The sequence below is a fragment of the Myotis daubentonii genome, chromosome 5, assembly GCF_963259705.1.
Source record: "Myotis daubentonii chromosome 5, mMyoDau2.1, whole genome shotgun sequence".
Lineage (NCBI taxonomy): Eukaryota > Metazoa > Chordata > Mammalia > Chiroptera > Vespertilionidae > Myotis > Myotis daubentonii.
In genome coordinates, this window is record NC_081844.1 from 168,689 (window position 1) to 290,584 (window position 121,896).

Sequence of the window (121,896 nt, forward strand, 5' to 3'; positions counted from 1 at the left end):
GAGAGAGGAATTGTTTTTCCACTTGTTTGTTCATTCGGCCCTAGCTTTTTAAAAAATATACAACAGTAGCAATGAGGGAATTTGTGGTCTCTACCCTGAGACCCGGGGCTGTGCCCTGAGGGCACTGGGAAAAAGGAAAGTGACTAGTTACCAGGACATTCACTAGTCCAAAGACATGTGATCCTAGACTCTAAGACCTAGAGGCATAAAAAGACAATAGGCTCTGATGCCAGTAAGTTCAAAGGTGATCTCTCTCAGGGGTGATACCGGGCCTAGGGCATGACTGCCCAGTCACTATACACTGCTTTCTACTTTAAAAAGTTGGCTTTTGCCGAAACCGGTTTGGCTCAGTGGATAGAGCGTCGGCCTGCGGACTGAGGGGTCCCAGGTTCGATTCCGGTCAAGGGCATGTACCTGGGTTGCGGGCACATCCCCAGTGGGAGATGTGCAGGAGGCAGCTGATCGATGTTTCTCTCTCATCGATGTTTCTAACTCTCTATCTCTCTCCCTTCCTCTCTGTGAAAAATCAATAAAATATATTTAAAAAAAAATAAAAAAAATAAAAAGTTGGCTTTTTTTGTTTTGTCTTTTTTTTTTTTAAATTCAGAACATCCTGGGTGGTCACTTTAGGTGTCTGAGTTTGCAAAGGCCAGGCCAGGCCAGTCCTCCCCTGAGTGGGTCAGGTTACATATGGCCCCTTTTCATCCACAATGCAAAGATTCCTATGTATTTACGCCTTTCATTTTATCCTATTCATTCCATCTCATTTATTCACTGATGTGTCCCCCAATAAATTCAATTCCGAAAAATAAATAATAACTGAAAGGAAACAAAAATGATTCCTCCATTGTTGCCCTGTGAATACTCACCGCCTTTAGGTCTTCAGACTCCCCCGGGGTTGTTGTTTTAAGAGTCCCGGGCCGCAAAAAGTGTTCTGGGTACGTCCTCTCGGTCCTCTGTCAGGCTCCAACGCTCCAAAAACTTTTCCAGTCCCCCTTCCGCTGCCAGGCCGTGTGCACCTGCGCGGGGCCTTCCTGGGGAAACCCCAGGTGATGGATGCCCCGCCCCACCGCCCTGCCGCCCGCTGCTGCCACGGCCCCCGGCCGCCACGGTCCCACTGGAGAGGTGGGGGCGGGGAGGAGATCGGCCACCCTTGCCCCCTGCCACCCTCCTCCCCCCAAACACACACACACACACACACACACACACACACACACACACACACACACACAGCGGGCAGCGGGGTTCCTGCCCAGGCCGGGCCCATGGCCTGCAGCTGCTCCACTGACCTTCTCGCTGGTGTTCGCTCGCCACCTGGCGGCCGTTTGTATATGGTCTTTCCCTTGATGCTGGGTGGCTGTCTGGCTGGGCCCTGGAACTCAGTTCATTCTGGAAACCTTTTGCTACTCCGGTGCCACTGGTGGGCCCGGTGTGCGAGTGTGTGTGTGTGTGTGTGTGTGTGTGTGTGTGTGTGTGTGTGTGTGTGTGAGTGTGTGGGGGGGGAGGGGAAGGGGAGAGGGAGGGACCCCGAGATAAACTCCCCTGTCTTCCTGTTTCTTAAAGGAAGGGCGCTAGTCATAGCCACTACAGATCCTTTGGGTTTTCTGGTCAATGGACTAGCCTGGCCCGCATACCCCCATGTCCTGTCCTGCCAGGCTTTCTTGCAGAAATATCTACACCCGAAGAGTTCTTCACCTTTGTTTAAAAAAAGAAAAAGAAAGAAGAAAGAAAGAAAGAAAGAAAGAAAGAAAGAAAGAAAGAAAGAAAGAAGAAAGAAAGAAAGAAAGAAAGAAAGAAGAAAGAAAGAAAGAAAGAAAGAAAGAAAGAAAGAAAGAAAGAAAGAAAGAAGGAAGGAAGGAAGAAAGAAAGAAAGAAAGAAAGAAAGAAAGAAAGAAAGAAAGAAAGAAAGAAAGAAAGAAAGAGAGAGAAAGAAAAACAAAGGAGCAAACGGACCCCAGGCCCTCCCCATCCCCTGCAAGCCCCCAGCCAACAAACAGAACTCCAGCTGCTCTCCTCCTACCGCATGCCCTTGCCAGAGTCGCTCACGTTGGGGGCCGCTCAGTGACTGACTCCTTCCGCCCCCCCCCCCCCCACACACACACCAGGGCCTCCCTCTGGCACAATTCCGTGCCTGGAACCAACCCAATCTTCTCCTTTCCTTCCTTAAGTGAGTATGCCGCCAACCCAGACGCTCAGGCGAGCCAGAGACAATATTCCAAAGTGGTCGGATGGCAAAAAAAGACTCCGACTGGATGTAAAGATCGAGGGGATGGGGGTGGGGGGGAGAGACGATGAGGAGTGCAAATGGGGACTCATTTTGTGCACTTCAGGCAGGAAGCCAGTAGGAGACAGAGGAATCTGTAGGAATGGGCCTCCCTCATCTCTCCTTTTGACTCCCCGCCTACTTAATGGCTTTCCCACAATCGCCCCTCTCCTTTCAACCCAGTATGAAAAAGCATGGATGTTTTGCCACCTCTCCAGCTCTTCCACGGTCTCCTTAGGAGCTCTCCCCGTGTCACATCAGACACTTGAGGAAAACAAAAAAGAAAACGGTGCCCTTGTCTCTCTCTCTCTCTCTCTCTCTCTCTCTCTCTCTCTCTCTCTCTCTCTTTCTCCTGTGTGTCAGTTGAATTTTTCAGGGCCGCCTCCTCCACAAACCCTCAGAAGATGGAGGTAAGATATTGGCCTCGGTGACATTTTCCTCTCTGGCATCTTAGAACACTACCAGTGACTTCCAAGTGTTTTCAAACACTTTTGCACCGTTTCCTGCCATTTGTCAGTGTACTGACTGCACTTTAGCAGTGATTCCCAAGTTTTGCCACACGCTGCTCTCCAAAGTTTCTGATGTTGAGCAGTGACTTCATAGCGCTTTCAAACACTTTCATATAGTTTCCAGTCTTTTAGAAGTGAATCCCAGTTGGTGTCAAATACTGTTCTACAGTGTATTGCTCTGTAGCAGTGATTCCCAAGTGTTGTCAAACACTGCTCTACACTGATTCCTGATGTATTTTTTTAATGTATTTCTTTATTGATTTTAGAGAGGAAGGGAGAGGTAGAGAGACTGAAACATCCATGATGAGAGAGGATCATGGATCATCTGCCTCTTGCATGCCCCCTACTGGGGATTGAGCCTGCAACCCGGGCATGTGCCCTTGGCCAGAATGGAACCCGAGACCCTTCAGTCCACAGGCTGATGCTCCATCCGCTGAACCAAACCGGCTAGGGCTTGAATGCAAGGAATGCTAAAGGGACTGGTATAAACATAAGAAATAAAAAGCTCAGAAAGAAAACAGCCACACACAAAAAAAGAAATGGCTACAAACAAGTACCTTTCAATAATAACTTTAAACGTAAATGGACTAAATGTTCCAAACAAAAGACATCGAGTGGCTGAATGGATAAAAAAAACATGACCCATACATCTGCTGTCTACAAGAAACTCATCTCATTAGAAGGGACTCACACAGACTGAAAGTGAAAGGATGGAAAAATATCTTTCAGGCAAATGGAAAGGAAAAGAAAGCTGGGGTAGCAATACTTATATCAGACAAAATAGACCTCAAAGTGAAGGCCATAACAAGAGATAAGGAAGGCCACTTCATAATACTAAAGGGATCAATACAACAAGAAGATATAACCCTGGTAAACATATATGCACCCAATGCAGGAGCACCCAAATTCATAAAAAAACTTCTGGAAGATATCAAAAGAGAGATCAACAACAATACAATCATAGTAGGGGACTTTAATACACCACTAACAGCACTGGATAAATCCTCTAGACAAACAATCAGCAAAGATACAGCAATCCTAAATGACTCACTAGATCAGATGGACTTAATAGACATCTTCAGAACACTTCACCCCAATGCCACGGAATATACATTCTACTCATGTGCTCATAACACATATTCAAAAATAGACCATATATTGGACCACAAGCAAAGTATCCCCAAATTCAAGAAGATTGAAATCATAAAAAGCGTCTTCAGAGACCATGATGGCATAATATTAGAAATAAACTACAATAAAAAAAACCAAAATACTCAAACACCTGGAAGTTGAATAGCATGCTATTAAATATTGATTGGGTTACCAATGAAATCAAAGAAGAAATTCAAAACATCCTGGAAACTAATGACAATGAAAACACACCAATCCAAAACCTATGGGACACAATGAAAGCAGTCCTGAGAGAGAAGTTTATAGCTCTACAGGCCTATCTCAAAAAACAAGAAAAAATGGTAGTAAATCATCTAACTCTACAACTCAAAGAATTAGAAAGAGAGCAACAAGAAAACCCCAGAGTGAGCAGAAGGAAGGAGATAATAAAGATTAGAGCAGAAATCAATGACATAGAGACCAAAAAAACAATACAGAAAATCAATGAAACCAAGAGCTGGTTCTTTGAAAGGATAAACAAGATTGAAAAACCTCTAGCCAGACTCACCAAGAAGCAAAGAGAGAGGACCCAAATAAACAAAATCAGAAACGATAGAGGCGAAATAACAACGGATCCCACAGAAATACAAATGATTATTAAAAAATACTATGGACAGCTCTACTCCAACAAACTAGACAACATGGAGGAAATGGACAAATTCCTAGAAAATTACAACATTCCAAAACTCAATCAGGAAGAATTAAAAATCTCAACAGGCCAATAACTATGGAAGAAATTGAAGCAGTCATCAAAAAGCTTCCATCAAACAAAAGCCCCGGACCAGACGGCTTCACAGGGGAGTTTTACCAAACATTCAAGGAAGAACTAAAACCTATCCTCCTCAGACTACTACAGAAAATTCAAGAGGAAGGAACACTTCCAAGCTCATTCTATGAAGCCAGCATCACCCTAATACCAAAACCAGGTAAAGACAACACAATGAAAGAGAATTACAGGCCAATATCCCTGATGAACATAGCTGCCAAAATCCTCAACAAAATCTTAGCAAATCGGATCCAGCAGTACATCAGAAAGATCATACACCATGACCAAGTAGGATTTATCCCAGGGATGCAAGGATGGTACAATATCCGCAAATCAATAAACGTGATACATCACATAAACAAATTGAAAGAAAAAAAACACATGGTCATATCAATTGATGCAGAAAAAGCATTTGACAAAATTCAACACCCATTTTTGATAAAAACTCTCAGCAAGGTGGGAGTAGAAGGATCATACCTCAACATAATAAAAGCCATATATGACAGGCCCACAGCCAACATCATACTCAATGGACAAAAACTAACACCATTTCCCCTATGAACAGGAACAAGACAGGGATGCCCACTATCTCCACTCCTGTTCAACATAGTACTGGAAGTGTTAGCCATTGCAATTTGGCAAGAATAAGAAATAAAAGGCATCCAAATTGGAAAAGAGGAAGTAAAACTGTCCTTATTTGCAGACGACATGATATTATACATACAAAACCCTAGAGACTCCATCAAAAAGCTACTAGACTTAATACATGAATTTGGCAATGTAGCAGGATACAAAATTAACCCCAAGAAATCTGAGGCATTTCTATACACCAATAGTGAACTTTCAGAAAGAGAGATTATAAAAACAATCCCGTTTACCATCGCACCAAAAAAATTAAGCTACCTAGGAATAAACTTAATTAAAGAGGTAAAAGACCTCTACTCAGAAAACTACAGGACGTTGAAAAAAGAGATAGAGGAAGACATAAACAGATGGAAGAACATACCGTGTTCATGGATTGGTAGAATCAACATCATTAAAATGTCCATACTACCCAAAGCAATCTATAAATTCAACACACTTCCCATTAAAATACCAACGGCATACTTCAGAGATCTAGAACGAACTCTCCAAAAATTCATCTGGAATAAAAAAAGACCCCGAATAGCTGCAGCAATCCTGAAAAAGAACAAAGTAGGTGGGATCTCAATACCAGATATCAAGTTGTATTACAAAGCCACTGTTCTCAAAACTTCCTGGTACTGGCACAAGAATAGGCATATAGATCAATGGAATAGAATAGAGAGCCCAGAAATCGGCCCGAACCAATATGCTCAATTAATATTTGACAAAGGAGGCAAGAACATACAATGGAGCCAAGATAGTCTCTTCAATAAATGGTGTTGGGAAAGTTGGACAGATGCATGCAAGAAAATGAAACTAGACCACCAACTTCCACCATACACAAAAATGAACTCAAAATGGATAAAGGACTTAAATGTATGACAGGAAACCATAAAAATTCTAGAAGAAGCCAAAGGCCACAAAATCTCAGACATATGCCAAAGCAATTTCTTCACTGATACAGCTCCTAGGGCACTTGAAACTAAAGAAAAAATGAACAAATGGGACTACATCAAAATAAAAAGCTTCTGCACAGCAAAAGAAACCATCAACAAAACAACGAGAAAACCCACTGTGTGGGAAAACATATTTGCCAATATGTTGTCATATCTGATAAGGGTCTAATCTCCAAAATTTATAGGGAACTCATACAACTTAACAAAAGGAAGATAAACAATCCAATCAAAAAATGGGCAAAGGACCTAAATAGACACCTTTCAAACGAGGACATTCAGAAAGCCAAGAGACATATGAAAACATGCTCAAAGTCACTAATCATCTGAGAGATGCAAATCAAAACAACAATGAGGTACCATCTCACACCTGTCAGACTGGCTATCATCAACAAATCAACAAACGACAAGTGCTGGAGAGGATGTGGAGAAAAAGGAACACTTGTGCACTGCTGGTGGGAATGCAGACTGGTGCAGCCACTATGGAAGACAGTATGGAGTTTCCTTAAAAAACTGAAAGTGGAACTCCCATTTGACCCTGTGATCCCACTTCTAGGAATATATCCCAAGAAACCAGAAACACCAATCAGAAAGGATATATGCACCCCTATGTTCATAGCAGCACAATTCACCATAGCTAAGATCTGGAAACAGCCTAAGTGCCCATCAGTAGATGAATGGATTAGAAAACTGTGGTACATCTACAGGATGGAATACTATGTTGCTCTAAAAAGGAAGGAACTCTTACCATTTGCAACATCATGGATGGAACTGGAGAGCATTATGCTAAGTGAAATAAGCCAGTCAATGAAGGAAAAATACCACATGATCTCACTCATTCATGGATAATAGAGACCATTATAAACTTTTGAACAATAATAGATACAGAGGCAGAGCTGCCTCAAACAGATTGTCAAACTGCAGCGGGAAGGCCGGGGAGGGTTGGGGGGCAGGAGGTAGGGGGGTAAGAGATCAACTAAAGGACTTGTATGCATGCATATAAGCATAACCAATGGACATAAGACACTGGGGGATAGGGGAGGCTAGGAGACTGTCTAGGGCGGGGGGATAAAATGAACACATATGTAATACCCTTTGTAATACTTTAAGCAATAAATAAAAAAAGAAAGCTTAAGAAATAAAATAAAATATAAATTTAAAATTAAAAAATTAAAAAATAAATAAAATATATTTTTTTATTGATTTCAGAAAGCAAGGAAGAGGAAGAGATTGAAACATCCACGATAAGAGAGGATCATGTAAGGCTGCCTCATGCACACCCCGTACTGGGGATCGAGCCCGAATCCCGGTCATGTGCCCTTGACCGGAATCGAAACTGGGACCTCTTGGCTCTATCCATTGAGCCAATCCAGCTAGGGCTAGTTTGGTTTTTTTTTTGGTTTTTTTTTTTTGAGAGTGGGAAAAAAAAGAGAGAGTGGAAGGGAGGACAGGAGGGAGGGAGGTAGGGAGAGAGAGAGAGAGAGAGAGAGAGAGAGAGAGAGAGATTGTTTATTCATTCGTCATTAGCTTTTAAATATATATATAAATAAAAATGCAAATGTTCGTTTGTTCAAAATCTTAAATCTCTGAAAGTTCTTCACCAATTGCTTTGAAATTTTGACACAACGTTGCATTCGAATATGCATGTGTTTTTACAAACATGGATACCTACTATTATATAGATGTCACACCTGTGACAGGTAAAAACATGCTCTTTTTGAAAAACAGCGCCATCTGTTGGACGTAAAAGCAACACATGCTGTACTAAATATTTTACGATTCCATTTCAATGTTTCTGTTTACAATTATAAATTGTAGATAAAATTAACCACAAATATGCGTGTCCAGCTGCAAAACGATCAATCAGCTGAGATATTCTCACATCAATTGCTGGGAATTGGGAACGAAAAGGTGCCGGTTGATCTGACCTCAGGACGAATCTCATTGCCTCATAACTTCTGCCATTTTGTGACGTCAAAAGAAGAATTGGTTGAAAAAGTATTTCCCAATATTCAAACCAATGATAAGAATCACGATTGGCTGAGTGAACGAGCTATTCTTGCGGCCAAGAACAAAGACATCTACGGACTTAACAAGATCATTCAGTCTAACATTCAAAGCGAGGCAGTCACATACAAGTCCATCGACACTGTTGTGGAAGCAGATGAAGCAGTTAATTATCCAACAGAAGTTTTGAATTCACTCCATCTGCCAGAGATGCCACTGCATGTACTGTAATTGAAAATCGGCATGCCAATTGCCATGTTGCGAAACGTCAAACAGCCAAAACTTTGACAGGCACGCGGCTTGCAGTAAAAAAATTAATGAGCAATGTCATAGAAGCAACAATCTTGACAGGACCTTTCAAAGGTGAAGATATCCTCATTTCTCGCATTCCTATGATTCCAAGGGATATGCCATTTCAATTTAAGAGATTGCAATTCCCAATTCGATTGGCGTTTGCACTCACCACCAACAAAGCTCAGGGCCAATCTGTAGAATTGTGCGGTTTAGATCTAGACGCGGATTGCTTCTCACATGGACAATTATATGTTGCGTGTCCTAGAGTCGGCAAACCAGACAATCTCTCTATCTGCAGAGACAATGGAACAACACAAAATGTTGTATACCCACAGGCATTGTGAAATTAAATGTATTAGAAACGTGTGTTTTCTCTTTTCTTTCTTTTCCATTTAACCAGACTGAGCCACAGCAATGCGTGGCTGGGTACAGCATATATATATAATTTTTGCCCCCTAGCCTGTTTGGTTCAGCGCATTGAGCGTTGGCCAGCCTGTGGACCAAAGCATCCCGTGTCCGATTCCTGCCAAGGTCATGGGCCTTGGTGGCAGGTTCTTTGGGCCCTGGCCCTGGTTTGAGGCAACCAATTGATGTGTTTCTCTCACATCGATGTTTCCCTCTGTCTTGCCCTGTCTCTTCCACTCTCCCTAAAAATCAATAGAAAAATATCCTCGGGTGAGGATTAACAGTAACAAATATGTGTGTGAGTGTGTGTGTGTGTGTGTGTGTGTGTATTATTGATTTTAGGGAAGGAGTGAGGGAGAGAGAGAGAGGAGAGAGAGAGAGAGAGAGAGAGAGAGAGATACCTATCAGTTGCCTCCAGCTTGGAACTGAGCCTGAAACCTGGGCATGTGCCCCAACCTGGAAAGGAATCGGTGACCTTTCAATGCGCGAGATGTTGCTCAACCAACTGAGCCACACCAGCCAGGACTCCGTTGCTTCCTGTATGTGCCCTGTTTGGGGATCGAACACACAAACAGTGGCATAAGGGAAGACGCTCTAGCCAACTGAGCCACCGGTCCAGGGCCAAATTGATTGATTATGTACATTTCATGGACAAGGCCTCATCCAGATTTACCTCATTTCAAACACACATACTACAGGGCGCCCCCCTCCCCACGCCCCCCCCACTTTCTTATCATTCAAAAGGTGAGTCACGCTAAAATCCACAACCACATGACATTGCACCAATGTTCCCCACACCCACCTGCTTGTTGTCTTTGGGCTTTCTTGTGAATATATATATATATATATACATATATATATATATATATATATATATATATACATACACATATATATATATATTTATATTTATATTTATATTTATATATTTATATTTATATTTATATTTATATTTATATTTATATTGATATTTATATTTATATTTATATTTATATTTATATTTATATTATTTATATTTATATTATTTATATTTATATTTATATTTATATTTATATTTATATTATTTATATTTATATTTATACACACACACACACACACACATATATATATAAAATATATATATACATAGGCAATGACAGATGTGGTCCAGGTTATCGTTTATTGCCTGTATGGCTTCCTGGCTTTGTTGCTTTGTTTGTAGGCCCTGGAAAGGCCTCCTCCCTATGTTGAAAATAATAGATTTGGAGTGGTGGGGGGTAGTGGAAGGGGGGAACAGAAAAGAAAGCCAAAAAGAAAGAAACCAGGGTGTGGGGGGGAGGTAAATGGTGACAGAAAGAGACTTTATACTTTGGACACTATATTCAGGTGATGTTTTGTTGAGTTGTACACTTGAAAAAGTTGTGTGTGTGTGTGTGTGTGGTGTGTGTGTGTGTGTGTGTTTTCTTGGAGTTCCATACCATTAACCTGAGAAACACTCAAATCTGTAAATAATTTTTGTGATGAGTTTATTTGAAACAGACTGTTGGCAATTGCCGGGAAGCAGAATCTCAAGGAATTAAAAATCTATTCTTTTCAAGGCAGGTAGGAAGCCTTTCCAAGGCCTAGATAACAAAGTCCGGAGGCCAGACCAGGGGTGAAGGATAAACTTAAGTCATCACATAGGAGTTTAAGAGCACCCTGCCTCTGCATAGATACATAGCACAGCAAAGCCCAAAGTCCACAATCATGTCTTTGACCTATTTTTATAAATCACCATCCAAGGATGAGACTTGTAAGTGGTTTCAAACACTGTTCTACACTCTTTCCTGATGTTGACCAGTGGGTTCCATGAAATCCAGTGGTGATAGTTGAGGGAGGTGGGAGAAAGCAAAGCGGTGGGGGGCGGGGTGGATTTGGTAAGCTGTAAAATGATAGTGAGCCATCAACAATTAACATGACAACAGTTACAATGAAGGAAACTGTGGTCTCTGCCCTGGGACCCTGGGCTGTGCCCTGAGGGCACTGGAAAAAAGGGAAGTGACTAGTTACCGCTTGTCATTCACTAGTCCAAAGACATGTGACCCGCCCTAACCGGTTTTGCTTGGTGGTAGAGCGTTGGCCTGCAGACTCAAGGGTCCCAGGTTCGATTCCTGTCAAGGGCATGTACCTTGGTTGTGGGCACATCCTCAGTAGGAGATGTGCAGGAGGCAGCTGATTGGTGTTTCTCTCTCATCGATGTTTCTAACGCTCTGTCCCTCTCCCTTCCTTTCTGTAAAAAGTCAATAAAATATATATAAAAAAGGTAAATATTCATTTATCGTACAGTTAAGGCAGACGCTCTATCCACTGAGTCAAGGCAGGCAGGGCAACATGTGGCCCCTTTTCACCCACAATGCAAAGCTTATGTATTTACACCTTTTATGTTATCCTATTGCATTCCATTTCATTTTATTCACCGATGTCTCCCCCAATAAATTCAATTCCAAAAAATAAAAATGAAAAGAAACAAAAAGAGAAAATGATTTCTCCATTGTTGCCCCGTGAATACTCGCCAGGTTTAGGGTTTTAGAGATCCCCTGGATTGAGGTTTTAAGGGTCCAGGGTTGCAAAAAGTGTTCCAGGTACATCCTCTCGGTCCTCTGTCAGGCCCCACCCCCGAAAAAAACTTTTCCAATCCCCCTTCCGCTGCCAGGCCGTGTGCGTGAGTGGGGCCTTCCTGGGCAAACCCCAGATGGTGGCTGCCCCGCCACTCTGCCCCTCCCCATGCCACGGCCCCAGCCAACAGGGTCCCACTGGAGAGGTGGGGGCGGGGAGGAGATCGGCCACCCTTGCCCCCTGCCACCCTCCTCCCCCCAAAGACACACACAGAGTGCAGCGGGGAACCCCACCCAGGCCGGGCCCACGGCCCGGAGCCTCCCTACTGACCTTCTCACTGGTGTTCGCACGCCATCTGGCGGCTGTTTTTATATGGTCTTTCCCTTGCTGCTGGGTGGCTGGCTGGCTGGGTGGGTCCTGGAACTAAGTTCATTCTGGACACCTCTTGCTACTCCGGTGCCACTGGTGGGCCTGGTGTGTGAGTGTGTGTGTGTGTGGGGGGGGGGGTAGGGTGGGGGTGGTGGTTGGGGGGGCAGGTAGAGGCGAAGGGGAGAGGGAGGGACCCCGAGATAAACTCCCCTGTCTTCCTGTTTCTTAAAAGAGGGATGCCCTAGTCAGAGCCACTACAGATCCTTTGGGTTTTCAGGTCAATGGACTGGCCTGGCCCGCATACCCCCCATGTCCTGTACTGCCAGGTTTTCTTGCAGATATGCCTTCACCTGAAGAGTTCTTCACCTTTGTTGAAAAAAAAAAAAGCCAAAAAAAATAGAGAAAGAAATAAAAAGAAATAAGATGACATAAACAAAGGAGCAGATGGACCCCAGGCCTTCCCCATCCCCTGCAAGCCCCCAGCCAACAAACAGAACTCCAGCTGCTCTCCTACTACTGCATGCCCTTGCCAGAGTCACTCACTGTCTTATAAATACGTTGGGGGCCGCTCAGTGACTGACTCCTGTCCTCCCTCCCCCCCCGCCCCCCCGCCCGGGCCTCTGGCACAATTCCGTGCCCGGAACCAACCCGATCTTCTCTTTTCCCTCCTTAAGTGACTATGCCACCACTGCAAAGTGGCCAGATGGCAAAAAAGACTCCAACTGGACGTAAAGATCGAGGGGGGTGGGGATGGGGGGAGAGATGACGAGTTCAAACGGGGACTCGTTTTATGCACTTCAGGCAGGAAGCCAGCCGAGAGGCAGAGGAATCTGTAGGAACAGGCCTCCCTCATCTCTCCTTTCGCCTCCCCGCCTACTTAGTGGCTTTCCCACAATTGTCTCTCTCCTTTCAACCCAGTATGAAAAAGTGTGGATGTTTTGCCACCTCTCCGGCTCTTCCGAGTTCTCCTTAGGAGTGCTCCCCTTGTCACATCAGACACTTGAGGGAAAGAAAACTTTGCCCTCATGTCTCCCTGGCCACCCCCGCCCTCCTGTGTGTCAGGTGAATTTTTCAGGGCCACCTCCTCCACAAACCCTAAGAAGGTGGTGGTAAGATTTTGGCCTCGGTGACATTTTCCTCTCTGGCATCTTAGAATGCTACCAGTGACTTCCAAGTGTTTTCAAACACTTTTGCACCATTTCCTGCCATTTGGAAGTGAATTTCAAGTGGTTTCCCAAACTGTTGTACAGTGTCCTGCACTTTAGAAGTGATTCCCAAGTGTTGCCCAACACTGTCCTACACTGTTTCCTGAGCTAGGTCAGTGATTTTGACGTGCTTGCAAACAATTTTAGATAGTTTCCAGCCATTTAGACATGAATTCCAAGTGGTGTCAAACACTGTTCTACAGTGTGCTGCTTTATATAGCAGTGATTTCCAAGTTTTTTCGAACACTATCACTCTGTTTCCTGCCATTTAGAAGTGAATGCCAAGTGTTTTCACACACCGTTCTACACTGATTCCTGATTTTTTAAACCTATTTTATTTTTTATTTATTTATTTTTAAATATATCTTATTGATTTTTTTACAGAGAGGAAGGGAGAGAGATAGAGAGTTAGAAACATCGGTGAGAGAGAAACGTCGATCAGCTGCCTCCTGCACACCTCCTACTGGGGAACTGCCTGCAACCCAGGTACATGACCCTGACCGGAATCGAACCTGGGACCTTTCAGTTCATAGGCCGACGCTCTATCCACTGAGCCAAACCGGTTTCGGCTGATTCCTGATCTTTTAAAAAATATATTTTCATTGATTTCAGAGAGGGAGGGAGGCAGGGAAGGATTGGGAGAAAGAGAGAGAGAAACATCAGTGATGAGAGAGAATCATGGATCGATTGGCTCCCTCTTGCACACCCCATCACCCCATACTGGGGATCGAGCCCACAACCCAGGCATGTGCCCTTGACTGGAATCAAACCTGTGACCCTTCAGTCCGCAGGTTGACGCACTATCCACCGAGCCAAACCGGCTAGGGCTACTTTTGTTTGTTTGTTTGTTTTGTTTTTTAAAGAGGATGTGGAAGGGAGTGGGAGGGAGGGAAGGAGGGAGAGATAGAGACAGACAGACAGACAGAGAGAGAGAGAGAGAGAGAGAGAGAGAGAGAGAGTTGTTGTTCCAGTTGTTTATTCATTCTTCGGTAGCCTTTTATTTTATTTATTTATTTTTAAAATATATTTTATTGATTTTTCACAGAGAGGAAGGGAGAGAGATAGAGAGTTAGAAACATCGATGAGAGAGAAACATCGATCAGCTGCCTTCTGCACATCTCCTACTGAGGATGTACCCGCAACCGAGGTACATGCCCTTGACTGGAATCAAACCCAGGACCCTTCAGTCCACAGGCTGATGCTCTATCCACTGAGCCAAACCGGTTTTGGTGCCTTTTAAAAATAGATGTTTTTGCCCTAGCATTCCGATGAGGTTTCCCCACTTGAACAATGGATGTGGTATGTATGTATGTATTCAGATGATATTTTCTTGAGTTGTCCACTTTAATAACCTGTATGTTTTTTGTTGGGTTTTTTTGTTTAGTTCCATACAAAGATTCCTATTTATTCATATCTGATTTATTCATTTTTTATTTTATTTTAAAACCTGTATGGTTTTTTTTAAAATATATTTTTACTGATTTCAGAGCGGAAGGAAGAGAGAGAGAGAGATGGAAACATCAATGATGAGAATCATTGATCGGCTGCCTCCTGCATGCCCCCTACTGAAGATTGAGCCTCCAACCCAGGTATGTGCCCTTGACCGGAATCGAACCTGGGACCCTTCAGTCTGCAGGCTGACGCTTTATCCACTGAGCCAAACCAGGTAGGGCCCTTATGGTTTTATGAACTGGTGTCTCCCCAATAATTTCAACGAGAGAGAGAGAGAGATGAGACGATCTGATCTGTGAGTACTGCCTCATTTAGGTTTCAGCTCCCAGGCGGCAAAAAAGGTTTTGTGCCCTAACTGGTTTGGCTCAGTGGATGGAGAGTTGGCCTGCGGACTGGAGGGGTGGGGGTGGGGGTGGGGGTGGGGTTCCCAGGTTCGATTCCAGTCAAGGGCATGTACCTTGGTTTTGGGCACATCTCCAGTAGGAGGTGTGCAGGAGGCAGCTGATTGATGTTTCTGTCTCGTAGATGTTTCTAACTCTTTATCCCTCTCCCTTCCTCTCTGTAAAAAATCAATAAAATATTTAATAAAATGTTTTTTTTATGTCCTCCAGGAAGGGAGAGAGGGAGAGAGGGAGAGAAGGAGAATGGGAGGCAGGCGCTGGAAGTCTTTGGCCTGTGGGGTGTTGGGGATGGGTGGGTGGGTGGTGGTGGTGGTGGTGTGGGACTCCGGGGAAGTCTTTCACTTTTGAATGGCCAGGCCAGCCCCCATGTTTGTTCTGGCGATCCTCTGAAAAATAGTTTCCTAGCACCCCCCCCCCGCCCCTGTGTTCGGTGGTACCATGCCGTCCCAGAGGGGGCTGGGGGTGGGGGCCCCCTCTGTCCCTTTCCCTTCCTCTCTGTAAAAAATCAATGCAATATATAAAAAAGATAAATATTCATTTATCCTACAGTTAAAAAAAAAAAAAGAAATGTGATCTTAGAGGCATAGATAGACAATAGGCTCAGATACCAGTTAGCTCAAAGGTGATCTCTCTCAGGGAAGATACAGGGCCTAGGGCATGACTGCCTACTATAAACTCATTTCTACTTTAAAAAGATTTTTTTTTTAATTTTCAGAACTTCATGGGTGGTCACTTTAGGTGTCTGAGTTTGCAAGGCCAGGCCAGGCCTCCCCGGACTGGGTCAGGTTAGCATGTGGGCGCCCCCTCCTTTTTTTTTTTAATTCTTTTTTTTTTTTAATGTATTTTTGTCTGTCAAGAGCAGCTCCTCCTGCTGAAAAAGGTTTTTCCCCCCATTTAAACATTCCTATCCTATCTAATATAAGGATAATATGCAAATTAACCATCACTCCATCACAAAGATGGCGGTTGCCCATAGCCACAAGATGGTGCCACCCAGTCCCCTCAGCCCCACCAGAGTCCCCCAGTCCTGAGGGGAGAGCCACTGAGAGCAGGCAGCGTGAGCAGCCTGGCGGAATGCTTGCTTTGTTGCCATGGCGATGAGGCAAGCATTCCGCCCCAGCTGCGGAGGGTCTCTGGGCAGTGTGCGTGCACAGAGCACTTGGGGCAAGATGCTTGCATCATTGCTGTGGCGACAAGGCAAGTGTCCTGCCCCAGCCACAGAGAGCCTCTGGGCCATGGAGAGCCTCTGGGCAGCAGGCACAGACTGGCCAGGCCCCGCAGAGAGCAGAGAACCATGGAGAGTGGGCCTAAGCCGTCAGGGCTCCCAGGTTGGAGAGGGTTCCCATGAAGGCTCCCAGATTGGAGAGAGTGCAGTTGGGCTGAGGGACCCTGCCGGGGTCCAACCCCAGCAGGTCCAGGGGTTCCCAAAGGCGTAGACGGAGTCGGCGAAGAAGGAATGTCACAGAGGCAGCGTTCAGTTGATCAGCAGCCTAGCCAGGATCTCCAGCCAAGTTCTGGTCTCGATCTCCAGAGAGGTTCTGGTTAGGATCTCCAGAGAGGTTCTGTCCAGGTTCTCCAGTCATGTTCAGTCACCAGGTTCTAGTCAGGCTCTCCTGCCAATCTCCGCAGTCAGGTTCAGTCCAGGATCTTTTGCCATGCTCTCTCGCCAGGCTCCGCCTCCAGGCTCCGAGGCCAGTCCCTGTCCAGGATCCTCCGGCATGCTCTCGCCATTGAAGTTCTTCTGTCTCTAGAGAACGTTCTGTGTATGTTCTGTGCCTAGACTCTGTCTCTCTTGGTCCTGTCTTCCAAGCCCTGTCTCCTTAGTTCTGTGTTCTGAGTTCTGAGTGTTTCTGTCTTTTTTTTTTTTTAAATTAAATCTTTATTGTTCAGATTATTACATTTGTTCCTCTTTTTTCCCCCCCATAACTCCCCTCCTCCCAGTTCCCGCCCCACCCTCCGCCCTCACTCCCCACCCACTGTCCTCATCCATAGGTGCACGATTTTTGTCCAGTCTCTTCCCACATCTCCCACACCCCTTTCCCCCCCAAGAATAGTCAGTCCATTCCCTTTCTATGTCCCTGATTCTATTATAATCAACAGTTCATTCTGTTCATCAGATTATTTATTCACTTGATTCTTAGATTCACTTGTTGATAGATGCATATTTGTTGTTCATAATTTGTATCTTTACCTTTTTCTTCCTCTTCCTCTTCTTAAAGGATACCTTTCAGCATTTCATATAATCCTGGTTTGGTGGTGATGAACTCCTTTAGCTTTTCCTTATCTGTGAAGCTCTTTATCTGACCTTCAATTCTGAATGATAGCTTTGCTGGATAAAGTAATCTTGGTTGTAGGTTCTTGGTATTCATCACTTTGAATATTTCTTGCCACTCCCTTCTGGCCTGCAAAGTTTCTGTTGAGAAATCAGCTGACAGTCGTATGGGTATTCCCTTGTAGGTAACTGAGTTTCTTTCTCTTGCTGTTTTTAAGATTCTCTCTTTATCTTTTGCTCTTGGCATTTTAATTGTGATGTGTCTTGGTGTGGTCCTCTTTGGATTCCTTTTGTTAGGTTAGGTGGCTCAGGAGGCGGCGCAAGAAATAGAGAGTCCAGTGAATCAGAAAAGAAAGGAAAGGAAAAGGTTTATTTCGGTGTCCCAGGGAGACCCAGGTACCCCAAGGACAGGGCAAGTGGATTCACACCAACAGGGAGGGGGGAGCTTTTTTTATACTCCAGTTGGGTGAGGGGCAGGGACATGAGCTGAGAAATTCTCTGCCGCAGGGGATGGGCAGGGGTATTCAGAAAGAAGTCAGTATCTGTGTGGGGGTATGTGGATTAAGTAAGAAGAAGCCAGTATCTGTGTCTGGCACGTTGATCTGTCAGAAATTCCAGGGGAAGTCCATTGTCTCATCACATGTTTGCATGTATCTGATCCTGGGCTCTCTCCGACCTAACAACGATAGATTAGTCTTTAGAGATATTTGGTGGTAAAGTGAAGGAGAAAGGTAAATTACTTTGAGCATGATTGTAGGCTTAGGGGAAGGAGAAAACTAAGCAACCGTTGAGTGGCAGGAGGTCCCAAAGTCAATGGGGTGGGGTAGAGAAGTCTCCAGAGAAGATTGTTTTAAAGGTGTCTGCTCTTCTAAGCGAGGTCCACAGACGGGTAGCATCAGCAGCACCTGGGAACTTGCTAGAGATGCAAAATCTCAGGGCAAATTGCAGGTGTAATGAAGCAGAATCCACATTTTAACAAGATCCCCAGGTGATCATAGCTTGTAACCCTCACAACAAGCGGTGAGATGGGCATTACTGCTCCCGTTTTTACCAATAATGAGACTAAGGCTTCAAGAAGTTGCCTGAGATAGCACAGCTGATTAGCAGCTGAGCCAACACTCAATCCCAGCACTTTCTGACTCCAATGCTCCTTTCAAAAGGTAGAAAAGGAAGTTCAGAGGAGTTTTTGCTTTCACTTCATTCAGAATTGTTTCAGATGCTAGAACGCCACCAGCGATCAATCACAGACCTGCAGCTCTAGTGCCGCCTCTGTGTTTGCTGGGACTGGGAAGCTCCCATCCCTCTCTGAGCCCTTGGCTTACTCGCCAGAAATCACCTCGGCAGGGTTGAACTTCACTTCCCAGCTAACCCTGCGGCTTCCTATCACGAGAGGAATGAGGAGAACCTAGCTGCTCTCTCTTCTGGAGTGGAGGGTCCCAGGAGAGGCGGGACACGTCCCAGCACGGCGTAAAGGGCGCGCGGCATCCTGGGATATGTAGTCTGGCTGGAACCAGAGCGCCCCCTCAAATGAATGGGGTCGGAGCTGATAGTGAACTACAGCTCCTCTGGCCGGGAGCGTTGGTGGCGGCGCCGGGCAAGAGCGGTGCTCCGGAAGGGACTAAGTTCTGTGCCACCGCCAAGGTAGTGGTCTAGGCGGGCGCTTTCTCCGCGCGCGCGCTCCCCTTCCCCGCGCCCGCTCTTTGCGGTGGGCTTGGTGTTCGCTGGCTGCTGCAGTAACGTGATCTTCCTGGAGCTCCTGGTCAGGTGAGTGCCCCCCTAGGTTTCCAGGGCTGCACCGAGAAAGCCAGAGGGGCGTCCGCAAGCGTCGTGGGGTCGGCTCTGCGCTCCTGGAACCCTGAGAGTCCACTCCTTCATCCTGCGCTCCGCCCGCTGTCCCACCAAATAGTTTCACAGCATTGCTCGCAGAAACACTTGGGGTGTTGTTGACATCACCCCCTTTCCACACACCGGGGGATTGAATCCGAGGAGATTTCTCACGTGACTGGCCTCGGGTTGGCAGGAGCTTGTGGCAGACCCCAGGGTTCCTTTAGCTCTTTTCTGGGGTAATAATGCCATGTTTGGCTAAAGCAAAGCTTTTCGACTTATAATGCAGTCTGGTTTTGCACACACTGCAAAGAAAGTGCCATGTGTATTAAAGTGCCTCCAAAGCATTTGTTTTGCTATCCTTACAGATCAGATGGCCATGAGGACTTCGCTCAAACATTACCTCTCAATGATATAGGTGAATCAGTTCTTATTTATGTATATGGTCCGTCTGATTGACCTAAGAGAGCATTTCTAGCTTTAAGATATTAGTCTTTAAATTGGGAGGCATGTATTTTGAGACCTAACTTTCTAAATTAAGATTGGGGGAGTGGATAAAAACAGCTGTGGTACATTTATACAGTGGAATACTACTTGGCTGTAAAAAAGAAGAAAATCTGACCTTTTGCAACAGCATGGATGGACCTGGGGAGTATTATGCTAAGTCAAATGAGCCAGTCAGAGAAAGACAAATACCATATGATCTCAGGTATATGTGGAATATAATCAACACAAGCATAGGTACATAACAGATTGACAGCTGTCAGAGGGGAGGAGAGTTGAGGGCTGGGTGAAAAAAGGTGAAGGGATTAAGAAAAAAAATATATATATATGGCACATAGGCAGGAACAACAGTATGGTGATAGCCAGGTGGAAAGGAGGGGTTGGGAGGTAGAAGTGGGCAAAGAAGAGGTAAGTGGGAACAGAAATATACTTGACTTTGGGTGGTGAGTGCAGGATGCAGGTGATGTTTTTATTGAGTTGTACACTTGAAACCTGTATGGTTTTATTAACCAGTGTCACCCCAATAAATTCAATTAAAAAAGAAAAAAAGAATGGGGGTGCCAAATGGAAGCTTCCAGTGGTGAGCAGGAGGTACTACACACAGATGTCAAATTTTAATGTTGCACACCTGAAACTTATGCAATGTTAGCTAAAAGAAAGAACGAAAGAAAGAAAGAGAAAGAGAAGAAAAGAAAAGAAAAAAGAGAAGAAAAGAAGAAAAGAAAAGGAAGTAAAGAAAAGAATGGCTTCACCAAAGGGAAACTAGGATGGCATGCAAATAATGTTGAGTAATAATGTGCAACGTTCAGTGGGTGCAAACTGTTACAGAAAAAGCACCAGGTGTCCTGAAAAAGGCTCAGGACTGAAAAATCTCGAAATTATGAACTTCATTCTTGGCTCTGTCATACCCAGGTTGGGTGACCTTTTCAAATCATTTCGCTTCTCTGGACCTCCTCCTCCTGCTTTAAAAATGCTATTTATGGTGCTATCTACCATCATGTTTCTGAGTCCACACGTTATCTCCATTGACCCTCAGGACAATATGTGTCCAGTATAGGTCAAGAATTATAATGTCTGTTTTACTGAAAATGGAACAGTTCCCAAGAAGTTAGATCGTCTTTTACTTCTTGTAAGTGGCAGAGACAAAACTGGAATCCAGGGTATCTAAACTCCTAGTCCAGTGGTTCTCAACCTGTGGGTTGCAAACAATGAAAATACATCCTGCATATCAGATATTTACGTTACGATTCATAACAGTAGCAAAATTACTGACGTAGCAATGAAAATAATTTTACGGTTGGGGGTCACCACAACGTGAGGAACTGTATTAAAGAGTCGCGGCATTAGGAAGGTTGAGAACCTGTTAATTTTGAACTTGAGCAGCCTATAGGTTTTGGTCACCCAGTTTCTCATGTGGTGCTCACTAAAAATGTATTTTATTTTCCTGATACCATTGATTAAGCCATTCTGAAGCAACCAGTTTATTTAAGGTAAACTCTGTGTGGGGTTAATTTTTGCAGTTACTGAGCTTGAAATTTTGCTATGCAGACAGTGTTGATAAAGATCTGTCATTTGTCACTCTTTTCTTTTTAAAGGATAAAGTACTTAAAAAAAAGAATAGTTTATTGATTTTTAGAGAGGGAGGAAGAGAGAGAGGAACATCGATATGAAAGTGCAACATCGATCAGCTGCCTCCTGCACGCTCCCCACAGGGGGTCCAGCCCAAAACCTGGGTATGTGTCTTGACCTCAAATCTGACCGGTAGCCTTGTGGTGCACAGGAGGAGGCCCAATGAACTGAGCCACACTGGGCAGAGCCATTTGTCGTTCTTGAGAGTAGGTGGCGAGGGATATAGCAATGTATCCTGCTGTAAGCTGGTACATTTCAAAGGAAGGTTACTTTGGAAATCATTTTTTTAAATGATTTCTGTTCTTTTCCTTTTTTTAAAAAATTTATCTTTATAGTTGAAAGTATTATACACGTCCCCCTTTTTTCCACATTGACCCCCACCCCAGGCCTTCACTGCACTATTGTCTGTGTCCATGGGTTATGCAGATATGCATAGAAGTTCTTTGGTTCATCTCTTCCCACCCTCCACCCCCTCTAACACCCTGCCTTCCCTCTGAGATTTGTCGATTCGTTCCATGCTTCTATGCCTCTGGATTTGTTTTGTTCATCAGTTTATTTTGTTCATTACATTCCACATATGAGTGAGATCATGTGATGCTTGCCTTTCTCTGACTGGCTTATTTGGCTTAGTATAATACTCTCCAGGTCCCTCCATGCTATACCAAAGGGTAAGACATCTTTCTTTTTTACTGCTGCATAGTATTCCATGGTATAAATGTACCACAGCTTTTTTGATCCACTCATCTAACTTGGGCTGTTTCCAGATCTTCGCTATTGTAAATTGTACTGCTCTGAACATAGGGGTACATACATTCTTTCTGACTGGTGTTTCAGGTTTCTTGGGATATATTCCTAGAAGTGGGATCACTGGGTCAAATGGCAGTTCCATTTTTAATTTTTTGAGTATACTCCATACCATTTTCCACAGTGGCTACACCAGTCTGCATTCCCACCAGCAGTGTCCTAGGGTTCCCTTTTCTCCACGGCCTCATCAGCACTTGTCCTTTGTTGATTTGTTAATGATAGCTATTCTGAAAGGTGTGAGGTGCTACCTCATTGTTGTTTTAATTTGCATCTCTCTGTTGATTAGTGACTGAGCATTTTTTCATGTGTCTCTTAGCCAGCTTTATGTCCTCTTTGGAAAAGTGTCTATTTAGGTCTTTGCCCATTTTTTAATTGGATTGTTTGGAAGCAATCTATGAATTTAATGCAATTCCTTTAAAATACTAATGGCATATTTCACTGATCTAGAACAAATATTCCAAAATCTATATGGAACCAAAAAAGACCATGAATAGCTGCAGCAATCGTGAGAAAGAAGGACAAAGTGGTAGGGATCACAATACAAGATATCGAGTTATACTACAAAGCCACTGTGCCTCAAAACAGCCTGGTCCTGGCACAAGAACGGGCATATAGATTAATGGAACAGAACAGAGAACCCAGAAATCGACCCAAGCCATTATGCTCAATTAATAGTTGACAAAGGAGGCAAGAGCATATAATGGAGTAAAGATAGTTTCTTCAATAAGTGGTGTTGGGAAAATTGGACAAATACATGCAAAAAAATGAAACTAGGCCACCAACTTACACCATACACAAGAATGAAGTCAAAATGGATAAAAGACTTAAATGTAAGTCATGAAACCATAAAAATTCTGCAAGAAACCATAGGCAGCAAGATATTAGATACCTCTCGTAACATGTTTGCTGATAGATGTCCTAAGCCTTAGGCAAGGGAAACAAAGGAGAAAATAAACAAATGGGACTGCATCAAATAAAAAGCTTCTGCACAGCAAAAGAAATCACCAACAAATGAAACAGGAGCCCACTGCATGGGAGAACATATTTGCCACAGATATATATGGTAAGGGGTTAATTTTCAAAATATTTAAAGGACTCATACAACTTAACAAATGGAAATTGATTTTAAAAAATAAAAATGTGATAAAATCAGGCCAGCCAAATAAAGATCAGAGAAGAATATTGTCACATTTGTGTTGAATATGCCATTAAATTAAATCTTCTGAAAGGTTGTGTGACGTCAGTTACGCTAGCAGCTGAAGGTCCTCTTTACTAGTTATGAGCACTCGGCTAAATTACTTGATCTCCCTAGTCTGTTTGCTCAACAGTAAAAGTGGGGTGGGGAGGTGATGGCTCTACCTGCCTCAAGTGGATTTGAAGGAGATTCACCTGCAAAGTCTAAAGCACATTCAGGCTTCCCCTCCCCTCTAACAGCTTTTATTTCAGTGCAGGTCTGCCTTGTTTTATGGGTTTGTTCCTGAGAAGTTGTGCATAAATCTAACTTTACGGAATGTTTTCATGCATTATGGAAGCTTCTATTTAGAATGCTCTGAATAATGTGTAAATAAATCGTCATTCATTTATGCCTTTTGTAAACTGAGATTTCTGCATACAGCAGTGGGCTTTCGTAAGGAGAGGGGTACATATATCTGTACTTTATACTTACAAAATACTAAGCTTTCTCCCACCCTAAGAACCAGTTTTTGCCCCTATACAGGAGTGAAGGCAAAGTCCCTGGATATGAGTCTTTGACTGACTGTAGTCTTGGAGATTCCTGCTCAGGAGGATATAGAAATGTTTCTAGGAGACCTGAGCATGAGCTGTATAGGCTGACCAGGATCCTGAATGAAGTCCTCTTGGTTACGTAAGTGAAGATCTCAAAAAGGACATCTGACTGACCAACTTCCTACAGTTCACTAGGAAGGTTGTGTCATAGTTCCAGGAAGAGTATATCAGAGTGGTCCTTCGTGATGGCCTGGAAGAGTGAAATAAGGCTTGACATTCTTCTCTGTGAGGTATATTGCTAAATGTATGTGATTCATGGGACATGAAAACTGAGAGGACAGTGGGTAATGGAAATCTATCTCCCTGTTACTCTGAACTGTCAATAGAACAGGTCATAGTGGCCTTTATCTCAGTCTTTTGTGTCTTTTTCTTTTGTCCCTCACTATTCAGGAAGCATCCAGGATGCGGGAACATTGTGACATTTGCACCATTTTTATTTATTGCTGTGGAAGGCTTCCTCTTTGAAGCCAATTTGGGGAGGAAGCAGCCAGCTATCCCAATAAGGTATGTACATTGAAGTCTCTTTTAGCCTTGTTTGTCTTAAAATAACATTGCCTAAAAATCCAGAAACACCAGTCAGAAAGAATATATCCACCCCTATGTTCATAGCAGTGCAATTTACACTAGCTAAGATTTGTAAACAGCCCCAGTGCCCATCAGCGAGATGAGCAGATAAAAAGGCTGTGGTACCTTTACACACTGGAATGCTACACAGCTGTAAGAAAAGAAAGAACTCACCATTTGCAACAGTGGGCATGAACCTGGAGCGTATTATGCTAATCTGAATAAGCCAGTCAGAGAAAGATAAGTATCACATTATCTCACGCATTTGTGGAACCTAATGAACAAAATAAACCGATCCAGAGGCATAAAAGCATGCAACAGGCTGACAAACTTCAGAGGGAAAGGGGGGGTGAGGGGTGGAAGGGGAAGATTCTCTGGGGAACTTATATGCATTTATGTATAACCCAAGAACACAGACAATAGGGTGGAAAAGCCTGGGAGAGGTGGGTAATGGGTGGAGGGGGTCAATGGGGAAAAAACACATACAGGACATCTGTAATACTTTCAACGATAAAGAGAAATTTTTAAAAAATTAAGAGCTTTTCTGGTACTTATATAAAAGGAATATGAGATCCATTTATAAGATTTGTATCAAAGACATTAGTAGAGTTGATATTCATTTTCTGAATTTAATATGTTGTGAAACTCCAGGAGCCTATATTTAGAATAAAATTCCTGCCACAACAACACTTTAAATAACTGTGATAGAGACAACAGTATATGTGTGTGTGTGTGTGTGTGTGTGTGTGTGTGTGGTAGGTGGTCAGTTAAAGGCCTAGTGTGATCACCAATTTTTTAAATAGTTATGTACGCTATCCTCATGTTATCACATATGGTAAGAGTGGTCTCATTGTTCCTTTTAAGAAATGAATGGCTTTTGGAAATAGAGGTGGTAGTTGCACAATATTGAGAATGTACTAAATGCCCCTAAATTGTTCACTTTAAAATGGTTGATTTTATGCTATGGGAATTTCACCTCAATTAAAAGAAAGTGATTGGCAAGCTAAGGCAAAATTATTGATTCCAGACCTCTGTGCATTAGTCCATATTTACATAATTGTACTCATGGGGCCAAATAGCAGTTCTTATAATAAACAGTGTATCGAAAACTCAGTATTCTTGCTGTCAGAGACTTGAAATAAATATATAATTCATCCAATTGTGAGTATGTAATAGGATAGTGTCACTTAATCTCTCTGAGGGGGTCCTTCTGGTATGAATGTATTCGGGGACTGGTTAAGGCTCGTCCTTGTTGGTATTACTTTGCAGTATTCCTGAGTAAGCTTACTATAGAAAATCTAGCTGAATTGTGTTATTAATATCATATTTAAAATTCCCAAATGTGATGCTAAGTATTCTGAACACATTTTTGTTTGTTTCTGTTGGCTTTCATAGCTGCATAAAATCCTTTGCTCTCAAGACCAGCATGTACATCACGGGAGCTCCAGCATTTTTCATTTCTTTGACCCTTTCTCTCTTTCCATTCTGGCTGCCTGTGTAGTTCAGGAACATATTCCCTTTCCTCTTAACTTTCATAGTAGTTCTAGAGGCCCAGTGCACAACATGCGTGCATTCGGGAGGTGGGGGAAGAGATCCTTCAGCCCAGTCTGTGCCCTTTAGCAGTCTGGGAGCTCCTCAGGGGCCTAAGCTGGCAGCTGGACATCCTTAGCGCTGCTGCGGAGGTGGGAGAGGCTCCCACCACCCCTGCTGTGCTTGCCATCTGTGAGCCTGGCTTCTGGCTGAGCGGCGCTCCCCCTGTGGGAGTGCAGTGACCACCAGGGGGCAGCTCCTGCGTTGAGTGCCTGCCCCCTGGTGGTCAGTGCGCATCATAGCAACCGGTCATTCCATTGTTTGGTCAATTTGCATATTACCCTTTTATTATATAGGATCCTTTCTGCACGGCCTTCCACCTGTCACCTCCTCATCCCCTGTGTCAACTTCTTACCTTTATAGCAGGGGTCCTCAAACTTTTTAAACAGGGGGCCAGTTCACCGTCCCTCAGACCATTGGAGGGTCGGACTATAGTTTAAAAAAAACTGTGAACAAATTCCTACGCACACTGCACATATCTTATTTTGAAGTAAAAAAAAAAACCAAAACGGGAACAAATACAATATTTGTATTTGCATGTGGCCCGCGGGCCGTAGTTTGAGGACCCCTGCTTTATAGCATGGCTCCCTCTCTCACAAGTGCTCAGGGGTCACCATTAGGGTCAAAGTGAAGCCCAAACTCTCTAACCTGCCCTTGGAGGCTCACCATAATCCTTCCCTAACAACCATACTTCGTATGTCCCATTTGTGCTGACTTTTTATTTCCTATCTATGAAGCTGTAATGAAAATCTTGCTCATGTCATTCATTCCTGTGAGCAATTTCTGGGCAGTGCTTTGTTGGCAACAATGTGGAATATAGTTGGAATTTTTTCCTAAAAGACCTTGATGAACACACTTTTATCTTTCAATGGCATCATTTCAAGACAGGGACTAAAAATTTGGCAAGTCGCCAATAGTGTATGATTTAAAGCAGGGAAACAGCTATTGCCAGTAATTTTTTCATGTGTGTGATACTGTTCTGCATTGATAGGGAAGATGGCTTAGACTTGGTGCTATTGCATTCTGCAGATGTACAAAGATGAAGGATGAGATCCCCGTCCTTCAAAGATCAGCATTTCATGACGAACATAGAACCCCTTATTTGCCTTTCCCCTGCAATCTTTAGCCATTTATTTTAAGCTAGAGGCCCGGTGCACGGATTGGTGCACAGGGGAGCGGGTTTACCTCAGCCTGGCCTGCGCCCTCTCACACTCAGGGACCCCTCGGGGGATGTAGCAGTGCGCCAACTGACAGGTGACCAGGGAGGAGCCTGAGCAGGGGCCCGGTGCCACGCTGCTCGCACTCATCCCGATCCGCTGTGCCTGACACCTCTGCTCGGTAGCACTGACGCGGAGTCAGGAGAGGCTCCTGCCACTGAAGCTGCATTCGCCAGCTGTGAGCCTGGCTTCTGGCTGAGCGGCTCTCCCCCTGTGGGAGCGCACTGACAACCAGGGGGAAGCTCCTACGTTGAGTGCCTGTCCCCTGGTGGTCAGTGCACGCCATAGCGACTGGTCGACCGGTTGTCCTAGTCGTTCGGTCATAATGGTCTCTTGGGCTTTTATATATATACTAGAGACCCGGTGCACAAAAATTTGTGCACTTGGGGGGGTCCCTTCAGCCCGGCCTGCACCCATTTTCAGTCCAAGACCCCTTAGGGATGTCCACCTATCAACTTAGGCCCCCTCCCTGGGGGATCAGGCCCAAGCTTGCAGTCGGACATGCTTCTGGAAGCCAGGGAGCCCTCGGGGGATGTCCAACTAAAGGCTTAGGCCCCCAAGGGATCAGGTCTAAACCGTTAGTTTGACATTCTTAGTGCTGCCACGGAGGTGGGAGAGGCTCCTGCCACCACCTCTGCGCTGGCCAGCCATGAGCCAGCTTCAGGCTCAGTGGCACTTCCCATATGGAAGTGCACTGACCACCAGGGGGCAGTTCCTGCATTGAGCATCTGCCCCCTGGTGGCCAATGTGCATCATAGCAACCGGCCATTCTGCCGTTCAGTCAATGTGCATATTAGCCTTTTATTATTATGTAGGATGTCCCTGTTTTCCCCCCTTTGCCCCCTCTACCCAGCTCTTCCCCCCCACTTCTCTCTGGCCGTCACCATATCGTTGTCTGTGACCAATGTTGTGCATATATTTTCTTTGGGGCTGGGCTGCCTCACCGCCCGGGGTCTTAAGAGCATTTTTTTTTTTTTTTTTTACAAATGAACACAGTGAGGAGTCACGCATTCTTTTTTTTTTTTTTTTTTTTTTTTTTAACATGAGGCACAAAAAATGATTCTCTTCGTGTGCGCTGTTTTACAGCTACAAATGGCTTCCAGGGAGCAGCCTTGAGGCAGTCACGGCCCCCACCACCTGGGACAGAGGATGGGGAGGCTGCAAAACGGCCTTGTCCGAGCTCAGACGAATGCCTGCTCTGGGCGCTGCCCTGGATGTTCCCTGTGCCTGTGGCCCGAAAGCGGACTGAGCCCTCAAGGGAATCGTCTGCCCCCGCCTTCTGTCTTTTCAGGGCTAAAGTCTCACTCTTCCTATCGACCAAGTGTAGCAGCCACTTAAAATCTAAGGGGTGACCCCAGAACCGAACCTCGTCTGCCATGAATGTGAGGCCTGGCTGCCCAGGGGGTGGGCATGACTTTAACAGCCAAGATGAGGGGAAGGGAATAAACTATGTGCAACTACAACATCTGAAGTCATATTTACATTTGAAAACCTGGGCCGGGAAGCTTGGAATGGCGTTGCGGCTGGGCGACCTGCCCTTTTCCTTCACTTGCCTGAAGCCGCACCTCCTCTACCTCGCGCTCCTCTCCCGCCTCTCGCATCCTGGGGTGCATCCTGAGGCAAACACCCGGCCTCAGCACCATTCTCTCCAGACGTAGCCCCGCCCCACTCTGAGCCACGCCCCCTCTCCATATGCAAACATGGTGCCACCTTGTGCTTAGCCAGGCCCCCTGCCTTTCAGTACAGAAAATGGCGCCTCCCACCCTGGGCTTAAGCCTCCAGGTGAAGAGCTGCCTCCCGCTTCCCGATGCAGGGCCTGATCGGTCCCCGGGCCGCAGTGCAGCCCGGCTTCTGGGTCTTCTCTGATCACCGATCGCCAGTGATCAGTGATCGGAGAAGCCGGGTTCTGGCAAGGAAGAGGCGGCTGCTGGCATCCGCCTCTTCCCTGCCCCGCCCGGCTTCTTCGATCACTGGCCAGGGGCGGCAGCCAGGTTCTCCGATCATGGGCCTGGGGGCTGCCTGGGTTTCCAATCACTGTCAGCAGCAGGCGGCTTCTTCCATCCTTCCCCTTTTGCCTCCCAGCATTGCACCTAGATATGCAAATTAATCGCAATCTTTGTTTTTTTTTTTAATTAAATCTTTATTGTTCAGATTATTACATTTGTTCCTTTTTTTTCCCCCCATAACTCCCCTCCTCCCAGTTCCCGCCCCACCCTCCGCCCTCACTCCCCACCCACTGTCCTCATCCATAGGTGCACGATTTTTGTCCAGTCTCTTCCCACATCTCCCACACCCCTTTCCCCCCCAAGAATAGTCAGTCCATTCCCTTTCTATGTCCCTGATTCTATTATAATCAACAGTTCATTCTGTTCATCAGATTATTTATTCACTTGATTCTTAGATTCACTTGTTGATAGATGCATATTTGTTGTTCATAATTTGTATCTTTACCTTTTTCTTCCTCTTCCTCTTCTTAAAGGATACCTTTCAGCATTTCATATAATCCTGGTTTAGTGGTGATGAACTCCTTTAGCTTTTCCTTATCTGTGAAGCTCTTTATCTGACCTTCAATTCTGAATGATAGCTTTGCTGGATAAAGTAATCTTGGTTGTAGGTTCTTGGTATTCATCACTTTGAATATTTCTTGCCACTCCCTTCTGGCCTGCAAAGTTTCTGTTGAGAAATCAGCTGACAGTCGTATGGGTATTCCCTTGTAGGTAACTGAGTTTCTTTCTCTTGCTGTTTTTAAGATTCTCTCTTTATCTTTTGCTCTTGGCATTTTAATTATGATGTGTCTTGGTGTGGTCCTCTTTGGATTCCTTTTGTTTGGGGTTCTCCGCGCTTCTTGGACCTGTAAGTCCATTTCTTTCACCAGGTGGGGGAAGTTTTCTGTCATTATTTCTTCAAATAGGTTTTCAATATCTTGCTCTCTCTCATCTTCTGGCACCCCTATAATTCTGATATTGGTACGCTTGAAGCTGTCCCAGAGGCTCCTTACACTATCCTCGCATTTTTGGATTCTTTTTTCATTTTGCTTTTCCGGTTGGATGTTTTTTGCTTCCTCGCATTTCAAATCATTGACTTGATTCTTGCGCTCCTCTGGTCTGCTGTCGGGCGTCTGTATAATATTCGTTATTTCAGTCTGTGTGTGCTTAATTTCTAGTTGGTTCCCCAATATAAGATCGAGGGTCTTATTAGTTTTCGTGTAGATCTCATTAAGTTTATCGGCAGCTTCTAAACAGTTCTTGAGAGACCTTAAAAGTGTGGTTCTGAACTCTATTTCTTCCATTGACAATTTTGTCCTGTTTCTTTGTCTCCGCATTTTGTTATGCTTCCTTGGTGCACCCCCTAGTGGTCTTTGTTCGCAGTCTTATAGATAAATCTTGATTGTTGTAGCTAATTCCAGGGAGGGTTTGACCTCCAGGCCAAGTGGCTATGAGAATCAGCTGTGTCAGCAGTGAGAGAACTTCTGTCCTCTAGGGAGGTGCTAATCTAGCCTTTGCCTGAGGCTATCCGGTAAATGCCTCTGTGCAGGGCTTGGGCGGGGCGGTTCGCACAGGATCAACAGGGTGGGCCTGAGAGAGCAGTTATGGCGGCTCTCAGTCCTGTCCCAAGGGGCTCTGCCTCTCTGGGTCCCAGCACCCGCTGCAAAGCTCGGAGAGAAAGCTGCACTCGCTCTGACCGAAGCCAGACAGTCCCGCTTCTCCCGTTTGAGTCTGGGTCCCTAAAGACTCGCCTGGATCTGGCGCTCAGAGTCTGCGACTCCCTCCCGATTGAAAACAACAACCGCGCCCTCCGCCACCAGCCCGCTCCGCGCACTCCGCACCTCAGAATTTGACTTCAGCACTGCGCCTCCTCTGAGTGTCCGTATGTGTTTCTCTTTCCTCCTAGTTGTAGGACTTCCACTCAGCCAGCGTTCCTGTGGTTCTGGGTGATGTCCCTTCCGTTTTTTGGTTTCACTTTTGAAGTAGTTGTTCAAAGCAGCAAACTCCGGCGTTAACCTATGCCGCCATCTTGGTTCTCAATCACAATCTTTGTTGACAGTTAATTTGTATATTGCTCTGATTAGCCAATGGGAATCGTAGCAAAGGTATGGTCAATTACCATGTTTGTCTATTATTAGTGTAGAGTAGCAGCCTGGTGCACAAACTTTGTGCAAGGATAGGCCTTCCTTCCCCTGGCTGCCGGCACCGGCTTCCCTCTGGCACCCTTGACTCAGGCTTCTCTTGCATCCCGGCTTTGTCCGGAAGGTCTTCAGGAAGCACGTCCGGTCTAATTAGCATAGCATGTTTTTATTATTATAGATACTAGAGGCCCAGTGCAAGAAATTCCTGTATGTTTGGGGGTCCCCTCAGCCCAGCCTGCACCCTCTCCATTCCGGTAATGTCTGCCTGCCGCTTTAGGCCTGATCCCTGGGCCTAAACCGGCAGTTGGACATCCCTCTCACTATTCGGGACCACTGGCTCCTAACTGCTCACCTGCCTGATTACCTCTAACTACCCCCTTTGCCGGCCTGGTCTCCCCCAACTGCCCCGCCCCCGCCAGCCTGATCACCCCTAACTGCCCTCCTGGCCAGCCTGGACATCTCTTACTGCCCCCCTCTGCTGGCCTGGTCACCCCTAACTGATCCCCCCTCCCCCCGCCAGCCTGGTCGCCCCAACTGCCCCCTCCCCCGCCAGCCTGGTCACCCCATGCACCCACTGTTCAGTCATTTGGTCGTCCCTCACTAACCCTCCCTGCCAGCCTGGTCGCCCCATGCGGCCTGCTATTTATTCATTTGGTCGTCCCTCAGTAACCCCCTTGCCGGGCTTGTCGCCCCACGCAGCCTGCTTTTCAGTTCTCAGTCCGGTTGTTTTGGTAGTGAAAGCCCCTGGCTTTTTATATATTAGGAGATTATATATATAGTTTTTTCTCCTATTGAATGTATTAGGTTGAATAAAATGAAATTACTGACATTTAATCCTTTTTGACCTACAAAAATATGGTAATTTCATGTGGTTGAATGTGATATGTATAAAAGGCATCTTAATTTTATTTGGTTTAACCTGGTATGTATGAAAGGCATTGTAAAAGTATTTTGTAGTTCAAAGTCGGGTCATACAAATGTAAAATTATTTAATTCATTTGTTTATTTGTATTTATCCCTTTATTTTTCTAAGGTACTAGGGTTACTGGATTTTCTTTAGCTTTTGTGTGGTTGTTTTTTATTTAAAGACCTATAAGTCTTAAAAACAGGGGCCCTGGTTTTTAAAAACAAATTTGTGCAAGTTAAATGATGTCCTCATTAATTTGGAGGCCACTCCAAATGAGAGATAGTTATTAACAGTTGCTAGGCGCCACTCCAAATGAGAGATAGTTATTAACAGTTGCTAGGCTGAAAGTAACCTTTGACTTAGCAAATATTTTCTTTAGAAAAGTGAAAATTAATAGTATAAACAAGTGTATAGAAGAGGTATTTGAGAGAATTAACCATTTTTAAGTTCTTTAGAGGTATATGAAACTTATAGTAAGAAGTGATACAGTAATAAGAATTATTCACTTTGCCCTAACCAGTTTGGCTCAGTAGATAGAGCGTCAGCCTGCGCACTCAAGGGTCCCAGGTTCGATTCCAGTCAAGGGCATGTACCTTGGTTTGCGGGCACATCCCCAGTAGGGAGTGTGCAGGAAGCAGCTGATCAATGTTTCTCATCAATGTTTCTAATTCTCTATCCCTCTCCCTTCCTCTCTGTAAAAAATCAATAAAATATATATTTTTTTAAAAGTCAAAAAATTATTCACTTTTTGTTTTATTTTTGAAATTAAGTATATTGAGGTAGCAATAAATTTGTTATTAATAGCATTATATAAATTTCAGGTATACAAGTTATGACATCTGTATACTCTTTTGTGTGTTCACCACCCAAGTCAAATCTTCTGTCACCATATTTTACCCCTTTTACCCTCTTTGTTCTCCCCCGTTACCACTTCCCCTCTGGTAATCACCATTGTGTTGTCTGTTTCTAAGAGTTTGGGGGATTGTTTGTTTGTTTTTTCTTATATCCCACATATGGGTGAAATCATACCGTTCTTGTTCGTCTTTGTCTTAATTTCACTTAGCATAAATATTCTGAAGATCCATTCACGTTCTCGCAAATGGGAGTATTTCATCTTTTCTTATGACTGAGTAGTATTCCATTGTATATATGTACCCCATCTTCTTTATCCAATCATCTGTCAAAGGATACTTAGGTTGTTTCCATATCTTGAATCTTGTGCAGTGAACGTAGGGATACACATATCTTTACAAATAAATGTTTTCCAACTTTTTAGGTAGATACTCAGAAGAGGGATTGCTGGGTCATGTGGTAGCTTTGTTCTTAATATTTTGAGGAACCAGTCCACACTGTTTTCCATAGTAGTTGCAGCAATTTACATTTCTACCAGTAATGCCAGAGGGTTCCCGTTTCTCCACATTCTCGCCAGCACTTATTTGATTTACTGATATCCATTCTGACAGAGGTGAGATGATATTTCATTGTGGTTTTAATTGTCATTTCCCTGACGATGAGTCATGCTAAGCATCTTTTTATATCTCTATTGTCCATCTATATGTCCTCTTTAGAGAAATGTCTGTTCAGCCTCAGTTTATTTCTTAATTGGATTGTTTGGTGTTTTTTGTTGTTGTTGTTGAGTTGTATGAGTTCTTTATGTATTTTTGGTATCAGCCCTAATCAGAGGTATCATTTGCAAATATCGTCCCCCCATTCAGTTGGTTGCCTTTTTGTTTTGTTGCTGCTTTCTTTTGCTATTTGGAAGCTTTTTAGTTTGATGTACTAGTAGACACATTCATTTATTTTTGCTTTTATTTCCCATGCCTTTGGGGTCAAGTTCACAAAAGCCCCTCTGAGACCAAAGTCCACAAGTTTAGTGCCTATGTTTTCTTCTATGTATTTTATTGGTTCAGGTCTTATATTAAAGTCCTTGGTCCATTTTGAGCTAACTTTTGTTCATGGTGTCAAATAGCAGTTTAGTTTCATTCTTTTGGATATGGCTTTCCAGTTTTCCCAGCACCATTTATTGAAGAGACTTTCTTTTCTCTGCTGTGTGCTTTTGTCTCGTTTGCCAACTATTAGTTGCCCAAAGACTAGTATGTGTTAGCTTATTTCTGGCCTCTAAATTCTGTTCCTTTTGTCTGAATGTCTCTTTTTCTGATTGTTTTAGCTTTGTAGTATAATTTTAAGACAGGCAGTGTGATACATCCGGCTTTGTCCTTTTTTCTCTAGGTATCTTTGGCTATTTTAGGGTCTTTTGTGGTTCCATATAGATCTGAGGATTTTTTGTTCTTATTTCTGTGAAAAATACCATTGGGGTTTTGATGGGGATTGTGTTAAATCTGAATATTACTTTAGGTAATGGTCATTTTTAACAGTGTTAATTCTTCCAATCCATGAACATGGAATATCTTTCCATTTCTTTGTGTCTTCTTGAGTGTCTTTCAACAATGGCTTATAGTTTTCAGTGTACAGGTCTTTCACCTCCTTTGTTAAATTTCTTCCTAGGTATTTTATCCTTCTTGTTGCAGTTGTAAATGGGATTGTTTTGTTTCTTTTTCTGGTATTTTGTTGTTTGCATATAGCAGGGGTCCTCAAACTGTGGCCCGTGGGCCACATGCAAATACAAATATTGTATTTGTTCCCGTTTTGTTTTTTTACTTCAAAATAAGATATGTGCGGTGCGCATAGGAATTCGTTAATAGTGTTTTTTTTTTTTAAAAAACTATAGTCCAGCCCTCCAACGGTCTGAGGGACAGTGAACTGGCCCCCTGTATAAAAAGTTTGAGGACCCCTGGCATATAGGAGTATAGTGGATTTTTGTGTATTGATTTTTGTTTTTTGCTACTTTATTGTATTCGTCATTGTTTCTACTAGTCTTTTGGTGGCGTCTTTAGGGCTTTTTATATACAGAATCATGTTGTCTGCAAATAGTGACAGTTTTGTTTCGACACCTTTTATTTCTTTTTCTCCCCTAATTGCTCTGGCTCGCACTTCCAGTACTAAGTTGAATAACAGTGGCAAGAGTGAGCAACCTTGTTTTGTTTCTGATCTTAGAGAAAAAACGTCCAGTTTTTCACCATTGAATATGATATTAGCTGAGGGTTTGTCATATATGGCCTTTATTATGTTGAGATACTTTCCTTCTATATCCATTTTATTGAGTATATTAATCATAAGTGGATGTTGTATCTTGTCAAATGCTTTTTCTGCATCTACTGATATGATTATATGATTTTTATCTTTTATTTTGTTAATGTGGTTTATCACATTGATTGATTTGCAAACATTGAACCATCCTTGCATCCAGGGAATGAACCCTACTTAATCTTTTTTTTTCCCTCCAGTTTGTTTTTACTAGAGGCCTGGTGCATGGATTTGTGCCCTGGTGGGGCCCCTTGGCCTGGCCTGTGGACATCCCCCGAGGAGTCCCAGATTGTGAGAGAGCATTGGCCAGGCCAAGGGACCTCACTGGTGCACAATCAGGGCCGGGAGGGACCACAGGAGGGCTCCAGGGTGTGTTCGGCCTGCCTCGCCCAGTCCCAATCGGCCAGACCCACCAGCAAGCTAACCTGCTGGTTGGAATGTCTGCCCCATGATGGTCAGTGTGCATCATAGTGACTGGTTGAACGGTCGAATGAATGGTCAGACACTTAGCATATTAAGCTTTTATTCTATAGGATTGATTTCTGAGAGAGGAAAGGAGAGGAAGTAGGGGATAGAAACATCAATGAGAAATATCGATCTGTTGCCTCCTGCACGCCCCCTACTGGGGATCTGTTAGGGCTGACCAGCAGACCCTGAGTGATGGATGAATGATTACTCTAACACAATGTTTGCTGTGAAAGAGAGGACTAAGGGACGCCTGGCTAAAGGAACCAGACAGCATGGATCACCTGTCTCATTAGGCTTTTATTGTAGCAGCAGTTTGAGATAAAGTTTATCTTTTAGGTACAAGCAGTAGGGTAAGTAATCTTGGGAGGACACATGTGCTTGCAGTGTCTTTTAAACAAGGACACTCAAAGATTAAGCATAAGAATTCCAGTAAACATCCAGGGGTCTGCATGTGCACAGACTTGTTTGGAAAGGTCAAGGAATAATTAGGGGTGTGGCCTTTGGCACTCCCCTAAGTCGTAATTCCAATAAACAGGACAGTCTGCCTTCAGCACACTTTTTTTTTTTTTTCTCTCGGAATGTCCTCCTTACAAACTTTCCATCCAAGTCTCCTGTGCTCCCCAACAGGGATTGAGCCCACAACCCGGTATGTGCCCTGACCAGGAATTGATCTGAGACCTTCTGGTGCATGGGTCATTGCTCAACCACTGAGCCACACTGACTGGGCAACCCCACTTAATCGTGATGTATTATTCTTTTAATGTATTGTTATATTTGCTAATATTTTGTTTAGAAATTTTGTATCTATGTTCACCTGAGATATTAGCCTGTAATTTTCTTCTTGTGTGTTAATATCAGGGGAATGTTGGTCTCATAAAATAAAATAGGAAGTAGTCCCTCCTCTTCAATTTTTTGGAAGAGGTTGAAAAGGATTAGTATTAAGTCTTCTTTGAGTGTTACTGTTTCATTTTCCTTACTAGTGAGCACTCTCTTTAGGTTTTCCAATTCATGGTTCAGTCTGTGTTGGTTGTATATTTCTAAGAATTTTACCATTTTTTTTTAGTTTTATAGAATTTGGTGGTGTATAGCCTTTCATAGTGTTTTTGTATAATGATTTATATTTCTGTGATGTCCACTGTAACTTCTCTTTCGTTTCTGATTTTGATTCTGTTTTCACTTTTTGGTTAGTGTATGTAACTAGAGGTTTGTCAATTTTGTTTATCTTTTCAAAATACTAGCGATTTCATTGATTTTTTTTCTATCGTTTTTTTGTTGTCTGTTTCATTTATTTCTTCTTGGATTATTATTATTATTGTTTCTCTACTGATTTTGAGCTTTATTTGTTCTTCTTTTTCTAGATGTCTTTTCTACTTGCTAAGATAAATTTAATTTTTAAAATTTCTTTTATTTTGAGATAGGCCTGTAATAAGCTAAACTTCTCTCTTAATATTACTTTTGCTGCATCCAAAACATTTTGGTATTTTGAATTTTCATTTTAATTTGTCTCTATACATCTTCTGAGCTCTTCTTTTTTTCTTTGACCCAATAGTTATTCAATAGCGTGTTGCTTTTTCAAAAATTTAATTTAAGAAAAATATTTACATCCCCCTCTCACCACCTCCCCCAACCCTATTTGGCAACCGTCAGCTTGTTCTCTATATTTATAGGTCTGTTTGTATTGTTTTGTTCATTCTTTTGGTGTGGTTTGTTTTTAGATTTCACACAGAAGTGAAATACAGTATTTGTCTTTCTCTTATTTCACTTAGCATAGTACCTTCTAGGTCCCTCAATGTTGTTGCAAAAGGCAAGATTTTATTATTTTTTTTATTGCTGACTAATATATCATTGTATATGTTCACTACATTTTTTTGCCCATTCATCTGTTGATGGGCATCTAGGTTGCTTCTATATTGGCTGTTATTAATAATGCTGCAGTGAACATAGGGGTACATATGTATTTCAAATTAGCGATATTGTTTTCTTTGGATAAATACCTCCCAAAAAACCAATTTATAGGTCTTATGGCAATTCTACTTTTCATCTCTTGAGGAATTGCCATACCATTTTTCATAGTGTTTACAGTAATTTATAATCCTACCAGCAGTGCATCTTCACATCGTCACTAGTACTTATTTGCTGATTTATTGATGATAGCCATTCTAACAGGTGTGAGGTGATATCTCATTGTGGTATTAATTTGCATTTTCCTGATTAGTGATTTTGAGCATCTTTCCATATATCTGTTGGCCATCAGTATGTCCTCTTAAGAAATGTCTATTCAGGTCCTCTGCCCATTTTTAAATTGGATTAGTTTTTTTGTTTTGTTTTGGTGCTATGTTGTATGAGTTCCTTATGTACAGTATTTTGGATATTAATTCCCTATAGGATGTATCATTTGCAAATACCTTCTTTCATTCAGTAGGTTGCCTTTTTGTTTTGTTGATTGTCTCCTTTGCTGTGCAAACATTTTTAGTTTGATGTAGTCACATTTGTTTATTGTTTCTTTTGTTTTCCTTGCCTGAGGAAACATATCCAAAAAGAAATTGCTAAAGAAATGTCAAAGAGTTTACTGCCTATGTTTTCTTCTAGAGTTTCATTGTTTCAGGTCTGATATCTAAGTCTTTAACCAATTTTGAGTTATTTTTGTATGTGGTATAAAAAAGTGGTTTAGTTCTTTTTCTTTTCTTTTTTTTTAATGTGTTCAGTTTTCCTGATACCTCTTATTGAAGAGAATGTCTTTACCCCATTTTATATCCTTGCCTCTTTTATTGTAGATTAAGTGATCATATAAGCAAGGATTTATTACTGGTCGCTCTATTATATTCCATTGATCTATACATCTGTTTTTATGCCAGAACCATACTGTTTTAAGTATTGTAGCTTAATAATAATAGTTTGATATCAGGTAGTGTGATACCTATGACTTTGTTCTTTCTCAAAATTTCTTTGGCTGTTTTCAGTCTTTTGTGGTTCCATATAAATTTTAGGATTTGTTTTAATTCTGAAAGAATGCCATTAATATTTTAATATTGGTTACATTGAATCTGTATATTCCTTTAATAAGGACATTTTAACAATATTAATCCTTCCATTACATGAACAAGGTGTATTCTTCCATTTATTTGCTCTTCAATTTTTTTCTCTCCATTCTCTTATACTTTTCATGATACAGGTTTTGGTTAAATTTATTTCTAGGTATTTTATGCTTTTGATGCAATTGTAAATGGAATTGTTTTCTTAATTTCTCCTTTTGATCATTGGTTATTGGTGTATAGAAACCCAACTGATTTCTGTGTATTAATTCTATGCTGTGACTTTATTGAATTCATTGATTAATTCTAATTGTTTTCCTTTTCTTTCAGTCCTTATGGTTATGTCATCTGCAAATAATGAGAGCTTTACTTCCTTTTCTATTTAGATGTCTTTCATTTATTTTTCTTGTCTGATTGCTATAGATGGGAGTTCCAATACTATGTTAAATAGAACTAGTGATAGTGAGCATCCTTGTCCTATTCCTGATCTTAGAGGAAAAGCTTTAAGCTTTTCACCAATGAGTATTATATTACCTATAGGTTTGATCATATATAGCCTATGTTTCTTCTATACTCACTTTGTTGAGAGCTTTTTGTTGAATTTTGTCAAATGCTTTTGCTGCATCTATTGAGATGATCATATGGTTTTAACCCTTTATTTTGTCAATGTGATGTCTCATGATGATCGATTTATGGGTGTTGAGTCAACCTTGCATTCCTAGGATAAATCTCACTTGATCATGATGTATACTTTTTTTAATGTATCATTGAATCTGGTTTGCTGATATTTTGTTGAGAATTTTGCATCTGTGTTCATCACGGGTATTGGCCTGTAATTTTCTTTTTTTGTAATGTCTTTGTCTGAGTTTGTTATCAGGATAATGCTGGCTTTATAGAATGAGTTTGGAAGCATTCCTTCCTCTTCAATTTTTTGAAATAGTTTAAGAAGAGCAGGTGTTGATTCTTCTTTGAAAATTCACCTATAAAGCCATCTGGTCCTGGACTTTTATTTGTTCGGAAATTTTTAAAATTATTGCTTCAGTTTCATTGTCAGTAATCAGTTTGTTTAGATTTTGCATTTATTCCTGATTCAGGCTTGGAAGGTTATATACTTCTGGAAAATTCATCCGTTTCTTCTATCTTGTTGAATTTGTTGGAAAACAATTGTTTGTATTATTCTTTAATGAGTTTTTAATGTCAGTGGTATCACTTGTAAATTCTCTTTCATTTATGATTTTATTTATTTGGGCTCGCTTTTCCTGATGAGTTTGGCTAAGGGTTTGCAATTTTGTTTATCTTTTCAAAGAGTCCGTGTTTTAGTTTATTGATCTTTTCAATTTTTAAAATATCTATTTTGTCTTTTCTTCTCTGATCTTCACTGTTTCCTTGCTTCTGTTTACTTTGAGTGGTTTCCCCCCCCCCTAATTCCTGTGGATGTGGACTTAAATTGTTTATTTGGGATTTTCCGTTGTTTTTTTTGTTTTGTTTTGTTTTGTTTTGTTTTGTTTTGTTTTGTTTTGAGGTAGGCCTGCATAGCTATGAACTTTATTCTATAACTGCTTTTACTGTATCCCATAAATTTTGAAAAGTTGTTTTTTCATTTTCATTTGTTTTTATGATAGTTTTTGATGTTCTGTTTGACTTCCTTTTTGATACATTCCAGTTTTCTTGCTGGAGTTGATTTCTAAGTTTCATGTTATTGTGATCAGAAAAGATGCTTAATATGATTTCAGTCTTATTGAATTTATTATGGCTTATATTGTGGTGTAATATGTGATCTATTCTAGAGATTGTTCCATGAACACTTAAAAAATGTATTCTGCAGTTTTTGTTTGAAATATTCTACAAATGATATTAAGTCAATCTGGATTAATGTGACATTTAAGGCCATTATTTCCATATTGATTTTCTGTCTGGATTATCTATCCATTGATGTGAGTGGGATATTAAAATCCTGTACTATTATTGTAATGCTGTGGGTTTCTCCCTTTATGCCATTAACAATTGCTTTATACATTTAGGTGTTGCTGTGTTGGATGTGATAGTTATGATATTTATGATTGCTGCATCCTTTTCTTGGATCGAACCCTTTATAATTATGTAACGTCCTTCTTTGTATTCTTAAAATATTTTTGTTTAAAAGTATATTTTGTCTGAAATTGCTACCCCCATCTTTCTTTTCATGGAATATCTTTTTCCATCCCTTCACTTTCAGTCTGCATCTTTTGATTTGCAGTGAGTCTCTTATAAGCAGCATATAGATGGGTCTTGTTTTTAAATCCATTCAGCCACCCTATTTTTTTTATTGGCGCATTTAATCTATTTACATTGAAAATAATTGTTAATAAGTATGTACTTATTGCCTTTGTTAATTGTTTTCGTTGTTTTTATAGTTCTCTGTTTCTTCTCGATCTCTTGTGGTTTGCTGGTTTTCAGTAGTTGGTTTTTTTTCTCTTTTTTCTTTGTATATCTTTTGTAGGTTTTTGGTTTGTGGTTTACATGAGGTCTATGTATATCTATAACAGTCTATTTTAAGTTGATAGGCATTTAAGGGTGAATATATTCTAGAAGGACTACATTTTACTACCCCATCCGTGCTGTATGCTATTGTTGTTATGTTTTGTGTTTTGTATATCCTGGCTACTTATTGTTTGAGTTGTGTTTGATACTTCTTTCTTTTGATCTTAGTAGTGTTTTCAATGTGTGATTCACTGTATTTATTTAATATTTGGCTTTACCTGTGAGATTTTCCCCTTTAATATATATATTCCTATTTCTGAATATGGCCTGTCCTTTTCTGCTTAAAGAAGCCCCTTTAACATTTTTTGTAAAGCTGGTTTAATGGTGATGAACTTCTTTAGTTTTTGCTTTTGTCTGGTAAACTATCTCTTCTTCAATTCTGAATGCTAACCTTGCTGGTTAAATTATTGTGTAGTTTTCTTTCTTTCCGAACTTTAAAGATGTCCTGCCACTTCCTCTAGCTGGTAAAGTTGTTGCTGAACAAACAGCTGATAACCTTATGGAGTTTCCTTTGTGTGTAATTCAGTTTTCCTCTTGTTTCCTTATAGATTGTGTCTATATCTTAAACTTTTGCCATTTCACTTACAATATGTCTTGGTGTAAGTCTCTTGGGTTCATCTTTGTTTGGAACTCTTGTGCTTCATGGTCCTGGGTGTCTTTTCCTTTCCCAGCTTTAAATATAGTTTCTGTTCCTTTCTCTCTTCTCCTCTGGGATCCCTGTAATGCTAATGTTTGGGTTCTTGATGTTATCCCAGAGGTCCCTTAAATTATGCTCGTTTTTTAAAATTCTTTTTCTGTTTTCTGTCCCGATAGGTTGATTCCCATTGTTTGTCTTCAGGATGTGTTCTTCTGTATTAGCTAATTCCCTCTAATGTGTTTTTCATTTCAGTTACTGTATTCTTCAGACCTGGTTGCTTCTTTATTATCTTTTCTACCTCTTTGTTGAAGTTTTCTACGCCACTCTCAAGTTTGGTGAGCACCTTTATGACCATTTCTTTGAATTCTTTATTAGGCAAATTACTTATATCCATTTCCTTAGGTTTTTCTTTTTTTCTGCACATTTTTCTTGTTCTTTCATTTGAGAGGTAATTCTTGCACCTTTTCATTTAGTTAAAGTGTCTCTGTTTGTTCTATGAAATAGATAAAATAGCCCTCTCTCCCAGTCTTTGTAAAGTGGCCTTATGTACCAAGGTCGTCGGTGTAGGCTGTGTCTGTCAGGTGATTTTGGTCGGCCAAAGGAGCCGAGCAGGTGTAAGGTGTCCTGGACACTGGCCCACTGAGCTGAAATGGCTCCAGGTGGGGAGGCCAGGTACATGTAGTAATGACCTGTTGATCCTGTTTGCTCCCGTTGTTTGGGACTGAAATGGGTTTGGGTGATGTGTCAGGTACACTCTGCAGTTACCTTGCTGGTAGGCCAGAGCACCTGGATAGAGCCCCCGCCCACTCTGTGGAGGCAGAAGGGGGAGGGGGGTAAGCAATGGCGCTCTTTGGCACCTCCAACCAGGGATAATCCCCGAAGTCTCCAGAGAGCTCCAGTGGCTCCCCAGACTTCTCTATAGAGTCTCTCTCTTGTTTGTTGTACAGAAAGTGGTCTTATGTAGAAGTGACCTCTGGCTTTAGTGCCAACTTGGAGCCCAGCAGGGAGGCCAGGCCTCTGCACCACCCAGTTGTTCCTGCTTGCTCCCTTTGCTGGAGGCAAAAGGATTGGGCAGCAGAGCTGGGAAAGCTCCTGTGATTTGCAGGCAAGCCACAGCCCCTGAACAGAGATCCCACCTGCCCTAAGGCGTTCACAGGCACCTCCAGCCCATGGAGTTCCTGCAGCTCCCAGAGGGCTTGTGGCTTTCCCAGCCTTCTCGATTCAGTTGTTGTTTGTTGTTGAGAAACTGTTCATGAAGCCCTTAGCTATCTTGCAGGAGTAATTACTCTGTACATATGTGTATATTTGAGTTTGCTCATGGGAGGGGTTGAGTTCAGACCTCCTATGCTGCCAGCATCTTGGACTTTTCCTTTCTAGTTTTTAAATGTGTAATGCTAGGTGGTTTATTTGAAATTTTGTTTGTTTCTTGAGCTATACCTGTAATGCTCTAAACTTCCCCCTTTGTACTGCTGCTTTTGCTGCATCCCACAAATTTTGGTATATTGTATTTTTTAAATTTTCATTTGTCTTTATGTATCTTTTGATCTCTTCCTTTATTTCTTCTTTGACCCAATAGTTGTTTAGTGGCGTGTTGTTTAATCTCCGCATATTTGTGATTTTCCCAGAAAATATGATTGGTATGATATCAGTCTTCTTAAATTTATTGAGATTAGTTTTATTATCCAGTATATGGTCTTTCCTTGAGAATGTTCAGTGTGCACTTGAAAAGAATGTGTGTTCTGGAATTTTGGGATGTAAAATTCTATAAATATTAAGTTGATTGAACCTGCTGTGTCATTTAAGGCCCATATCTTCTTATTGACTTTCTGTCTGGATGATCTATTCATTGCTCTCAGTGGGTGATTCATGTCCCCTACTATAATTTTATTTTTGTCAGTTTCTTCCTTAGGTCTATTAGTAATTGCTTTATATATCTTGATACTTGCAGGTTGGGTGCATACATATTAATAAGTGTTATGTCTTCTTAATGAATTGTCTCCTTTATCATTATAAAATGTCTATCTTTGTCTCTTGTTTCTTTTTTTTTTTAAATCTTAACATCTGTTTTGTCTCATATAAGTACAGCTACACCCACTTCTCTCTGGATGCCATTTGTTTGAAGTATCATCTTCGCCCTTCACTTTGAGCCTATGTTTGTCTTTGTAATTGAGCAGAGTCTCCTGCAGGCAACATATAGTTGGGTCTTGTTGTATAATCCATACCTCTATTTTGTGCCTTTTGATTTGTGAGTTCAATCCATTTATAATTAGGGTTGTTACTGATATATGAAGATTTACCACAGTTATTGTATCCTTTGTTTTCTTTTTGTTCTATCTCCATTGTTTGTTTTCTCTTATAATTATTTCTGCTCTTTTAGTTTGACAGTTTTCTATGATTTTCTTCTTCATTTCTTCTTCTTCTTTTTTAATGTTTTATCTCAGCTCTTGATTTTTGTTTTGTGGTTACCATCAGGATTGTGCAAAATGTGTCATACATACATATAACAGTCCTTTTTCTTCTGATTGCCTCTTCATTCACCTGTACTATTCAATCCTCTTCCTCCTCTTTTATCATTTTGTTGTTGCAAATTATCCCTCTTTATGTTGTGAACTTGTTATCTGCAATGGTTACAATTATTTTAATGCCCATCCCCCCTTTAACCTTTATGTTATAACTAGTGGCCCGGTGCATGAAGTTTGTGCCTGGGGGGTGGATGGGTGCAGTGTCCCTCAGCCTGGCCTGAACCCTCTCCAATCTGGGACCCCTTGGGGGATGTCCGACTGCCAGTTTAGGCCCAATCCCACACCAGCAGTCAGACATCCCTCTCGCAATCTGGGACCGCTGGCTCCTAACCGCTCACCTGCCTGCCTACTTGATCTCCCCTAACCACTCTTCTTGCCAGCCTGATCGCCTCTAACTTCGCCCCTGCTGGCCTGCTCGCCCCCAACTGCCCCCCACTGCCGGCCTGCTCGTCCCCAACTGCACCCCTGCTGGCCTGCTCCATCCCAATTGCCCCCCACTTCTGGCCTGCTTGACCCAACTGGCCCCCCTTGCCAACCTGCTCGCCCCCAGCTGCCCGCCCCCCTTCAGCTCGATCTCCCCCAACTGCCCTCCCCTCCTGGCCTGATCGTCCCTAACTGCCTCTGCCTCGCTGCCATGGCTTTGTCTGGAAAGACATCTGGAAGGTCTCCCGGAAGGTCTCCCAGTCTAATTAGCATGTTACCCTTTTATTAGTATAGATAGAGGCCTGGTGCATGTGTGGGGGCCAGCTGGTCTGCCCTGAAGGGGGTCCCGGATCAGGATGGGGGTCCCCTTGAGGGGCGTGGCCAGCCTGGGTGAGGGGCTGAGGGCCGTTTTGAGGCTGGCCAGACCCTCTTCAGGGTGGGGGTCTCTGCTGGGGGCCGTGGCCAACCTGGGTGAGGGGCTGATGGCCGTTTGCAGGCCAGCCAATCCCCTGGCTTTGATCAGAAGAACGCCCAGAAGGTCTTTCGAAGGTCTCCTGGTCTAATTAGCATATTACTCTTTTGTTACTATAGATTATTTAATAAACTACTCTGAAATAGATTTCAGTTTCCTGCTTCTATCTATTAATCATCTTATTCAACATTTTGTGTACTTTTGTGTTTTTGTTTCCAGTAGAAGACCTCCTTTCAACATTTCTTATGTGCAGTCTTATGGTGGTAAATTCTCTCAGCTTTTGTCTGTCTTGGAAAGCCTTTATTTCTTCTTAATGTCTAAGGATAACTTTGCTGAATGTCTTATCCTTTGCTGATGGGTTCCTGTTTTTCAATATCAGCAGCAGCAAGAACACAGGACTGAGGAAAGCCAGGGCCATGGCTGGCGGAGCCCTGCCCAGCCTAGCGTCGGGGAGTCCAGGGCTGCAGCTTCGGAGGAGCAGCCCGTTCCGTTTCTTCTGGCTGTGGACGTGGGCTCGAGAGACCAGAATTACCCCCAGAACCAGCAGGATGTGTTCCTATGTCCTGGAAACCGTTAGTGTGCACTTACCTACCTTCGTCTTCGCCAGGCTCCGCCCTGGAGTCTTCATCCTGTTCGATGAGAACCACTTTGGGTTCCTCTGGTTGTCGGCAAAACACTTCATCCTGTTCGATAGAGTCCAGAACACCTTCCAGAATGGGGAGGCACCATCCCTGCAGGCCTTCCTGGGGATGCCCTCGAACATTCAGTCCGGCCCCCCTGGGAGGAGCAGCTTGCATGCACTTTGAAGATTGGATCTTCTGACTTGGTTTCAAAAACAAAACAAACAAACAAACAAATAAACAGGCAAAAACCCTCCTCTTAAAATTAAACACACACACACACACAACTTCTTAAAAGAAAAAAAAAATAGCCCTGCCAACACACACACACACACACACACACACACAGAAATAATAATAAAGAAAACCACAACCCTCCTTAGTAATGACATTGATCCAGCCTTTCAATGCTTTCAACCCTTCGGCAAGCCCATGGGGCCCGGCCCGGACTTGGTCTCTGGACAGGGGCCTGAGCATTCATCCAGAGAGGGAGCTGGACCCGAGGGCCCAGCCCAAGCATGGCGTAAGACCCCGTCCCGCACTCTGCTGGTCGAGTAGCGATAATGCAAGTCACCCTCCTGCAGACACCTCTGGGGAAGGCAGAAACAGGTGCCAGGACTTGACCTGAGGGGGGAAGGACAACCAAGCAGGGGGCGCACCGCCTACTAGAAGGCAGGGGCTGAAGGGTGCTCATGGATGCCGACGGACCATTCAGATCAAGAAGCGTCTGTGCGTGACTGTGTGTTTACGTCCGCAGTCACGCACAGACAAGCACTCGCCGCACTCAGACCCTGCTCCGAAGGGCCCCACAGACACAGGGACGAGTCATGCCCTCCCTCCATAGGGCTAAGCTGTTTGACTGCAGACAGATGGCATTCTCTCCCTGGGCCCCCACTCTGCACCCTGTTCAGACGGGTACCCTCGCCCTGGCCCTCAACTCCTTCAACTCCAGCTTCCGGTCTTCCTGAGAACTGACTCGTTTATGCAAATCTATTTCACCTGCCTCAGTCTCAGTGTCCTCTTCCAGAGATGGGTTCATGTCACCTGCAAGGTGTCCCTGCTCCCACCACACTGGAAGCCCTCAAGGTGCCATTGGCACCTGGGTCCGCCCAAGAGAGGGGCCAAACCCTAAGCTGCTTTTCTGTAGGGAGATGCCTCCAGGGATATACCTCTAGGGGCGTGGGGGTGTGGTGTGGGGAGTGGGGGTGTGGGGTGTCGGGAACATTTCCAGAAATGCAGTAAACACAAACACGAACACACACACAGCTGTGATACATCTACCCAGTGGAAGACTATGCTGCGGTAAAAAAATGGGAAGAAGAAGGAATTCTTGCCAGCATGGATGGAACTGGAGAGCATTATGCTAAGTGAAATTCGCCAGTCAGAGAAAATTGAATACCACATGATCTCACTCATGTGTGGACTACAGAGAACAACATAGACTGACGAACAGGGACCGATCCATACACATCTATACCCCCGCTCTCTGACGGGGCTGTTTGACTGCTGGTGGCCTCTGGCGTCCTGGGCTCAGAGCTAAGTAATGAAAGCATACACATTTTATTCACATCCACCTCAGCCTCTGCCTCCCATGACCTCCAAGGTCCGTTATGTCTGGTGGGTTTGTGTCTCCGGTCTCCCCCTCCCCCATCCCGCACACCCCACCCCCCACCCCCACCCCCTTCCCTCCCCTTACCCCTCCCCCTCCCCCCCCAGTGCAAATGGGACCGATGTTTTCAAGGGTCCATTGCCGAGAGATAGAATCAATTGCAATGAATGAAGAGAAATGAGCACAGAAATAAGAAAAAAAAAATAATGACATGAAGTAAAATTAAACCCGCCAACACTCTTCACGGTTCTTGGGTCGGAGGAGCCTGCCCAAGAGGCGCCTGCCGGTCAAGGACCCCAAGCATCGCAGCCACATTCAGGATAACCTTTGTTGAGATGCGCCACCTGCCCCACTCTAAAGTTGGTGTCTCCCAAACGGTGATGCTTCATTCCTGGGAGCAGCTGATTGGTGGGCCTCTCTGGCTCCTCCCACCCACCATGCTCTGGGACTATAAAAGAAGTGGCGGCAGCACCTCGCAGGATCTATGGTTCTCAGACCTTCTCAGCCCTGAAGAAGGCGCGTCTGAACTCTGTCTCCGTCTGAACAGCTGTCTGTGTGTCATTTCTGCTTCCGCGAGGAGTCCGTCCACACCTTTGCGAATCCCTGGGCCTGGACCCCAACATCTGGTGCCCGCTGTGGAACAGCTCCGGTGCCAAGCGAGGATGCGCGCACGGCAACGGAAGGGCTGGCTTGCTTTCCGCACAGGCTCGATCCGAGCCCAATTCCGGCCCGCCATGGCCGACAAAGTCAACATGTTTCTGGACGACATCATTCACCTGAACCGCAGCCAGCGGGGCGGCAGCGGCGGGGCTAAGTACCGAAGCCAGGACTGAGGCCGGGATCGAGGCCAGGACCGAGGCCTGGACCGAGGCAAGGACCTAGGCCCGGCCGGCTCCCAGGGAGGCCGCAGTGGCGGAGCGCAAACCGCCGCACCTGTGAGCCGGGGCGGCGGGCTGTTCCGGAACCGGGAGGCCCTCGACCCAGGCAGGAACCGGCCGGCGCCCTACAGCAGGCCGAGACAGCTTCCCAACGAGTGGCAACACGACCGCTTCCGCAGGGGCTTGAGCAGGGGCGCAGGCCTGGTCACCGGGGGCAAGCTGCTTCTGTCCAACCTGGCCTTCGGAGTGTCCGACGCGGATGTCCAGCAGCTGTTTGCGGAGGTCGGGCCTCTGAAGAAGGCCGGGGTCCACTATGACCGCTCCGGCCGCAGCCTGGGAACAGCCCACGTGCACTTTGAGCGGAAGGCAGACGCCCTGGAAGCCATGAAACAGTACCACGGCGTCCCTTTGGATGGCCGGCCCCTCGACATCCAGATCCTCACCTGACATATACCCACGCAGCGCAGGTCAGGACAGAGTGTCAACAGAGGCCGGGTGTATACACACTGAGGACCTGGAGGCTTTGGCGGTGGGCGCCCCCCCAGAGGCAGCCGGGTTACAGGCAGGGGCACTGCACACAATTCCAAGCAACGGATCTCCGCGGAGGAGTTGGACACCCAGCTGGACGCTTACAACCCCCTGAGGAGCGCCGAAAAGTTGGACGCCCTGGTGAACACTGGCAGCGCAATGAGGTGCACCGAGGAGTTGGAGGACGCCCTGCTGGACGCTGACGAACCCATGATGGGCACCAGCTAAAGCACCACCAAGTCACAGCATGCATGGTGGAGCTAGGCCTGGAAATCGTCTCGCGGTGCTTCTGGAGGACGGGCTGGCCGGGACCTGTGGCCAATTGGGCAGTTGTTTCTTCTGTTTTGAAATAGGATTTAATTAAAACGCATGCAAAGTGTTTTCTTTAGCGTTTATTTTATTAAAAAATTCCGAAAAAGACCTGTGTCGTACCTCGTCATTTTGGGGATAAATTTTACTCCTTGCTGTTGTGGAGGAGCTGGCGTTTTCACCTTGGCCATAATAAACAGAAATGGGTGTAGACAAAACCAACCAACCAACCAACTTACCAACCAACAAACAAAGCAAACAAACAAACAAAAAACTACTTCCCTCAACAACAACAAAAATCATAAAAACAAAAGGAAAAAAAAAACTCCCCCCAAAAATAAAAAACTCCAAAAAACTCCAAAAAAAAGAAAAGGAAAAAAAAAGGGAAACAAACAAAAAACTTCCATAGAAAACACGCTGATCCAGCCTTTCAACGTTCTGACGTTTCGGCAAGCCCAGATGGCCAGGCCCGAACCTGGTCTCTGGGCGGGGGCCTGGCCATTCATCCACAGAGGGAGGGGGGTAGGGGGTGGGGGTGGGGGAGGGGCGGTCGACCAGCTGGCCCGGCCCTGACAGAGTCTTTGGCTGTGGATAACAGAGATTGGGTTGACTCGGTTGACTGGGGCCTGGGCCGAATCGCTGGTCCCGCCCTGGCTGGCCGAGAAGCACCAAAGCAAGCCACCCTCCTGCGGCCGGAGCCAGGTGCCTGGACTTGACCAGAGCCGGGAAGGACGAGCAGGGGGCACGCTGTCGGCAAGGAGGCAGGGGCCGAAGGGTGGTCATGGATGCCGACGGACCATTCAGATCAAGAAGTGTCCGTGCGTGACTGCGGTTCTACACACAGAGACGCGCACACGCACATGCACACGCAGAAGCACACCCACACCCACACCCACACCCACACACCTCCCCCCACTCCCCCCTACACCCGCACCCGCACCAACAACACAAAGGTATTCATCCACCTTTGTGTAGTAAAAAGTATACTTGTACAATGTTTTGTACTCATATTATTTTGTGCTACTAAAACCGGGAAGTTAAAACGCGGGATTTGGGGCGGCGGGGAGAGGGTAAAAGAGAGGGATTGACCTTTGCCCTTTCAAAATGGCGGCTGACTGGTTTGGCTCCGTGGACAGAGCCTCGGCGTGCGGACCAAAGGGTCCCAGGTCCGATTCCAGCCGAGGGCATATACCTCGCTTGTGGGCACATGCCCAGCAGGAGGTCTGCAGGAGGCAGCTGATTGAGGTTTCTCCATCTTTGAGGGTTCTGACTCTCTATCCCTCTTCCTTCCACACGGTAAAAAGATCATTAGATAGATATTTAAAAGCAAAATGGCTGCTGCCAAGTCACCGGAGCCAAAATGGCGGGAAGTATGCCAGGGTCCCCCACATCTCGGGACAGTGCATGAACACCAAGTTAGAGATCCACCTTATGCGCTGCATCCACCAGCCAGATGGCGAGATCTTCAGCAACTTCAAAGAGCTCTCCCCTGTGGTCCAGGAGACTGGCAAGCAGGTGATCCGGGAGCAGCAGCCGTGGCCGCAGCCGCAGCAAAACACACGGGACTGGGGAAAGCCAGGGCTATGGCTGGAGGAGCCCTGCCCAGCCCAGCGTCGGGGAGTCCAGGGCTGCAGCTTCGGAGGAGCAGCCCGTTCCATTTCTTCTGGCTGTGGACATGGGCTCGAGAGACCAGAATTACCCCCAGAACCAGCAGGATGTTTTCCTATGTCCTGGAAACCGTTAGTGGGCACTTACCTACCTTCGTCTTCGCCAGGCGCCGCCCTGGAGTCTTCATCTTGTTCGATGAGAACCACTTTGGGTTCCTCTGGCTGTCGGCAAAACACTTCATCCTGTTCGGCAGAGTCCAGAACAGCTTCCAGAAGGGGAGGTACCATCCCTGCAGGCCTTCCTGGGGATGCCCTCGAACATTCAGTCCGGGCCCCCTGGGAGGAGCAGCTTGCATGCACTTGGAAGATTGGATCTTATGACTTGGTTTCAAAAACAAAACAAACAAACAAACAAATAAACAGGCAAAAACCCTCCTCTTAAAATTAAACACACACACACACACAACTTCTTAAAAGAAAAAAAAAATAGCCCTGCCAACACACACACACACACACACACACACACACACACACACATGCTTTCGCCTGTGGGAGCGCGAAATAAAATAATAAAAATAATAATAATAACAATAACAATAAACCCTCCTTAGTAATGACATTGATCCAGCCTTTCAATGCTTTCAACACTTCGGCAAGCCCATGCGGCCCGGCCCGGACTTGGTCTCTGGACAGGGGCCTGAGCATTCATCCAGAGAGGGAGCTGGACCCGAGGGCCCAGCCCAAGCATGGCATAAGACCCCGTCCCGCACTCTGCTGGTCAAGTAGGGATAATGAAAGTCATCCTCCTGCAGACACCTCTGGGGAAGGCAGAAACAGGTGCCAGGACTTGACCTGACGGGGAAAGGACAAGCAAGCAGGGGGCGCACCGCCTACTAGAAGGCAAGGGCTGAAGGGTGCTCATGGATGCCGACGGACCATTCAGGTCAAGAAGCTTCTGTGCGTGACTGTGTGTTTACGTCCGCAGTCACGCACAGACAAGCACTCGCCGCACTCAGACCCTGCTCGGAAAGGCCCCACAGACACAGGGACGAGTCATGCCCTCCCTCCATAGGGCTAAGCTGTTTGACTGCAGACAGATGGCATTCTCTCCCTGGGCCCCCACTCTGCACCCTGGCTAGGCTGCTGATCCACGGAACGCTGTCTCCGTGTCATTTCTGCTTTGACTCCATCCACACCTTTGGGAACCCCTGGACCTGCTGCCGCTGGACCCCGCCATCTCGGGCGCCGCACCGGGCAGAACAGAAAGGAAGAACTGGTCTTCGCAGTTTCCGGGCCTGTTCTCCCAGTTCTGAGACTAGAGGCGAAGGGAGCGCAGGGTGAGAGGAGCACGGAGCACTCGGGTGGGGAAGCGTCCGGGAGCCTCGGCGGCGGCGGTGACAGGCCACCAAGGCCCCCGGCCGCCGGCCAGCGGTGCCTGGGTGGCGAGGCCGTGCCCGGAGCCCGGTGGAAGCCCGCTGCCAGCTTGGTGGTGACGCAGTGCCCCTTGGCGGAGCCCCTGGCCCTCCCGCCCTGGTCCACCCTCCTGCACCTCAAGTGATTCCGTGCTCGCGGTCTGGATTGCGGTGCTCACGCCCCTGCTGTGGGGAGGGGGTGTTGAACCCGAGGCCTGCGGTCCTTGGGTGTCTTGCGGGTGTTCTGTGTATGGGCATATACATACACTGAGCGCGTCCACGTCTCCACGCCCGACCTTAGTTAGGAGTCCTTTGGCACCATGGCCTGTGTGCATTATAAATTCGCTTCCAAACTCAACTATGCCATCGCCACCTTTGATGGGCGGCACATCTCCCTCCGTGACCTAAAGAAGCAGATTATGGGCAGAGAGAAGCTGAATGCTGCCAAGTGCGACCTGCAGATCAGCAACGCGCAGACCGAGGAAGAATATACCGATGACAATGCTCTGATCCCGAAGAATGTATCTGTAATTGTTAGAAGAATTCCTATTGGAGGTGTGAAATCTACAAGCAAGGCGGACGCTAGACGTCGCACGGAACCAGTGATGGGCACTTCAACAGTCACTGATGCCTCTTCTGCTTCTATTTCTCTGGCCCAGCTTACGCAGACTGCCAATCTGGCTGAAGCCAATGCTTCTGAAGAAGATAAAATTAAAGCCATGATGGCGCAATCTGGCCGTGCATGCGGCCCCGTCAATTACGTGAAGGAGCCTCTAGGTCCACCACCTCCATCTTATACCTGTTTCCGCTGTGGTAGACCCGGCCATTATATTAAGAACTGCCCAACCAACGGGGATGAACGCTTCGAGCCTCGCCCTAGGATTAAAAAGAGCACTGGAATCCCCAGAAGTTTCATGATGGAAGTGAAAGATCCCAACATGAGAGGTGCAAAGCTCACCAACACGGGAACCTACGCAATACCGACTATAGAGGCAGAGGCATATGCAATTGGGAAGAAAGAAAGGCCACCTTTCTTACCAGAGGAGCCCTCTTCGTCTTCTGAAAAGGACGACCCTATCCCAGACGAGTTGCTGTGTCCCATCTGCAAAGACATGGTGACTGATGCCGCTATCATTCCCTGCTGTGCAAACAGCTATTGTGATGAGTGTATAAGAACAGCGCTCTTGGAATCAGAGGACCATACGTGCCCAGCGTGTCATCAACATGATGTCTCTCCCGATGCTTTAATTGCCAATAAATTCTTGCGACAGGCTGTTACTAACTTCAAAAATGGAACTGGTGGTTATACAAAAAGACTGCGGAGACAGTTACCCCCACCACCACCCCCGATACCGCCCCCGAGACCTCTCATTCAGCGGAATCTACAGCCTCTGATGAGATCTCCAATATCAAGACAGCAAGATCCTCCGATGACTCCAGTCACCTCTTCATCAGGCCACCCGGCTCCCTCTATATCTTCATTAACTTCTAATCAGTCTCCCTTAGCCCCTGCTGTGCCCGGAAATTCATCCACCCCAGTGCCTGGACCTGATATAACTGCACCGGTGTCCATCTCAGTCCACTGGGAAAAATCAGATGGGCCTTTCCGGGATTCCGATCATAAAATAGTGCCAGCCGCAGCCCTTGCCTCAGAGCATTCAAAGGGAACCTCTTCAATAGCAATGACTGCCCTTGTGGAGGAGAAAGGTTACCCGGTGCCTGTGCTTGGAACCCCATCTTTGCTTGGACAGTCACCACCTGCTGGGTATAGCGTCCCTCCCCCCGGGTTCCCTCCAGTGCCGGCCAATTTGTCAACGCCTTGGGGATCATCAGGAGTGCAGACTGCTCATTCCAATACCATCCCAACAACACGAGCACCACTTGGGCCCGGGGAAGAATTCTATAGAGAGCAGCGACGGCTAAAAGGAGAGGCTCAATATCCCTATGGTGGTTCCTCATACTCCAGAAGTCCTTCTACTTACCCTAAATCAAGACCTGGTTCAACGCGGTCACCTTCTTATTCCCGATCATCTAGCCGCTCGCAATCTTGCTCCTATTCGCCATCACTTCCATTCCCCAGAAGGGGCAGAGGCCAGAGTCGAAATTACCGCCCAAGGTCTAGATCTCATGGATATCGTCGATCTAGGTCAAGGTCACCACTATATAGGCGATGCCCTTCGCGATCAAGGTCCCCTCCAGCATTTAGGGGACAGTCTCCAAATAAACGGACTGTACCACAAGGGAAAACAGGACGTGCACATTTTAATAGATACAGAGAAGTTCCACCACCATATGACAGAAAAGCTTACTATGGCGGGAGTGTTGACTTTAGAGACCCCTTTGAAAACGAGCATTACCGAGAGTGGGAGAGACAATACAGAGAGTGGTATGACAAATACCACACAGGTTATGCTGCTGGAGCACAGGCCCGAGCATCAGCAAATGGAGATAACTTTCCTCCAGAGAGCTTTTCGCCACCTCATATCAGGAATTCTCCCCTTACAAGGGGCCGCGGAGAAGTTTACTCGGGTGGACAAAGTCGTAGAAGTCCAAACATAGGCGGTAGCAACTCTCCAGAAAAGCTTTCAACAAGAGACAGCCACAATCGGAAGGATAGTACAAAGTCAAAAGAGAAGGAGAGCGACAGTGCTGCAGGACACGGTAAAGGAAGGACACATAAGGAACATCGAAGGCGGAAGGAAGCGAAGGCCTTCTAAACACAGAGTTGTTAGAACCTTCTGGAAAATCAAGAGAACCTACAAGTCCAGTGATGAGATACGTCCCAGGGGCCAAACAAAAACAAAAACAAAAACAAAAACAAAAACCCCACAAACAAACAAACAAACAAACAAACAAAACAAATAAATAAACAAACAAAAGACCCCCAAAAAACCCTCCTTAAAGTAAAACAAAAATAAAAATAAAATGCCCACAACAACAACAAAAGAAGGGACTCCTTAGAAACCACGGTGATCCAGGTTTTCAACGCACTGACGCTTTGGTAAGACCAGATGGCCAAGCCCGGACTTGGTCTCTGTGGGGGGACTGGCCGTCCATCCAGAGAGGGAGAGGGGCGGGGATGGGGGAGGGGCCAGGGCGGGGCGGTCGACCAGATGGCCGGGTGCTGACCATAGTCTTTAGCTGTGGATAACAGAGATTGGGTTGACTGGTTCTGGGGCTGAATGGCCCGTCCCGCCCTCGGCTGATCGAGAAGCACCAATGCCACCCTCCCTCCGGGGGAAGGCAGCGCCAGGTGATTGGACTTCCCCAGTTCTGGGAAGGACAAGCAGGAGACGCTGTCTGCGAGAATGCAGGGCGTGAAGCGTGCTCATGGGTGTGGACGGACCATTCAAAGCAAGGAGTGTCCGTGCGTGACTGCAGATGTGCACACACACACGCACTCCCACCCCCACAACGATCCACCAAACGCCCCCCGCCCCCGCACTTCCCAACCCCCGCTACCACACACACACACACACACAGAGAGAGAGAGAGAGAGAGAGAGAGAGAGAGAGAGAGAGAGAGAAACACCCACACACATACACACAGAAACAGCCACACACATACACGGGAGCACAAATTCCGCTATGAAAGGAGTGGCCCACGTCTAGGAGTTTTACTGTGGCCTTTTTTCCTTTTGGCTTGTCCCGGCCCCACCCGCGCCTGTGTAAATATGTATGGTCCCCCTGTTCAACGCAGAAAACGGCGATGCCGCCCCGCGAGGCATGGAGATGGAGCCTTGCGCACCTCCCTGGGCACCTGACCCATCTCCCAAGTCCTCCGGGAGCCCCGGGAATCGCTTTGGCCGGCCAGTGGCGCCCTCTGCTGTTCCTGGAGCGGTGACGCTTTCAGTCCTGGGGGCGGCTGATTGGTGGAGCGGGCGGCCTGCTGATTTGGCTCCTCCCACCACGCTCCAGGGCTATAAAAGAAAGCAGGGTCCTCTTGGCAGAGCTTCTCAGCTCCAGGCTGTGGTCGTCGTGCTCGTCGTCATCCTCGTCGTCCTCGTTCTCCCAGGGAGCTTTCACGGAGAGAGCTTGCGAATACCCAGTCCCTGGACATAGAAGCCGCTAAGCACCTGGCTAGCACCTGGCTAGGCTGCTGATCCACGGAACGCTGTCTCCGTGTCATTTCTGCTTTGGCGACTCCATCCACACCTTTGGGAACCCCTGGACCTGCTGCCGCTGGACCCCGCCATCTCGGGCGCCGCACCGGGCAGAACAGAAAGGAAGAACTGGTCTTCGCAGTTTCCGGGCCTGTTCTCCCAGTTCTGAGACTAGAGGCGAAGGGAGCGCAGGGTGAGAGGAGCGCGGAGCACTCGGGTGGGGAAGCGTCGGGGAGCCTCGGCGGCGGCGGTGACAGGCCACCAAGGCCCCCGGCCGCCGGCCAGCGGTGCCTGGGTGGCGAGGCCGTGCCCGGAGCCCGGTGGAAGCCCGCTGCCAGCTTGGTGGTGACGCAGTGCCCCTTGGCGGAGCCCCTGGCCCTCCCGCCCTGGTCCACCCTCCTGCACCTCAAGTGATTCCGTGCTCGCGGTCTGGATTGCGGTGCTCACGCCCCTGCTGTGGGGTGGGGGTGTTGAACCCGAGGCCTGCGGTCCTTGGGTGTCTTGCGGGTGTTCTGTGTATGGGCATATACATACACTGAGCGCGTCCACGTCTCCACGCCCGACCTTAGTTAGGAGTCCTTTGGCACCATGGCCTGTGTGCATTATAAATTCGCTTCCAAACTCAACTATGCCATCGCCACCTTTGATGGGCGGCACATCTCCCTCCGTGACCTAAAGAAGCAGATTATGGGCAGAGAGAAGCTGAATGCTGCCAAGTGCGACCTGCAGATCAGCAACGCGCAGACCGAGGAAGAATATACCGATGACAATGCTCTGATCCCGAAGAATGTATCTGTAATTGTTAGAAGAATTCCTATTGGAGGTGTGAAATCTACAAGCAAGGCGGACGCTAGACGTCGCACGGAACCAGTGATGGGCACTTCAACAGTCACTGATGCCTCTTCTGCTTCTATTTCTCTGGCCCAGCTTACGCAGACTGCCAATCTGGCTGAAGCCAATGCTTCTGAAGAAGATAAAATTAAAGCCATGATGGCGCAATCTGGCCGTGCATACGGCCCCGTCAATTACGTGAAGGAGCCTCTAGGTCCACCACCTCCATCTTATACCTGTTTCCGCTGTGGTAGACCCGGCCATTATATTAAGAACTGCCCAACCAACGGGGATGAACGCTTCGAGCCTCGCCCTAGGATTAAAAAGAGCACTGGAATCCCCAGAAGTTTCATGATGGAAGTGAAAGATCCCAACATGAGAGGTGCAAAGCTCACCAACACGGGAACCTACGCAATACCGACTATAGAGGCAGAGGCATATGCAATTGGGAAGAAAGAAAGGCCACCTTTCTTACCAGAGGAGCCCTCTTCGTCTTCTGAAAAGGACGACCCTATCCCAGACGAGTTGCTGTGTCCCATCTGCAAAGACATGGTGACTGATGCCGCTATCATTCCCTGCTGTGCAAACAGCTATTGTGATGAGTGTATAAGAACAGCGCTCTTGGAATCAGAGGACCATACGTGCCCAGCGTGTCATCAACATGATGTCTCTCCCGATGCTTTAATTGCCAATAAATTCTTGCGACAGGCTGTTACTAACTTCAAAAATGGAACTGGTGGTTATACAAAAAGACTGCGGAGACAGTTACCCCCACCACCACCCCCGATACCGCCCCCGAGACCTCTCATTCAGCGGAATCTACAGCCTCTGATGAGATCTCCAATATCAAGACAGCAAGATCCTCCGATGACTCCAGTCACCTCTTCATCAGGCCACCCGGCTCCCTCTATATCTTCATTAACTTCTAATCAGTCTCCCTTAGCCCCTGCTGTGCCCGGAAATTCATCCACCCCAGTGCCTGGACCTGATATAACTGCACCGGTGTCCATCTCAGTCCACTGGGAAAAATCAGATGGGCCTTTCCGGGATTCCGATCATAAAATAGTGCCAGCCGCAGCCCTTGCCTCAGAGCATTCAAAGGGAACCTCTTCAATAGCAATGACTGCCCTTGTGGAGGAGAAAGGTTACCCGGTGCCTGTGCTTGGAACCCCATCTTTGCTTGGACAGTCACCACCTGCTGGGTATAGCGTCCCTCCCCCCGGGTTCCCTCCAGTGCTGGCCAATTTGTCAACGCCTTGGGGATCATCAGGAGTGCAGACTGCTCATTCCAATACCATCCCAACAACACGAGCACCACTTGGGCCCGGGGAAGAATTCTATAGAGAGCAGCGACGGCTAAAAGGAGAGGCTCAATATCCCTATGGTGGTTCCTCATACTCCAGAAGTCCTTCTACTTACCCTAAATCAAGACCTGGTTCAACGCGGTCACCTTCTTATTCCCGATCATCTAGCCGCTCGCAATCTTGCTCCTATTCGCCATCACTTCCATTCCCCAGAAGGGGCAGAGGCCAGAGTCGAAATTACCGCCCAAGGTCTAGATCTCATGGATATCGTCGATCTAGGTCAAGGTCACCACTATATAGGCGATGCCCTTCGCGATCAAGGTCCCCTCCAGCATTTAGGGGACAGTCTCCAAATAAACGGACTGTACCACAAGGGAAAACAGGACGTGCACATTTTAATAGATACAGAGAAGTTCCACCACCATATGACAGAAAAGCTTACTATGGCGGGAGTGTTGACTTTAGAGACCCCTTTGAAAACGAGCATTACCGAGAGTGGGAGAGACAATACAGAGAGTGGTATGACAAATACCACACAGGTTATGCTGCTGGAGCACAGGCCCGAGCATCAGCAAATGGAGATAACTTTCCTCCAGAGAGCTTTTCGCCACCTCATATCAGGAATTCTCCCCTTACAAGGGGCCGCGGAGAAGTTTACTCGGGTGGACAAAGTCGTAGAAGTCCAAACATAGGCGGTAGCAACTCTCCAGAAAAGCTTTCAACAAGAGACAGCCACAATCGGAAGGATAGTACAAAGTCAAAAGAGAAGGAGAGCGACAGTGCTGCAGGACACGGTAAAGGAAGGACACATAAGGAACATCGAAGGCGGAAGGAAGCGAAGGCCTTCTAAACACAGAGTTGTTAGAACCTTCTGGAAAATCAAGAGAACCTACAAGTCCAGTGATGAGATACGTCCCAGGGGCCAAACAAAAACAAAAACAAAAACAAAAACAAAAACCCCACAAACAAACAAACAAACAAAACAAATAAATAAACAAACAAAAGACCCCCAAAAAACCCTCCTTAAAGTAAAATAAAAATAAAAATAAAATGCCCACAACAACAACAAAAGAAGGGACTCCTTAGAAACCACGGTGATCCAGGTTTTCAACGCACTGACGCTTTGGTAAGACCAGATGGCCAAGCCCGGACTTGGTCTCTGTGGGGGGACTGGCCGTCCATCCAGAGAGGGAGAGGGGTGGGGATGGGGGAGGGGCCAGGGCGGGGCGGTCGACCAGATGGCCGGGTGCTGACCATAGTCTTTAGCTGTGGATAACAGAGATTGGGTTGACTGGTTCTGGGGCTGAATGGCCCGTCCCGCCCTCGGCTGATCGAGAAGCACCAATGCCACCCTCCCTCCGGGGGAAGGCAGCGCCAGGTGATTGGACTTCCCCAGTTCTGGGAAGGACAAGCAGGAGACGCTGTCTGCGAGAATGCAGGGCGTGAAGCGTGCTCATGGGTGTGGACGGACCATTCAAAGCAAGGAGTGTCCGTGCGTGACTGCAGATGTGCACACACACACGCACTCCCACCCCCACAACGATCCACCAAACGCCCCCCGCCCCCGCACTTCCCAACCCCCGCTACCACACACACACACACAGAGAGAGAGAGAGAGAGAGAGAGAGAGAGAGAGAGAGAGAGAAACACCCACACACATACACACAGAAACAGCCACACACATACACGGGAGCACAAATTCCGCTATGAAAGGAGTGGCCCACGTCTAGGAGTTTTACTGTGGCCTTTTTTCCTTTTGGCTTGTCCCGGCCCCACCCGCGCCTGTGTAAATATGTATGGTCCCCCTGTTCAACGCAGAAAACGGCGATGCCGCCCCGCGAGGCATGGAGATGGAGCCTTGCGCACCTCCCTGGGCACCTGACCCATCTCCCAAGTCCTCCGGGAGCCCCGGGAATCGCTTTGGCCGGCCAGTGGCGCCCTCTGCTGTTCCTGGAGCGGTGACGCTTTCAGTCCTGGGGGCGGCTGATTGGTGGAGCGGGCGGCCTGCTGATTTGGCTCCTCCCACCACGCTCCAGGGCTATAAAAGAAAGCAGGGTCCTCTTGGCAGAGCTTCTCAGCTCCAGGCTGTGGTCGTCGTGCTCGTCGTCATCCTCGTCGTCCTCGTTCTCCCAGGGAGCTTTCACGGAGAGAGCTTGCGAATACCCAGTCCCTGGACATAGAAGCCGCTAAGCACCTGGCTAGCACCTGGCTAGGCTGCTGATCCACGGAACGCTGTCTCCGTGTCATTTCTGCTTTGGCGACTCCATCCACACCTTTGGGAACCCCTGGACCTGCTGCCGCTGGACCCCGCCATCTCGGGCGCCGCACCGGGCAGAACAGAAAGGAAGAACTGGTCTTCGCAGTTTCCGGGCCTGTTCTCCCAGTTCTGAGACTAGAGGCGAAGGGAGCGCAGGGTGAGAGGAGCGCGGAGCACTCGGGTGGGGAAGCGTCGGGGAGCCTCGGCGGCGGCGGTGACAGGCCACCAAGGCCCCCGGCCGCCGGCCAGCGGTGCCTGGGTGGCGAGGCCGTGCCCGGAGCCCGGTGGAAGCCCGCTGCCAGCTTGGTGGTGACGCAGTGCCCCTTGGCGGAGCCCCTGGCCCTCCCGCCCTGGTCCACCCTCCTGCACCTCAAGTGATTCCGTGCTCGCGGTCTGGATTGCGGTGCTCACGCCCCTGCTGTGGGGTGGGGGTGTTGAACCCGAGGCCTGCGGTCCTTGGGTGTCTTGCGGGTGTTCTGTGTATGGGCATATACATACACTGAGCGCGTCCACGTCTCCACGCCCGACCTTAGTTAGGAGTCCTTTGGCACCATGGCCTGTGTGCATTATAAATTCGCTTCCAAACTCAACTATGCCATCGCCACCTTTGATGGGCGGCACATCTCCCTCCGTGACCTAAAGAAGCAGATTATGGGCAGAGAGAAGCTGAATGCTGCCAAGTGCGACCTGCAGATCAGCAACGCGCAGACCGAGGAAGAATATACCGATGACAATGCTCTGATCCCGAAGAATGTATCTGTAATTGTTAGAAGAATTCCTATTGGAGGTGTGAAATCTACAAGCAAGGCGGACGCTAGACGTCGCACGGAACCAGTGATGGGCACTTCAACAGTCACTGATGCCTCTTCTGCTTCTATTTCTCTGGCCCAGCTTACGCAGACTGCCAATCTGGCTGAAGCCAATGCTTCTGAAGAAGATAAAATTAAAGCCATGATGGCGCAATCTGGCCGTGCATACGGCCCCGTCAATTACGTGAAGGAGCCTCTAGGTCCACCACCTCCATCTTATACCTGTTTCCGCTGTGGTAGACCCGGCCATTATATTAAGAACTGCCCAACCAACGGGGATGAACGCTTCGAGCCTCGCCCTAGGATTAAAAAGAGCACTGGAATCCCCAGAAGTTTCATGATGGAAGTGAAAGATCCCAACATGAGAGGTGCAAAGCTCACCAACACGGGAACCTACGCAATACCGACTATAGAGGCAGAGGCATATGCAATTGGGAAGAAAGAAAGGCCACCTTTCTTACCAGAGGAGCCCTCTTCGTCTTCTGAAAAGGACGACCCTATCCCAGACGAGTTGCTGTGTCCCATCTGCAAAGACATGGTGACTGATGCCGCTATCATTCCCTGCTGTGCAAACAGCTATTGTGATGAGTGTATAAGAACAGCGCTCTTGGAATCAGAGGACCATACGTGCCCAGCGTGTCATCAACATGATGTCTCTCCCGATGCTTTAATTGCCAATAAATTCTTGCGACAGGCTGTTACTAACTTCAAAAATGGAACTGGTGGTTATACAAAAAGACTGCGGAGACAGTTACCCCCACCACCACCCCCGATACCGCCCCCGAGACCTCTCATTCAGCGGAATCTACAGCCTCTGATGAGATCTCCAATATCAAGACAGCAAGATCCTCCGATGACTCCAGTCACCTCTTCATCAGGCCACCCGGCTCCCTCTATATCTTCATTAACTTCTAATCAGTCTCCCTTAGCCCCTGCTGTGCCCGGAAATTCATCCACCCCAGTGCCTGGACCTGATATAACTGCACCGGTGTCCATCTCAGTCCACTGGGAAAAATCAGATGGGCCTTTCCGGGATTCCGATCATAAAATAGTGCCAGCCGCAGCCCTTGCCTCAGAGCATTCAAAGGGAACCTCTTCAATAGCAATGACTGCCCTTGTGGAGGAGAAAGGTTACCCGGTGCCTGTGCTTGGAACCCCATCTTTGCTTGGACAGTCACCACCTGCTGGGTATAGCGTCCCTCCCCCCGGGTTCCCTCCAGTGCCGGCCAATTTGTCAACGCCTTGGGGATCATCAGGAGTGCAGACTGCTCATTCCAATACCATCCCAACAACACGAGCACCACTTGGGCCCGGGGAAGAATTCTATAGAGAGCAGCGACGGCTAAAAGGAGAGGCTCAATATCCCTATGGTGGTTCCTCATACTCCAGAAGTCCTTCTACTTACCCTAAATCAAGACCTGGTTCAACGCGGTCACCTTCTTATTCCCGATCATCTAGCCGCTCGCAATCTTGCTCCTATTCGCCATCACTTCCATTCCCCAGAAGGGGCAGAGGCCAGAGTCGAAATTACCGCCCAAGGTCTAGATCTCATGGATATCGTCGATCTAGGTCAAGGTCACCACTATATAGGCGATGCCCTTCGCGATCAAGGTCCCCTCCAGCATTTAGGGGACAGTCTCCAAATAAACGGACTGTACCACAAGGGAAAACAGGACGTGCACATTTTAATAGATACAGAGAAGTTCCACCACCATATGACAGAAAAGCTTACTATGGCGGGAGTGTTGACTTTAGAGACCCCTTTGAAAACGAGCATTACCGAGAGTGGGAGAGACAATACAGAGAGTGGTATGACAAATACCACACAGGTTATGCTGCTGGAGCACAGGCCCGAGCATCAGCAAATGGAGATAACTTTCCTCCAGAGAGCTTTTCGCCACCTCATATCAGGAATTCTCCCCTTACAAGGGGCCGCGGAGAAGTTTACTCGGGTGGACAAAGTCGTAGAAGTCCAAACATAGGCGGTAGCAACTCTCCAGAAAAGCTTTCAACAAGAGACAGCCACAATCGGAAGGATAGTACAAAGTCAAAAGAGAAGGAGAGCGACAGTGCTGCAGGACACGGTAAAGGAAGGACACATAAGGAACATCGAAGGCGGAAGGAAGCGAAGGCCTTCTAAACACAGAGTTGTTAGAACCTTCTGGAAAATCAAGAGAACCTACAAGTCCAGTGATGAGATACGTCCCAGGGGCCAAACAAAAACAAAAACAAAAACAAAAACAAAAACCCCACAAACAAACAAACAAACAAAACAAATAAATAAACAAACAAAAGACCCCCAAAAAACCCTCCTTAAAGTAAAATAAAAATAAAAATAAAATGCCCACAACAACAACAAAAGAAGGGACTCCTTAGAAACCACGGTGATCCAGGTTTTCAACGCACTGACGCTTTGGTAAGACCAGATGGCCAAGCCCGGACTTGGTCTCTGTGGGGGGACTGGCCGTCCATCCAGAGAGGGAGAGGGGCGGGGATGGGGGAGGGGCCAGGGCGGGGCGGTCGACCAGATGGCCGGGTGCTGACCATAGTCTTTAGCTGTGGATAACAGAGATTGGGTTGACTGGTTCTGGGGCTGAATGGCCCGTCCCGCCCTCGGCTGATCGAGAAGCACCAATGCCACCCTCCCTCCGGGGGAAGGCAGCGCCAGGTGATTGGACTTCCCCAGTTCTGGGAAGGACAAGCAGGAGACGCTGTCTGCGAGAATGCAGGGCGTGAAGCGTGCTCATGGGTGTGGACGGACCATTCAAAGCAAGGAGTGTCCGTGCGTGACTGCAGATGTGCACACACACACGCACTCCCACCCCCACAACGATCCACCAAACGCCCCCCGCCCCCGCACTTCCCAACCCCCGCTACCACACACACACACACACACAGAGAGAGAGAGAGAGAGAGAGAGAGAGAGAGAGAGAGAGAGAGAGAGAAACACCCACACACATACACACAGAAACAGCCACACACATACACGGGAGCACAAATTCCGCTATGAAAGGAGTGGCCCACGTCTAGGAGTTTTACTGTGGCCTTTTTTCCTTTTGGCTTGTCCCGGCCCCACCCGCGCCTGTGTAAATATGTATGGTCCCCCTGTTCAACGCAGAAAACGGCGATGCCGCCCCGCGAGGCATGGAGATGGAGCCTTGCGCACCTCCCTGGGCACCTGACCCATCTCCCAAGTCCTCCGGGAGCCCCGGGAATCGCTTTGGCCGGCCAGTGGCGCCCTCTGCTGTTCCTGGAGCGGTGACGCTTTCAGTCCTGGGGGCGGCTGATTGGTGGAGCGGGCGGCCTGCTGATTTGGCTCCTCCCACCACGCTCCAGGGCTATAAAAGAAAGCAGGGTCCTCTTGGCAGAGCTTCTCAGCTCCAGGCTGTGGTCGTCGTGCTCGTCGTCATCCTCGTCGTCCTCGTTCTCCCAGGGAGCTTTCACGGAGAGAGCTTGCGAATACCCAGTCCCTGGACATAGAAGCCGCTAAGCACCTGGCTAGCACCTGGCTAGGCTGCTGATCCACGGAACGCTGTCTCCGTGTCATTTCTGCTTTGGCGACTCCATCCACACCTTTGGGAACCCCTGGACCTGCTGCCGCTGGACCCCGCCATCTCGGGCGCCGCACCGGGCAGAACAGAAAGGAAGAACTGGTCTTCGCAGTTTCCGGGCCTGTTCTCCCAGTTCTGAGACTAGAGGCGAAGGGAGCGCAGGGTGAGAGGAGCGCGGAGCACTCGGGTGGGGAAGCGTCGGGGAGCCTCGGCGGCGGCGGTGACAGGCCACCAAGGCCCCCGGCCGCCGGCCAGCGGTGCCTGGGTGGCGAGGCCGTGCCCGGAGCCCGGTGGAAGCCCGCTGCCAGCTTGGTGGTGACGCAGTGCCCCTTGGCGGAGCCCCTGGCCCTCCCGCCCTGGTCCACCCTCCTGCACCTCAAGTGATTCCGTGCTCGCGGTCTGGATTGCGGTGCTCACGCCCCTGCTGTGGGGTGGGGGTGTTGAACCCGAGGCCTGCGGTCCTTGGGTGTCTTGCGGGTGTTCTGTGTATGGGCATATACATACACTGAGCGCGTCCACGTCTCCACGCCCGACCTTAGTTAGGAGTCCTTTGGCACCATGGCCTGTGTGCATTATAAATTCGCTTCCAAACTCAACTATGCCATCGCCACCTTTGATGGGCGGCACATCTCCCTCCGTGACCTAAAGAAGCAGATTATGGGCAGAGAGAAGCTGAATGCTGCCAAGTGCGACCTGCAGATCAGCAACGCGCAGACCGAGGAAGAATATACCGATGACAATGCTCTGATCCCGAAGAATGTATCTGTAATTGTTAGAAGAATTCCTATTGGAGGTGTGAAATCTACAAGCAAGGCGGACGCTAGACGTCGCACGGAACCAGTGATGGGCACTTCAACAGTCACTGATGCCTCTTCTGCTTCTATTTCTCTGGCCCAGCTTACGCAGACTGCCAATCTGGCTGAAGCCAATGCTTCTGAAGAAGATAAAATTAAAGCCATGATGGCGCAATCTGGCCGTGCATACGGCCCCGTCAATTACGTGAAGGAGCCTCTAGGTCCACCACCTCCATCTTATACCTGTTTCCGCTGTGGTAGACCCGGCCATTATATTAAGAACTGCCCAACCAACGGGGATGAACGCTTCGAGCCTCGCCCTAGGATTAAAAAGAGCACTGGAATCCCCAGAAGTTTCATGATGGAAGTGAAAGATCCCAACATGAGAGGTGCAAAGCTCACCAACACGGGAACCTACGCAATACCGACTATAGAGGCAGAGGCATATGCAATTGGGAAGAAAGAAAGGCCACCTTTCTTACCAGAGGAGCCCTCTTCGTCTTCTGAAAAGGACGACCCTATCCCAGACGAGTTGCTGTGTCCCATCTGCAAAGACATGGTGACTGATGCCGCTATCATTCCCTGCTGTGCAAACAGCTATTGTGATGAGTGTATAAGAACAGCGCTCTTGGAATCAGAGGACCATACGTGCCCAGCGTGTCATCAACATGATGTCTCTCCCGATGCTTTAATTGCCAATAAATTCTTGCGACAGGCTGTTACTAACTTCAAAAATGGAACTGGTGGTTATACAAAAAGACTGCGGAGACAGTTACCCCCACCACCACCCCCGATACCGCCCCCGAGACCTCTCATTCAGCGGAATCTACAGCCTCTGATGAGATCTCCAATATCAAGACAGCAAGATCCTCCGATGACTCCAGTCACCTCTTCATCAGGCCACCCGGCTCCCTCTATATCTTCATTAACTTCTAATCAGTCTCCCTTAGCCCCTGCTGTGCCCGGAAATTCATCCACCCCAGTGCCTGGACCTGATATAACTGCACCGGTGTCCATCTCAGTCCACTGGGAAAAATCAGATGGGCCTTTCCGGGATTCCGATCATAAAATAGTGCCAGCCGCAGCCCTTGCCTCAGAGCATTCAAAGGGAACCTCTTCAATAGCAATGACTGCCCTTGTGGAGGAGAAAGGTTACCCGGTGCCTGTGCTTGGAACCCCATCTTTGCTTGGACAGTCACCACCTGCTGGGTATAGCGTCCCTCCCCCCGGGTTCCCTCCAGTGCCGGCCAATTTGTCAACGCCTTGGGGATCATCAGGAGTGCAGACTGCTCATTCCAATACCATCCCAACAACACGAGCACCACTTGGGCCCGGGGAAGAATTCTATAGAGAGCAGCGACGGCTAAAAGGAGAGGCTCAATATCCCTATGGTGGTTCCTCATACTCCAGAAGTCCTTCTACTTACCCTAAATCAAGACCTGGTTCAACGCGGTCACCTTCTTATTCCCGATCATCTAGCCGCTCGCAATCTTGCTCCTATTCGCCATCACTTCCATTCCCCAGAAGGGGCAGAGGCCAGAGTCGAAATTACCGCCCAAGGTCTAGATCTCATGGATATCGTCGATCTAGGTCAAGGTCACCACTATATAGGCGATGCCCTTCGCGATCAAGGTCCCCTCCAGCATTTAGGGGACAGTCTCCAAATAAACGGACTGTACCACAAGGGAAAACAGGACGTGCACATTTTAATAGATACAGAGAAGTTCCACCACCATATGACAGAAAAGCTTACTATGGCGGGAGTGTTGACTTTAGAGACCCCTTTGAAAACGAGCATTACCGAGAGTGGGAGAGACAATACAGAGAGTGGTATGACAAATACCACACAGGTTATGCTGCTGGAGCACAGGCCCGAGCATCAGCAAATGGAGATAACTTTCCTCCAGAGAGCTTTTCGCCACCTCATATCAGGAATTCTCCCCTTACAAGGGGCCGCGGAGAAGTTTACTCGGGTGGACAAAGTCGTAGAAGTCCAAACATAGGCGGTAGCAACTCTCCAGAAAAGCTTTCAACAAGAGACAGCCACAATCGGAAGGATAGTACAAAGTCAAAAGAGAAGGAGAGCGACAGTGCTGCAGGACACGGTAAAGGAAGGACACATAAGGAACATCGAAGGCGGAAGGAAGCGAAGGCCTTCTAAACACAGAGTTGTTAGAACCTTCTGGAAAATCAAGAGAACCTACAAGTCCAGTGATGAGATACGTCCCAGGGGCCAAACAAAAACAAAAACAAAAACAAAAACAAAAACCCCACAAACAAACAAACAAACAAAACAAATAAATAAACAAACAAAAGACCCCCAAAAAACCCTCCTTAAAGTAAAATAAAAATAAAAATAAAATGCCCACAACAACAACAAAAGAAGGGACTCCTTAGAAACCACGGTGATCCAGGTTTTCAACGCACTGACGCTTTGGTAAGACCAGATGGCCAAGCCCGGACTTGGTCTCTGTGGGGGGACTGGCCGTCCATCCAGAGAGGGAGAGGGGCGGGGATGGGGGAGGGGCCAGGGCGGGGCGGTCGACCAGATGGCCGGGTGCTGACCATAGTCTTTAGCTGTGGATAACAGAGATTGGGTTGACTGGTTCTGGGGCTGAATGGCCCGTCCCGCCCTCGGCTGATCGAGAAGCACCAATGCCACCCTCCCTCCGGGGGAAGGCAGCGCCAGGTGATTGGACTTCCCCAGTTCTGGGAAGGACAAGCAGGAGACGCTGTCTGCGAGAATGCAGGGCGTGAAGCGTGCTCATGGGTGTGGACGGACCATTCAAAGCAAGGAGTGTCCGTGCGTGACTGCAGATGTGCACACACACACGCACTCCCACCCCCACAACGATCCACCAAACGCCCCCCGCCCCCGCACTTCCCAACCCCCGCTACCACACACACACACACACAGAGAGAGAGAGAGAGAGAGAGAGAGAGAGAGAGAGAGAGAGAGAGAAACACCCACACACATACACACAGAAACAGCCACACACATACACGGGAGCACAAATTCCGCTATGAAAGGAGTGGCCCACGTCTAGGAGTTTTACTGTGGCCTTTTTTCCTTTTGGCTTGTCCCGGCCCCACCCGCGCCTGTGTAAATATGTATGGTCCCCCTGTTCAACGCAGAAAACGGCGATGCCGCCCCGCGAGGCATGGAGATGGAGCCTTGCGCACCTCCCTGGGCACCTGACCCATCTCCCAAGTCCTCCGGGAGCCCCGGGAATCGCTTTGGCCGGCCAGTGGCGCCCTCTGCTGTTCCTGGAGCGGTGACGCTTTCAGTCCTGGGGGCGGCTGATTGGTGGAGCGGGCGGCCTGCTGATTTGGCTCCTCCCACCACGCTCCAGGGCTATAAAAGAAAGCAGGGTCCTCTTGGCAGAGCTTCTCAGCTCCAGGCTGTGGTCGTCGTGCTCGTCGTCATCCTCGTCGTCCTCGTTCTCCCAGGGAGCTTTCACGGAGAGAGCTTGCGAATACCCAGTCCCTGGACATAGAAGCCGCTAAGCACCTGGCTAGCACCTGGCTAGGCTGCTGATCCACGGAACGCTGTCTCCGTGTCATTTCTGCTTTGGCGACTCCATCCACACCTTTGGGAACCCCTGGACCTGCTGCCGCTGGACCCCGCCATCTCGGGCGCCGCACCGGGCAGAACAGAAAGGAAGAACTGGTCTTCGCAGTTTCCGGGCCTGTTCTCCCAGTTCTGAGACTAGAGGCGAAGGGAGCGCAGGGTGAGAGGAGCGCGGAGCACTCGGGTGGGGAAGCGTCCGGGAGCCTCGGCGGCGGCGGTGACAGGCCACCAAGGCCCCCGGCCGCCGGCCAGCGGTGCCTGGGTGGCGAGGCCGTGCCCGGAGCCCGGTGGAAGCCCGCTGCCAGCTTGGTGGTGACGCAGTGCCCCTTGGCGGAGCCCCTGGCCCTCCCGCCCTGGTCCACCCTCCTGCACCTCAAGTGATTCCGTGCTCGCGGTCTGGATTGCGGTGCTCACGCCCCTGCTGTGGGGTGGGGGTGTTGAACCCGAGGCCTGCGGTCCTTGGGTGTCTTGCGGGTGTTCTGTGTATGGGCATATACATACACTGAGCGCGTCCACGTCTCCACGCCCGACCTTAGTTAGGAGTCCTTTGGCACCATGGCCTGTGTGCATTATAAATTCGCTTCCAAACTCAACTATGCCATCGCCACCTTTGATGGGCGGCACATCTCCCTCCGTGACCTAAAGAAGCAGATTATGGGCAGAGAGAAGCTGAATGCTGCCAAGTGCGACCTGCAGATCAGCAACGCGCAGACCGAGGAAGAATATACCGATGACAATGCTCTGATCCCGAAGAATGTATCTGTAATTGTTAGAAGAATTCCTATTGGAGGTGTGAAATCTACAAGCAAGGCGGACGCTAGACGTCGCACGGAACCAGTGATGGGCACTTCAACAGTCACTGATGCCTCTTCTGCTTCTATTTCTCTGGCCCAGCTTACGCAGACTGCCAATCTGGCTGAAGCCAATGCTTCTGAAGAAGATAAAATTAAAGCCATGATGGCGCAATCTGGCCGTGCATACGGCCCCGTCAATTACGTGAAGGAGCCTCTAGGTCCACCACCTCCATCTTATACCTGTTTCCGCTGTGGTAGACCCGGCCATTATATTAAGAACTGCCCAACCAACGGGGATGAACGCTTCGAGCCTCGCCCTAGGATTAAAAAGAGCACTGGAATCCCCAGAAGTTTCATGATGGAAGTGAAAGATCCCAACATGAGAGGTGCAAAGCTCACCAACACGGGAACCTACGCAATACCGACTATAGAGGCAGAGGCATATGCAATTGGGAAGAAAGAAAGGCCACCTTTCTTACCAGAGGAGCCCTCTTCGTCTTCTGAAAAGGACGACCCTATCCCAGACGAGTTGCTGTGTCCCATCTGCAAAGACATGGTGACTGATGCCGCTATCATTCCCTGCTGTGCAAACAGCTATTGTGATGAGTGTATAAGAACAGCGCTCTTGGAATCAGAGGACCATACGTGCCCAGCGTGTCATCAACATGATGTCTCTCCCGATGCTTTAATTGCCAATAAATTCTTGCGACAGGCTGTTACTAACTTCAAAAATGGAACTGGTGGTTATACAAAAAGACTGCGGAGACAGTTACCCCCACCACCACCCCCGATACCGCCCCCGAGACCTCTCATTCAGCGGAATCTACAGCCTCTGATGAGATCTCCAATATCAAGACAGCAAGATCCTCCGATGACTCCAGTCACCTCTTCATCAGGCCACCCGGCTCCCTCTATATCTTCATTAACTTCTAATCAGTCTCCCTTAGCCCCTGCTGTGCCCGGAAATTCATCCACCCCAGTGCCTGGACCTGATATAACTGCACCGGTGTCCATCTCAGTCCACTGGGAAAAATCAGATGGGCCTTTCCGGGATTCCGATCATAAAATAGTGCCAGCCGCAGCCCTTGCCTCAGAGCATTCAAAGGGAACCTCTTCAATAGCAATGACTGCCCTTGTGGAGGAGAAAGGTTACCCGGTGCCTGTGCTTGGAACCCCATCTTTGCTTGGACAGTCACCACCTGCTGGGTATAGCGTCCCTCCCCCCGGGTTCCCTCCAGTGCCGGCCAATTTGTCAACGCCTTGGGGATCATCAGGAGTGCAGACTGCTCATTCCAATACCATCCCAACAACACGAGCACCACTTGGGCCCGGGGAAGAATTCTATAGAGAGCAGCGACGGCTAAAAGGAGAGGCTCAATATCCCTATGGTGGTTCCTCATACTCCAGAAGTCCTTCTACTTACCCTAAATCAAGACCTGGTTCAACGCGGTCACCTTCTTATTCCCGATCATCTAGCCGCTCGCAATCTTGCTCCTATTCGCCATCACTTCCATTCCCCAGAAGGGGCAGAGGCCAGAGTCGAAATTACCGCCCAAGGTCTAGATCTCATGGATATCGTCGATCTAGGTCAAGGTCACCACTATATAGGCGATGCCCTTCGCGATCAAGGTCCCCTCCAGCATTTAGGGGACAGTCTCCAAATAAACGGACTGTACCACAAGGGAAAACAGGACGTGCACATTTTAATAGATACAGAGAAGTTCCACCACCATATGACAGAAAAGCTTACTATGGCGGGAGTGTTGACTTTAGAGACCCCTTTGAAAACGAGCATTACCGAGAGTGGGAGAGACAATACAGAGAGTGGTATGACAAATACCACACAGGTTATGCTGCTGGAGCACAGGCCCGAGCATCAGCAAATGGAGATAACTTTCCTCCAGAGAGCTTTTCGCCACCTCATATCAGGAATTCTCCCCTTACAAGGGGCCGCGGAGAAGTTTACTCGGGTGGACAAAGTCGTAGAAGTCCAAACATAGGCGGTAGCAACTCTCCAGAAAAGCTTTCAACAAGAGACAGCCACAATCGGAAGGATAGTACAAAGTCAAAAGAGAAGGAGAGCGACAGTGCTGCAGGACACGGTAAAGGAAGGACACATAAGGAACATCGAAGGCGGAAGGAAGCGAAGGCCTTCTAAACACAGAGTTGTTAGAACCTTCTGGAAAATCAAGAGAACCTACAAGTCCAGTGATGAGATACGTCCCAGGGGCCAAACAAAAACAAAAACAAAAACAAAAACAAAAACCCCACAAACAAACAAACAAACAAAACAAATAAATAAACAAACAAAAGACCCCCAAAAAACCCTCCTTAAAGTAAAATAAAAATAAAAATAAAATGCCCACAACAACAACAAAAGAAGGGACTCCTTAGAAACCACGGTGATCCAGGTTTTCAACGCACTGACGCTTTGGTAAGACCAGATGGCCAAGCCCGGACTTGGTCTCTGTGGGGGGACTGGCCGTCCATCCAGAGAGGGAGAGGGGCGGGGATGGGGGAGGGGCCAGGGCGGGGCGGTCGACCAGATGGCCGGGTGCTGACCATAGTCTTTAGCTGTGGATAACAGAGATTGGGTTGACTGGTTCTGGGGCTGAATGGCCCGTCCCGCCCTCGGCTGATCGAGAAGCACCAATGCCACCCTCCCTCCGGGGGAAGGCAGCGCCAGGTGATTGGACTTCCCCAGTTCTGGGAAGGACAAGCAGGAGACGCTGTCTGCGAGAATGCAGGGCGTGAAGCGTGCTCATGGGTGTGGACGGACCATTCAAAGCAAGGAGTGTCCGTGCGTGACTGCAGATGTGCACACACACACGCACTCCCACCCCCACAACGATCCACCAAACGCCCCCCGCCCCCGCACTTCCCAACCCCCGCTACCACACACACACACACAGAGAGAGAGAGAGAGAGAGAGAGAGAGAGAGAGAGAGAGAGAGAAACACCCACACACATACACACAGAAACAGCCACACACATACACGGGAGCACAAATTCCGCTATGAAAGGAGTGGCCCACGTCTAGGAGTTTTACTGTGGCCTTTTTTCCTTTTGGCTTGTCCCGGCCCCACCCGCGCCTGTGTAAATATGTATGGTCCCCCTGTTCAACGCAGAAAACGGCGATGCCGCCCCGCGAGGCATGGAGATGGAGCCTTGCGCACCTCCCTGGGCACCTGACCCATCTCCCAAGTCCTCCGGGAGCCCCGGGAATCGCTTTGGCCGGCCAGTGGCGCCCTCTGCTGTTCCTGGAGCGGTGACGCTTTCAGTCCTGGGGGCGGCTGATTGGTGGAGCGGGCGGCCTGCTGATTTGGCTCCTCCCACCACGCTCCAGGGCTATAAAAGAAAGCAGGGTCCTCTTGGCAGAGCTTCTCAGCTCCAGGCTGTGGTCGTCGTGCTCGTCGTCATCCTCGTCGTCCTCGTTCTCCCAGGGAGCTTTCACGGAGAGAGCTTGCGAATACCCAGTCCCTGGACATAGAAGCCGCTAAGCACCTGGCTAGCACCTGGCTAGGCTGCTGATCCACGGAACGCTGTCTCCGTGTCATTTCTGCTTTGGCGACTCCATCCACACCTTTGGGAACCCCTGGACCTGCTGCCGCTGGACCCCGCCATCTCGGGCGCCGCACCGGGCAGAACAGAAAGGAAGAACTGGTCTTCGCAGTTTCCGGGCCTGTTCTCCCAGTTCTGAGACTAGAGGCGAAGGGAGCGCAGGGTGAGAGGAGCGCGGAGCACTCGGGTGGGGAAGCGTCCGGGAGCCTCGGCGGCGGCGGTGACAGGCCACCAAGGCCCCCGGCCGCCGGCCAGCGGTGCCTGGGTGGCGAGGCCGTGCCCGGAGCCCGGTGGAAGCCCGCTGCCAGCTTGGTGGTGACGCAGTGCCCCTTGGCGGAGCCCCTGGCCCTCCCGCCCTGGTCCACCCTCCTGCACCTCAAGTGATTCCGTGCTCGCGGTCTGGATTGCGGTGCTCACGCCCCTGCTGTGGGGTGGGGGTGTTGAACCCGAGGCCTGCGGTCCTTGGGTGTCTTGCGGGTGTTCTGTGTATGGGCATATACATACACTGAGCGCGTCCACGTCTCCACGCCCGACCTTAGTTAGGAGTCCTTTGGCACCATGGCCTGTGTGCATTATAAATTCGCTTCCAAACTCAACTATGCCATCGCCACCTTTGATGGGCGGCACATCTCCCTCCGTGACCTAAAGAAGCAGATTATGGGCAGAGAGAAGCTGAATGCTGCCAAGTGCGACCTGCAGATCAGCAACGCGCAGACCGAGGAAGAATATACCGATGACAATGCTCTGATCCCGAAGAATGTATCTGTAATTGTTAGAAGAATTCCTATTGGAGGTGTGAAATCTACAAGCAAGGCGGACGCTAGACGTCGCACGGAACCAGTGATGGGCACTTCAACAGTCACTGATGCCTCTTCTGCTTCTATTTCTCTGGCCCAGCTTACGCAGACTGCCAATCTGGCTGAAGCCAATGCTTCTGAAGAAGATAAAATTAAAGCCATGATGGCGCAATCTGGCCGTGCATACGGCCCCGTCAATTACGTGAAGGAGCCTCTAGGTCCACCACCTCCATCTTATACCTGTTTCCGCTGTGGTAGACCCGGCCATTATATTAAGAACTGCCCAACCAACGGGGATGAACGCTTCGAGCCTCGCCCTAGGATTAAAAAGAGCACTGGAATCCCCAGAAGTTTCATGATGGAAGTGAAAGATCCCAACATGAGAGGTGCAAAGCTCACCAACACGGGAACCTACGCAATACCGACTATAGAGGCAGAGGCATATGCAATTGGGAAGAAAGAAAGGCCACCTTTCTTACCAGAGGAGCCCTCTTCGTCTTCTGAAAAGGACGACCCTATCCCAGACGAGTTGCTGTGTCCCATCTGCAAAGACATGGTGACTGATGCCGCTATCATTCCCTGCTGTGCAAACAGCTATTGTGATGAGTGTATAAGAACAGCGCTCTTGGAATCAGAGGACCATACGTGCCCAGCGTGTCATCAACATGATGTCTCTCCCGATGCTTTAATTGCCAATAAATTCTTGCGACAGGCTGTTACTAACTTCAAAAATGGAACTGGTGGTTATACAAAAAGACTGCGGAGACAGTTACCCCCACCACCACCCCCGATACCGCCCCCGAGACCTCTCATTCAGCGGAATCTACAGCCTCTGATGAGATCTCCAATATCAAGACAGCAAGATCCTCCGATGACTCCAGTCACCTCTTCATCAGGCCACCCGGCTCCCTCTATATCTTCATTAACTTCTAATCAGTCTCCCTTAGCCCCTGCTGTGCCCGGAAATTCATCCACCCCAGTGCCTGGACCTGATATAACTGCACCGGTGTCCATCTCAGTCCACTGGGAAAAATCAGATGGGCCTTTCCGGGATTCCGATCATAAAATAGTGCCAGCCGCAGCCCTTGCCTCAGAGCATTCAAAGGGAACCTCTTCAATAGCAATGACTGCCCTTGTGGAGGAGAAAGGTTACCCGGTGCCTGTGCTTGGAACCCCATCTTTGCTTGGACAGTCACCACCTGCTGGGTATAGCGTCCCTCCCCCCGGGTTCCCTCCAGTGCCGGCCAATTTGTCAACGCCTTGGGGATCATCAGGAGTGCAGACTGCTCATTCCAATACCATCCCAACAACACGAGCACCACTTGGGCCCGGGGAAGAATTCTATAGAGAGCAGCGACGGCTAAAAGGAGAGGCTCAATATCCCTATGGTGGTTCCTCATACTCCAGAAGTCCTTCTACTTACCCTAAATCAAGACCTGGTTCAACGCGGTCACCTTCTTATTCCCGATCAGCTAGCCGCTCGCAATCTTGCTCCTATTCGCCATCACTTCCATTCCCCAGAAGGGGCAGAGGCCAGAGTCGAAATTACCGCCCAAGGTCTAGATCTCATGGATATCGTCGATCTAGGTCAAGGTCACCACTATATAGGCGATGCCCTTCGCGATCAAGGTCCCCTCCAGCATTTAGGGGACAGTCTCCAAATAAACGGACTGTACCACAAGGGAAAACAGGACGTGCACATTTTAATAGATACAGAGAAGTTCCACCACCATATGACAGAAAAGCTTACTATGGCGGGAGTGTTGACTTTAGAGACCCCTTTGAAAACGAGCATTACCGAGAGTGGGAGAGACAATACAGAGAGTGGTATGACAAATACCACACAGGTTATGCTGCTGGAGCACAGGCCCGAGCATCAGCAAATGGAGATAACTTTCCTCCAGAGAGCTTTTCGCCACCTCATATCAGGAATTCTCCCCTTACAAGGGGCCGCGGAGAAGTTTACTCGGGTGGACAAAGTCGTAGAAGTCCAAACATAGGCGGTAGCAACTCTCCAGAAAAGCTTTCAACAAGAGACAGCCACAATCGGAAGGATAGTACAAAGTCAAAAGAGAAGGAGAGCGACAGTGCTGCAGGACACGGTAAAGGAAGGACACATAAGGAACATCGAAGGCGGAAGGAAGCGAAGGCCTTCTAAACACAGAGTTGTTAGAACCTTCTGGAAAATCAAGAGAACCTACAAGTCCAGTGATGAGATACGTCCCAGGGGCCAAACAAAAACAAAAACAAAAACAAAAACAAAAACCCCACAAACAAACAAACAAACAAAACAAATAAATAAACAAACAAAAGACCCCCAAAAAACCCTCCTTAAAGTAAAATAAAAATAAAAATAAAATGCCCACAACAACAACAAAAGAAGGGACTCCTTAGAAACCACGGTGATCCAGGTTTTCAACGCACTGACGCTTTGGTAAGACCAGATGGCCAAGCCCGGACTTGGTCTCTGTGGGGGGACTGGCCGTCCATCCAGAGAGGGAGAGGGGCGGGGATGGGGGAGGGGCCAGGGCGGGGCGGTCGACCAGATGGCCGGGTGCTGACCATAGTCTTTAGCTGTGGATAACAGAGATTGGGTTGACTGGTTCTGGGGCTGAATGGCCCGTCCCGCCCTCGGCTGATCGAGAAGCACCAATGCCACCCTCCCTCCGGGGGAAGGCAGCGCCAGGTGATTGGACTTCCCCAGTTCTGGGAAGGACAAGCAGGAGACGCTGTCTGCGAGAATGCAGGGCGTGAAGCGTGCTCATGGGTGTGGACGGACCATTCAAAGCAAGGAGTGTCCGTGCGTGACTGCAGATGTGCACACACACACGCACTCCCACCCCCACAACGATCCACCAAACGCCCCCCGCCCCCGCACTTCCCAACCCCCGCTACCACACACACACAGAGAGAGAGAGAGAGAGAGAGAGAGAGAGAGAGAGAGAGAGAGAGAGAGAAACACCCACACACATACACACAGAAACAGCCACACACATACACGGGAGCACAAATTCCGCTATGAAAGGAGTGGCCCACGTCTAGGAGTTTTACTGTGGCCTTTTTTCCTTTTGGCTTGTCCCGGCCCCACCCGCGCCTGTGTAAATATGTATGGTCCCCCTGTTCAACGCAGAAAACGGCGATGCCGCCCCGCGAGGCATGGAGATGGAGCCTTGCGCACCTCCCTGGGCACCTGACCCATCTCCCAAGTCCTCCGGGAGCCCCGGGAATCGCTTTGGCCGGCCAGTGGCGCCCTCTGCTGTTCCTGGAGCGGTGACGCTTTCAGTCCTGGGGGCGGCTGATTGGTGGAGCGGGCGGCCTGCTGATTTGGCTCCTCCCACCACGCTCCAGGGCTATAAAAGAAAGCAGGGTCCTCTTGGCAGAGCTTCTCAGCTCCAGGCTGTGGTCGTCGTGCTCGTCGTCATCCTCGTCGTCCTCGTTCTCCCAGGGAGCTTTCACGGAGAGAGCTTGCGAATACCCAGTCCCTGGACATAGAAGCCGCTAAGCACCTGGCTAGCACCTGGCTAGGCTGCTGATCCACGGAACGCTGTCTCCGTGTCATTTCTGCTTTGGCGACTCCATCCACACCTTTGGGAACCCCTGGACCTGCTGCCGCTGGACCCCGCCATCTCGGGCGCCGCACCGGGCAGAACAGAAAGGAAGAACTGGTCTTCGCAGTTTCCGGGCCTGTTCTCCCAGTTCTGAGACTAGAGGCGAAGGGAGCGCAGGGTGAGAGGAGCGCGGAGCACTCGGGTGGGGAAGCGTCCGGGAGCCTCGGCGGCGGCGGTGACAGGCCACCAAGGCCCCCGGCCGCCGGCCAGCGGTGCCTGGGTGGCGAGGCCGTGCCCGGAGCCCGGTGGAAGCCCGCTGCCAGCTTGGTGGTGACGCAGTGCCCCTTGGCGGAGCCCCTGGCCCTCCCGCCCTGGTCCACCCTCCTGCACCTCAAGTGATTCCGTGCTCGCGGTCTGGATTGCGGTGCTCACGCCCCTGCTGTGGGGTGGGGGTGTTGAACCCGAGGCCTGCGGTCCTTGGGTGTCTTGCGGGTGTTCTGTGTATGGGCATATACATACACTGAGCGCGTCCACGTCTCCACGCCCGACCTTAGTTAGGAGTCCTTTGGCACCATGGCCTGTGTGCATTATAAATTCGCTTCCAAACTCAACTATGCCATCGCCACCTTTGATGGGCGGCACATCTCCCTCCGTGACCTAAAGAAGCAGATTATGGGCAGAGAGAAGCTGAATGCTGCCAAGTGCGACCTGCAGATCAGCAACGCGCAGACCGAGGAAGAATATACCGATGACAATGCTCTGATCCCGAAGAATGTATCTGTAATTGTTAGAAGAATTCCTATTGGAGGTGTGAAATCTACAAGCAAGGCGGACGCTAGACGTCGCACGGAACCAGTGATGGGCACTTCAACAGTCACTGATGCCTCTTCTGCTTCTATTTCTCTGGCCCAGCTTACGCAGACTGCCAATCTGGCTGAAGCCAATGCTTCTGAAGAAGATAAAATTAAAGCCATGATGGCGCAATCTGGCCGTGCATACGGCCCCGTCAATTACGTGAAGGAGCCTCTAGGTCCACCACCTCCATCTTATACCTGTTTCCGCTGTGGTAGACCCGGCCATTATATTAAGAACTGCCCAACCAACGGGGATGAACGCTTCGAGCCTCGCCCTAGGATTAAAAAGAGCACTGGAATCCCCAGAAGTTTCATGATGGAAGTGAAAGATCCCAACATGAGAGGTGCAAAGCTCACCAACACGGGAACCTACGCAATACCGACTATAGAGGCAGAGGCATATGCAATTGGGAAGAAAGAAAGGCCACCTTTCTTACCAGAGGAGCCCTCTTCGTCTTCTGAAAAGGACGACCCTATCCCAGACGAGTTGCTGTGTCCCATCTGCAAAGACATGGTGACTGATGCCGCTATCATTCCCTGCTGTGCAAACAGCTATTGTGATGAGTGTATAAGAACAGCGCTCTTGGAATCAGAGGACCATACGTGCCCAGCGTGTCATCAACATGATGTCTCTCCCGATGCTTTAATTGCCAATAAATTCTTGCGACAGGCTGTTACTAACTTCAAAAATGGAACTGGTGGTTATACAAAAAGACTGCGGAGACAGTTACCCCCACCACCACCCCCGATACCGCCCCCGAGACCTCTCATTCAGCGGAATCTACAGCCTCTGATGAGATCTCCAATATCAAGACAGCAAGATCCTCCGATGACTCCAGTCACCTCTTCATCAGGCCACCCGGCTCCCTCTATATCTTCATTAACTTCTAATCAGTCTCCCTTAGCCCCTGCTGTGCCCGGAAATTCATCCACCCCAGTGCCTGGACCTGATATAACTGCACCGGTGTCCATCTCAGTCCACTGGGAAAAATCAGATGGGCCTTTCCGGGATTCCGATCATAAAATAGTGCCAGCCGCAGCCCTTGCCTCAGAGCATTCAAAGGGAACCTCTTCAATAGCAATGACTGCCCTTGTGGAGGAGAAAGGTTACCCGGTGCCTGTGCTTGGAACCCCATCTTTGCTTGGACAGTCACCACCTGCTGGGTATAGCGTCCCTCCCCCCGGGTTCCCTCCAGTGCCGGCCAATTTGTCAACGCCTTGGGGATCATCAGGAGTGCAGACTGCTCATTCCAATACCATCCCAACAACACGAGCACCACTTGGGCCCGGGGAAGAATTCTATAGAGAGCAGCGACGGCTAAAAGGAGAGGCTCAATATCCCTATGGTGGTTCCTCATACTCCAGAAGTCCTTCTACTTACCCTAAATCAAGACCTGGTTCAACGCGGTCACCTTCTTATTCCCGATCAGCTAGCCGCTCGCAATCTTGCTCCTATTCGCCATCACTTCCATTCCCCAGAAGGGGCAGAGGCCAGAGTCGAAATTACCGCCCAAGGTCTAGATCTCATGGATATCGTCGATCTAGGTCAAGGTCACCACTATATAGGCGATGCCCTTCGCGATCAAGGTCCCCTCCAGCATTTAGGGGACAGTCTCCAAATAAACGGACTGTACCACAAGGGAAAACAGGACGTGCACATTTTAATAGATACAGAGAAGTTCCACCACCATATGACAGAAAAGCTTACTATGGCGGGAGTGTTGACTTTAGAGACCCCTTTGAAAACGAGCATTACCGAGAGTGGGAGAGACAATACAGAGAGTGGTATGACAAATACCACACAGGTTATGCTGCTGGAGCACAGGCCCGAGCATCAGCAAATGGAGATAACTTTCCTCCAGAGAGCTTTTCGCCACCTCATATCAGGAATTCTCCCCTTACAAGGGGCCGCGGAGAAGTTTACTCGGGTGGACAAAGTCGTAGAAGTCCAAACATAGGCGGTAGCAACTCTCCAGAAAAGCTTTCAACAAGAGACAGCCACAATCGGAAGGATAGTACAAAGTCAAAAGAGAAGGAGAGCGACAGTGCTGCAGGACACGGTAAAGGAAGGACACATAAGGAACATCGAAGGCGGAAGGAAGCGAAGGCCTTCTAAACACAGAGTTGTTAGAACCTTCTGGAAAATCAAGAGAACCTACAAGTCCAGTGATGAGATACGTCCCAGGGGCCAAACAAAAACAAAAACAAAAACAAAAACAAAAACCCCACAAACAAACAAACAAACAAAACAAATAAATAAACAAACAAAAGACCCCCAAAAAACCCTCCTTAAAGTAAAATAAAAATAAAAATAAAATGCCCACAACAACAACAAAAGAAGGGACTCCTTAGAAACCACGGTGATCCAGGTTTTCAACGCACTGACGCTTTGGTAAGACCAGATGGCCAAGCCCGGACTTGGTCTCTGTGGGGGGACTGGCCGTCCATCCAGAGAGGGAGAGGGGCGGGGATGGGGGAGGGGCCAGGGCGGGGCGGTCGACCAGATGGCCGGGTGCTGACCATAGTCTTTAGCTGTGGATAACAGAGATTGGGTTGACTGGTTCTGGGGCTGAATGGCCCGTCCCGCCCTCGGCTGATCGAGAAGCACCAATGCCACCCTCCCTCCGGGGGAAGGCAGCGCCAGGTGATTGGACTTCCCCAGTTCTGGGAAGGACAAGCAGGAGACGCTGTCTGCGAGAATGCAGGGCGTGAAGCGTGCTCATGGGTGTGGACGGACCATTCAAAGCAAGGAGTGTCCGTGCGTGACTGCAGATGTGCACACACACACGCACTCCCACCCCCACAACGATCCACCAAACGCCCCCCGCCCCCGCACTTCCCAACCCCCGCTACCACACACACACAGAGAGAGAGAGAGAGAGAGAGAGAGAGAGAGAGAGAGAGAGAGAGAGAGAAACACCCACACACATACACACAGAAACAGCCACACACATACACGGGAGCACAAATTCCGCTATGAAAGGAGTGGCCCACGTCTAGGAGTTTTACTGTGGCCTTTTTTCCTTTTGGCTTGTCCCGGCCCCACCCGCGCCTGTGTAAATATGTATGGTCCCCCTGTTCAACGCAGAAAACGGCGATGCCGCCCCGCGAGGCATGGAGATGGAGCCTTGCGCACCTCCCTGGGCACCTGACCCATCTCCCAAGTCCTCCGGGAGCCCCGGGAATCGCTTTGGCCGGCCAGTGGCGCCCTCTGCTGTTCCTGGAGCGGTGACGCTTTCAGTCCTGGGGGCGGCTGATTGGTGGAGCGGGCGGCCTGCTGATTTGGCTCCTCCCACCACGCTCCAGGGCTATAAAAGAAAGCAGGGTCCTCTTGGCAGAGCTTCTCAGCTCCAGGCTGTGGTCGTCGTGCTCGTCGTCATCCTCGTCGTCCTCGTTCTCCCAGGGAGCTTTCACGGAGAGAGCTTGCGAATACCCAGTCCCTGGACATAGAAGCCGCTAAGCACCTGGCTAGCACCTGGCTAGGCTGCTGATCCACGGAACGCTGTCTCCGTGTCATTTCTGCTTTGGCGACTCCATCCACACCTTTGGGAACCCCTGGACCTGCTGCCGCTGGACCCCGCCATCTCGGGCGCCGCACCGGGCAGAACAGAAAGGAAGAACTGGTCTTCGCAGTTTCCGGGCCTGTTCTCCCAGTTCTGAGACTAGAGGCGAAGGGAGCGCAGGGTGAGAGGAGCGCGGAGCACTCGGGTGGGGAAGCGTCCGGGAGCCTCGGCGGCGGCGGTGACAGGCCACCAAGGCCCCCGGCCGCCGGCCAGCGGTGCCTGGGTGGCGAGGCCGTGCCCGGAGCCCGGTGGAAGCCCGCTGCCAGCTTGGTGGTGACGCAGTGCCCCTTGGCGGAGCCCCTGGCCCTCCCGCCCTGGTCCACCCTCCTGCACCTCAAGTGATTCCGTGCTCGCGGTCTGGATTGCGGTGCTCACGCCCCTGCTGTGGGGTGGGGGTGTTGAACCCGAGGCCTGCGGTCCTTGGGTGTCTTGCGGGTGTTCTGTGTATGGGCATATACATACACTGAGCGCGTCCACGTCTCCACGCCCGACCTTAGTTAGGAGTCCTTTGGCACCATGGCCTGTGTGCATTATAAATTCGCTTCCAAACTCAACTATGCCATCGCCACCTTTGATGGGCGGCACATCTCCCTCCGTGACCTAAAGAAGCAGATTATGGGCAGAGAGAAGCTGAATGCTGCCAAGTGCGACCTGCAGATCAGCAACGCGCAGACCGAGGAAGAATATACCGATGACAATGCTCTGATCCCGAAGAATGTATCTGTAATTGTTAGAAGAATTCCTATTGGAGGTGTGAAATCTACAAGCAAGGCGGACGCTAGACGTCGCACGGAACCAGTGATGGGCACTTCAACAGTCACTGATGCCTCTTCTGCTTCTATTTCTCTGGCCCAGCTTACGCAGACTGCCAATCTGGCTGAAGCCAATGCTTCTGAAGAAGATAAAATTAAAGCCATGATGGCGCAATCTGGCCGTGCATACGGCCCCGTCAATTACGTGAAGGAGCCTCTAGGTCCACCACCTCCATCTTATACCTGTTTCCGCTGTGGTAGACCCGGCCATTATATTAAGAACTGCCCAACCAACGGGGATGAACGCTTCGAGCCTCGCCCTAGGATTAAAAAGAGCACTGGAATCCCCAGAAGTTTCATGATGGAAGTGAAAGATCCCAACATGAGAGGTGCAAAGCTCACCAACACGGGAACCTACGCAATACCGACTATAGAGGCAGAGGCATATGCAATTGGGAAGAAAGAAAGGCCACCTTTCTTACCAGAGGAGCCCTCTTCGTCTTCTGAAAAGGACGACCCTATCCCAGACGAGTTGCTGTGTCCCATCTGCAAAGACATGGTGACTGATGCCGCTATCATTCCCTGCTGTGCAAACAGCTATTGTGATGAGTGTATAAGAACAGCGCTCTTGGAATCAGAGGACCATACGTGCCCAGCGTGTCATCAACATGATGTCTCTCCCGATGCTTTAATTGCCAATAAATTCTTGCGACAGGCTGTTACTAACTTCAAAAATGGAACTGGTGGTTATACAAAAAGACTGCGGAGACAGTTACCCCCACCACCACCCCCGATACCGCCCCCGAGACCTCTCATTCAGCGGAATCTACAGCCTCTGATGAGATCTCCAATATCAAGACAGCAAGATCCTCCGATGACTCCAGTCACCTCTTCATCAGGCCACCCGGCTCCCTCTATATCTTCATTAACTTCTAATCAGTCTCCCTTAGCCCCTGCTGTGCCCGGAAATTCATCCACCCCAGTGCCTGGACCTGATATAACTGCACCGGTGTCCATCTCAGTCCACTGGGAAAAATCAGATGGGCCTTTCCGGGATTCCGATCATAAAATAGTGCCAGCCGCAGCCCTTGCCTCAGAGCATTCAAAGGGAACCTCTTCAATAGCAATGACTGCCCTTGTGGAGGAGAAAGGTTACCCGGTGCCTGTGCTTGGAACCCCATCTTTGCTTGGACAGTCACCACCTGCTGGGTATAGCGTCCCTCCCCCCGGGTTCCCTCCAGTGCCGGCCAATTTGTCAACGCCTTGGGGATCATCAGGAGTGCAGACTGCTCATTCCAATACCATCCCAACAACACGAGCACCACTTGGGCCCGGGGAAGAATTCTATAGAGAGCAGCGACGGCTAAAAGGAGAGGCTCAATATCCCTATGGTGGTTCCTCATACTCCAGAAGTCCTTCTACTTACCCTAAATCAAGACCTGGTTCAACGCGGTCACCTTCTTATTCCCGATCAGCTAGCCGCTCGCAATCTTGCTCCTATTCGCCATCACTTCCATTCCCCAGAAGGGGCAGAGGCCAGAGTCGAAATTACCGCCCAAGGTCTAGATCTCATGGATATCGTCGATCTAGGTCAAGGTCACCACTATATAGGCGATGCCCTTCGCGATCAAGGTCCCCTCCAGCATTTAGGGGACAGTCTCCAAATAAACGGACTGTACCACAAGGGAAAACAGGACGTGCACATTTTAATAGATACAGAGAAGTTCCACCACCATATGACAGAAAAGCTTACTATGGCGGGAGTGTTGACTTTAGAGACCCCTTTGAAAACGAGCATTACCGAGAGTGGGAGAGACAATACAGAGAGTGGTATGACAAATACCACACAGGTTATGCTGCTGGAGCACAGGCCCGAGCATCAGCAAATGGAGAGCTTTTCGCCACCTCATATCAGGAATTCTCCCCTTACAAGGGGCCGCGGAGAAGTTTACTCGGGTGGACAAAGTCGTAGAAGTCCAAACAGAGGCGGTAGCAACTCTCCAGAAAAGCTTTCAACAAGAGACAGCCACAATCGGAAGGATAGTACAAAGTCAAAAGAGAAGGAGAGCGACAGTGCTGCAGGACACGGTAAAGGAAGGACACATAAGGAACATCGAAGGCGGAAGGAAGCGAAGGCCTTCTAAACACAGAGTTGTTAGAACCTTCTGGAAAATCAAGAGAACCTACAAGTCCAGTGATGAGATACGTCCCAGGGGCCAAACAAAAACAAAAACAAAAACAAAAAACCCCACAAACAAACAAACAAACAAACAAACAAACAAACAAAACAAATAAATAAACAAACAAAAGACCCCCAAAAAACCCTCCTTAAAATAAAATAAAAATAAAAATAAAATGCCCACAACAACAACAAAAGAAGGGACTCCTTAGAAACCACGGTGATCCAGGTTTTCAACGCACTGACGCTTTGGTAAGACCAGATGGCCAAGCCCGGACTTGGTCTCTGTGGGGGGACTGGCCGTCCATCCAGAGAGGGAGAGGGGCGGGGATGGGGGAGGGGCCAGGGCGGGGCGGTCGACCAGATGGCCGGGTGCTGACCATAGTCTTTGGCTGTGGATAACAGAGATTGGGTTGACTGGTTCTGGGGCTGAATGGCCCGTCCCGCCCTCGGCTGATCGAGAAGCACCAATGCCACCCTCCCTCCGGGGGAAGGCAGCGCCAGGTGATTGGACTTCCCCAGTTCTGGGAAGGACAAGCAGGAGACGCTGTCTGCGAGAATGCAGGGCGTGAAGCGTGCTCATGGGTGTGGACGGACCATTCAAAGCAAGGAGTGTCCGTGCGTGACTGCAGATGTGCACACACACACGCACTCCCACCCCCACAACGATCCACCAAACGCCCCCCGCCCCCGCACTTCCCAACCCCCGCTACACACACACACACACACACACACACAGAGAGAGAGAGAGAGAGAGAGAGAGAGAGAGAGAGAGAGAGAGAAACACCCACACACATACACACAGAAACAGCCACACACATACACGGGAGCACAAATTCCGCTATGAAAGGAGTGGCCCACGTCTAGGAGTTTTACTGTGGCCTTTTTTCCTTTTGGCTTGTCCCGGCCCCACCCGCGCCTGTGTAAATATGTATGGTCCCCCTGTTCAACGCAGAAAACGGCGATGCCGCCCCGCGAGGCATGGAGATGGAGCCTTGCGCACCTCCCTGGGCACCTGACCCATCTCCCAAGTCCTCCGGGAGCCCCGGGAATCGCTTTGGCCGGCCAGTGGCGCCCTCTGCTGTTCCTGGAGCGGTGACGCTTTCAGTCCTGGGGGCGGCTGATTGGTGGAGCGGGCGGCCTGCTGATTTGGCTCCTCCCACCACGCTCCAGGGCTATAAAAGAAAGCAGGGTCCTCTTGGCAGAGCTTCTCAGCTCCAGGCTGTGGTCGTCGTGCTCGTCGTCATCCTCGTCGTCCTCGTTCTCCCAGGGAGCTTTCACGGAGAGAGCTTGCGAATACCCAGTCCCTGGACATAGAAGCCGCTAAGCACCTGGCTAGCACCTGGCTAGGCTGCTGATCCACGGAACGCTGTCTCCGTGTCATTTCTGCTTTGGCGACTCCATCCACACCTTTGGGAACCCCTGGACCTGCTGCCGCTGGACCCCGCCATCTCGGGCGCCGCACCGGGCAGAACAGAAAGGAAGAACTGGTCTTCGCAGTTTCCGGGCCTGTTCTCCCAGTTCTGAGACTAGAGGCAAAGGGAGCGCAGGGTGAGAGGAGCGCGGAGCACTCGGGTGGGGAAGCGTCCGGGAGCCTCGGCGGCGGCGGTGACAGGCCACCAAGGCCCCCGGCCGCCGGCCAGCGGTGCCTGGGTGGCGAGGCCGTGCCCGGAGCCCGGTGGAAGCCCGCTGCCAGCTTGGTGGTGACGCAGTGCCCCTTGGCGGAGCCCCTGGCCCTCCCGCCCTGGTCCACCCTCCTGCACCTCAAGTGATTCCGTGCTCGCGGTCTGGATTGCGGTGCTCACGCCCCTGCTGTGGGGTGGGGGTGTTGAACCCGAGGCCTGCGGTCCTTGGGTGTCTTGCGGGTGTTCTGTGTATGGGCATATACATACACTGAGCGCGTCCACGTCTCCACGCCCGACCTTAGTTAGGAGTCCTTTGGCACCATGGCCTGTGTGCATTATAAATTCGCTTCCAAACTCAACTATGCCATCGCCACCTTTGATGGGCGGCACATCTCCCTCCGTGACCTAAAGAAGCAGATTATGGGCAGAGAGAAGCTGAATGCTGCCAAGTGCGACCTGCAGATCAGCAACGCGCAGACCGAGGAAGAATATACCGATGACAATGCTCTGATCCCGAAGAATGTATCTGTAATTGTTAGAAGAATTCCTATTGGAGGTGTGAAATCTACAAGCAAGGCGGACGCTAGACGTCGCACGGAACCAGTGATGGGCACTTCAACAGTCACTGATGCCTCTTCTGCTTCTATTTCTCTGGCCCAGCTTACGCAGACTGCCAATCTGGCTGAAGCCAATGCTTCTGAAGAAGATAAAATTAAAGCCATGATGGCGCAATCTGGCCGTGCATACGGCCCCGTCAATTACGTGAAGGAGCCTCTAGGTCCACCACCTCCATCTTATACCTGTTTCCGCTGTGGTAGACCCGGCCATTATATTAAGAACTGCCCAACCAACGGGGATGAACGCTTCGAGCCTCGCCCTAGGATTAAAAAGAGCACTGGAATCCCCAGAAGTTTCATGATGGAAGTGAAAGATCCCAACATGAGAGGTGCAAAGCTCACCAACACGGGAACCTACGCAATACCGACTATAGAGGCAGAGGCATATGCAATTGGGAAGAAAGAAAGGCCACCTTTCTTACCAGAGGAGCCCTCTTCGTCTTCTGAAAAGGACGACCCTATCCCAGACGAGTTGCTGTGTCCCATCTGCAAAGACATGGTGACTGATGCCGCTATCATTCCCTGCTGTGCAAACAGCTATTGTGATGAGTGTATAAGAACAGCGCTCTTGGAATCAGAGGACCATACGTGCCCAGCGTGTCATCAACATGATGTCTCTCCCGATGCTTTAATTGCCAATAAATTCTTGCGACAGGCTGTTACTAACTTCAAAAATGGAACTGGTGGTTATACAAAAAGACTGCGGAGACAGTTACCCCCACCACCACCCCCGATACCGCCCCCGAGACCTCTCATTCAGCGGAATCTACAGCCTCTGATGAGATCTCCAATATCAAGACAGCAAGATCCTCCGATGACTCCAGTCACCTCTTCATCAGGCCACCCGGCTCCCTCTATATCTTCATTAACTTCTAATCAGTCTCCCTTAGCCCCTGCTGTGCCCGGAAATTCATCCACCCCAGTGCCTGGACCTGATATAACTGCACCGGTGTCCATCTCAGTCCACTGGGAAAAATCAGATGGGCCTTTCCGGGATTCCGATCATAAAATAGTGCCAGCCGCAGCCCTTGCCTCAGAGCATTCAAAGGGAACCTCTTCAATAGCAATGACTGCCCTTGTGGAGGAGAAAGGTTACCCGGTGCCTGTGCTTGGAACCCCATCTTTGCTTGGACAGTCACCACCTGCTGGGTATAGCGTCCCTCCCCCCGGGTTCCCTCCAGTGCCGGCCAATTTGTCAACGCCTTGGGGATCATCAGGAGTGCAGACTGCTCATTCCAATACCATCCCAACAACACGAGCACCACTTGGGCCCGGGGAAGAATTCTATAGAGAGCAGCGACGGCTAAAAGGAGAGGCTCAATATCCCTATGGTGGTTCCTCATACTCCAGAAGTCCTTCTACTTACCCTAAATCAAGACCTGGTTCAACGCGGTCACCTTCTTATTCCCGATCAGCTAGCCGCTCGCAATCTTGCTCCTATTCGCCATCACTTCCATTCCCCAGAAGGGGCAGAGGCCAGAGTCGAAATTACCGCCCAAGGTCTAGATCTCATGGATATCGTCGATCTAGGTCAAGGTCACCACTATATAGGCGATGCCCTTCGCGATCAAGGTCCCCTCCAGCATTTAGGGGACAGTCTCCAAATAAACGGACTGTACCACAAGGGAAAACAGGACGTGCACATTTTAATAGATACAGAGAAGTTCCACCACCATATGACAGAAAAGCTTACTATGGCGGGAGTGTTGACTTTAGAGACCCCTTTGAAAACGAGCATTACCGAGAGTGGGAGAGACAATACAGAGAGTGGTATGACAAATACCACACAGGTTATGCTGCTGGAGCACAGGCCCGAGCATCAGCAAATGGAGATAACTTTCCTCCAGAGAGCTTTTCGCCACCTCATATCAGGAATTCTCCCCTTACAAGGGGCCGCGGAGAAGTTTACTCGGGTGGACAAAGTCGTAGAAGTCCAAACAGAGGCGGTAGCAACTCTCCAGAAAAGCTTTCAACAAGAGACAGCCACAATCGGAAGGATAGTACAAAGTCAAAAGAGAAGGAGAGCGACAGTGCTGCAGGACACGGTAAAGGAAGGACACATAAGGAACATCGAAGGCGGAAGGAAGCGAAGGCCTTCTAAACACAGAGTTGTTAGAACCTTCTGGAAAATCAAGAGAACCTACAAGTCCAGTGATGAGATACGTCCCAGGGGCCAAACAAAAACAAAAACAAAAACAAAAAACCCACAAACAAACAAACAAACAAACAAACAAACAAACAAACAAAACAAATAAATAAACAAACAAAAGACCCCCAAAAAACCCTCCTTAAAATAAAATAAAAATAAAAATAAAATGCCCACAACAACAACAAAAGAAGGGACTCCTTAGAAACCACGGTGATCCAGGTTTTCAACGCACTGACGCTTTGGTAAGACCAGATGGCCAAGCCCGGACTTGGTCTCTGTGGGGGGACTGGCCGTCCATCCAGAGAGGGAGAGGGGCGGGGATGGGGGAGGGGCCAGGGCGGGGCGGTCGACCAGATGGCCGGGTGCTGACCATAGTCTTTGGCTGTGGATAACAGAGATTGGGTTGACTGGTTCTGGGGCTGAATGGCCCGTCCCGCCCTCGGCTGATCGAGAAGCACCAATGCCACCCTCCCTCCGGGGGAAGGCAGCGCCAGGTGATTGGACTTCCCCAGTTCTGGGAAGGACAAGCAGGAGACGCTGTCTGCGAGAATGCAGGGCGTGAAGCGTGCTCATGGGTGTGGACGGACCATTCAAAGCAAGGAGTGTCCGTGCGTGACTGCAGATGTGCACACACACACGCACTCCCACCCCCACAACGATCCACCAAACGCCCCCCGCCCCCGCACTTCCCAACCCCCGCTACCACACACACACACACACACACACACAGAGAGAGAGAGAGAGAGAGAGAGAGAGAGAGAGAGAGAGAAACACCCACACACATACACACAGAAACAGCCACACACATACACGGGAGCACAAATTCCGCTATGAAAGGAGTGGCCCACGTCTAGGAGTTTTACTGTGGCCTTTTTTCCTTTTGGCTTGTCCCGGCCCCACCCGCGCCTGTGTAAATATGTATGGTCCCCCTGTTCAACGCAGAAAACGGCGATGCCGCCCCGCGAGGCATGGAGATGGAGCCTTGCGCACCTCCCTGGGCACCTGACCCATCTCCCAAGTCCTCCGGGAGCCCCGGGAATCGCTTTGGCCGGCCAGTGGCGCCCTCTGCTGTTCCTGGAGCGGTGACGCTTTCAGTCCTGGGGGCGGCTGATTGGTGGAGCGGGCGGCCTGCTGATTTGGCTCCTCCCACCACGCTCCAGGGCTATAAAAGAAAGCAGGGTCCTCTTGGCAGAGCTTCTCAGCTCCAGGCTGTGGTCGTCGTGCTCGTCGTCATCCTCGTCGTCCTCGTTCTCCCAGGGAGCTTTCACGGAGAGAGCTTGCGAATACCCAGTCCCTGGACATAGAAGCCGCTAAGCACCTGGCTAGCACCTGGCTAGGCTGCTGATCCACGGAACGCTGTCTCCGTGTCATTTCTGCTTTGGCGACTCCATCCACACCTTTGGGAACCCCTGGACCTGCTGCCGCTGGACCCCGCCATCTCGGGCGCCGCACCGGGCAGAACAGAAAGGAAGAACTGGTCTTCGCAGTTTCCGGGCCTGTTCTCCCAGTTCTGAGACTAGAGGCGAAGGGAGCGCAGGGTGAGAGGAGCGCGGAGCACTCGGGTGGGGAAGCGTCCGGGAGCCTCGGCGGCGGCGGTGACAGGCCACCAAGGCCCCGGGCCGCCGGCCAGCGGTGCCTGGGTGGCGAGGCCGTGCCCGGAGCCCGGTGGAAGCCCGCTGCCAGCTTGGTGGTGACGCAGTGCCCCTTGGCGGAGCCCCTGGCCCTCCCGCCCTGGTCCACCCTCCTGCACCTCAAGTGATTCCGTGCTCGCGGTCTGGATTGCGGTGCTCACGCCCCTGCTGTGGGGTGGGGGTGTTGAACCCGAGGCCTGCGGTCCTTGGGTGTCTTGCGGGTGTTCTGTGTATGGGCATATACATACACTGAGCGCGTCCACGTCTCCACGCCCGACCTTAGTTAGGAGTCCTTTGGCACCATGGCCTGTGTGCATTATAAATTCGCTTCCAAACTCAACTATGCCATCGCCACCTTTGATGGGCGGCACATCTCCCTCCGTGACCTAAAGAAGCAGATTATGGGCAGAGAGAAGCTGAATGCTGCCAAGTGCGACCTGCAGATCAGCAACGCGCAGACCGAGGAAGAATATACCGATGACAATGCTCTGATCCCGAAGAATGTATCTGTAATTGTTAGAAGAATTCCTATTGGAGGTGTGAAATCTACAAGCAAGGCGGACGCTAGACGTCGCACGGAACCAGTGATGGGCACTTCAACAGTCACTGATGCCTCTTCTGCTTCTATTTCTCTGGCCCAGCTTACGCAGACTGCCAATCTGGCTGAAGCCAATGCTTCTGAAGAAGATAAAATTAAAGCCATGATGGCGCAATCTGGCCGTGCATACGGCCCCGTCAATTACGTGAAGGAGCCTCTAGGTCCACCACCTCCATCTTATACCTGTTTCCGCTGTGGTAGACCCGGCCATTATATTAAGAACTGCCCAACCAACGGGGATGAACGCTTCGAGCCTCGCCCTAGGATTAAAAAGAGCACTGGAATCCCCAGAAGTTTCATGATGGAAGTGAAAGATCCCAACATGAGAGGTGCAAAGCTCACCAACACGGGAACCTACGCAATACCGACTATAGAGGCAGAGGCATATGCAATTGGGAAGAAAGAAAGGCCACCTTTCTTACCAGAGGAGCCCTCTTCGTCTTCTGAAAAGGACGACCCTATCCCAGACGAGTTGCTGTGTCCCATCTGCAAAGACATGGTGACTGATGCCGCTATCATTCCCTGCTGTGCAAACAGCTATTGTGATGAGTGTATAAGAACAGCGCTCTTGGAATCAGAGGACCATACGTGCCCAGCGTGTCATCAACATGATGTCTCTCCCGATGCTTTAATTGCCAATAAATTCTTGCGACAGGCTGTTACTAACTTCAAAAATGGAACTGGTGGTTATACAAAAAGACTGCGGAGACAGTTACCCCCACCACCACCCCCGATACCGCCCCCGAGACCTCTCATTCAGCGGAATCTACAGCCTCTGATGAGATCTCCAATATCAAGACAGCAAGATCCTCCGATGACTCCAGTCACCTCTTCATCAGGCCACCCGGCTCCCTCTATATCTTCATTAACTTCTAATCAGTCTCCCTTAGCCCCTGCTGTGCCCGGAAATTCATCCACCCCAGTGCCTGGACCTGATATAACTGCACCGGTGTCCATCTCAGTCCACTGGGAAAAATCAGATGGGCCTTTCCGGGATTCCGATCATAAAATAGTGCCAGCCGCAGCCCTTGCCTCAGAGCATTCAAAGGGAACCTCTTCAATAGCAATGACTGCCCTTGTGGAGGAGAAAGGTTACCCGGTGCCTGTGCTTGGAACCCCATCTTTGCTTGGACAGTCACCACCTGCTGGGTATAGCGTCCCTCCCCCCGGGTTCCCTCCAGTGCCGGCCAATTTGTCAACGCCTTGGGGATCATCAGGAGTGCAGACTGCTCATTCCAATACCATCCCAACAACACGAGCACCACTTGGGCCCGGGGAAGAATTCTATAGAGAGCAGCGACGGCTAAAAGGAGAGGCTCAATATCCCTATGGTGGTTCCTCATACTCCAGAAGTCCTTCTACTTACCCTAAATCAAGACCTGGTTCAACGCGGTCACCTTCTTATTCCCGATCAGCTAGCCGCTCGCAATCTTGCTCCTATTCGCCATCACTTCCATTCCCCAGAAGGGGCAGAGGCCAGAGTCGAAATTACCGCCCAAGGTCTAGATCTCATGGATATCGTCGATCTAGGTCAAGGTCACCACTATATAGGCGATGCCCTTCGCGATCAAGGTCCCCTCCAGCATTTAGGGGACAGTCTCCAAATAAACGGACTGTACCACAAGGGAAAACAGGACGTGCACATTTTAATAGATACAGAGAAGTTCCACCACCATATGACAGAAAAGCTTACTATGGCGGGAGTGTTGACTTTAGAGACCCCTTTGAAAACGAGCATTACCGAGAGTGGGAGAGACAATACAGAGAGTGGTATGACAAATACCACACAGGTTATGCTGCTGGAGCACAGGCCCGAGCATCAGCAAATGGAGATAACTTTCCTCCAGAGAGCTTTTCGCCACCTCATATCAGGAATTCTCCCCTTACAAGGGGCCGCGGAGAAGTTTACTCGGGTGGACAAAGTCGTAGAAGTCCAAACAGAGGCGGTAGCAACTCTCCAGAAAAGCTTTCAACAAGAGACAGCCACAATCGGAAGGATAGTACAAAGTCAAAAGAGAAGGAGAGCGACAGTGCTGCAGGACACGGTAAAGGAAGGACACATAAGGAACATCGAAGGCGGAAGGAAGCGAAGGCCTTCTAAACACAGAGTTGTTAGAACCTTCTGGAAAATCAAGAGAACCTACAAGTCCAGTGATGAGATACGTCCCAGGGGCCAAACAAAAACAAAAACAAAAACAAAAAACCCCACAAACAAACAAACAAACAAACAAACAAACAAACAAACAAAACAAATAAATAAACAAACAAAAGACCCCCAAAAAACCCTCCTTAAAATAAAATAAAAATAAAAATAAAATGCCCACAACAACAACAAAAGAAGGGACTCCTTAGAAACCACGGTGATCCAGGTTTTCAACGCACTGACGCTTTGGTAAGACCAGATGGCCAAGCCCGGACTTGGTCTCTGTGGGGGGACTGGCCGTCCATCCAGAGAGGGAGAGGGGCGGGGATGGGGGAGGGGCCAGGGCGGGGCGGTCGACCAGATGGCCGGGTGCTGACCATAGTCTTTGGCTGTGGATAACAGAGATTGGGTTGACTGGTTCTGGGGCTGAATGGCCCGTCCCGCCCTCGGCTGATCGAGAAGCACCAATGCCACCCTCCCTCCGGGGGAAGGCAGCGCCAGGTGATTGGACTTCCCCAGTTCCGGGAAGGACAAGCAGGAGACGCTGTCTGCGAGAATGCAGGGCGTGAAGCGTGCTCATGGGTGTGGACGGACCATTCAAAGCAAGGAGTGTCCGTGCGTGACTGCAGATGTGCACACACACACGCACTCCCACCCCCACAACGATCCACCAAACGCCCCCCGCCCCCGCACTTCCCAACCCCCGCTACCACACACACACACACACACACACACAGAGAGAGAGAGAGAGAGAGAGAGAGAGAGAGAGAGAGAGAGAGAGAGAAACACCCACACACATACACACAGAAACAGCCACACACATACACGGGAGCACAAATTCCGCTATGAAAGGAGTGGCCCACGTCTAGGAGTTTTACTGTGGCCTTTTTTCCTTTTGGCTTGTCCCGGCCCCACCCGCGCCTGTGTAAATATGTATGGTCCCCCTGTTCAACGCAGAAAACGGCGATGCCGCCCCGCGAGGCATGGAGATGGAGCCTTGCGCACCTCCCTGGGCACCTGACCCATCTCCCAAGTCCTCCGGGAGCCCCGGGAATCGCTTTGGCCGGCCAGTGGCGCCCTCTGCTGTTCCTGGAGCGGTGACGCTTTCAGTCCTGGGGGCGGCTGATTGGTGGAGCGGGCGGCCTGCTGATTTGGCTCCTCCCACCACGCTCCAGGGCTATAAAAGAAAGCAGGGTCCTCTTGGCAGAGCTTCTCAGCTCCAGGCTGTGGTCGTCGTGCTCGTCGTCATCCTCGTCGTCCTCGTTCTCCCAGGGAGCTTTCACGGAGAGAGCTTGCGAATACCCAGTCCCTGGACATAGAAGCCGCTAAGCACCTGGCTAGCACCTGGCTAGGCTGCTGATCCACGGAACGCTGTCTCCGTGTCATTTCTGCTTTGGCGACTCCATCCACACCTTTGGGAACCCCTGGACCTGCTGCCGCTGGACCCCGCCATCTCGGGCGCCGCACCGGGCAGAACAGAAAGGAAGAACTGGTCTTCGCAGTTTCCGGGCCTGTTCTCCCAGTTCTGAGACTAGAGGCGAAGGGAGCGCAGGGTGAGAGGAGCGCGGAGCACTCGGGTGGGGAAGCGTCCGGGAGCCTCGGCGGCGGCGGTGACAGGCCACCAAGGCCCCGGGCCGCCGGCCAGCGGTGCCTGGGTGGCGAGGCCGTGCCCGGAGCCCGGTGGAAGCCCGCTGCCAGCTTGGTGGTGACGCAGTGCCCCTTGGCGGAGCCCCTGGCCCTCCCGCCCTGGTCCACCCTCCTGCACCTCAAGTGATTCCGTGCTCGCGGTCTGGATTGCGGTGCTCACGCCCCTGCTGTGGGGTGGGGGTGTTGAACCCGAGGCCTGCGGTCCTTGGGTGTCTTGCGGGTGTTCTGTGTATGGGCATATACATACACTGAGCGCGTCCACGTCTCCACGCCCGACCTTAGTTAGGAGTCCTTTGGCACCATGGCCTGTGTGCATTATAAATTCGCTTCCAAACTCAACTATGCCATCGCCACCTTTGATGGGCGGCACATCTCCCTCCGTGACCTAAAGAAGCAGATTATGGGCAGAGAGAAGCTGAATGCTGCCAAGTGCGACCTGCAGATCAGCAACGCGCAGACCGAGGAAGAATATACCGATGACAATGCTCTGATCCCGAAGAATGTATCTGTAATTGTTAGAAGAATTCCTATTGGAGGTGTGAAATCTACAAGCAAGGCGGACGCTAGACGTCGCACGGAACCAGTGATGGGCACTTCAACAGTCACTGATGCCTCTTCTGCTTCTATTTCTCTGGCCCAGCTTACGCAGACTGCCAATCTGGCTGAAGCCAATGCTTCTGAAGAAGATAAAATTAAAGCCATGATGGCGCAATCTGGCCGTGCATATGGCCCCGTCAATTACGTGAAGGAGCCTCTAGGTCCACCACCTCCATCTTATACCTGTTTCCGCTGTGGTAGACCCGGCCATTATATTAAGAACTGCCCAACCAACGGGGATGAACGCTTCGAGCCTCGCCCTAGGATTAAAAAGAGCACTGGAATCCCCAGAAGTTTCATGATGGAAGTGAAAGATCCCAACATGAGAGGTGCAAAGCTCACCAACACGGGAACCTACGCAATACTGACTATAGAGGCAGAGGCATATGCAATTGGGAAGAAAGAAAGGCCACCTTTCTTACCAGAGGAGCCCTCTTCGTCTTCTGAAAAGGACGACCCTATCCCAGACGAGTTGCTGTGTCCCATCTGCAAAGACATGGTGACTGATGCCGCTATCATTCCCTGCTGTGCAAACAGCTATTGTGATGAGTGTATAAGAACAGCGCTCTTGGAATCAGAGGACCATACGTGCCCAGCGTGTCATCAACATGATGTCTCTCCCGATGCTTTAATTGCCAATAAATTCTTGCGACAGGCTGTTACTAACTTCAAAAATGGAACTGGTGGTTATACAAAAAGACTGCGGAGACAGTTACCCCCACCACCACCCCCGATACCGCCCCCGAGACCTCTCATTCAGCGGAATCTACAGCCTCTGATGAGATCTCCAATATCAAGACAGCAAGATCCTCCGATGACTCCAGTCACCTCTTCATCAGGCCACCCGGCTCCCTCTATATCTTCATTAACTTCTAATCAGTCTCCCTTAGCCCCTGCTGTGCCCGGAAATTCATCCACCCCAGTGCCTGGACCTGATATAACTGCACCGGTGTCCATCTCAGTCCACTGGGAAAAATCAGATGGGCCTTTCCGGGATTCCGATCATAAAATAGTGCCAGCCGCAGCCCTTGCCTCAGAGCATTCAAAGGGAACCTCTTCAATAGCAATGACTGCCCTTGTGGAGGAGAAAGGTTACCCGGTGCCTGTGCTTGGAACCCCATCTTTGCTTGGACAGTCACCACCTGCTGGGTATAGCGTCCCTCCCCCCGGGTTCCCTCCAGTGCCGGCCAATTTGTCAACGCCTTGGGGATCATCAGGAGTGCAGACTGCTCATTCCAATACCATCCCAACAACACGAGCACCACTTGGGCCCGGGGAAGAATTCTATAGAGAGCAGCGACGGCTAAAAGGAGAGGCTCAATATCCCTATGGTGGTTCCTCATACTCCAGAAGTCCTTCTACTTACCCTAAATCAAGACCTGGTTCAACGCGGTCACCTTCTTATTCCCGATCATCTAGCCGCTCGCAATCTTGCTCCTATTCGCCATCACTTCCATTCCCCAGAAGGGGCAGAGGCCAGAGTCGAAATTACCGCCCAAGGTCTAGATCTCATGGATATCGTCGATCTAGGTCAAGGTCACCACTATATAGGCGATGCCCTTCGCGATCAAGGTCCCCTCCAGCATTTAGGGGACAGTCTCCAAATAAACGGACTGTACCACAAGGGAAAACAGGACGTGCACATTTTAATAGATACAGAGAAGTTCCACCACCATATGACAGAAAAGCTTACTATGGCGGGAGTGTTGACTTTAGAGACCCCTTTGAAAACGAGCATTACCGAGAGTGGGAGAGACAATACAGAGAGTGGTATGACAAATACCACACAGGTTATGCTGCTGGAGCACAGGCCCGAGCATCAGCAAATGGAGATAACTTTCCTCCAGAGAGCTTTTCGCCACCTCATATCAGGAATTCTCCCCTTACAAGGGGCCGCGGAGAAGTTTACTCGGGTGGACAAAGTCGTAGAAGTCCAAACATAGGCGGTAGCAACTCTCCAGAAAAGCTTTCAACAAGAGACAGCCACAATCGGAAGGATAGTACAAAGTCAAAAGAGAAGGAGAGCGACAGTGCTGCAGGACACGGTAAAGGAAGGACACATAAGGAACATCGAAGGCGGAAGGAAGCGAAGGCCTTCTAAACACAGAGTTGTTAGAACCTTCTGGAAAATCAAGAGAACCTACAAGTCCAGTGATGAGATACGTCCCAGGGGCCAAACAAAAACAAAAACAAAAACAAAAAACCCCACAAACAAACAAACAAACAAACAAACAAACAAACAAAACAAATAAATAAACAAACAAAAGACCCCCAAAAAACCCTCCTTAAAATAAAATAAAAATAAAAATAAAATGCCCACAACAACAACAAAAGAAGGGACTCCTTAGAAACCACGGTGATCCAGGTTTTCAACGCACTGACGCTTTGGTAAGACCAGATGGCCAAGCCCGGACTTGGTCTCTGTGGGGGGACTGGCCGTCCATCCAGAGAGGGAGAGGGGCGGGGATGGGGGAGGGGCCAGGGCGGGGCGGTCGACCAGATGGCCGGGTGCTGACCATAGTCTTTGGCTGTGGATAACAGAGATTGGGTTGACTGGTTCTGGGGCTGAATGGCCCGTCCCGCCCTCGGCTGATCGAGAAGCACCAATGCCACCCTCCCTCCGGGGGAAGGCAGCGCCAGGTGATTGGACTTCCCCAGTTCTGGGAAGGACAAGCAGGAGACGCTGTCTGCGAGAATGCAGGGCGTGAAGCGTGCTCATGGGTGTGGACGGACCATTCAAAGCAAGGAGTGTCCGTGCGTGACTGCAGATGTGCACACACACACGCACTCCCACCCCCACAACGATCCACCAAACGCCCCCCGCCCCCGCACTTCCCAACCCCCGCTACCACACACACACACACACACACACACAGAGAGAGAGAGAGAGAGAGAGAGAGAGAGAGAGAGAGAAAAACACCCACACACATACACACAGAAACAGCCACACACATACACGGGAGCACAAATTCCGCTATGAAAGGAGTGGCCCACGTCTAGGAGTTTTACTGTGGCCTTTTTTCCTTTTGGCTTGTCCCGGCCCCACCCGCGCCTGTGTAAATATGTATGGTCCCCCTGTTCAACGCAGAAAACGGCGATGCCGCCCCGCGAGGCATGGAGATGGAGCCTTGCGCACCTCCCTGGGCACCTGACCCATCTCCCAAGTCCTCCGGGAGCCCCGGGAATCGCTTTGGCCGGCCAGTGGCGCCCTCTGCTGTTCCTGGAGCGGTGACGCTTTCAGTCCTGGGGGCGGCTGATTGGTGGAGCGGGCGGCCTGCTGATTTGGCTCCTCCCACCACGCTCCAGGGCTATAAAAGAAAGCAGGGTCCTCTTGGCAGAGCTTCTCAGCTCCAGGCTGTGGTCGTCGTGCTCGTCGTCATCCTCGTCGTCCTCGTTCTCCCAGGGAGCTTTCACGGAGAGAGCTTGCGAATACCCAGTCCCTGGACATAGAAGCCGCTAAGCACCTGGCTAGCACCTGGCTAGGCTGCTGATCCACGGAACGCTGTCTCCGTGTCATTTCTGCTTTGGCGACTCCATCCACACCTTTGGGAACCCCTGGACCTGCTGCCGCTGGACCCCGCCATCTCGGGCGCCGCACCGGGCAGAACAGAAAGGAAGAACTGGTCTTCGCAGTTTCCGGGCCTGTTCTCCCAGTTCTGAGACTAGAGGCGAAGGGAGCGCAGGGTGAGAGGAGCGCGGAGCACTCGGGTGGGGAAGCGTCCGGGAGCCTCGGCGGCGGCGGTGACAGGCCACCAAGGCCCCGGGCCGCCGGCCAGCGGTGCCTGGGTGGCGAGGCCGTGCCCGGAGCCCGGTGGAAGCCCGCTGCCAGCTTGGTGGTGACGCAGTGCCCCTTGGCGGAGCCCCTGGCCCTCCCGCCCTGGTCCACCCTCCTGCACCTCAAGTGATTCCGTGCTCGCGGTCTGGATTGCGGTGCTCACGCCCCTGCTGTGGGGTGGGGGTGTTGAACCCGAGGCCTGCGGTCCTTGGGTGTCTTGCGGGTGTTCTGTGTATGGGCATATACATACACTGAGCGCGTCCACGTCTCCACGCCCGACCTTAGTTAGGAGTCCTTTGGCACCATGGCCTGTGTGCATTATAAATTCGCTTCCAAACTCAACTATGCCATCGCCACCTTTGATGGGCGGCACATCTCCCTCCGTGACCTAAAGAAGCAGATTATGGGCAGAGAGAAGCTGAATGCTGCCAAGTGCGACCTGCAGATCAGCAACGCGCAGACCGAGGAAGAATATACCGATGACAATGCTCTGATCCCGAAGAATGTATCTGTAATTGTTAGAAGAATTCCTATTGGAGGTGTGAAATCTACAAGCAAGGCGGACGCTAGACGTCGCACGGAACCAGTGATGGGCACTTCAACAGTCACTGATGCCTCTTCTGCTTCTATTTCTCTGGCCCAGCTTACGCAGACTGCCAATCTGGCTGAAGCCAATGCTTCTGAAGAAGATAAAATTAAAGCCATGATGGCGCAATCTGGCCGTGCATATGGCCCCGTCAATTACGTGAAGGAGCCTCTAGGTCCACCACCTCCATCTTATACCTGTTTCCGCTGTGGTAGACCCGGCCATTATATTAAGAACTGCCCAACCAACGGGGATGAACGCTTCGAGCCTCGCCCTAGGATTAAAAAGAGCACTGGAATCCCCAGAAGTTTCATGATGGAAGTGAAAGATCCCAACATGAGAGGTGCAAAGCTCACCAACACGGGAACCTACGCAATACTGACTATAGAGGCAGAGGCATATGCAATTGGGAAGAAAGAAAGGCCACCTTTCTTACCAGAGGAGCCCTCTTCGTCTTCTGAAAAGGACGACCCTATCCCAGACGAGTTGCTGTGTCCCATCTGCAAAGACATGGTGACTGATGCCGCTATCATTCCCTGCTGTGCAAACAGCTATTGTGATGAGTGTATAAGAACAGCGCTCTTGGAATCAGAGGACCATACGTGCCCAGCGTGTCATCAACATGATGTCTCTCCCGATGCTTTAATTGCCAATAAATTCTTGCGACAGGCTGTTACTAACTTCAAAAATGGAACTGGTGGTTATACAAAAAGACTGCGGAGACAGTTACCCCCACCACCACCCCCGATACCGCCCCCGAGACCTCTCATTCAGCGGAATCTACAGCCTCTGATGAGATCTCCAATATCAAGACAGCAAGATCCTCCGATGACTCCAGTCACCTCTTCATCAGGCCACCCGGCTCCCTCTATATCTTCATTAACTTCTAATCAGTCTCCCTTAGCCCCTGCTGTGCCCGGAAATTCATCCACCCCAGTGCCTGGACCTGATATAACTGCACCGGTGTCCATCTCAGTCCACTGGGAAAAATCAGATGGGCCTTTCCGGGATTCCGATCATAAAATAGTGCCAGCCGCAGCCCTTGCCTCAGAGCATTCAAAGGGAACCTCTTCAATAGCAATGACTGCCCTTGTGGAGGAGAAAGGTTACCCGGTGCCTGTGCTTGGAACCCCATCTTTGCTTGGACAGTCACCACCTGCTGGGTATAGCGTCCCTCCCCCCGGGTTCCCTCCAGTGCCGGCCAATTTGTCAACGCCTTGGGGATCATCAGGAGTGCAGACTGCTCATTCCAATACCATCCCAACAACACGAGCACCACTTGGGCCCGGGGAAGAATTCTATAGAGAGCAGCGACGGCTAAAAGGAGAGGCTCAATATCCCTATGGTGGTTCCTCATACTCCAGAAGTCCTTCTACTTACCCTAAATCAAGACCTGGTTCAACGCGGTCACCTTCTTATTCCCGATCAGCTAGCCGCTCGCAATCTTGCTCCTATTCGCCATCACTTCCATTCCCCAGAAGGGGCAGAGGCCAGAGTCGAAATTACCGCCCAAGGTCTAGATCTCATGGATATCGTCGATCTAGGTCAAGGTCACCACTATATAGGCGATGCCCTTCGCGATCAAGGTCCCCTCCAGCATTTAGGGGACAGTCTCCAAATAAACGGACTGTACCACAAGGGAAAACAGGACGTGCACATTTTAATAGATACAGAGAAGTTCCACCACCATATGACAGAAAAGCTTACTATGGCGGGAGTGTTGACTTTAGAGACCCCTTTGAAAACGAGCATTACCGAGAGTGGGAGAGACAATACAGAGAGTGGTATGACAAATACCACACAGGTTATGCTGCTGGAGCACAGGCCCGAGCATCAGCAAATGGAGATAACTTTCCTCCAGAGAGCTTTTCGCCACCTCATATCAGGAATTCTCCCCTTACAAGGGGCCGCGGAGAAGTTTACTCGGGTGGACAAAGTCGTAGAAGTCCAAACATAGGCGGTAGCAACTCTCCAGAAAAGCTTTCAACAAGAGACAGCCACAATCGGAAGGATAGTACAAAGTCAAAAGAGAAGGAGAGCGACAGTGCTGCAGGACACGGTAAAGGAAGGACACATAAGGAACATCGAAGGCGGAAGGAAGCGAAGGCCTTCTAAACACAGAGTTGTTAGAACCTTCTGGAAAATCAAGAGAACCTACAAGTCCAGTGATGAGATACGTCCCAGGGGCCAAACAAAAACAAAAACAAAAACAAAAAACCCCACAAACAAACAAACAAACAAACAAACAAACAAAACAAATAAATAAACAAACAAAAGACCCCCAAAAAACCCTCCTTAAAATAAAATAAAAATAAAAATAAAATGCCCACAACAACAACAAAAGAAGGGACTCCTTAGAAACCACGGTGATCCAGGTTTTCAACGCACTGACGCTTTGGTAAGACCAGATGGCCAAGCCCGGACTTGGTCTCTGTGGGGGGACTGGCCGTCCATCCAGAGAGGGAGAGGGGCGGGGATGGGGGAGGGGCCAGGGCGGGGCGGTCGACCAGATGGCCGGGTGCTGACCATAGTCTTTGGCTGTGGATAACAGAGATTGGGTTGACTGGTTCTGGGGCTGAATGGCCCGTCCCGCCCTCGGCTGATCGAGAAGCACCAATGCCACCCTCCCTCCGGGGGAAGGCAGCGCCAGGTGATTGGACTTCCCCAGTTCTGGGAAGGACAAGCAGGAGACGCTGTCTGCGAGAATGCAGGGCGTGAAGCGTGCTCATGGGTGTGGACGGACCATTCAAAGCAAGGAGTGTCCGTGCGTGACTGCAGATGTGCACACACACACGCACTCCCACCCCCACAACGATCCACCAAACGCCCCCCGCCCCCGCACTTCCCAACCCCCGCTACCACACACACACACACACACACACAGAGAGAGAGAGAGAGAGAGAGAGAGAGAGAGAAACACCCACACACATACACACAGAAACAGCCACACACATACACGGGAGCACAAATTCCGCTATGAAAGGAGTGGCCCACGTCTAGGAGTTTTACTGTGGCCTTTTTTCCTTTTGGCTTGTCCCGGCCCCACCCGCGCCTGTGTAAATATGTATGGTCCCCCTGTTCAACGCAGAAAACGGCGATGCCGCCCCGCGAGGCATGGAGATGGAGCCTTGCGCACCTCCCTGGGCACCTGACCCATCTCCCAAGTCCTCCGGGAGCCCCGGGAATCGCTTTGGCCGGCCAGTGGCGCCCTCTGCTGTTCCTGGAGCGGTGACGCTTTCAGTCCTGGGGGCGGCTGATTGGTGGAGCGGGCGGCCTGCTGATTTGGCTCCTCCCACCACGCTCCAGGGCTATAAAAGAAAGCAGGGTCCTCTTGGCAGAGCTTCTCAGCTCCAGGCTGTGGTCGTCGTGCTCGTCGTCATCCTCGTCGTCCTCGTTCTCCCAGGGAGCTTTCACGGAGAGAGCTTGCGAATACCCAGTCCCTGGACATAGAAGCCGCTAAGCACCTGGCTAGCACCTGGCTAGGCTGCTGATCCACGGAACGCTGTCTCCGTGTCATTTCTGCTTTGGCGACTCCATCCACACCTTTGGGAACCCCTGGACCTGCTGCCGCTGGACCCCGCCATCTCGGGCGCCGCACCGGGCAGAACAGAAAGGAAGAACTGGTCTTCGCAGTTTCCGGGCCTGTTCTCCCAGTTCTGAGACTAGAGGCGAAGGGAGCGCAGGGTGAGAGGAGCGCGGAGCACTCGGGTGGGGAAGCGTCCGGGAGCCTCGGCGGCGGCGGTGACAGGCCACCAAGGCCCCCGGCCGCCGGCCAGCGGTGCCTGGGTGGCGAGGCCGTGCCCGGAGCCCGGTGGAAGCCCGCTGCCAGCTTGGTGGTGACGCAGTGCCCCTTGGCGGAGCCCCTGGCCCTCCCGCCCTGGTCCACCCTCCTGCACCTCAAGTGATTCCGTGCTCGCGGTCTGGATTGCGGTGCTCACGCCCCTGCTGTGGGGTGGGGGTGTTGAACCCGAGGCCTGCGGTCCTTGGGTGTCTTGCGGGTGTTCTGTGTATGGGCATATACATACACTGAGCGCGTCCACGTCTCCACGCCCGACCTTAGTTAGGAGTCCTTTGGCACCATGGCCTGTGTGCATTATAAATTCGCTTCCAAACTCAACTATGCCATCGCCACCTTTGATGGGCGGCACATCTCCCTCCGTGACCTAAAGAAGCAGATTATGGGCAGAGAGAAGCTGAATGCTGCCAAGTGCGACCTGCAGATCAGCAACGCGCAGACCGAGGAAGAATATACCGATGACAATGCTCTGATCCCGAAGAATGTATCTGTAATTGTTAGAAGAATTCCTATTGGAGGTGTGAAATCTACAAGCAAGGCGGACGCTAGACGTCGCACGGAACCAGTGATGGGCACTTCAACAGTCACTGATGCCTCTTCTGCTTCTATTTCTCTGGCCCAGCTTACGCAGACTGCCAATCTGGCTGAAGCCAATGCTTCTGAAGAAGATAAAATTAAAGCCATGATGGCGCAATCTGGCCGTGCATACGGCCCCGTCAATTACGTGAAGGAGCCTCTAGGTCCACCACCTCCATCTTATACCTGTTTCCGCTGTGGTAGACCCGGCCATTATATTAAGAACTGCCCAACCAACGGGGATGAACGCTTCGAGCCTCGCCCTAGGATTAAAAAGAGCACTGGAATCCCCAGAAGTTTCATGATGGAAGTGAAAGATCCCAACATGAGAGGTGCAAAGCTCACCAACACGGGAACCTACGCAATACCGACTATAGAGGCAGAGGCATATGCAATTGGGAAGAAAGAAAGGCCACCTTTCTTACCAGAGGAGCCCTCTTCGTCTTCTGAAAAGGACGACCCTATCCCAGACGAGTTGCTGTGTCCCATCTGCAAAGACATGGTGACTGATGCCGCTATCATTCCCTGCTGTGCAAACAGCTATTGTGATGAGTGTATAAGAACAGCGCTCTTGGAATCAGAGGACCATACGTGCCCAGCGTGTCATCAACATGATGTCTCTCCCGATGCTTTAATTGCCAATAAATTCTTGCGACAGGCTGTTACTAACTTCAAAAATGGAACTGGTGGTTATACAAAAAGACTGCGGAGACAGTTACCCCCACCACCACCCCCGATACCGCCCCCGAGACCTCTCATTCAGCGGAATCTACAGCCTCTGATGAGATCTCCAATATCAAGACAGCAAGATCCTCCGATGACTCCAGTCACCTCTTCATCAGGCCACCCGGCTCCCTCTATATCTTCATTAACTTCTAATCAGTCTCCCTTAGCCCCTGCTGTGCCCGGAAATTCATCCACCCCAGTGCCTGGACCTGATATAACTGCACCGGTGTCCATCTCAGTCCACTGGGAAAAATCAGATGGGCCTTTCCGGGATTCCGATCATAAAATAGTGCCAGCCGCAGCCCTTGCCTCAGAGCATTCAAAGGGAACCTCTTCAATAGCAATGACTGCCCTTGTGGAGGAGAAAGGTTACCCGGTGCCTGTGCTTGGAACCCCATCTTTGCTTGGACAGTCACCACCTGCTGGGTATAGCGTCCCTCCCCCCGGGTTCCCTCCAGTGCCGGCCAATTTGTCAACGCCTTGGGGATCATCAGGAGTGCAGACTGCTCATTCCAATACCATCCCAACAACACGAGCACCACTTGGGCCCGGGGAAGAATTCTATAGAGAGCAGCGACGGCTAAAAGGAGAGGCTCAATATCCCTATGGTGGTTCCTCATACTCCAGAAGTCCTTCTACTTACCCTAAATCAAGACCTGGTTCAACGCGGTCACCTTCTTATTCCCGATCAGCTAGCCGCTCGCAATCTTGCTCCTATTCGCCATCACTTCCATTCCCCAGAAGGGGCAGAGGCCAGAGTCGAAATTACCGCCCAAGGTCTAGATCTCATGGATATCGTCGATCTAGGTCAAGGTCACCACTATATAGGCGATGCCCTTCGCGATCAAGGTCCCCTCCAGCATTTAGGGGACAGTCTCCAAATAAACGGACTGTACCACAAGGGAAAACAGGACGTGCACATTTTAATAGATACAGAGAAGTTCCACCACCATATGACAGAAAAGCTTACTATGGCGGGAGTGTTGACTTTAGAGACCCCTTTGAAAACGAGCATTACCGAGAGTGGGAGAGACAATACAGAGAGTGGTATGACAAATACCACACAGGTTATGCTGCTGGAGCACAGGCCCGAGCATCAGCAAATGGAGATAACTTTCCTCCAGAGAGCTTTTCGCCACCTCATATCAGGAATTCTCCCCTTACAAGGGGCCGCGGAGAAGTTTACTCGGGTGGACAAAGTCGTAGAAGTCCAAACAGAGGCGGTAGCAACTCTCCAGAAAAGCTTTCAACAAGAGACAGCCACAATCGGAAGGATAGTACAAAGTCAAAAGAGAAGGAGAGCGACAGTGCTGCAGGACACGGTAAAGGAAGGACACATAAGGAACATCGAAGGCGGAAGGAAGCGAAGGCCTTCTAAACACAGAGTTGTTAGAACCTTCTGGAAAATCAAGAGAACCTACAAGTCCAGTGATGAGATACGTCCCAGGGGCCAAACAAAAACAAAAACAAAAACAAAAAACCCCACAAACAAACAAACAAACAAACAAACAAACAAACAAAACAAATAAATAAACAAACAAAAGACCCCCAAAAAACCCTCCTTAAAATAAAATAAAAATAAAAATAAAATGCCCACAACAACAACAAAAGAAGGGACTCCTTAGAAACCACGGTGATCCAGGTTTTCAACGCACTGACGCTTTGGTAAGACCAGATGGCCAAGCCCGGACTTGGTCTCTGTGGGGGGACTGGCCGTCCATCCAGAGAGGGAGAGGGGCGGGGATGGGGGAGGGGCCAGGGCGGGGCGGTCGACCAGATGGCCGGGTGCTGACCATAGTCTTTGGCTGTGGATAACAGAGATTGGGTTGACTGGTTCTGGGGCTGAATGGCCCGTCCCGCCCTCGGCTGATCGAGAAGCACCAATGCCACCCTCCCTCCGGGGGAAGGCAGCGCCAGGTGATTGGACTTCCCCAGTTCTGGGAAGGACAAGCAGGAGACGCTGTCTGCGAGAATGCAGGGCGTGAAGCGTGCTCATGGGTGTGGACGGACCATTCAAAGCAAGGAGTGTCCGTGCGTGACTGCAGATGTGCACACACACACGCACTCCCACCCCCACAACGATCCACCAAACGCCCCCCGCCCCCGCACTTCCCAACCCCCGCTACCACACACACACACACACACACACAGAGAGAGAGAGAGAGAGAGAGAGAGAGAGAGAGAGAGAGAGAGAGAAACACCCACACACATACACACAGAAACAGCCACACACATACACGGGAGCACAAATTCCGCTATGAAAGGAGTGGCCCACGTCTAGGAGTTTTACTGTGGCCTTTTTTCCTTTTGGCTTGTCCCGGCCCCACCCGCGCCTGTGTAAATATGTATGGTCCCCCTGTTCAACGCAGAAAACGGCGATGCCGCCCCGCGAGGCATGGAGATGGAGCCTTGCGCACCTCCCTGGGCACCTGACCCATCTCCCAAGTCCTCCGGGAGCCCCGGGAATCGCTTTGGCCGGCCAGTGGCGCCCTCTGCTGTTCCTGGAGCGGTGACGCTTTCAGTCCTGGGGGCGGCTGATTGGTGGAGCGGGCGGCCTGCTGATTTGGCTCCTCCCACCACGCTCCAGGGCTATAAAAGAAAGCAGGGTCCTCTTGGCAGAGCTTCTCAGCTCCAGGCTGTGGTCGTCGTGCTCGTCGTCATCCTCGTCGTCCTCGTTCTCCCAGGGAGCTTTCACGGAGAGAGCTTGCGAATACCCAGTCCCTGGACATAGAAGCCGCTAAGCACCTGGCTAGCACCTGGCTAGGCTGCTGATCCACGGAACGCTGTCTCCGTGTCATTTCTGCTTTGGCGACTCCATCCACACCTTTGGGAACCCCTGGACCTGCTGCCGCTGGACCCCGCCATCTCGGGCGCCGCACCGGGCAGAACAGAAAGGAAGAACTGGTCTTCGCAGTTTCCGGGCCTGTTCTCCCAGTTCTGAGACTAGAGGCGAAGGGAGCGCAGGGTGAGAGGAGCGCGGAGCACTCGGGTGGGGAAGCGTCCGGGAGCCTCGGCGGCGGCGGTGACAGGCCACCAAGGCCCCCGGCCGCCGGCCAGCGGTGCCTGGGTGGCGAGGCCGTGCCCGGAGCCCGGTGGAAGCCCGCTGCCAGCTTGGTGGTGACGCAGTGCCCCTTGGCGGAGCCCCTGGCCCTCCCGCCCTGGTCCACCCTCCTGCACCTCAAGTGATTCCGTGCTCGCGGTCTGGATTGCGGTGCTCACGCCCCTGCTGTGGGGTGGGGGTGTTGAACCCGAGGCCTGCGGTCCTTGGGTGTCTTGCGGGTGTTCTGTGTATGGGCATATACATACACTGAGCGCGTCCACGTCTCCACGCCCGACCTTAGTTAGGAGTCCTTTGGCACCATGGCCTGTGTGCATTATAAATTCGCTTCCAAACTCAACTATGCCATCGCCACCTTTGATGGGCGGCACATCTCCCTCCGTGACCTAAAGAAGCAGATTATGGGCAGAGAGAAGCTGAATGCTGCCAAGTGCGACCTGCAGATCAGCAACGCGCAGACCGAGGAAGAATATACCGATGACAATGCTCTGATCCCGAAGAATGTATCTGTAATTGTTAGAAGAATTCCTATTGGAGGTGTGAAATCTACAAGCAAGGCGGACGCTAGACGTCGCACGGAACCAGTGATGGGCACTTCAACAGTCACTGATGCCTCTTCTGCTTCTATTTCTCTGGCCCAGCTTACGCAGACTGCCAATCTGGCTGAAGCCAATGCTTCTGAAGAAGATAAAATTAAAGCCATGATGGCGCAATCTGGCCGTGCATACGGCCCCGTCAATTACGTGAAGGAGCCTCTAGGTCCACCACCTCCATCTTATACCTGTTTCCGCTGTGGTAGACCCGGCCATTATATTAAGAACTGCCCAACCAACGGGGATGAACGCTTCGAGCCTCGCCCTAGGATTAAAAAGAGCACTGGAATCCCCAGAAGTTTCATGATGGAAGTGAAAGATCCCAACATGAGAGGTGCAAAGCTCACCAACACGGGAACCTACGCAATACCGACTATAGAGGCAGAGGCATATGCAATTGGGAAGAAAGAAAGGCCACCTTTCTTACCAGAGGAGCCCTCTTCGTCTTCTGAAAAGGACGACCCTATCCCAGACGAGTTGCTGTGTCCCATCTGCAAAGACATGGTGACTGATGCCGCTATCATTCCCTGCTGTGCAAACAGCTATTGTGATGAGTGTATAAGAACAGCGCTCTTGGAATCAGAGGACCATACGTGCCCAGCGTGTCATCAACATGATGTCTCTCCCGATGCTTTAATTGCCAATAAATTCTTGCGACAGGCTGTTACTAACTTCAAAAATGGAACTGGTGGTTATACAAAAAGACTGCGGAGACAGTTACCCCCACCACCACCCCCGATACCGCCCCCGAGACCTCTCATTCAGCGGAATCTACAGCCTCTGATGAGATCTCCAATATCAAGACAGCAAGATCCTCCGATGACTCCAGTCACCTCTTCATCAGGCCACCCGGCTCCCTCTATATCTTCATTAACTTCTAATCAGTCTCCCTTAGCCCCTGCTGTGCCCGGAAATTCATCCACCCCAGTGCCTGGACCTGATATAACTGCACCGGTGTCCATCTCAGTCCACTGGGAAAAATCAGATGGGCCTTTCCGGGATTCCGATCATAAAATAGTGCCAGCCGCAGCCCTTGCCTCAGAGCATTCAAAGGGAACCTCTTCAATAGCAATGACTGCCCTTGTGGAGGAGAAAGGTTACCCGGTGCCTGTGCTTGGAACCCCATCTTTGCTTGGACAGTCACCACCTGCTGGGTATAGCGTCCCTCCCCCCGGGTTCCCTCCAGTGCCGGCCAATTTGTCAACGCCTTGGGGATCATCAGGAGTGCAGACTGCTCATTCCAATACCATCCCAACAACACGAGCACCACTTGGGCCCGGGGAAGAATTCTATAGAGAGCAGCGACGGCTAAAAGGAGAGGCTCAATATCCCTATGGTGGTTCCTCATACTCCAGAAGTCCTTCTACTTACCCTAAATCAAGACCTGGTTCAACGCGGTCACCTTCTTATTCCCGATCAGCTAGCCGCTCGCAATCTTGCTCCTATTCGCCATCACTTCCATTCCCCAGAAGGGGCAGAGGCCAGAGTCGAAATTACCGCCCAAGGTCTAGATCTCATGGATATCGTCGATCTAGGTCAAGGTCACCACTATATAGGCGATGCCCTTCGCGATCAAGGTCCCCTCCAGCATTTAGGGGACAGTCTCCAAATAAACGGACTGTACCACAAGGGAAAACAGGACGTGCACATTTTAATAGATACAGAGAAGTTCCACCACCATATGACAGAAAAGCTTACTATGGCGGGAGTGTTGACTTTAGAGACCCCTTTGAAAACGAGCATTACCGAGAGTGGGAGAGACAATACAGAGAGTGGTATGACAAATACCACACAGGTTATGCTGCTGGAGCACAGGCCCGAGCATCAGCAAATGGAGATAACTTTCCTCCAGAGAGCTTTTCGCCACCTCATATCAGGAATTCTCCCCTTACAAGGGGCCGCGGAGAAGTTTACTCGGGTGGACAAAGTCGTAGAAGTCCAAACAGAGGCGGTAGCAACTCTCCAGAAAAGCTTTCAACAAGAGACAGCCACAATCGGAAGGATAGTACAAAGTCAAAAGAGAAGGAGAGCGACAGTGCTGCAGGACACGGTAAAGGAAGGACACATAAGGAACATCGAAGGCGGAAGGAAGCGAAGGCCTTCTAAACACAGAGTTGTTAGAACCTTCTGGAAAATCAAGAGAACCTACAAGTCCAGTGATGAGATACGTCCCAGGGGCCAAACAAAAACAAAAACAAAAACAAAAACAAAAACCCCACAAACAAACAAACAAACAAAACAAATAAATAAACAAACAAAAGACCCCCAAAAAACCCTCCTTAAAGTAAAATAAAAATAAAAATAAAATGCCCACAACAACAACAAAAGAAGGGACTCCTTAGAAACCACGGTGATCCAGGTTTTCAACGCACTGACGCTTTGGTAAGACCAGATGGCCAAGCCCGGACTTGGTCTCTGTGGGGGGACTGGCCGTCCATCCAGAGAGGGAGAGGGGCGGGGATGGGGGAGGGGCCAGGGCGGGGCGGTCGACCAGATGGCCGGGTGCTGACCATAGTCTTTAGCTGTGGATAACAGAGATTGGGTTGACTGGTTCTGGGGCTGAATGGCCCGTCCCGCCCTCGGCTGATCGAGAAGCACCAATGCCACCCTCCCTCCGGGGGAAGGCAGCGCCAGGTGATTGGACTTCCCCAGTTCTGGGAAGGACAAGCAGGAGACGCTGTCTGCGAGAATGCAGGGCGTGAAGCGTGCTCATGGGTGTGGACGGACCATTCAAAGCAAGGAGTGTCCGTGCGTGACTGCAGATGTGCACACACACACGCACTCCCACCCCCACAACGATCCACCAAACGCCCCCCGCCCCCGCACTTCCCAACCCCCGCTACCACACACACACAGAGAGAGAGAGAGAGAGAGAGAGAGAGAGAGAGAGAGAGAGAGAAACACCCACACACATACACACAGAAACAGCCACACACATACACGGGAGCACAAATTCCGCTATGAAAGGAGTGGCCCACGTCTAGGAGTTTTACTGTGGCCTTTTTTCCTTTTGGCTTGTCCCGGCCCCACCCGCGCCTGTGTAAATATGTATGGTCCCCCTGTTCAACGCAGAAAACGGCGATGCCGCCCCGCGAGGCATGGAGATGGAGCCTTGCGCACCTCCCTGGGCACCTGACCCATCTCCCAAGTCCTCCGGGAGCCCCGGGAATCGCTTTGGCCGGCCAGTGGCGCCCTCTGCTGTTCCTGGAGCGGTGACGCTTTCAGTCCTGGGGGCGGCTGATTGGTGGAGCGGGCGGCCTGCTGATTTGGCTCCTCCCACCACGCTCCAGGGCTATAAAAGAAAGCAGGGTCCTCTTGGCAGAGCTTCTCAGCTCCAGGCTGTGGTCGTCGTGCTCGTCGTCATCCTCGTCGTCCTCGTTCTCCCAGGGAGCTTTCACGGAGAGAGCTTGCGAATACCCAGTCCCTGGACATAGAAGCCGCTAAGCACCTGGCTAGCACCTGGCTAGGCTGCTGATCCACGGAACGCTGTCTCCGTGTCATTTCTGCTTTGGCGACTCCATCCACACCTTTGGGAACCCCTGGACCTGCTGCCGCTGGACCCCGCCATCTCGGGCGCCGCACCGGGCAGAACAGAAAGGAAGAACTGGTCTTCGCAGTTTCCGGGCCTGTTCTCCCAGTTCTGAGACTAGAGGCGAAGGGAGCGCAGGGTGAGAGGAGCGCGGAGCACTCGGGTGGGGAAGCGTCCGGGAGCCTCGGCGGCGGCGGTGACAGGCCACCAAGGCCCCCGGCCGCCGGCCAGCGGTGCCTGGGTGGCGAGGCCGTGCCCGGAGCCCGGTGGAAGCCCGCTGCCAGCTTGGTGGTGACGCAGTGCCCCTTGGCGGAGCCCCTGGCCCTCCCGCCCTGGTCCACCCTCCTGCACCTCAAGTGATTCCGTGCTCGCGGTCTGGATTGCGGTGCTCACGCCCCTGCTGTGGGGTGGGGGTGTTGAACCCGAGGCCTGCGGTCCTTGGGTGTCTTGCGGGTGTTCTGTGTATGGGCATATACATACACTGAGCGCGTCCACGTCTCCACGCCCGACCTTAGTTAGGAGTCCTTTGGCACCATGGCCTGTGTGCATTATAAATTCGCTTCCAAACTCAACTATGCCATCGCCACCTTTGATGGGCGGCACATCTCCCTCCGTGACCTAAAGAAGCAGATTATGGGCAGAGAGAAGCTGAATGCTGCCAAGTGCGACCTGCAGATCAGCAACGCGCAGACCGAGGAAGAATATACCGATGACAATGCTCTGATCCCGAAGAATGTATCTGTAATTGTTAGAAGAATTCCTATTGGAGGTGTGAAATCTACAAGCAAGGCGGACGCTAGACGTCGCACGGAACCAGTGATGGGCACTTCAACAGTCACTGATGCCTCTTCTGCTTCTATTTCTCTGGCCCAGCTTACGCAGACTGCCAATCTGGCTGAAGCCAATGCTTCTGAAGAAGATAAAATTAAAGCCATGATGGCGCAATCTGGCCGTGCATACGGCCCCGTCAATTACGTGAAGGAGCCTCTAGGTCCACCACCTCCATCTTATACCTGTTTCCGCTGTGGTAGACCCGGCCATTATATTAAGAACTGCCCAACCAACGGGGATGAACGCTTCGAGCCTCGCCCTAGGATTAAAAAGAGCACTGGAATCCCCAGAAGTTTCATGATGGAAGTGAAAGATCCCAACATGAGAGGTGCAAAGCTCACCAACACGGGAACCTACGCAATACTGACTATAGAGGCAGAGGCATATGCAATTGGGAAGAAAGAAAGGCCACCTTTCTTACCAGAGGAGCCCTCTTCGTCTTCTGAAAAGGACGACCCTATCCCAGACGAGTTGCTGTGTCCCATCTGCAAAGACATGGTGACTGATGCCGCTATCATTCCCTGCTGTGCAAACAGCTATTGTGATGAGTGTATAAGAACAGCGCTCTTGGAATCAGAGGACCATACGTGCCCAGCGTGTCATCAACATGATGTCTCTCCCGATGCTTTAATTGCCAATAAATTCTTGCGACAGGCTGTTACTAACTTCAAAAATGGAACTGGTGGTTATACAAAAAGACTGCGGAGACAGTTACCCCCACCACCACCCCCGATACCGCCCCCGAGACCTCTCATTCAGCGGAATCTACAGCCTCTGATGAGATCTCCAATATCAAGACAGCAAGATCCTCCGATGACTCCAGTCACCTCTTCATCAGGCCACCCGGCTCCCTCTATATCTTCATTAACTTCTAATCAGTCTCCCTTAGCCCCTGCTGTGCCCGGAAATTCATCCACCCCAGTGCCTGGACCTGATATAACTGCACCGGTGTCCATCTCAGTCCACTGGGAAAAATCAGATGGGCCTTTCCGGGATTCCGATCATAAAATAGTGCCAGCCGCAGCCCTTGCCTCAGAGCATTCAAAGGGAACCTCTTCAATAACAATGACTGCCCTTGTGGAGGAGAAAGGTTACCCGGTGCCTGTGCTTGGAACCCCATCTTTGCTTGGACAGTCACCACCTGCTGGGTATAGCGTCCCTCCCCCCGGGTTCCCTCCAGTGCCGGCCAATTTGTCAACGCCTTGGGGATCATCAGGAGTGCAGACTGCTCATTCCAATACCATCCCAACAACACGAGCACCACTTGGGCCCGGGGAAGAATTCTATAGAGAGCAGCGACGGCTAAAAGGAGAGGCTCAATATCCCTATGGTGGTTCCTCATACTCCAGAAGTCCTTCTACTTACCCTAAATCAAGACCTGGTTCAACGCGGTCACCTTCTTATTCCCGATCAGCTAGCCGCTCGCAATCTTGCTCCTATTCGCCATCACTTCCATTCCCCAGAAGGGGCAGAGGCCAGAGTCGAAATTACCGCCCAAGGTCTAGATCTCATGGATATCGTCGATCTAGGTCAAGGTCACCACTATATAGGCGATGGTTTGCTCTGTCAGAGAACAGTGGACAGCCACAATGTTGAGCTGTGTGACGGCAGCCGCCATGTCAGCCACATGGCATGCCGCACCCCTGGGGGCCGCCATCTTGGAACAACAAAGGCCCCGCCCTCTGACTTAGCCAATTACAAAATGAGTGTCTGCTCACTGAGGCAGGATGGGATTTCAGAGGTGGAGTTTTAAGGCGGAGTTTTACTTCGGAAATGGGGATGGGGCAAAAAGTGTGCTAGCCTTGCGGATTTATTTAATACTTAATAAATTAGCAATCACGGTCTTAATATAATTTCAGTGGTATGATAGCAATAGAACCACAGTTATACATAATATCATAAACAAATTAAGAGTAATTGATTCCATGGTCAAGACTAAATCCTATTATGTTGAGAACTGTTTTTAAGTGTTGAAAATATTTTCCTAAGTTTTACCTAGGTTACCCAAGAAAGATTTTTCTTTTTTCTGTGTCTCTTAAAATGTATTGCTAATCACCTAAGAATTAAGGCTAAGAGTTCTAGCTACCTGAAAAGCATGGCCTTGATATAATAAAAGGAAAAAAAGAAATATTAAATGAATGGTATACCAGTGAGCTGGGACTGGTCACTAATGGTAGATGTGAGAAAGGGAGCCCTCCCCATCTGTTCCTGTCTGCTCAAGATCCCAAGACTGTAAAAGTATTTGTTCACTGAAAGAATGTAAGTATAAATGTTTATTTGATGTTTGTATGTCTACTTGGGTATAATTATTTGTTCATGTAAGTGTGGAAGTATATTCTGTGCTAGGTTGGGATTTTGGAATTCTGGGGTAGATTTAAAAGGTATTTGTGGCTTTTCTAGTCTGATTGGGACATTTAAGCGTGGGGCTCACAGTTTCTCAGGGCAGAGATTCCATGGGCCCTTCCCCCTGCCTGTGCTGAATTAAATAATACAGGTCAGTGTCATTTAGCTTGCTGGTTAAAGGAAAACAATGGGCCTTAGAATCTGTAAAGGTGGGCAGGAATGAAGCTGGTCAAATGTACTGAAAGGGTTTGGTACCTGTTGCTGCTAGCAAAGGAGGGGCTGGTACCCCTTCTAGCGCACTCCCTTGAAAAAGGCCTGGTTGCTGCTCTGCCACAAAGGGAACTTGTAGAAAGGCAAGAAAGCAGAGCGCTGTAACTGATAAACAGGGTTACCTAGAAGCCATCAGGACTTTGAAGTTCTCCAAGAGAGGAGGAATCTGACTCAGAGACTGGCGAGGACTGGGTCACTTTTCTTTAACTATCTCTTTCCTTGAGAGGGCTCCAGAGGGCGCACGAGGACATTTGGCCACGCCTCCGCGCCATCTATGGGACCAGCCCAACCCCAACTCCTCATCAGCACAGACCAGGAGATTGGGTCTACATCAGAAGGCACGGCCGGGAGACCCTAGAGGCACGTTGGAAAGATCCCTACATTGTGGGGCTGACGACCCCCACCGCTCTCAAGGTAGACGACATCACAACCTGGGTCCATCCGGAAAGACTTCATCACCAAATGGAGCATCGATCGATCGAGATCAACCCAACCTGCTCAAGCTCAAGCTACGGAGTGCTTGACCTGCCTGATGCCGGTAACAAGACTCGCAATCGCTCCTGTCACCAGGAGCCCCCACAATTCTGTGTAATACACTTAGATAATGCCTGCATCTTCATGGACATGGCTCCAAAAAGACAAGGACCATTTATAGAATCACATGTTTAGTAGAAGATTTGGCTACCTGAAGCGGCCATGATGCCAATATTATGTTTCATTGTATTGATATGTTATATTAACCTTTGATTCTTTTGCAGGTTTGAATATATGTTGGCTGTTCTGGAAGGGAGCTGTGTGGGGTGACCCCCAAAAGTAAAGGGTGTCTAGCTGCCAAGAGGACAAGTGCCCAACTGGGCAGGGAAGGGTGCCCATCAGGTTTTGGTCTCTGTTGAGAGACAGCTAACAGTTGACAGCCTGTAATACTGTCTTGCAGGCCTGCGTGACCATGCCCATGTCAGGGGTAGTAAAGCTGAAAAAAGCCTGTTTAGACTAGAAAGTCTGAGGCATGGTGATGCATAGAAAGAAGGTTTTATACCAACAATTACTGTTTTGTTTTAAATCCATGAAAAGAAATTAGCAAGGAAAGTCAGAAAATCTTAGAGTAAATCAGTATGTTTTTCTCCTTATGTAATTCCTCCAAAATCTGGCAATGCTAAGTAAGTACATTTCTTTGCATAGATTCAGTAAGACTGGTTCCTAATAATGGTTTTATTAACGGAAAACTTTGACTGGAGTATCATGTTTTAAAGAGCCCTGTCTGAACTCTAAAGACTTGAAGCCACTAAGAATGCCACGAAGAAAGCTTGGTATCCTGCCTGGGAGCCCTGAAGATGGCTGGTGCTGGAGCGTCAGGCCCATGCCCTACCATCACTGGCGGTTGGTAAGAGTAGAAGGGGAGCAGTAAAGATGCCTCTGCATCCCTGCAGAACCCCCACACACTCTGGGCCGCAACGAGTAGGGGGGCTACTGAGATGGGCCTTAAAGCCTGGAGCGTGGGCTCAGGTGGAGTTGCTACAGGTGAAGGATTCACCTAACTCAGCAGATACTGCAGGCAGGCCTGATGGCATCTGGATGGCTTGGCTTCCTGGCCCTACGGGGCACATTAAGGTTCAACCATGAAATTCCAGCAAAGGTAGCCAGTTACCATTCTTGTTGTGTTTATGCAAACATCAGGACAGTAGATAAATTAATCTTGATTTGGCTTTTTAATAGCCATGGAGGAATTTTAAGAAGAAAAATCCTATTTCAATAGAAGTTGTTAAAGCTAAAATGATTTCTTTCCCTTCCACCGGACCATTTGTTAAGCTTATAAGAATAGTTCAACTGATAGTTCTGTGTGCTCACTACGGGCCCGTAGCGACGGTGAAATAAAAATGCAGTCCGTCTCATGATTGAGCCGGAAGTTCCAAGACAAGGGGGGAATGAAAGGACAGAGCAGGACTGATGGCTGTGTCCTTAACCCCTCTTTCCAAGAAAAAGCCGCAGGGTGTATCAGTTACTCAGCCTGCCCTTATCTCGGCCAATGGGAAAGTGGGGGAAACTAGCCCAAGGCCAAAAGTATGCTGGCCACCCCCCCCTGTCTTTGTGTAACCAGACCCTAGCTGCACCCTGCCCGAACCCCCGACCCCAAGCCCTATAAATTCTTTGTTCTCTTGGGATTCGGGGCTCTCTCTTGCACCCAGTAATGGAAGCAAGGGGGGGACCAAGCGAGCTTGTATAAGAGATCCTCTGCTTTTGCATCGGACTGGCTCCCTGGCGTGGTTTCTTGGGGATCTTGAATTCTGGGCATAACATTTCGACTTATAATGCAGTCTGGTTTTGCACACACTGCAAAGAAAGTGTCATGTGTATTAAAGTGCCTCCAAAGCATTTGTTTTGCTATCCTTACAGATCAGATGGCCATGAGGACTTTGCTCAAACATTACCACTCAATGATATAGGTGAATCAGTTCTTATTTATGTATATGGTCCGTCTGATTGACCTAAGAGAGCATTTCTAGCTTTAAGATATTAGTCTTTAAATTGGGAGACATGTATTTTGAGACCTAACTTTCTAAATTAAGATTGGGGGAGTGGATAAAAACAGCTGTGGTACATTTATACAGTGGAATACTACTTGGCTGTAAAAAAGAAGAAAATCTGACCTTTTGCAACAGCATGGATGGACCTGGGGAGTATTATGCTAAGTCAAATGAGCCAGAGAAAGACAAATACCATATGATCTCAGGTATATGTGGAATATAATCAACACAAGCATAGGTACATAACAGATTGACAGCTGTCAGAGGGGAGGAGAGTTGAGGGCTGGGTGAAAAAAGGTGAACGGATTAAGAAAAAAATATATATATATATGACAAATAGGCAGGAACAACAGTATGGTGATAGCCAGGTGGAAAGGAGGGGTTGGGAGGTAGAAGTGGGCAAAGAAGAGGTAAGTGGGAACAGAAATATACTTGACTTTGGGTGGTGAGTGCAGGATGCAGGTGATGTTTTTATTGAGTTGTACACTTGAAACCTGTATGGTTTTATTAATCAGTGTCACCCCAATAAATTCAATTGAAAAAGAAAGGGGGTGCCAAATGGAAGCTTCCAATGGTGAGCAGGAGGTACTACACACAGATGTCAAATTTTAATGTTGCACACCTGAAACTTATGCAATGTTAGCTAAAAGAAAGAACGAAAGAAAGAAAGAGGGAGAGAAGAAAAGAAAAGAAAAAAGAGAAGAAAAGAAGAAAAGAAAAGGAAGTAAAGAAAAGAATGGCTTCACCAAAGGGAAACTAGGATGGCATGCAAATAATGTTGAGTAATAATGTGCAACGTTAGCTTATTTCTGACCTCTAAATTCTGTTCCTTTGGTCTGTATGTCTCTTTTTCTGATTGTTTTAGCTTTGTAGTATAATTTTAAGACAGACAGTGTGATACATCAAGCTTTGTCCTTTTTTCTCTAGGTAGCTTTGGCTATTTTAGGGTCTTTTGTGGTTCCATATAGATCTGAGGATTTTTTGTTCTTATTTCTGTGAAAAATACCATTGGGGTTTTGATGGGGATTGTGTTAAATCTGTATATTACTTTAGGTAATGGTCATTTTTAACAGTGTTAATTCTTCCAATCCATGAACATGGAATATCTTTCCATTTCTTTGTGTCTTCTTGAGTGTCTTTCAACAATGGCTTATAGTTTTCAGTGTACAGGTCTTTCACCTCCTTTGTTAAATTTCTTCCTAGGTATTTTATCCTTCTTGTTGCAGTTGTAAATGGGATTGTTTTGTTTCTTTTTCTGGTATTTTGTTGTTTGCATATAGCAGGGGTCCTCAAACTGTGGCCCGTGGGCCACATGCAAATACAAATATTGTATTTGTTCCCGTTTTGGTTTTTTACTTCAAAATAAGATATGTGCAGTGTGCATAGGAATTCGTTAATAGTTTTGTTTTTGTTTTTTTAAACTATAGTCCAGCCCTCCAACGGTCTGAGGGACAGTGAACTGGCCCCCTGTTTAAAAAGTTTGAGGACCCCTGGCATATAGGAATATAGTGGATTTTTGTGTATTGATTTTTGTTTTTTGCTACTTTATTGTATTTGTCATTGTTTCTAATAGTCTTTTGGTGGAGTCTTTAGGGCTTTCTATATACAGAATCATGTTGTCTGCAAATAGTGACAGTTCTGTTTCGACACCTTTTATTTATTTTCTCCCCTAATTGCTCTGGCTCGCACTTCCAGTACTATGTTGAATTACAGTGGCAAGAGTGAGCAACCTTGTTTTGTTTCTGATCTTAGAGAAAAAAAGTCCAGTTTTTCACCATTGAATATGATATTAGCTGAGGGTTTGTCATATATGGCCTTTATTATGTTGAGATACTTTCCTTCTATATCCATTTTATTGAGTATATTAATCATAAGTGGATGTTGTATCTTGTCAAATGCTTTTTCTGCATCTATTGATATGATTATATGATTTTTATCTTTTATTTTGTTAATGTGGTTTATCACATTGATTGATTTGCAAACATTGAACCATCCTTGCATCCAGGGAATGAACCCTACTTAATCTTTTTTTTTTCCAATTTGTTTTTACTAGAGGCTTGGTGCACAGATTTGTGCCCTGGTGGGGCCCCTTGGCCTGGCCTGTGGACATCCCCCGAGGAGTCCCAGATTGTGAGAGAGCATAGGCCAGGCCAAGGGACCTCACTGGTGCACAATTGAGGCCGGGAGGGACCACAGGAGGGCTCCAGGGTGTGTTTGGCCCGCCTCACCCAGTCCCAATCGGCCAGACCCAGCAGCAAGCTAACCTACCGTTTGGAGTGTCTGCCCCATGATGGTCAGTGTGCATCATAGTGACTGGTTGAACGGTCGAATGAATGGTCAGACACTTAGCATATTAGGCTTTTATTATATAGGGTTGATTTCTGAGAGAGGAAAGGAGAGGAAGTGGGGGATAGAAACATCGATGAGAAATATCGATCTGTTGCCTCCTGCACGCCCCCTACTGGGGATCTGTTAGGGCTGACCAGCAGACCCTGAGTGATGGATGAATGATTACTCTAATACAATGTTTGCTGTGAAAGAGAGGACTAAGGGATTGCCTGGCTAAAGGAACCAGACAGCCTGGATCACCTGTCTCATTAGGCTTTTATTGTAGCAGCAGTT

The 121,896-nt window shown here is 49.3% G+C and overlaps 15 protein-coding genes and 1 long non-coding RNA gene across 16 annotated transcripts; all 16 read left to right on the plus strand.

Annotated features, from left to right (window-relative positions):
* The first annotated feature begins 18,735 nt into the window (after window positions 1–18,735).
* LOC132234064 (uncharacterized) lies at window positions 18,736–24,789 on the plus strand. The gene is made up of 3 exons (XR_009452865.1): window positions 18,736–19,028; window positions 23,743–23,889; window positions 24,201–24,789. It is a non-coding gene; the product is annotated as an uncharacterized LOC132234064 (long non-coding RNA).
* Window positions 24,790–52,715: 27,926 nt separating this feature from the next.
* On the plus strand, window positions 52,716–56,911 carry LOC132234367 (E3 ubiquitin-protein ligase RBBP6-like). Its single transcript, XM_059695370.1, is given in 3 exon segments — window positions 52,716–55,092; window positions 55,095–55,157; window positions 56,661–56,911. Coding segments are annotated over 3 exon segments (2,691 nt in total).
* A 174-nt stretch (window positions 56,912–57,085) lies between these two features.
* On the plus strand, window positions 57,086–61,267 carry LOC132234368 (E3 ubiquitin-protein ligase RBBP6-like). The gene is given in 3 exon segments (XM_059695371.1): window positions 57,086–59,462; window positions 59,465–59,527; window positions 61,017–61,267. Coding segments are annotated over 3 exon segments (2,691 nt in total).
* A 174-nt stretch (window positions 61,268–61,441) lies between these two features.
* LOC132234369 (E3 ubiquitin-protein ligase RBBP6-like) lies at window positions 61,442–65,633 on the plus strand. The gene is given in 3 exon segments (XM_059695372.1): window positions 61,442–63,818; window positions 63,821–63,883; window positions 65,383–65,633. Coding segments are annotated over 3 exon segments (2,691 nt in total).
* Window positions 65,634–65,807: 174 nt separating this feature from the next.
* On the plus strand, window positions 65,808–69,995 carry LOC132234370 (E3 ubiquitin-protein ligase RBBP6-like). Its single transcript, XM_059695374.1, is given in 3 exon segments — window positions 65,808–68,184; window positions 68,187–68,249; window positions 69,745–69,995. Coding segments are annotated over 3 exon segments (2,691 nt in total).
* Window positions 69,996–70,169: 174 nt separating this feature from the next.
* On the plus strand, window positions 70,170–74,353 carry LOC132234371 (E3 ubiquitin-protein ligase RBBP6-like). The gene is given in 3 exon segments (XM_059695375.1): window positions 70,170–72,546; window positions 72,549–72,611; window positions 74,103–74,353. Coding segments are annotated over 3 exon segments (2,691 nt in total).
* Window positions 74,354–74,527: 174 nt separating this feature from the next.
* On the plus strand, window positions 74,528–78,713 carry LOC132234372 (E3 ubiquitin-protein ligase RBBP6-like). The gene is given in 3 exon segments (XM_059695376.1): window positions 74,528–76,904; window positions 76,907–76,969; window positions 78,463–78,713. Coding segments are annotated over 3 exon segments (2,691 nt in total).
* A 174-nt stretch (window positions 78,714–78,887) lies between these two features.
* LOC132234373 (E3 ubiquitin-protein ligase RBBP6-like) lies at window positions 78,888–83,073 on the plus strand. Its single transcript, XM_059695377.1, is given in 3 exon segments — window positions 78,888–81,264; window positions 81,267–81,329; window positions 82,823–83,073. Coding segments are annotated over 3 exon segments (2,691 nt in total).
* A 174-nt stretch (window positions 83,074–83,247) lies between these two features.
* LOC132234374 (E3 ubiquitin-protein ligase RBBP6-like) lies at window positions 83,248–87,434 on the plus strand. The gene is given in 4 exon segments (XM_059695378.1): window positions 83,248–85,370; window positions 85,372–85,607; window positions 85,610–85,672; window positions 87,184–87,434. Coding segments are annotated over 4 exon segments (2,673 nt in total).
* A 174-nt stretch (window positions 87,435–87,608) lies between these two features.
* On the plus strand, window positions 87,609–91,812 carry LOC132234375 (E3 ubiquitin-protein ligase RBBP6-like). The gene is given in 3 exon segments (XM_059695379.1): window positions 87,609–89,985; window positions 89,988–90,050; window positions 91,562–91,812. Coding segments are annotated over 3 exon segments (2,691 nt in total).
* Window positions 91,813–91,986: 174 nt separating this feature from the next.
* LOC132234376 (E3 ubiquitin-protein ligase RBBP6-like) lies at window positions 91,987–96,199 on the plus strand. The gene is given in 3 exon segments (XM_059695380.1): window positions 91,987–94,363; window positions 94,366–94,428; window positions 95,949–96,199. Coding segments are annotated over 3 exon segments (2,691 nt in total).
* A 174-nt stretch (window positions 96,200–96,373) lies between these two features.
* LOC132234377 (E3 ubiquitin-protein ligase RBBP6-like) lies at window positions 96,374–100,574 on the plus strand. Its single transcript, XM_059695381.1, is given in 3 exon segments — window positions 96,374–98,750; window positions 98,753–98,815; window positions 100,324–100,574. Coding segments are annotated over 3 exon segments (2,691 nt in total).
* A 174-nt stretch (window positions 100,575–100,748) lies between these two features.
* LOC132234378 (E3 ubiquitin-protein ligase RBBP6-like) lies at window positions 100,749–104,935 on the plus strand. The gene is given in 3 exon segments (XM_059695382.1): window positions 100,749–103,125; window positions 103,128–103,190; window positions 104,685–104,935. Coding segments are annotated over 3 exon segments (2,691 nt in total).
* Window positions 104,936–105,109: 174 nt separating this feature from the next.
* Window positions 105,110–109,314, plus strand: LOC132234379 (E3 ubiquitin-protein ligase RBBP6-like). Its single transcript, XM_059695383.1, is given in 3 exon segments — window positions 105,110–107,486; window positions 107,489–107,551; window positions 109,064–109,314. Coding segments are annotated over 3 exon segments (2,691 nt in total).
* A 174-nt stretch (window positions 109,315–109,488) lies between these two features.
* On the plus strand, window positions 109,489–113,668 carry LOC132234380 (E3 ubiquitin-protein ligase RBBP6-like). Its single transcript, XM_059695384.1, is given in 3 exon segments — window positions 109,489–111,865; window positions 111,868–111,930; window positions 113,418–113,668. Coding segments are annotated over 3 exon segments (2,691 nt in total).
* A 174-nt stretch (window positions 113,669–113,842) lies between these two features.
* LOC132234381 (E3 ubiquitin-protein ligase RBBP6-like) lies at window positions 113,843–115,557 on the plus strand. Its single transcript, XM_059695385.1, has 2 exons — window positions 113,843–115,287; window positions 115,554–115,557. Exons 1-2 carry the CDS (start codon window positions 113,843–113,845, stop codon window positions 115,555–115,557), a joined length of 1,449 nt encoding a protein of 482 aa, XP_059551368.1.
* Window positions 115,558–121,896: the final 6,339 nt, after the last annotated feature.

Bases quoted from the DNA above. Each gene is read 5' to 3' on its own strand.
- LOC132234381 (XM_059695385.1), top strand. From the start codon at position 113,843: ATGGCCTGTGTGCATTATAAATTCGCTTCCAAACTCAACTATGCCATC.